A 142,406-nucleotide genomic window follows, 5' to 3' on the forward strand; every position below is an offset into this window, starting at 1 on the left:
TGATGTACTTTATCAAACCTCAAATACCATAAAATTTCTCTTCTTAGATTCTCTACTTTCTGAAATAGAATATAAAAATCTACTTACTTTGAGATAAACTTTGAAATCTAGAAATCAGTTTATTTTGGAAAGGGTGGAGTAAGTTTCATGGACTTCCATTTGAAGAATTAAATATAAGCCTTTGTTGTACTACGTACTCCTATGTCTTTGACATTGCCACATTGGTGCTGATCCATCTGTTGGAAAAGCATGCCTATCGTACTTTGTAACGAACGAACGCCTATTTAATTTTTTAGGCCTAAATGGCTACACGTATATTAAAAGTGAAAACTAGCTTTAGCTCAAAAGTGAGTAGAGCGTGTTCATCTCTGAAATTTAAAAAAAAAATAAAAAATATTACAATTCTTGATAATATATTTTGAGTTATTTAATTTATATAGTAAAATTTTGATATCTTCAGATACATTGGTTGTGTTCGTTTGTGTATCTTATTCTTGGATTATTCAACGACTTTTACACGTATGCATGTTTTTTTTTGAAATGCTAAAAGATGCATTTTTGCAATAAGAAAATAGAAGTTCATCATCACAAATTTTTAAAATAGATTTTCAACTTTACAGCAGTTAATTTTTATCGTTTATACCATTAAATAGCTATCAAAAAGTCATATAATCGTTTATTTTTCATCTTGTGAAATTATCTTCTGGGAAACATCTAGTGAATAGCCAGGTGGTGAGATTCTAGAAAGTTGTTTTTCCTAGCTTCTGGCTTCAATTTTTTTCTAGATTTTATACCTATTAATTATTAGAATTTGGATGAGACTATATAACTTTTTTAAGAGTAAGCTAAGGATTCTAAGTGAAACCCAGCTCTCCCAAACACGGGGCCCTGGTCTCTTACCTTCCATCGGTCCATAAATTCAGAAGTCTTACCCATTTAATATCTCATACCTACCCATCGACGAATATTGTTATCCTTGTTAACGAGGAGCATTTTGGTATTTTTCTCTCAGTGCTAAGTTTTTCTTGGATGAAAAAAATAATTTATTTTGGGATGCAGAGAATATACAGATGTTCATTACCAATTGTGCAAAACATATGTTGGGTGATAAACACCAAAGAACCATACCTAGATTATTCTCAGTTTTTTCCTCGCCTTTTGCACGCATGTTTCTCGGACGGCTAAACGTGCATTTTTTTAAAAAAAATATATAGACATCCATCATATCACCTTTCTAGACCTTATTTTCAACTGTCTAATAGTTAATTCTATCATTTATATTATTAAATAGCTATCAATAAATCATATAATCTTTCATCACCGAAAGAACGTAACCAATATCAACATATATGAACAAGTTGGCAATTTACTGGATGCCAACTGTTTATCCACTAAACTCGGAAAGCACCACAACCCCCTCACCCAAAAAAGCTAAATTCCACGAGTATGATTGATTTCATATGTATCTATTAATTTTCTTTTTCATGGATAGGCCCACTCTTATCTATTGTATAAACAATATTAATATGTTCTCCAATTGATATGGAAACTAATATGTAAGTCTCCCAGATAAATGTGGTGTTCTATTTTCAAGCTGTTTTACTGAACACTTATAAATCTACCCAGTTGTTGTACGGTGGCTTTTGGAGCCCGTGTTGCTGATCATCTCCTGATCACATGAGAGATGTCCCGTTTTCCTATCCTTCTTCTCTCTATTTATACTTTTAGTATGTACATAAGTATTGTGGCTTTTACAATTTTACTTGTAGTAATGATTTCTTGTATGTAAAAATTAATTATTAACTATATATTTTGTTGAGTTATGATCCAAATCTTGGCAGCGTTCGAACCATGCTGTTGCAAAAGCTGATTAGCAACACGGAAAACGATAAATGTAATTAGTATATGATTAATTAAGTATTACTTATTAAAAATTTGACAAATGAATTTATTTCATCTTCTAAAATATTTTTTATATAAAAAATTTTCGTACGAAATACGTCATTTAGTAGTTTGAAAAACGTGCTAACGGAAAATGAGGAGTAATACATCTCAACCTGCCAAAACGAACGTAGCCCTTATAGAAAGATCGATTTCGATGGAGCGAAGCGAAGGCAAAGTGGCCCATTAAGCCGTGTGCTCAGAGACGCCTGGGGTGGTACGAACTCTATTAATTAATAATATACTAATCTATTGTTACACCTCCTCCTAACTCAAACGAACGCGTCCTTGGTATAATTCGACGCTACTTGATGGGCTAGAGCTAGCTAGTAGGTTTTCGGTTCAGTTGTACGGCAAACTGTGGGCACGTTCATGTACAGCAGCAACCATTGATGCTTGTGCAGTTTCACTCACGACATGCATGCATGAAGTCACTTCACGAGATGAGCAGTCCATCCATCATCGACAAGCATTTCTCACAGGCCCCCTATCCCCGCGGCCGCGCGCGCCGTAGCTAGGCAATCCCCCCGGCCGGCCCAAACAATCGCATGCCGCCATCGCCTACGACGCGCGGGCGCGTTCGTGCATATATATGTGTGGATCGCGGTGTGCGCGCGGACTCCCAAGCGGCTTAGCTAGCTAGCTAGCTCCTCTCTCATGTCTCCAGAAGGCGGAAAGCACTCGAGGTCGAGGAGTACACAGATTCTATAACACGATGGGAAATCCGGAAGTCTTTTCTACTACTAGCTATCTCCCCTTGTTGATGTCTCGAGAGAGAGGGAGACGGCGCCAATCACTCGCTGCTGATCACCATCTGTCTGCGAGCTTTTGGAAACCAGCGGCGGGGCCCCGGCCGGGTAAGCAGTAGAGCTGGTGGACCGGAGCCCGGAGCCGGAGGCCAGGGTCCTTTTCCTTTTCCAATCCATGGACGCCCATGGCGCGGGAGGGACGGGCAGCTGGTACGTATAAGGTGTTTGTTTCTCTTTTTTAAGCCACTCTCACGTCGAATATTTGATATTAATTAAAAGTATTAAATATAGATTATTAATAAAATCACCTCATACTCTGGACTATTTTACGAGACGAATCTATTGAGACTAATTAATTCATGATTAGCGAATGTGATGCTACCGTAAACATTTGCTAATCGTAGATTAATTAGGCTTAAAAAATTGTCTAATAAAATAGCCTTTATTTATGCAACTAATTTTGTTATCCGTCCATATTTAATATTCATAATTAATATCCAAACATCCAATATGACTAGGATCTTAAAAAAAAAGTCTCTAAACAGATGTGCGGCCATTTGACTTCCCATGGGCGAGCTAGGTAGCAGATCGATCAATCGCCTACTCTATTCCTTTCCAAAAAAAAAAAATCAATCTCCTACTCCTGGCATCTCCGGGTTCGAGTTTTGTTTCTTTTTCTGTCAGTAAAAAGAATGTCCCATTGACAGTACTTCTCGCGTTCTCTAGAGATGGTTTCGAATTGAATCAGATACAAAATATTGTTGATGTTGTGATTCGATTGTGAGCAGTGAAAGTATGCTTAACAGTTACACCCTCCGTTTCGTAATGTAAGGTATTTGATTTTTTTCTTGTAATATTTGATCATCTGTCTTATTTAAAAAATTATGAAAATATTATTTATTTTTCTTGTGACTTACTTTATTATCAAAGAGCTTTAAACACGACTTGTTATTTTTTATATTTATAATAAATTTTTAAATAAGACGAACGATCAAACCATGTAAAAGAAAATCAAACATATTACGAAACGGATGTAGCACTGTACTAACAATGAAAAGGGCCTCTACCGGACATTATCAGTATTGAGGTTTTACGCGGATCGTCGCCAACCTGACCATTCACCACTGAACATATGTTTCAATCAGCCTGTACTAAATTACTAATTCCTTGTGTCTTTGTTATTCACGGAGGTACAATATACAAAATTGGTGGAGATAGTTCAACAATCTTGGAAAAATTTTAAAGCCAAAATTTAAATTTTTTCAACCTTAAATTTGAAATAGAATTTAGGGTTTTTTATCTTAGTTTATTTAGCAGTCTTATCTTTTAAATCACTGAGAACCCATATATACATGTTTTATAAATTATTTTTAATTTATAAATATATCATTCTGATTTTTTTATTAAAAAGGCCCAACAATCACCTCATTTCTTTTGTGAATTGCACAAATTCTGCAACATGGATCACATGGTTAAGAAAAAAAAATGTACTTCTATATATGTCAGTTGCTTCATTTAATTGTCTTAATAAAAGATGAAATAACACATGCCATCACATCTGAGAGACCTCAAGGAAAAAAACAGATGCTCAAGCCAATGCACCTAGCTACTCCCTTCCACTCTGTCACTACCGTGTTTTTTCTCTGGGTTTCATTCGCTGCACCCACAGCGATGTTTCTTCAATAGCCTTTTGTAGCACTCTGGGAATTGATGGTAGCATGCCGCGGAACACAATGTCATGTCGATGATTCCATAGAACCCAGAGGATGGGGAAAGTTTGAAAGTAAAAGTTTCAGGATTCTTGGCCTCTTGGGTGGGGCTTTATTAGCGCCCTAACCTTGTTGCCTTATCTATACTCGGGTTAAATAAATATTGATAGTTCTCCATAAGGTAACTGCAAAGTTACAACGAAGGAACAACAAGTGCTTTGCTGTTTCCTCACAAATTTCACAGTGAGCATTGGCAACCATATTTTTCTTCACCGCGTCGTGTCTCGTTGGGAGCTTTGCTTTGGATAGCATCCAAGTGAAGAATTGAGCTTTTAGTGGTGCTCTGTTTCGCCTTATGATTTTCTCATTGAGGCACCGGGGTTGGGGTCCAGTGTTCTCAGTATATCATTTTAAACAATGTTGATGTCAAACTTTTTTAACGTATTTACTTTAGAGTCATGCATGAAAACCATATATATAGGTTAATTTCAAAAATGTTTTAGTACATTCATATATTTATTGATATTTCTATGTACGTATTTTATATATAAAATAGTGGTCAGAGTTATTTTTTTAAAAGATTATACATTTGTCTATAATGACAAGTCATATGAAACTAGAGGGAGACCACGTTCGGCTCTCATCTTCTTTATCCCATATTCTCTCTTTTTCACGCGCACGTTTTTCAAACTCCTAAACGGTGTATTTTTTACCAAAATTTTTTATAGAAAAATTATTTTATAAAATAATATTAATCTATTTTATATTTTTTTATAATTAATAATTAATTAATTATATATTAATATATTCTTACTTTTTTCGCGCTGGATAACTAAACATCATTCACCTCCTGCCGACCGTGGCCGGACTATGCCTGGCTACATCGATCACATCAAGAGCATATATAAAAGCGCAAATTGGTCCATCCGTCACTGTATCAAACGTTGTTGTCATTGCTTAGGCCCTCCATCATCGCTTCCTCATCGCCGATGTTGCTAATCAAGTGCATCATCGCTTGATTGAGTGCTCCACCACTTTATGGACGGGGAGAATGCTAAGATCGTAAGTAACCAATGGCAAGGGGTTAAGAGGAGCATCTTGGGGGTAGATCAGTAGGTGTTGGGGTAAGCATCCTTTGGATTTGGTAGAATTGTGACCTGACACTGATTGAGCAAGGAACAGAGGGGGTGTGTGTGTGTGGGGGGGGGGGGGGGGGGGGGGGGGGAGCGATCGTGGATCATTCGTATATATCGGTGACTGTCGATATCTGAGATATTTAGAAAAATTTTACGATAGAAAATATAATACCGTTTTCTTTCACATAATTTTCTCTAATTCATGTTATAAGTTACTTTGTTTTTGCCTAAATCAAACATCTTCAGGTTTCATCTAGTTTATATAAAAAAGTAATGTAACATCTAAAACACCAATGCAAATTAGTTTCGTGAAATCTACCCTCGAATATATTTTTATGATATATTAATTTTATGTTGAAAATATTGGTATTTTTTTATAAATTGCTCTAGCCTGAAGATGCTTGATTTAGGATAAAACTAAAAAAGACTTGTGATATAAAAACAGATAGAGTAGTTATATATTTCTGTGTCTCATGGTTAGTTTCGCTCCTTTGGATTAAAGGAGTTCTATAGGATATTTATAGGATTGAAATCCTGGAGAATTCTTATGATACCCGCTAGAACAAAAATAGGTTAACATAAATTCTTATGGATCGGCTTAATTCCTATATAATTTTTTGCGTTTGTAGCTAGTTTCCAACATTTTAATCCACACACTAGAGAACGTAGCCAATGTTCGTTTTTTCTTCTTTTTTTTTATTTGGAACATCCCATATGTCCTCAACCAGCCGGCTTGAGTTAGAGCATCCCATCAGCTTATCTAAATTTGATTATTTATATCTTTATTTGGATGATCATCTAAACTAGTTTCATCCTTCATATCTCTCTGTGCTCTACTAGATCATCCATATATAACATTTTCTATATCTCTTTGGATGTTGGAGAGAGGTCATCTAAATACTAAGAGCATTCCCAATAGCTTATCCATCCCATCCTCTATCCTAGAAATAGAGAATGAAGAGTAAAAGTTGAGCTCCAGCAGAACATCTATCTCATCATCTATTTTTGGATGTCATTCATATTAGGAGAGAAACTCTATATTTAGATATTCTCTTCAATCCTCCAAATAGATATAGAGAATATCATATATATAGATCTGCTGGAGTACAAAAGGATATGAAGGATGAAAGTGTTTTAGATGATCATCTAAATAAAGATATGGATGACCTTCTCTTCTAATATGGATGACATCTAAAAATAGATATGATAGCTATTATGTTGAAGCTTAATTTGTAGTCTTCATTCTATATTTTCAGGATAGCACATGGGGTAGATGAGCTGTTGGATACTCTTACGGTTACGCATCAGGCCCAGTTCTCTCGCCTCTTCCCGAACCGCTCCGGGAAACGGACGGGCCGGGGAAGTCAGGGCCCCCTGGAAAGCGGAAAACGGAGCATAGGGACGCATGGCCCATCCCATCCCGGCGCGACTTGTCCCGCGGCGGCGGCTGGCCCCCGTGGGCCACGCGCGCGTACGGGGTGCGCCCCGCGCCGGCGGCAGCGAGATCGTGGCATCTCTTGTCACGGGATTCGTACGCTTTCCCCACCCCCACCCCGAACCCAAGCGACTAGGGCGCAGCAACACCTGATGACCGGTGACCCGAGCGCGTCCTCCTCCTCCTCCTCCTCCTTCCCTTCCCGCCTGTGCACGCCTGCCTGTCTCATCTCATCTCGTCGCCCTGCTGATCGGGTCCGGGGCTGACCGGGACTGGACCGACCACCGGCCTGCCGGCACGCGCGGCAGGAGGATCCAGACGCGGATCGAGTCCAGGGGCCCCGCCTTGGAGCTGTGCGCGGCACGAGCTGGCTGACGGGGGGCCATGCGTGACGCGTCGTCGCCCCCTCACTCGCTCTGCCCTGCCCTACCGCGCGCCACCCGGCCGGTGCTTGCTGTTCGCCGTTGCTGCCAATGGTGCAAGCGCAGAAACACGTCTCGTGACAGTGTAATCTTTTGGCACAGTTGGGAGCTCCGGCCGGCGGGATGCAGGGTACAGCGACTCGTACTGTGCCCAGAAAAACGACAAAGATCTGTGGGCTTGTGGATCATTGCGAGCACCAGTGATGGTGGGGGCTACAGGAAGCGCTACAGAAATGTACCGGCAGGGTTACACAAAATGAAGTGAAGAGCTAGCACAACCTTTCTTGGCTTCTTGTTAAGCACGGAAACAGGTACAGGAACATGACAGCATTTCCCGTATTATAGCCTTTTCCTATCCCATCAATTAATGGTAACTAGCATGGTGGCTCACATATATCATGCGGCCAACATCGTTATTTATCTTCATAATAATTAATTTTTATTGTTAATTTGAATTTAAATTTTTTAAATTATATCTTTACATGTAACCTCATTTACTTGCATTCTAAAATATATAAACACTTTTGGCATAATATTTAATTTGTAATTCAAATTTTGATACTTCTAAATTGTATTTATATGTTGACTCTTTCTCTTAAATTTTACTTATTCGTAACCGAAATTTTGTATGTTTCTAAATTGTATTTAGATAGATTATTCCTTCAATATCAATTTTTGTATTTATAGATAGATTATTCCTTCAATATCAATTTTTTAATCCAAGATATGGATTTTTTCTAAACTATATTTACACAAGGACTCTTTTTATTTTATTTATTTTTATTTCTGAAATTATATTTCTAATCTGATTCTTTTTAATCGAAACTTTTGATGTTTCCAAATTTTAAAATTTTTAATCCAAAATTTGTTTTTTTCTAAACTGTATTTGCACGTGGACTCTTTTTTATTTTATTTTTTAATTTCGAAATTGTATTTCTAATCAGATTCTTTTCAACTAAAATTTTAGATTTTTTTCCAAAATTGTGTTTATAGTTCTCTCAATATCAATTATTTTAGAAAATTTAGTTCAGTGTTTGGATTTTTTCCAAACTGTATTAACACGTACTCCCTTCGATTCTGGAATACAGGTCGTCTTGGCAAAATGCTGAGTTCATTTTGAGTTTTCTAGTCCGTTTTGGACCATTCTACCCTCCCGCGTGCATGCATCATTAAACCGCGTGAGCTGCCGTCTCCTCTTCCCTGCATGCATGCAGAAGTTGAGATTTCAACCACCCTGAATTGAGCAACTAGAAGCTGTTAGAGCAAGTCTAATAATTTAGCCTGCTGCTGGCTGTAAGTCCATGCCATGTCATATACAGCCTGCTATACAGCCAACTCATACAACAAGCTAGCTATTTGCTAGGCTGCAGCACAGATTAGAATCATTTAATGTTCACATGTATACATACATCTGTTGTGATCACATTTTTGTGGCCAGATATATGTGCTCATTCAACTAAAAAACAAATATGCACGTCCATACTATTTTACTAAACAACATAATAAAAAAACAATACCAGATGGATGATAAATTTCAAGCAACAATCCAAATAAGTTCGCTGGCACACAGACCATTAACTAAAAGCAATACTAAACAAGTTTGTTGGCGCACAGGTCATCATTTAGTAAACAAGCAATACTAAACGACAATGATAGAACCATGAAGCCAAAGTTGATAAGTGATCTTCGGTAGAATGCAGCAGGCAGCTCGTTTGCACCAAAAGTGACAACACTGCAAGCATAATAGTGAGAAAGTTAAAATATGAGTCATGAAAATTAGATAGAAAAGTTTATGTCTATGGACAGGTGTGGATCAAATATTTTGAAGAGAACATGTTCAGAATTTTAGAGTGGATACCTACAAATAGCATCTGCAGCTTCTAGCACGCCATGCCCAGTTCTGAAAAGATACATGTAAGACATCATGTTAATTCTCACTGTAAAGGAAAAATAAACAAAATTTAGAGATTTGAGAGTTCTACCATGACTGTTACGCTGGCTATTTCCAAACTTACGCCAAATGTGCTCAATGAGATCATTTTTAAGCTGGGTATGATGTGGGCGATCATGGATAGCAGCTTTTCTACGCATCACATCAGCAAAGCGTAGATTACGACTAGTGTTCACTTCAAGAGGTAGAGCAAAGGATGCCCCTGGATTCTCATTTAAGTCAATATGAATCTTAGCATCCTCTCTTTCATCCTCCACTATCATATTGTGGAGAATCACACAAGCTAGCATGATCCTTCCAACACTCTTTCTCTTCCATAGACGTGCAGGCCTACGAACAATGAAAAAACGGGACTGCAATACCCCAAAAGCATGCTCTACATCTTTCCTCGCCCCTTCTTGATGCTCAGCAAATAACTTATGCTTCTCTGTTTGTGGAAGTGTTATACTCTTCATGAAGGCTGTCCATTCTGGTTATATACCATCAGCAAGGTAATAACCAGTGTTATATTCATTACCATTGACTGAGAACTGAACTTGAGGGGCTTCTCCTTTTAAGGCATCAAAAAAAACTGGGGACTGGTTGAGCACATTTAGGTCATTGTTTGACCCAGCAACTCCAAAGAAAGCATGCCAAATATGAAGGTCCTGGGAAGCAACAGCTTCTAGGACTATAGTTGGAACTCCATAATCGCCACGAGTGAATTGCCCCCTCCATGCTAAAGGACACTTCTCCCAACGCCAATGCATGCAATCTATGCTACCTAGCATTCCAGGGAAACCACGAGACTCGTTAACCTGGAGTATATGCTCGACATCCTCACATGTGGGGCGTCGCATGTACTCGCCACCAAACACCTCAATCACTCCTCGTGCAAATTTGTCCAAGCACACTAATGCAGTGGACTTCCCAATCTTATAAGTATTCATCAAGAGCATCTGCAGGACTGCCATAAGCCAGCATGCGCATGGCTGTTGTACACTTCTGCAGTGGTGAGAGCCCTGTTCTACCAGCACAATCTGCCCTATAAGTAAAATAGGGAGACCATTGACCAAGGGCATCCACAATGCGTAGAAAGAGACGCCTATTCATATGGAATCTAGTACGGAACATACTCTCAGTGTAGAGTGGTTCTGCAGGAAAGTAGTCCTCTACAAGACGCTCGTGAGCACCACCATGATCCCTCCGGATGCTCTTTCTAGGACCATATTGGCGCTGAGGTACTTCAGCCGAGAAGGCAGCCTTGAACTTAATTACGAGCTTCCTAGCAAAGGAGTTTTAGACACTCTGCTCAGCAATATACTCTTCAATGATTTTGGTAGGGGCTAGTTCATTGGAATCATCTGAGTATGAGGATGAATTCGACATGGTTTTGACTTAGCGGAAGATGAGAGTGTTCTGATGAGTTGTAGAAGTGAGATGAACTTGGGAGGATTATATAGATGAGAGTGTTCAGCACTGCATTGTAATTAGGTGCAATTTAATTGTAGCTGTGGACTATTGACTGCATTGCAATTAGGTGCAATTTAATTGTAACTGTGGACTATAGACTGCATGGTAATTAGGTACAATTTAATTGCAGTTTAGACTGTATTGTAATTAGGCGCAATTTAATTGTAATTGTGGACTATAGACTGCATGGTAATTAGGTGCAATTTAATTGCAGTTGTGGACTATAGACTGCATTGTAATTAGGTGCAATTTAATTGCAGTTTAGTCTGCATTGTAATTAGGTACAATTTAATTGTAGTTTTGACAACATTGTAATTAGGTATAATTTAATTGTATTAGTAGACTATTGACTGCATTGTAATTAGGTACTAACTTTTAGCACTGGACTAAATGCACCAAAAACAATACATGAGTTAATGGCTTCATTTCAGCAGTAAATGCATTTTAGAAGTGACTCACCAGTGGTCAGTTTTAGCAGAGCAATGGCGACTTCATCCTCCACACCTAAAGTCACCTTGTGCCCAAACTTGAAATTTTTTGTAACCTATAAAATGATAATGCTTTAGGAAACAACAGAAAATCGAGATAGCTGTTTTTATGATAACAGAAATACAATTTAATACAAAACATCAGTATGTCTGACCACAATGCAGCCAAATTACTGTGTCTAGGCAAACTAAGTTGTACTTATAATATAAAAGCAAATCAAATTGTAGTCTTAATTAATCAGTACCTTAGTCATTTTTGTTAAATAGCTTCTCCCTCAAACACTTTAGTGCCAATACATGCTCAGATCTCACATCTTCAGGCATACTTGTTGTCTCTTTCATCAATAGCGCTCGATATGTTTCTACCATGACAGACTCAGTGTGCTCTTTTGCTGCAAGGTGCGCAAGCTTCCGAGCTTCAAGATTCTCACTAGACACACGCCTTTGTGTCTCTAGCATCTCTTTGCGCCCTTCATTTGTTGTTTTTGAAGCATCCAAAAAGTTGTTAAGATCATCTTCAAGATCTATTAGACACGGCTGGCCCTTTTTCTTCTTCCTGCGCTGCTCCTTAGCTTGCTTGCCTCCTATTGGCCGCTCATCAGCATCATCATCTAAAGAGAAACATTTCCCCACATCATCCTCTTCACAGAACTTTCTTTTATCTGGCTCGAGGTCTTCTAGGCGTTCCAAATAGGCTTCCCATTTTTGTTCCTTGAAAAAAACTTCCCAACAATGCATAAACATGAATGGCCCATCTTTTTTGTGGTCTTCTTCATAACTTTGCAGTGCCTTCTTCATTACATCCTCTTCAGATTCACCACTACCCCATATAGCATTGGCCTCCTTCCAGTTACCACAAAACCAAGCAACCCTTTTCTTCATTCTTCCAAAGTGATCCTTTATTTGCTTAGCTGTCCTGACTCGGTTTTTTGGGGTGGTTCTATTAAATACATCAGCAACACCTTTTCAATGCTGATCATTCTTTTTAAAATTGGATTGGATTGGATCATTTGAATTATGCAGCCAAGCACTGACCTGAAATGTTGTCAAAATGTCAAAAAAATATAAACTGATGTGCTAGCAATGTAACTCATGGAGCCCATTAATTAATAAAAAAAACTTACCAATCTAAGATCCTCTGGTTTTGTCCATGTCAAGAGTTTTTCAGTCCTAGAGCAATTGACATCATTGTTGTCATCATCAATATGTATTGTTTGTGACGAATTCCCATTGCTCACAGCTTGTGGTGTGTTATTCAAAATATTTAGTAGGCCACCAGGAGGGTGAAAATCTAATCCCCTGGCAAAAAAATTACCCTAAATCAAAATTTACATTCAAGCACTAGATACAAATAAAGAGCACTTAGAACTATAAATATTAATCATAATCACTACGGAGATACTAGAGGAGTTGACAAATAAAGAGCAGCTTAGAACTACAAACAAAGGTTAATTTGATGTTTGATCCAAACAGAGGTTAGTCAGTTCTACTTTCTTGCCATCATACCCTCCTATTATTTCATATAACTTGAATTGTCTAATAGTAAATAAGTTCAATATTTTTCGCTAAATTATGTTAAGCAGAACATGTGAGTCATCTGGACGGAATAAAGATGTGGTCACCGGAAAAGCAATCAGACATTAATGCTAATCTCAAGATGTGGTCATCAGAGAGAATTAAAGATGATCCATATGTTCCTCTGTTACCTGATTAATTCAGCATACTAGTCTAGATGATACTTTTACTTCTTAGGTGAGCTTCTAGAGAAAAAAAAATTAAATCCTCAAAAAATATGGGTCCTAAAAATTAAATCATCAAAAAATAGCAGTACAATACTGACAAGTAATCTTCTCACAAATAATATTACTAGTGGTGATAGCACCGTCACAAAACCAAGGTGTCATTTTTTATTTATCATTGTAATGCCATAATACCCATCGTTTTTCACAAAAGTGTGAAATTTTGGCACCACTGAAAACGTAATTAGTGACTTGATTATTAGTTGTGACTAGTGACGACCACATAATCTGCCATGCGCTCATTGTCCTTGTAGTGAGATAACATACCTGCACACAAATATTAATCATACTTGCATACGAGACTTTTAATTTCATGGCTACAGTCTACAGAGATGACATATTTGCTACATGAATTTAATTGCACATAAATAAATTTTACCATTCTTGCACATCAGACTCCTCACGATTATTACGCCCAGACCAAGGATATGCTGAAGCACCAACGCCAGGAGCTGCCCACCAATGGCCTTGAGCCGACGAGCTTGATATGCTCGGTTGTTGTACGCCTGTTAGCCAGCATGGTGCCGACGAGGGATGCATAGACTGCGGTGGGCGAGGGCAGGCACCATACACCAGATCCAAACATGGAAGCGATGGGCGGCGGAGGAGCAGGATGAGTCGTTGCGGGCTGACCAGACTGAACTAGCGGCAACGGAATCCCTATGGGCGCTAGCGCAGAAGCTCTCTTGGACCTCCCACTCATCTCACCGGTTGTTGGATATGACGGCTAGGGTTTGGGAGAGGTGACGATTGGGGAAGATTTGGGGCTTAAATCCTTCGATTTAGCGCACGAGGAATCGATTTTGCGCGGGAGGAATCGATTTGGCAGGAAGGGCATGGTGGATTTGGCGCCGGGAAGGGGAAGGGGAGCACAGGATCGGGAAGAAATTGATACGGGAGATAGAACGTCGGCTTCTTGCTGGGTGCGGGCTGGAAGGAGGCGTTTTCTCCTCGTATGATGCGCTACAGCCGGACGAAGAGAATAACGCCCGCTCTATAATCTCTCTCCTTACGTGACTGTATTTAGATGACATGGATCCCCTTTCCGTCGGCTTGCAGTTGTAATACTTGTTCTTATATGTAGTAGCTGTTATATGGGAATAGTTTCGAGGTTTATTTATTATAGGCAAACATGGAAAATAAGCTCAATTTAATAACTCCTACGTCTTGTATTCTAGAACAGGAGGGAGTATTGTATTTATAGTTATTTTTAATCCAGGATTTAGATTTTTCTAAACTGTATTTACACTTTGACTCTTTTTTATTATTATTTTTTTAATTTTGAAATTGTATTTTCAATCAGATTTTTTTTATAATAGAAGATTTGTTGGATTTAGCGTTACTGAATCCACGTGATGGTAGATTGATGCTTTCTTGATGGTTTTGTGATATGTAGCAGCTGTTTTTGTTGGGATATCTAAGCCCAAGGTATGGAGAACTGCCTGAGAGCTTCGGTAGAACAGTAAGATTAGCAAAACACATAGGTAATTGCACAGCATATGTCCTATTCGGACTCTTTCTTCTTTATATTGTTTTCTATTCTGCCTATTTCTTCTTCTCCATGTTAATTTGCACAATTAAAATCTAATCCTATTAAAATCTACCGGTTGATATTTTTTCTTTTCTTCGGTTAACGTGTTAATTTCTATTCTTCAGAGCAAATGTGAAGACTTCTTTCAAACCTCTCTTTATATGATAGTGTTAAGGCCTGTTCATAACGAGTTAATTCTAGTTGGTGTTTTCTTTTTCACATCTATTTTTCGTGAGGGAACGGCGGTTTTTTTCCGCGTTCCAAATGTGGCCCAAAGCTTTCGTCATCTCTGGAGTCTGGATCGAGTTCAGGGCGGGCACAAACGACATATAGCGCAGAACAGCAACGGATAGTTCAGAGTGGCCGGCCCAGTGACTGAATTCATTCAAGGTCCAGCACTGTTCTCCGATCACCGGAATCCTAGTATAAGCTAGTAGTATTGTTTTTGTTGCCCTTTCGATTATTTTCGTCTTTGCCAATGGGGTTATGTTCCATTTTCTTTTGTTGGCCTTGTTTCAGTTTCAGACTTTCAGTGCACGCTTTCAGAAAAGAATAGAGAAAAAAAACAGTTACTGGAAGGTGAACCACTACACAAAGCTCATCCGAACAAAGACCGGACACTAATTATTACTGTATTAAGCAAAGCTGTGACTGCATCAGACATTAAATCACAAACAAGCTGGAAGCTGGATTGGTGCATCGGTGGGCACGAAAGAAATGATCTACTAGTGCCCGTATGAATTTCTGGTACTACCATTTGTCAAATGTTCAAACTTCTTGCTGCCTGTCAGTATTTCTTCAGCAGCTTTCTGCATACAGAAGACCACTTCATTCATATGCAGTTATGCTGAATGCACACACAAAAAAAGCATGACCAATACAAGAGGTCAAGAGCAAAGGAATTTATCTTTGTATACCTCCAAGCATGCCAGTGCATACTGAACATCACTGTCAGAAATTTGGTAGTGGACGACAAGCCTCATGCTGCAAATCAAGGGAGTGGAAAATGGATTATCAAGATTATAATTGATATAGGAAGTACAATCCAAATCTTCAGTCGAAATTCTACATAGGAACCACTATGCCCGTACTAGAGAATTGGATGGCACAGTGAAGAACTGAATAGAAGTAAGTCAGCGACTAAGCATATTAACTTTGTTAGACATAATGATCAACTGGAAACTGATAATGATCTGTGTCACAAGCAGAACTGGAATCTGCACCTTGTAAAGAAAAATGCAAGAGAGAATTGAACCTCACCTCTTTGAGCTTGCTGGCATGGCAAGCACATTGCGATGTTCAAGGATTTGACACAGTTTATTAGGTGATATGCGTGAGTCCACAATATCAAAGAATACCTAGAAACGCACAACACATTTTTTTTTCCATGTGAGATGTTTAAAGGTAATATAGTGGAAAACAAAAAAAAAACTCAATAGGTAATCCGGCGGACTAACCATATTGGTCTCCACTGAAGTTGAATCAACTCTAAAATGTTTAATTTTCTTCAGGCCATCTAAGGAAATGGGAAAAAGAAGACAGGACTTTAAGTTATTAAGAAATTATGGTTCTCAAGAATTCAGAAAAAGGATGATGAATTGGTTGGAAATGAAAACATATGAAACCTGCTAAAACTTTAGCCCTTCTATGGTCATCAGCAAGTTTCCCTACAGTATCACGGACAGCAACATAGGCAGCAGCACAAAGAATTCCCACTTGCCTCATCCCACCACCTAGTGTCTTCCTAAGAATTTTAGCCTGAAAACATCGTGCAGATTTCCATTGTTAAATCCCATCTGCAGTTTAAGGTAACAAGCAGAATTGAACAGACCTTATCTATGAAGGCCGTCGAACCAACAATAACTGATCCAACGGGAGCGCCTAACCCTTTAGATATGCACACCTGCGGTGCAAATTTCAGATAGAGAATTGCTGTTACGCTGTGAACCATTCAATAAGTGAGTTGAAAAATGAGCATGTTACAAAGCGAATTGAATATACCGAGACTGAATCGGCAGCTTGCACAAGTCGATGAACAGGAACTCCAAGGGCCTGGAGCAACAGAACGCAATGAATTGATAAGCTGGGACAGAACGGCGCGTGCATGTGTCAAATATTTTAGTGGAAAAATGCATGGATACCACGTCCTTAACATGTGATGTGTTCTTTTTTAGATTATAAGATCGCAGTCGTTTGATACCGGAACACTAAGCACAGAATAAAGTTCAAGGCAGATTCATTCTAGTAACAGTCGCTATCAGACTGTAAAGACACTCAAATTCAGGGATACGAAGAATCCAGACAGCCAGACCGAGGGCCTGTTTGAGGGAGCTTCTCCTGGCTGCAGCTTTTCCCAGAAGCTGCTTCTGCCAGAGGCTGTTCCAAACGGTACACAGCTTCTGAGAATCTAGAAAATGAACTACGAATCCAGAATCTAGAGAAGCTGGGTTTAGGAGCTTTTTCAGATTCTCAGAAGTTAGCTACCACGCAGCAGCTTCTCAGAATCTAAAACTTCTCCAGACATGCCCCTAGGCACTCCCAGTGAGTCAGGCCTAGTTCATCGTTAAATAGTATGACACCAGAGTCAATGATCTCATACTACTTACCACAGATGCATTAAAGATGCGAGCTCCATCTATGTGAAGCTTCAGACCATGACTCTTGGCAACTTCACCAACCTCGTCAGTATATTCTGCAGACAAACACTTCCCACCGCAGCTACGGCAACAAGAAGAAAGCAATCAAGTAAATTAGTTTGTGCTGATTTCCATATAACAGAAACAGGTGTTCCGGCAACTCACTTTGCATGGGTATTCTCCAGGCAGATCAACCTTGTGGTTGGATAGTAGAGAGCCCCATCCGGATGCCTGATGGCAGCAACAATCTTGTCGATGTCCATTGTTCCGTCGGGATTGTTCCTGACGGTCTTGGGGTGGACGCCGCCGATGGTGGAGATGCCGCCGTTCTCGTAGATATGGATGTGGGAGTTGTCGCCGAGGATGACCTCGCTGCCCCTGGTGTCGCAGTGCACGAGGACGGAGATGAGGTTGGCCATGGTGCCGGACGGCACGAACAGCGCGGCCTCCTTGCCCATGATCCTCGCCATCTCCGTCTCGAAGCGGTGGGCGGTCGGGTCAGCGCCCAAGACGTCGTCGTCCACGTCCGCGGCGGCCATGGCGGCGCGCATCGCCTCCGAGGGCTTGGTGACCGTGTCCGACCGGAGGTCCACCAGCTTGGTCACCATTTTGAGCAGCTCCTAACCTCCAACTGCACTGCGGTAGTCAGCAGAAGTACCACGAATGTAAGAATGACAGAGCATGAACTCTTGTTAGTTTAAGGTGGAAAGTTTGCGAATGAACATGAATGGAGAATGGTATATTCCCATAATAACTTTATTTTTTATTTTTCCATGTTCAACGTTTGATCATTCGTCTTATTTGAAATTTTTTTACGATTAATATTTTTATTATTACTAGATGATAAAATATAAATAGTATTTTATACGTGACTATTTTTTTAAAGTTTTTTACAATTTTTTTAAATAAGACGAATGATCAAACGTTGGACCAGAGAAAACGAAAAATGAGGTTATTATGGGACGGAGATAATAGCAGTAGAGTATACGAGTAGTAAGCAACTTTCTTTCCGTCCTAACAATGTTCCATCCCATTAAAAACTTGTCCTTTATTTCAAAGCGTTCATCTTTTCTATCAATAGATTTCAATCATTCAATTACGGTACTAGTTCATCTTTTCTATCAATAGATTCCAATCATTCAATTACAGTACTAGTGAAGCGTTCAACACGGCAACACCTGCACCCACTTTACTGTAGCAAAAATGGGCCTATCGGGGTATCGGCACACAAGAGAGATTTCGCTGCAGGCAGATTGCAACAGTAATGGGCTAGCCCATAGCCTCGGCCATTCACTCTACATGCTACAATAGAAATTCTCATGAACGGTCACTGTTCTTACACTGCTGCGATATTGCTCGCTGCAAGTAAATCAATGTAACAAAGAAGGGTCGACCACTCGTGAGCAGAGCACAACCCTCACACGTAAAGGGATGAAAAGGAGGAAGTCAACAAATAAACGACCTTTGCTACTGCGGCAGAGTGCAGACCCTGCCAAACCACACAGAGAAACAACGGACCCCCGTCCACAATCACAGACGGGCCAGGCCTACATAGCGCAGCCGGCGCATCGTGCATGGTACTACACGGGTACAGCCCTATCCCTATCCCTATCCATCCAACAACCACAAAAGTTGGCGTCACGCACGCACGCGTTTCATCGGAAAGCAATCACCGCGCCCGCTCCAAGAACAGCGGGGGGTGCAAAACTGCAGACAGATTCACAGATTTCGCAAGGCTCTAAATCCATCGTCATTTATTCGATGGGTTCAATCCGACGCAGAAACGTTACTTCAGCGCACGGGATGAACGGGAGAAGACGGGCGGCACGGCACGGCCGGGGGCGGCGCGCCGGAGTAAAACCCATCCAAGAAACAACCCAACCCGGCCCTCACGAAGCTCGCCCAGAACGGCGACGATGCCGACGGACCCGATCGATTCAACAGTAGAAAGGTGGGGGGTGGGGGAGGAGCGGGGATTCGCAGGATTACGCACCGGGATCAGATGGGACTATGGGAGGCGGACGCCAACGGGAGGCGCGGGTCGAGGATGAGAGAGGAGACCGGTTCGAAGCGGGCAGGCGCCGTTTGCTGTGCTTGTGCCCATGAGACGCCGCGCCGCTTTATAGAGGGGGGCGCGCCGCGCGGAGGCAGCCAGCCCAGCCAGCCGAGGAGAGGGGGGAGGTCGTCGCGTCGCACTGCCACGCACGGTACGCATCACCAGACGCGCGCGCGCGGGCGGGCGATCGACAGCCAACCTAGGTGCCCTCGCGCGCGGGGGCCGCCCGCCCGGCCGGGAGGCTGCCCACGTAATATATCGAACGGACGCGAGACAGTCACCCACCCACCACCACACCCGTTTCTTGACAACCCCGTTCGTCACGTGCGCCCCCCGTCGCCTCGGCCGAGCTGTTGGTTTCAGCTGCTCAATCATGCAACCGAGCTGTGCACAGTGCAGCTGTGCAGGTGATCCGGGTAGCCCTCGGTCGCAATCGGGTTGGATCTCTCATCGTAGTACACTGGTTGAGACCCCGAGGGGACTGAGAATCAAACACGGAATCTTGCGTGCGACAAGTTCAGCTCCACATCAAAGATGCCGAGTGGCCGCCGGAGTTTTCACCACGAGCCTATCTGTAACGTCCGTGTACAACTTTTTGCCTATTCAGTGGCCACCGATGCTAGCTGGAATGTATATAAGGCGCTTGATTCAGTACACACATTAAGACGGCTTAGCTGGTACCAGTAATTTTCCAACAAGCCTTTTTTTTTTTTGGCTAACGTACGTAATTTCCTCCTGATTACGATGTGTTGTGCGTTGTCGCTGGAGGAGCTGACTCGTTTCACGGCTGGCGGATAGAGCCCGACCTATGTGCGAGCCCAGCCAGCCGTCTCTTTTAATTGCATGCGCTTTTTGACTCGGCGAGAAGGATAAGCCCTCAGTGCTTTGCTGGCCGTTTGTCCCAATCATCATACGAATGTGAGGCCGTGACAGAGCCGCCGGATAAGTGCCGCGGGTAAGCTATACAGGTCCAGTGTGCAGGCGTCCAGTACCACGAAAGCTAGTTCATCACTCATTTGACGCTATCAGTCTATCACTACTATATACGTTCGTGCGTCACGACGGCTGCATACAGTGTCAAATGGTGTATCAGTCCATTACTATGGATCGATCAGCTGCTGTTCATTGCATCTCCGTTGTCGAAATTTCCAACACGGTATGCCAGCGCTCGCAGTAGATTAGATGGGTCAACTGGTTAGGTGAGCGAGGTCGATACGAGCATCCTGAAAACGTGGATTTACTACTACTGATAAACTAGCTGTGATCTGTAACTATCGATCCATACCAGTGGCTGCTGCTGGGAAGTAGCTCAGTTCCAGTTGGATACCATAAGTGGATGGCTTGGAAACATGCTACGTTGGACATGGAATTCCAGCGCATTACGGATACAGCATCCGTTCCGTGACGAAATCGCTGAGACGAGCTTTGTGTTGCTACTTATGACCAAAATTTAAATTTAGTTTTTGCTGGTACTTATGACCATTAAATTTTTAGTCTTAACTTAAAGTCGATTTTATGTTTTTTTATCATATTTTATTTTTCAGCCTTAATTTTTTAGATCGCTAAATATATATATATATATAAATTTTATTTATAAATTATTTTCTATTTATAAAAAATGTTCCGCTTATTTATATAATAAGTTAAAAGATGGGCAACCTTGATCTTTCAATAGTTAGGGACTTACCATAGGTGAGTGCATTATCCGATCGAGCTAGCGTCAATCCAGTACCCCAACCAGGTATCTTCCTTCCGCAGCATATTAATTAGCATATATAAATGCCCTATCTTTAGACTTTCACTTATGCTTATAAGCCAAAAATTTAAACTTTTAACTTTAGATTTAGAGTTGACTTTGAGATGATTTTATAAAAACTTATTTTATAACATTAGCTTTTAGATTGCTAATAATACGTATATAAAAATTTTATTTATAAATTTTCATTTGTAAACGTATCATTACTTTTTTAAAGACCCAGACGATCGTTCGAAGATCGCATGGACCTATTCATTTGTTGTTAAGGCAGACAATAAAGTATAAAATGTGTTTACAAACGATTTTGCAAATGGTCGCGTGGCCTAATGGATAAGGCGCTCGCCTCCGGAGCGGGAGATTGTGGGTTCGAGTCCCACCGTGATCGGAATCTTTTTGCACTTCTCACAAGTTTTGATGCAAAAAAATTATAATCAAACAAGCCGAATCGAATTCCTCCGATTCAAGTCCCTCCTGGCTTCTGCATTGGAGAGTCAGATTAGGTACGAACTGCTCACAAAACCCTAGTTATCCATGCAAACCCCCAAATTTTGTCGTACACCGGCGGCGTCGCACACGATTGACCTTTTGGCCTGATCGCGGCATGGCCGTCCCTGCCTCCGTCATCGTCACGTCGTGCCGCTGCGTCGGCGCGTCGGCGTGCGTGTCATCGGGCCTCGTGTTCTGCGCCACGTTCGCCGTTAAGTCTCCCTCCTCTTCGTGGCGCGCGAGCTGTCGCCGGAGCACATCGACGGCGTCTTCGGCGTCGTGGACGAGTGCCTGCGGCGAGAGGCGCGTTACGCCACGGCTGCCGTCGAGGCCGAGACGCGGCGCCTGGGGGACACGGCGCGATGCCATCCTGTGCCTGCGTTTCTTTACGCCAGGGCCGAAGGGGGCGCCCGCCGCGCGCGGCGCGCTCATCGCGGACGCGGGCGGCAGACTGAAAAGGATGTCGGAGTCGGAAGGGAAGTGGCGCGACATCACGGATGCGACGGTCGCGGCATTAGCATGGCTCCGCCTGACTGCCACCGTGATCAATCTGGCAGTGGCCGTTCTGACCACCATGACCGACACGGCATCGACCTCCTCGAGCTCCAAGCCGGACGCCACACTGTTCGTCGTGTGGATCGCGGCGACCTTCATGTACAGCACGCCCGTGTTCGTCCAATACGCCAGCGGCATGGCATCCGTTGCGGCGTGCTTTACCTGCTTCGTGGCGCTGTGCGGCTTTGCTCTAATGCAAGCCAATAAAGTTCACCTTTGGACTTCCACCGACGTTGCCGGCAGCAACACAGCCAGGCAGCGAAGACGAGCCGGCAAGGATGCCATTACTAGAGGATTACGGTAGCTGCGGCATGGACGAATGGAACCTCGTTGAGACCAGTCCGGTGATGCCGATCAACGCTAACGGTGGCGCCAATTGGAAGTTCAAGCGTTGGTCACGGAAGTGTTTGCGCAGGGTTGCTGATTCACAATTCTGCACATGGTCCAATCGTGCCCTTACGAACCATTAAGAACCAGAAACCGTCCAGTGTCGCGTCTCGCTGTCGCTGCCTCGTCGGATTCTTGTGGATACACCAAGCATTGCTCTTTACTCACGGAGGAGGGAATCTGTGTCACTCTCCCGTTCCTAAAATTCAGCACGTTGCTCCTAGGATACCTTTTTCTGCGTATTTACTCCTCTAGTGGAATACTCCTATATGCATTCCATAGAGAAACTTGTACGACCGGCAGTGAAACAATGATAACAATCAACGATTTGAGAGTTGAGACTCGATTGAGGTTCAGCAGAACTTTTTTTTTTTTTGGCGAATGGTTGGATTTCAGTTCTCTTTGTTGTTACTCCTCGGTCTGCTCCCTTGGCAGAAAAGAATTTGGAGTGCTCCCAACAGCCTCCTCAAAATAATGAAAATCTCACAAGGAGATGACAAGTTAAAGATAAAAAGCAGTCTTTGCTTGGGCCCCCGTGCACGTGCATCCCAAGGACGGGATCAGACGCACACTCTAGCCACTGCACACAGTGCGTGTCGTCGTTTCAAATTGGGCTCCATTTAATTCCAGAGCCCTTTTTAGGGGTGCAGGCGGGCGGAAGCAGCCAGATCGCGTGTCAGTCGAGTTGTTCCACACTTCCACTTCCATCCATGGCGCTCCTCCGCTCTCTGGCTTGCTCCCTCTTCCTCCTCTGCTCATCCCTCACCTTCGGCGCGGCAAATGGGATGTACGGGCGAGTCGGCGTGGAGGACGAGGCGGAGGAGGAGAGCAGGACGGCTACCGATGGCGCTCGCGGCGCCGCCAGTGGGTGGCCCGGGTACCTCTACACCAGGGCGGTCGGGAGATGCACGCCTCAGTAAGCATGCGCTTCCTTTCCCATCCCCATTCTTGCCGCCACACCCATCGGTTTCTTGGCTTCCCTTTGCATAAGCAAACATGTAAAGTTCGTCCCTTTTTGCTTGATTCTTGTGGCAACTAGTCCCTGTGTGGTTCTTTAGTTAGAAACCGAATCTTGGGTATTGCCGTGTGAAGAAACCCTTTTCATGTTAGCAGTTTCTGCTTACATTTGCCAATGCATGCGGCCATGCGGGGTAGCAACCGGCGAGCCTTGCAAATTGATACTGTTGGTACGTCCAATATTCAGGAAATGGGCAATGGATAGGTGTGTTCAGAAAATACAAAAGTAAGTGTTTAGCCTTGCAGTATGTGCAAAGCGATCTTTTTGTGGATGGGTAGATCTGAAAATGTCGTTTCAGATTTTCAGTGTAGAAACAGGTGTCCACAAGGTTGCAAGATGGTGTTTTTCGGAGCCCACTAACATTTCAAATCCTTTTTCGTGTATGCAAAGCGTAATCTTCAACTTTGGGAGGATTATCATCCTTTGCAGGTTTATCAATTGTCATTCGTTTCCTGCTGGGTTACATTTTGAGTACCTGCTTTCCATGTTCGCTTGTAATCTAGTAGTACACAATTTTAGGTATGGAGCCGGGGAAACATATATGCAGCTCAAGAAGCGTATTATTGCTGTATTTTCGGCAGTAGTATAGCGGTATCTATGTGTTTGTCTACAATAAATACAGCACACCCATCATAACAACTCTCGGTTGTGACTTGTGAGGCGTGTGCTCGCGTCCTGCAGACACAGGGCATGGCTAGCGACATGAGTTTCGTTAAATACACGCATCTAAGGCCATTTCGTCCTTCTCAAGCACTGGTTGTTGTATTTGTGGTCTTGTGGGGCATTCTGCTATGAAGAACGGTGTTATGGCCTTGTGGGGGTTGTTATCATAATAACCCAGCAAGATCCAGTCGAGCTTATGAATTCAGATCAGATCAATTACCCTCTTCTTACAGGGAATTAAATGTCAGAAAAACTATGTTCAGCATGAAGAAGCCCATCTCCAGAATTTTGGGGGGAGTAAAAGTTAATCACAGTAATGGTTAAATACAAACTACCTATGTCCAATGCTAATCTTTACCAGTTTAATGAACTGTAGTTTTAAACATTCAATAACCACTATAACAATTTCTGGAATAAAACCTCCGGAGAAAAAATTTTCATTGCATGAACATTTTGGCCACGCCACCAATATTGGTGTGGCAGCTGGCAGCATTGTCTTGCCATGCCATTGTCGGTGGCGTGGCTGCTGCCACGCCATGGCACGTTGATTAGGTTGCGTGGTAGTGTTGTCTTGCTATGTCAATGTTGGTGGCGTGATTAAAAGGTTCAGATTTAAAAATATTTTTCCCGGAGGTTCAGTAATAAAATTAGGCTCTTGCGAATGCTGTGCAGATTCTGGAGCAGTGGAGCTGAACAATGGCCCAACATCATCCCCCAGGAAGCAGCGGTGTCGAAGGTGTTCGGCTCCAGGTCCATCGACAGGTACGGTCCACGGCTCACCGTGTTGGAGGCTACCATGAGGACCGACGACAGTGGCAGCAACAGCGCCTTCGCCAAGCTCGTCAAGCAAGGCAGCGCGGCTCTGCTCAACGCCTACGCACGCAGGGGCTTCCCTCTGGACTCATGGGAGGTGAAGGCGCTGCTGCTGGAGGCGCTCGTCTCCGAGGACGCCGCCGCCGCGCAGGCCGACCGGTTCGAGCAGGCCAACGAGTCCTGCGTCTGAAAGAAAGGGCGACGACGAAACACGCTTCGAATCTAGTAGTAGTGTGTTTGTACTAGTAGTAGGTCACCACTTCTGTGACTCTCTCCAGCGACCGTGAAGAAAATGTATGCACCGGTCTTAGGTGCGTGTGGCTTGTACTATCCGTGTCACTGTGTTCGACTGTTCCATTGGTATTCTGCCGTGTAGGGAGGCATCGCGTTCGTGTTCATTGTTTTACTAGCGTCGATGTCCAGTCAGGCCATCCTGGCCCGCCGGGCCTTTTTAATCCTGTCAGTGTAAGGCAAGTCGGGATATTTGCACTGACATTTCTTACTGGTACGATTTTGTACTCTTAACAGCCTGAGCACTTGAGCAGTGACCACAGATCTTTGCTTGAGATCGACGGTGGCAGTATCCTAGTTATTGAGCACTAATTACCGTTGGACCTCAGCGACGTGCCTTTTCTGGCTGGCATTACGTTTTCGAGATATTGGCATTACTGCCTGAGCTGTACAAGGATCAAGATCAAGCCCCTTTTTTAACGGTACCAAAACGTGCATTAGTGTGCTGCTCCAGTACCCACTTTCTGTCTCTCCGTACCGCGGGGAAACAAAAAGGAGCACGAGCATGCATGGCACGGTGCAGTACTACAGTACTAGCACTGCTCCCCTTCGGCTGGCGAATCGCAGCGGGTGCGCGGGATGCACCGCGGCGATCCCGTCCGAGAGAACCAGGGTTACACTACACACGGGTTCACTTCGCGTCTTTCCCCAAGCCGGTCGGTCGATCAGCCGATGCGGGAGCTGCGGCGACGGATCACGCCGCGTTGCGCGCGGAATGGGCGAAGAAACTGGCTCCCGGACCAGCGGACGTCGCGGGCCGCGGGGGCGTTCGGAAGGGTTGGTGGTTAGGCCGGGAACCTGGGCCTGGGCCTCACGCCACCAAAAGGTAGACGGTGTGGCATTGGTGGTGTTGGGCTTACGTGCACTACAGTAGGGTGGTACTGTAACGGAGTAGCTCTGTCCGGCTGTGCCGCTGTCCCTCTCTCACACTATTACTGAATTACTAAATTTTTCTTTAAAATATTATATATAAAAGTTATATAGAAAATCATATCATATCTCTAAGGTAGATTTTAAACTTTCTACTACCGTAGTTAATTCTATTCACTATACTATGAAATAATTATCATAAAAATTAGATAATCTTTTATCTTTATTATAGAAAAATGTAACCCATGTTGCTATAATTGCGTGATGGCCCTCTAGAGGCGATAGGATGATTGAGGCTGCATAAAGTACATGCCATCTGACTTGTCAATGGCTGATATAGATTTTTTCCCCTTCCGCACATCTTGTTATTCAAGCATGTCCGTAAATGGTTAGGATTGAAAGGTACCCTTAGAAGATGGGAAAAGATTTCCAATTCCCATTATATCCAAACAAATCTTGAAGTTCTGACGGTAGCTCCAATTCTAAGTCTAATTAAGATAGTTGTGTTATTTTTTGTGTACACAAACTTTTTTTTTTTTGAGTTCTGATTGATCTGCAAGCCTACTAGTACATGGAGAAGGCTATGAGAATGTAAGTCCAATCCCTAATTAGCTAACTGAGTTGTTCTTCGAACTCCTAATTATATGTTTTGCTCTAGCTTGTCCATCTTCATCGGTTTACAATAGCGAGCCTGTGTTCTAATTTTGTGAGTGAATCCCTTTATAGATAGGTGTTTACCACTAACGTTCAGAAATGTGTCTAGGAAGGAGAAACAACATTAGACTTAAGTGAATGTCCCCGTAGGGACGGTCCTTACTTACCATTATCATACTATATAATAATAATAATTAATATATATAGTTTATATATATATATATAAATTATTATTGTAAACATTTAGGTTATTTTTAGAAATAATATTTTTATAGAAAATATTGTACATATTATCTCAAACATTGGGAGGCAGGGACCCTACGATTTGGGGCCTAGAGCGGCTGCATCGTTCGCACCCTAGGGTCGCCCCGTGTGCTCTCCTATATTATATGACATCCAAATGTTTATAATTACAAAATTAAAAAATATTAATATGAGATATATCATTGTATAAACATATAAGTTTAAATTGTGACTTCGGTGAATTATAACGAAAATAACAAATATGACTTTAAATATGTATATACTATTTAGAGTTTAATTTATAATTATTGTTATATTGTATAAGTTATATAATTTGCATGTTTGTAGAGTGATATATCTCATATTAATTTATCTTTATAATTTATTTATTTTTTCTAATAATTATTTAGATAATGTGCAATAAACTAGAAGAATCCGCGGGACAAACGCTGCGTCACAACTCAAAGCGCCAGGCTGCAATGCAATGCAATGCGTGCAGACAAAATGCAGAGAATGTACCCAAGCATATATCTCTACAACTTCGTACGCGACTACCGCGTCGCCAGTTGCCCTGTCTTCTTCTGCCTAAGCTCACATCATCTTCGACTTCAATGCATGTAGCCATCCTGGCCTCTCAAAACGCCATACCTTTCTGCCCCTGCAAGGTGTAATAGATTTCTTAGCAACAGCTAAAGATCGCGGCCACGCGAAGAAAAATCATCTTTGGAACGAAAGTGCTGTTTTCTTCTTGCTTGACATGACATTGCCTTTACGAGTTTGCTCTCCTGTTTCTGTCTGTTTTCTTCAACCGTCGGTGAGCTGTGTACTGGCACCATCAAGCAGTCAAGCCATCTGTCTTATGGTTGTGATGCTCAATAGTTCAGGGAAGTTTCAGAAGGTATGTTTTAACTTGCAAAAAGAAAGAGACATGGGCATGTTGGGTGTCATCACTGTCATGTTTATAACGATATAAACAGAAGAAAAGGCTACTGATAATGATGAGTTTGCACTGAACCAACGCCTACGCACACACAAGAGGAAAAACAAACAAAAAAAAAGACATATATTAAACATTGCGAAAATGACCAATTTCATTCTTTCCCATTGTTAATATATAATATTAGGAGACCTTAAACCCAAGTAAGCCATTCACGCTCTTTCACCCTCTTTTCGCTTTTGTTTTTAATTTTCAATATTAAATTTAAAATTAATTTAAGGTTTTTTCATCATAGTTTATTTTTTTAGTATTTTCTTTTTATCGTTACGAACATATATATATATATATATATAAGTTTTATTTATAAAATATTTTTTATTTATAAATATGTCGTTTGATTTTTTCAGTAAAAGAAAACGAACCGATTACCCCCAGGCCCCAATGAACTATGGGATCGCCGACAATTGCTGCCTAGGACTGGCTGTGTTGGACAGTTGGAGTATCAAATTGCAGCATGGTTTCGTGATAGACACACACTCTGAACATGAGGTCAATTTGTTCCTTTTTCCAGGCAGAAATATAGAGCACCTCGACGTGAAGTTCTTGGAACTGTACCTGACAAAACTCTTACCTTAATAAATAAAACAAATCATGTCAAGACTCAAGACAACAGTCGGGATATCAAGGGTCTGCTGTGATTCTACGGCATCATAAATTAGTGATGCACTGTTCAACGTCCTGCAAAGATCCAAATTTAATTCAATTGAAACATTGAGAGATCTGACAATCTCATTCGTTGGCGATATCTTGTACATAGAGCCCAGCAACTATGACCTCAAACTCCTTTGGTCCATATGTACATCACCATCAGAAGTGACAGGCTAGATTATGTTCGTCCACCAAGAAGAAACACTGACAAGTCGTTATAAGCCATCAGGACGAGAGGTTGAAATCAGTATCGTCCAGCTCAATTGCCATTTGTTCATTCCTCTGCGCGGTCAATCAGTGGCGTGTTTGTTTGACAATGGAATAGAATGAACTAATTAAAGATGTTTGCACCATACCAGTACCAAGGAAATATTTTGACAAAAATTCAGAGGAGCTCCTAAAGGTACTTATTTCTTGTTCCATTTCAGATATTGACAATGTAAAATAGGAATCCGGATTCAGTGACATATCACCGTGACATTCTCAATGACATTAAGTCAGTGACATGTGGAATCCACATATGCCTGGATCTATGTGGATCCCACACGTCACTGACTTAATATTACCGAAAATGTTACGGTGTAATGTCATTGAATCCACGTTCGTAAAATGGAGTAGCTAGCTGCTCGGCACATAGTACTGTTCCTTCAGAGCTGACGATTTGCCATTTCATTAGTTGGCAGTTGCAGGAGATAGAAAATCAGCAAAAGTAGAGTGTCAAAATCCTGATTTTACTTTTTTTTTTTTAAAAAAGGAGAAGCTGTACGAGGGATCTGGTCCATCTCTCACTCTCCAATTCAATCACATGCACCTAAATTTAAATGGCATCACATCAGGTAATGCTTGCATTTCAAACCAGTAGGAATACACTGAATAATGCATGTACTCAGGCGTCGTTTTAAGTCACTTAATTAGGATCATTCTTTTCTTTTCCTCACAAAAGCGGAAGATATATTAAGAAGAGAGAAAGTTCCGTACCCTTAGTTATGACTTCAGGATGACTCGTCTTAAGTAAACCGAAAGCACTCAATTGATCAATACCTGTGAAATGGACAAATTAACTAACATGACTATGCGTGCATGATTCTAATGCAAGAAGGGAGCAAGAATTAATAAATGAAAAGACTAAAGGATTAGTAGTCTTATTCTGAAAAGGTGATGGCTGCTTGCATTGAGGCCACATTATTAACTAGTAGGCTTAGTGGTGCAATCATTTCATTGTTTTGGCCGTAATCAATTCTTCACGAGCACAAACATGTGCTGTAATGACAAATGTATCCGTATTCTACACTGAGAAGCTGATCGACTTCAGTTTTCGGCTTATCGCCGTGAAATTTTATAGTCCCTCCTCTCAATCTTCCCTGCAACATCTCATTAACCTGGCTGAGTCGATCTTCACTCAACAGCATGACGATATTCCTCCAAGATCTTTACTTTACAAAATGCGCACTGCTGCTTTTGACTTCAGACCCGAGATAATATAAATAAACCCCATGTGAAAGGGCATGTTAGCCAAATGTTTGCAGTGAGCTGAGTAACACCTAAGATTCTGGGTTTGGGTTCAAATCTCTATAAGTGCAGGAATTTTAGATTGGATTATCTGAGAGCCTAAGTTCTCTACTTGGCCAGGTAAAAATACTCATCTCTAAAAAATAAAAAAATATAAATAAAAAAATAAAAAAACCCATTAGCCGTTACAACTCATTTTTCTGTACGCATTATATAGCCTAGTGGTTGCAGTGCCTTGATTAACACCCAAGGTCTTGAGTTCAAATTTCTATAAGAGCATGAATTTTAGATTGGGTATTTGAGTGGCTAAGCCTCCTACTTAGGCTAATTTTTCAAAGTTCCCAAAATAAAAAAATGGGCTGCATATATCCGGGTGGATATAGCGTCCGAGTAAAAGATACCCTTCTTTAAAAAAAATTGTTTGAAAAATAGTTCTTGCCCACACGTTGCACAGTATGTGTAAGCAAGCGTTGTGCTCTTTTATGTTGAGATGATTGTATGAGAAAGTGGTAAAGACTCAAGCGCATAACCATTAGAAACTAGGACGAAAATAATCTGAAAAACGTGTGTCGTAGACACAGGCATGCAGGGACAAAACTTTTGAAATAAAAATCATTGGGCCAATAGCAGTCACCTCCACTAGTACTGAAAATGGAATTTAGCCGGAACCTATGGTCACAGCTTGTTTAGGCTATGAACTATGGTAGAGTGAGTCTGATCTATGCGTAGCAAATTTTGAACCAGATGAGTTGCAATGTTGCATAGACCAATAATAAGATTCCACAATGAAAGGTTGAAGACAATGTGCATATAATTAAGAAATAATAAAAACAAGCACCAAGTGTTCTACATACTCTCTGCTAGCAGTACAATTAATCTAGACCGTTTACTTTATAATTTAATAATTGTATTCATATTATCATGTTAACTACTGTCTACTGGCAGTTGAAATCTATATAATTGGACAAGTTTTTTTTTATGGACGTAATACTGATAGTATAATAGTACAAACACGGAGTACCACAGTGAAGCTCCCTGCCCGCACCGTCTTCTATTTCTATTTCTAGATGGAGTCATGGAGCCCTGGTTGAAAATGGTATAATCCATCCCCAGCACTCTATTTGTTGATCCGAGCAACTCCCTCAACTTGACAACAACAGGAAAGCTTTCACAAAACCTTTTGGAACAATTTGGAGAACACTCTAAGTTGGATTATATTGCTAGTTAGGTGGGGAATTTGGAAGAGTGCAACGGTAGAGTTTTCCAGTGCAGTGCAACAACGTCGGTGCCTCGGTACTGATCATGGCAAATACAGCGGAGAAAGCCAGACCTGGTCACTAGCAATCCTATTTGGAGATGAATTTTCATCAACTCCGATGGATATTCATTTACTTTTTGTATGTCGCATCCATAATCATAAAAAACTTTAAAAAATGGCAAGTGGTTTAACACGAGAAATATCACTTTACAATATACAACTTCAAATTGATTCTTCAGGTTGTAACAAAAGAAACAAATTAAACTAAAATTAGTACGCACACATTCAAAATTAAAATTGTTATTTTCGTTACACTAGTATAAATCGAATTTGAACTTATATGTTTATGAAGTGATATATATCATATTAATCTATAAAATTATTTTTTTAAAAAAAGATAACTATTTAGATGATACTACCTCCGTTTTATATTGTAAATCTTTCTATACTTGTCTAAATTTATTCATTGATGAATGTATATAATTTATATATGTGTCTAGATTTATTAACATCCACATGAATCTATGCAATGCTAGAAAGACTTACATTACAAAACGAAGTAATATGTAATAAAGAAGTATATATCTAACCGAGCGATGGGAATAATTTCTCATCTTATTCGTCATATGAGTAGACTTTCCTTTCATCTACTCCGATTGTAAATAAACTCCTAGTAGCATATAAATATCCATTTAGTCCTCTGTCAACGAAAAAAAAAAAGGCTGACCTCTGCCCTCTTATCAAAAAAAAAAAAGAGGAGATGACCCTTTATGTAGAAAGTAGTAGCTTTTAAATATCAAGATAATTAAGGACAAACTGTTGTGATGCTCATGAAACTGTCGGTGATAATGAGCAGTACATATTACTCATCTGGAACAGCTCAAAAGACAATGCAGCATCTGAACTCTCCCACATAAACAATGGCATGCGCCTGTCTGTATAGTTGAATACTGTTTCCACAACTTAAACATAAACTACACAGGCTGGAACAGAAAAACGTCATCACATACATGTACACGGGCGAATGAAACAGCACACTGCATGTTCTTCGTTTACTTTTTTTTATTTCAAGATCAAATAAAGGAGATGCAGAATCATTGAGAAGACAGCCAGATCTACTACTGCCAGTAGTGCCATTGCTTAACTGTAAACAATGCGAAAGAAATCTTCTTTCAGTTTAGCGGTCCCTTTACACAGTTTTTTCAGGCTTTCTTTTCCTTAATCCAGCTGCCAGCGTTTCGTCTCCGACTGCGCCCATGCGTGCACTGGAGGAGAGGAACAGACCAGGAGACAAAATCCCGTACAAGTAGTTCAGTACATGATGTGATTTCATAACCGAACACGAGCGACTGAACAGAACAAATGGTAAATATTAGCGTGCAAGTTGAATTTAATTAATCAAATGAGAAGCGCAGAGCCCATTACACGTAGTACACCAGCTGACCAGGGTTTGCACGTTGTGAGAAAAGGATCTCCGGGTTTCGATCACTGATCTCTTCTTCTGTTTTCTATACATACAAGAAGGTAATTAAAAGGAAGAGTTCTATCAAAGCTACTGGGTGCATCTCGTCTCATCACATCGCATCGCATCGCATGATTCGCGTTCTTCCTGCTTGATGATTCGCTCATGGTGGACACTGTCTGTTAGCTATGTCCCTCCGGTGCAAGATGGCAGAGAGAGAGAGAGAAAGAACAAATCAATTAGCCAAAGAAACGGTAAAATTCTCTCTTTCTCTAGATCTGCGGCAAGTCTTCGACTTCGCCGGCCTCCATGAACACTTTGAGCCAGTAGTCCATGTCCTCGGCGGAGGACGGCGCGGCGAACGCGTCGCCGGGCTCCATGGAGACGTCGTAGCCGTCCAGCGGCATCGACAGCGTCTCCGACCAGAAGCTCTCGTCGATCTGAAACTCCTCCGAGGCCGAGGTGAAGGAGCTCTCCTCCTTGGCGGACACGGACATGGACGCGGACGCGGAGCTGATCCCGGCGTTGCCGTGCTCCTCCGCCACCGACGATGCCATCGAGGACTCCGTCACCGACGACGAGGCGGACCGCTCGGGCGACGCCGGCGCCGCCGCGGCGGCGGCCGGCTTCTTCTCGCTCCTCGGCTTCTTGTGCTTCTTGCCGCCGCCCGCCGCGTCGTGGCGGCCCTGCTCCGGCGCCTCGAGGCGCTTCTTGAGGTGGGTGTGCCACACGTTCTTGATCTCGTTGTCCGTCCTCCCGGGTAACCTGGCGGCGATCGCGGACCACCTGCGGAACACAGAATTCAGAGCTGATCAACGCACAGTTTTTGTTTCATCTTTGCCCACAAAAAAACGGCTAATTGATCTAGAGCTTTGCAATCATCGCGTGATTTGATTCCACCATCGGGATCACATGCTGTTTGTTTAATGCAAAGCGCATGTTTTTGCAGCGCTGAATTCAAGGGGAAGCGCTGCTCCTCCAACGGAAGCGCCAAACAAGATGGAATCTTTTAGCACATCTCGCGCATCATCAGTGATGTAATTAGCTACAGCAAAGTGGCCTACGACTAGTAGTAATTTATTTCTCTCTATTTGCATCTAGAGGAGGGGCCCGAGAGGATAACATATTAGTCTATGCCCCCAGCAATGGTTTTTTTTTTAAAAAGAAACAGAGGAATAAACCTCCCTCTCATAGCATCTGAAGCACACAAGCAAGCAACAATCATTGCTCCAAACTAGCAGCACAATTTGAGAAGGGGCAGTGTGTGTACCTGTTGCCAAGCAGCTCATGGAGCTGGATGATGGCGTCCTCCTCCTCCCTGGAGAAGTTGCCGCGCTTGATGTCAGGACGGAGGTAGTTGATCCACCGGAGACGGCAGCTCTTGCCGCAACGCAGCAGCCCTGCGACACCGAACCAGTGAATTACAGTTAGCTTCACCGCCGCCGGCCACGGACACGAACTGACCACCGAACACACACACACACGACACATGCAAAGCCCCGCTCCCGGTTCCACTCACCGGCTTGCTTGGGCAGCGCGCGCCAGTTGCCGTGGCCGTGGCGCTGGATGTGGGCGACGAGGACCTTGTCCTCCTCGGGCGTCCATGGCCCCTTCTTGAGCCCCATCTTCTCGCAGCACGGAGCCCTCCCCATTGCTCCTCCCCTGCTTCCAACTCTGGACGCTCTCTGTGATCTCGTGGTGCGCGGCTGCGCGCGCGTGTGTTCGCCGTGCAAGTGCAGGGCAGGAATGGCGTTTTGGGGAGGGGCGACTGCTGCCGCTGCTGCTGCTGCAGAGTAAGGTTGGAACGGCAAGGCGTCCAGGGGGTATTTATCCTGTAGCGGAGCGCCTTGGCAAAAAACGTGCACCAATGGGTCAATTTTGGCAACTTCGCGGAAAGGTGGCAGCGCTGCAAGCGGGGGCAAACAACTTTTTCTCTTTGTTTTTTTCCTCGCGTTTTTTTTTCACCACTGTGAGCTTCTTCCTTTGATTGGTGACTATGATCTATGATTAGGACTAATATAGTTTTAATTGCAAGAAAGACTCAACTCTCCCCTCGCACATGTACATTGCGCACCATCTGTGCACACACCAGTGCACCTCTACGATGTACAAATGGTTTGTTTAATTTATTGACATTTTCTTTTCTTATTACATAAAGGACTCAGCACGCACACACCACTACATACGTACGCCATACTAACACACCCACAAATATGTATCCGAGCACTAAACGAGTTAGAGCCGTGCATCAACTCCTTGATCTACGAAAGAGAAGAGATGGTGCGCCGTTTTATTGACCTTAGTGATGAAAGAAGATTAATTTAGGCTCTGTTTGAGAAGCTTAATATTATGAGAGGTAGCGGGTGAGAAGTCAGCTTCTTAGAATATGAAAAAATTAAGTTTCCTAGCTTCTGACTTCTTAAGATTCTGTAAGAAGCTCCGGCCATCAAAAGCTCCCTAAACATGTCCTTAGTATTGTTGCTTCTGGAATGTACTTTATCCATTCTATATAAGACTTTCTAAGTTTGTCTATATTTATCTATATATCAATGTATATATTTTGTATATATATATAGAGTTATTAGTATATATTTAAATCTAGATAAAACGAAAAAAATCTTATAATATGAAATGAATGTGAACATACAACAAAGCTTAAAATGAGATCATATGATATTACACCTGTAGCAGAGCTCACTTTCGTGTGAATCAAAAGTCGTACAGTTCTATTTTCTTTAAACTCATATCTTTTATATGAAATAGAGGAGTTTATATGCGTAAGTAGATGGGAGACTTTAAACGCCGTGAGGATTTGATGCGACGCATAAGTTTTCTAAGGGCACTAACAATGCTAGAAACTACCATGGTTTCTATACCTTAGGACATCATGTTAAGAAACCATCACACCATGTAACTTTTGTATCTTGTTGTTATATGGCTCACTAGTCTCTCTCATAGACAGTCTTTTTACGTGAAGACACTGGGTCTTAATCTAGAACTAGTTTTTTTTATTTTTGTCTCTCGATTCAATAAATAGTCTGCCATATCAGTAAATTGCTTGCGTTACATAGCAATACATACAAATAGAAACTATTATTGGTCTGTACTATGAGTGCCCTAAAGTCTCGTGAAAATCTGATTGAAGCATGTGGTAAGAACTAGGATGTAAATCAGTGAACACCAAAACATGCAATCAAATCATAGAGGGCTCGCAAAAATTCTATTGAAATGTGTGAATGCGGGAACTAGCTAGAATTTGCAACTTTCTGGATGAAAATACATGCCTCGCAACTTTACCACCGTCACGGATAGGATACCTTTCTAAACAGGCCGCTAGATCTAATCTTTTCATGAAATTGAACTAAAATTCCCTCACATTATTTCTTCCCTTTAAAAGATACATTTATTAATTCAATAGTTAAGATGTACTCTCTCCATTTCATAATATAAGATGTTGACTTTTTTGCTTGTAATGTTTGACCACCATTTGTCTTATTCAATAAATTATAAAAATATTATTTATTTTGTTTGTGACTTACTTTATTATCAAAAGAACTTTAAGTACGATTTATTATTTTTTATATTTGTTCTAAATTTTTAATAAGACGAATGGTCAAACGTTGTAACCAAAAAAGTCAAACATCTTACGTTATGAAACATAGGTAGTATCATAATAAGGACTCTTTTGAAACACATGATTATTCAAGGAGTTTTATGGGAATTTAACTATTCCATAAAAAAAATCATGTGTTTCAAAATAGCTTTAAAATTGAATTTTGATGTGTGTGGGACCTGTGGGCTGTGCGCATCCAATAATTAGTTGTGCCAGCGCTAATATTGTTTGTTTTCCATTCCTTTCATTTTCCTCATTAATGAACGGTTATAGGTTACGAGGAATCATGCATGTTCATTAACAGCCTGACCAAATAGAAGGAATCACTAAATTTTTCTTCGAGCATCTCACAAAAATATTAATATTTAACTCTCCAAAACATGGTATTGAGTCTTAAAAAATAGTGCCTGAAAATTACCCTGCCTTCAAAAGAAACCCAAAACCGAATTACATTGTATTGAGAACGTATATATCTAACTCAAATCTCAAGTTCCCAGCATCAACACGTCCTTATGCTGATCTCATAGACAATTACCATTCTACTGTCAAAGTACAATAATGTAGCCAACAATAAAGCCACGTAAACAAAATAAAGTAAGTTTCACACATCAAAGTCCCATGAATTGAACATGCCACAGCCGTAAGCACACCGCTGATTGATCCCGAATTTCAAGTGACCCCAAGCTTGTCACACCGCGATCAACGAGTCAGAAAACCAGGCGAATAATTCTTCAGTGAAGAAAAAAAAGTTAAAGCAAGAAAAAAATATACCCCATCTGTCCCAAAACAAATTTATTTTTAGTTTTGGATACAATTTTTTGAATTTTCTTACGATTAGTATTTTAATGATGTTAAATGATAAAAACATGAATAATATTTTACTCGTAGCTTTTTTTGTGTGTGTTTTCTCATAAATCTTTCAAATAAAACAGATAGTTAAATATTGGACATAGAAAAAAATATAATTTTTCTACGACAGAGGTAGTATACATATAACGCCGAGATAGAGCAGGTTCACCGCACCAGGCTGGATCTCGGCATGGGAAGAGGAGGAAGAAGCGTCACGGTCTGATTGGGTCTACGTCTCTATGCATGTCACGTAAACGACTTGTTCCTGGTGGTGGCGCGGTGGAAAAGGGAAATCTGGACGCATTCCGGTGGCAAATTTGTCAAGCGCCTCCGCATCGTCTCTGGCGATGGCTGCGACGGTCTCCCCTCGTTTCGTCGCCGACGCGAGCACGTCTCCACCGTCTTGCGCGGCGCGTCGGTAGCTGCCCGCCGCCATGGGAACGCCGTCTATCTCGCTGTCTCAACTCGTACTATACCTTTTATGGCTGGTTCGTACGCTGTGATCCATCTGGTACACGGACGTGCACACTATTTTAATTCGAACGAGCTCATGATGGTCGCCAACTTTTTCTCTTTTAATTTTTTTGGGAGGGTTAAAAGGGGCTTTAGCAAGATTTTGGAGCTATTTCCGTGGCGCATCAAAGTAGCTGGATGGATTGGGTGCACATTTTTCTTCTAGGGGATCTATCCGTGATGTCACCTCCATTAGTGTGCGATACCCATGCAGTTGGACCGATTATATGTGTCTCGATCGTCAGCAGTTCAGAATTGCTCAAAACAATATTATATAGTCGCCCCACTGAGCGCCATCATTGCATGTAAATTCTTAGGCTCAACATGGACATGTCCAGTGTGTGTAGATGGAGATATTATTGGCTAGTTGGAACAGCTCAACAACAATCAGTTCAGTTTTTTTTTTAAAAAAAAGAGGAGACATTTCAGCTATTGTGATTCGTGACCAATATCTCACCCAACACACGTGCACGATGGCCTGTAAAAACGACCGGGAATGCTGCAGATGTATCGGTAGGTTGTGTCGTGTTCCCATGGACCTGGACGTGTAGCGCGCACGAGACAGAACGACAGTAAAAATAAGAGCGTATTTTACATGCGTCACAGCATCAGACTTCAGTCGCCAGTTGCAACGGCATGTAGTGCTAGAGGTTGGTGCCGACAGTTTGCAGGAAGCCATTTTTTTTCAGTAAACCGTGCTAAAGAAAACAATAAAGATATACAATCTGATCTTATTTTTCTCCATATCTATATAAATCAAAATATAAATTTTTAACCCTAAATTCAAAATTGGTTTTAAGATTTTTTTCATCATTTTTATTTTTAGCTTTGGTTTTTAAATCAGTAAGCACACATAGATAAAAAAATTATTCACAAATTATTGTTTACGGTTATATCATTTTGTTTTTTTCTCAAAAAGATGACTAAGGTAGGAGTACTAGGCTGTCTAGACACGTGGTGAAATTACAAATGTTCTCGCCGCATGTGCGCCTATGGATTGACCCCAGAGAGCGGAAGGTCGTTGGCTGCTTCGTGTACGGTCAAACGGTCAACGGTTATTCACAACTGGGCCCGGCGGGCTCGTGGGGCCAGCCGCTATTATGGGCCAATCGGAACGCTAGCGCTAGCTTTTAGCCACGGGATCGTTTGGCTATTGGTCGTACCGTTCTCTGCAACTGGGCATGTGGGGCCAGGGCCCGTCAACTTAGCTTATCGAGCGTACAGTTGTACGTGCGAGTGGCGCGTCGTATTCCGTTTGTTCATACGTAAGAACTCCTCCTCTGCAGTACCTGTCTTGCACTTCAATTTCATGCCACTTGCGAACCCATATGTATGCGTGCGAATGGACGGCTGACCTTAATTTGGATGTGATTAGTAATTTAGACGTAGATCGCAAATAGCATCCATGCATTCACGCGACTTCCATCGATCTACGGGTTACAGCTAAGCTAGCGGCATGTCGACACTTCACATTATTAAGGAGTAATGAATATTACTAATTAAGCAAGACCCACTAAGCTCCGGCCGGCCCCTGAAAGTGATGCAAATACATATGATAAGCACGGGTGCAGCTAGCTAATTAAGTAAAGAGGAAGCGTTAATTAAGCTCGCGTCGACGGGATATTTATTCACATATGAAGCACGGGAGCACGCACAACCAACAAGTCCACGTAGGTAAGGAAAATAAGGGATGTGATATAACCACACCGTGTTGCTTTCAGATATCACGATCCATCGATGGATCGATCACCGCCGCCGTCGCCTGATGCATTCATGTAGCACATCACGCACACGATTAATCCTCTCTGCTTCTCTGGGCAAATGAGCCATGCACCAGCTTAAATTAATTACTCGCGCGTCGTGGATATATCAATCGATCGATCCGCATGCACTAAATCATCCGGATCGTTTCTCTATATCATCGATCAGCAAATCCACCGCTTAATTATATTTTTTGCGCACGGCATGTTGACGAGACGCACGCACGAACTGAGATTAATTTAACCTGCGGCGCCGTCGTTGTGCCGAGCAACTAGCGTCGATCGCGCGCGCGCGCGCGCGCGTCGCCGTCGAACACGTACAGTAGCGCGAGGAGTTTGTTTTCAACGCAGATTACGTGCCCCGGCCCGGCATCTCGTGGCTGGACCTCGTCCTGCCTCTTTCGTTCGGTCCTTGGTTGGACTCACGTCGGGCGGAGCTACAGGGTCAGCTATGCACGGGCATAGCCGCATAGCCAGTATATCTAGGAAAAGGTAAAATATATGGTAGGTTTTTAAACTTAGAGATATCATCTAAGTCCGTAAACTTAAAAATTGTAATCTGGATTCTTAGACTTAAAAGCGAAAATTAAGACGGAACTAAGAGTTTGTGGAACTAAGACGGTGTTTGGTTGCTTATATTAGGCTTAGCCCACACCCACCGATGCAAGGGGCAGCTTGTTTGTTTGGCTGCATGGAACTCCCACCCAGGCCGAGTGTGTGCAAATAGTGCCCCACAGCCTAAGTTTAAGGACCTAGATGTTTAATTTTTAAGTTTACGGACATCCGCTCTCAAGTTTAAGGACCGGTCATATATTTTACTCTTTAGGAAATTAGCAGGTATTTTTGGGTTTGTCTAAATTCATTAGTACACATATGAATATAAACAAGACCAAAAAGTCTTATAATATGGAACGGAGAGAATATACATATGTATTTTTTTTAAAAAAATCATCTGAATACATAAGTACGGGCCACACTAGACAGCGAGACAGAATCATGTGAATATATTAACTCATGTTGTCAATTTATGATTATTACTAAATTACTAAAATAGATTTCTATTTTATTTAATTGTATACTATATTTTTTGGACCGGCATACTCTTAGCTAAAATATCATATTAGCCGCTAACTCTCGCACGTACGTGCCACACTCAATTAAACCCACTATGGCAAACATGTTTGCGTTGGATCATTAAACAAAGATGGCCGTGAGAGAACGGCAAAAGCTAGCATGTGTTCAGACTTCCTATCTAGGGCACGTGCAGTACGTAGTATATGCGTTTTGTGCACAACATATTCATTTTCTTTAATTTCCTGAGAGATGTGTTCGATTGGCTGAGAGTAAAGTGTGTGTGTGTGTGACAGAGAGAGATGCCATGTTTTGTTAACCTAAACCCCCGTGGTCATACGGTCAACAGGTAGCTAGCTAGCCTATGGATGACTAACTCATTATCTATATATCATTGTTCTATCTTTCGCATTCTTAAAAGTATATATAAGGCCGCATGCTTTTACTTATGTGCCACCGTCTCTGAGAATTTCTCGACCAAAAAAGAGAACAAACAACAACTGCAGAAAGATATATAGCACGGATATATCAAAATGGTGGGAGTGGCATCTTTTTTGCAGGAATTCCTTACACACTACTGTATAAATCTTTATGCGGCAAATATGATACTACTAGTTGGAATGGAACACGTACGTACGGAGCCATACGTGTGCTTGCTGCGCATACGTGACGGAACATGGTCGCGTACCGGCCTAGCTAGGACGTGCGTGCGTCCGTGCGTTCGTGTAACGTGTGGTTTCCCGGCTCCAGTCATGAACAGCTAGGCCAAACGGCGCGGACGGCCGACTTCAACGCGATCCCTCTAGTTTTTAGCAGCCGGGCCGGCGGTTCGTTCGTTCGTTCGGGCGCGCGCGCGACTCGTCGTCGATCGGATCAGGACGCGTTGCGATCGTCACACCAACGAAGTCGATCCACCGCGCGGCCCACTTCTTCCCAGCCTTTCGGCTTTCGCCTAGCTCTTCGAGTCCTCGGTCCGTTCCACCAAATGCGTGAAAGGCGAAGGCGAGAGCGAGAGCTAGTAGTGCTGAATCTACGTAAGCTTATCAAGCTTTCCGGCATTTTGGATTCACGGCGCACTCTCGTCGGTATCCATAGGAAATGGATTCTTGTTAGTCCCACGAGAGATGTCCTCTCATTTTTTTTTCATATTATCTTAAATAGTCATAAACAAAAATTACTATCTCCGTTTTATATTGTAAGATTTTTTAGTCTCGCCTAAATTTATCAATTGATGAATATAATATATATATATATATATATGTTTAGATTCATTAGCATCTATATAAATTTAGACAAGACTAAAAAGTCTTATTTCGTGAAACAGAGGGAGTAACAAAATACATTAATATATGATTTATCACTTTATAAGCATGCATGTCCAAACACGGCTTTGATACATACTTAGTAAAAAGCAAATTAAACTCTAACTGCTATAAGCATATTTAGAGTCATATTTGGTTTTTGCGACGGATAGAAGTCAAACCTGACCTTGTATTTGTGCATAGTTATATCACACTTATTTTGTAACTTTTCTTAAAAAATTTGTTGTCATTCAAGTGATATGCCATTAACTACAGAATATCCACTCGAGCGTTTAGAAAAGTTCTCCGGAATCGATGCATATACCTGCGAGGAAAGTTGCTACCACCTCCGTTTCATAATATTTTATTTTTTGTTTTTCCATGTCCAACGTTTGATCATTAGTCTTATCTGAAAAATTTATTAAAAAAATAGTCACACATAAAGTACTATTTATATTTATCATCTAGTAAGAATAAAAATATTAATTGTAAAAAAATTTAAATAAGACGAAGAGTTAAAACATTCTATCAAAAAACTGAAAAAATGATGTTGTTTTGAAACGTAGGTAGTACTAAAAAGTTTAATCGGAGCGTATTCTACCAGTGCGCGTGCGCGCTTGCAAGTTGGATCGATGCCGGCAGCTAAAGCTTAACTGCATATTCGGTGGATGAATTATAGAAATGGATACTGCAATCTGCACCTGGCGTCAGATCGATCGGATCGTGTGTCCCAACTTCAGGCACGTTTGGCGGCTGCAAGCAAAAGTAAACCAATTACTGCTAGTAATTAAGAAAGATAAGCCTGCATTATCTACGCAAATATGCCCGATTTTGTCCTCTTCTCCCATTAATCAGATATCGTTTTGCCCATTCTATCCCGGCACGAGTCCTCCTCCCCTTCAGCTGGTCAGAATAATTAACCTTGGCGTCCGTATCTCTGTGGAGTGTTGACTGCACGAGCGAGCAAAGTACCTTTGCCCGGTCTCTACATACTGGAGTACTGTATGTATGATGATGTTTCGCGATACTCTCTCTGTACTCTAAATATTTTGACACCGTTAACTTTAAACGTATATTTGATCTTTCATTTTATTTATTTTTTAAATATGTAAAACTATATATATATATATGCATAAAAGTATATTTAACCATAAATACAATGATATAAAAATAATTAATAATTATATAAATTTTTAAATAAGACGAATAGTTAAACGTGTATAAAAAAATCAATAAAGTTAAATATTTAGGGACGGTTGGGGTACTATTTAATTTGCTTTTCCGTCCACTTGCGAGACAAAAATTTCTGCTAGTACGACCATTCCGTGCCACGACCGCTGGTTGGGTCAGTTGCGTTGTTGGTAAGTACTCTCTTTAGCTGAATTTGTTTGCTACTAATCGACGTCGTTTGGTCTGTAGATGACTAGCTCGCCGAGATGGGCTTTCGTTTTTGGCCTCTTATTCAGGCGACGACTGGCCACACAGTCACAGTCGAACTAAAAGCATAAGGCGTGCCGAAGCCAAGGGCATCACGTCATCTGGTCGAAATGTGATGTGCACGGAAAAGGCCAGTTAATTAACAAGCGCCGGGTAAAATCGGGTGCAAGTGGTGGCCGTGCGAGCCACGGTGATTTCGCTGTGTAGCTTTCGTGTGTACCTTTTCTACTGTTCTGCGAAGGAATTGATCGCATCGGTGATCGGTCTTTGCTCTGAAGAATCTAAGGTTTGTTTCGGGTGAGTTCTGAGACGAACAACGGCGGAAGCGCGCTTGTCACACTGGAATTAAAAGTGCTGACGACGTGATTCAAGCCCATTTCCAGTTTCCCGAAACTGACCGCGATTGTGCCACTCGAATGGTTGTGCAGCGATGGCTTCATGGTTGTGCATTTGCACGGGATCATCTTGACTAATGCCGCATCAGTCCATCTAAGTCACAATCCATGATCGTGTTAAGAGTCAGACACTAAATGGACCGGTAGCCTGGTGTGTTTTGCAATAGATTAAACAGCATAAATGGTCAAAAAGATGTATCCTATTTGAACAAGCTAGCCCACTTTTCGATTTAAGTTCTGCCCTTCAGAAATTTCAATGATACATTTACCATGTCTATACTCGAGGGCTCAAGGCAGCATGGGCCTATTCATTAAAGTAAATGTTTTACAAACAATGAAATTTGGTGAAAATAAATTATCTGCTCATCTCGGCAACTCCGAAAATTGTTGTCATAAAGCACTACCGCTATTGGGATTTAGCATACGCGATTCGACTCCGATTTCCGTCTAAAAATTGATCTGTGTACCAGCCTCTACTCCTAACGTCTGCCACAAACATGGGGAATACACTCTCCATCCTCTGATAGGCTTCATTCAGAACGGTATCACCTGAACCCACACCTGATTTTTCCATTTCTGAAGCGAAGGCAGCGACCAGCCATCCCCTCAGTGCATCTTCTCCAGTTGCACTCTGCTCAAGAACCATGTATGCACTGTTGCCTTTTCGACTGAGCAAAAATTTCTCCTTTGAGAAGGTTGCTTTCAGTTGTTCAACACATTGTGGGCTGAAAACTCTGCGCACTGGCTGTCCAATTTTCACACTTCCTGCTTCTTCTATTAACCGGTTAGGAAAAAGAAGATCTTCTCGATATCTTAGCTCCGCGGGGCTGGAAACCTTTCCACTCTGCAGTGCAAGCACAAAAAATATTAGGATCGTAATTCAAAAGAATGAATAACTTACAGGTTAATTAGAATTGACCTTGGTAAAATCAGCAACAATCATTGCTGTTCTTTGTGGATTAAGTGTGTTAACAGGAGTCGCCCTCATCTCTTGCACAACTCCATATATATGTACAACAGAAAGCAATGGGCCTGCAATTAACTGACAGAAGATATATGCATTGAGAAGCATGAAAATAAACTGAATTTTTTTATGCTACAGCAAATGTAAGATATTAAATTGGGCATGTCCACTAGCTCATGAGTTACTCCTTGTTAAATTCATTATGCTGCAAACAAAAAGGTTATGCTCTGGTTTGTTTCAGTGTATGTAATCAACACAAATGCACTGGAGTATATTGCATGGTCTAACAGGATATTCTGGGTTTGCTTCAAAACAGGCTATTCTGGGAGTATATGACTATTGGGGAGAACGGCAGCCCTACAAGCTATGATGCAATCTGGAACAACAGCTAATGAACCTGGTAATGCTAGGTAAAGTACCCCTGAGATAACATATACAGTTCAAACAAGTATCTTTGACAAGTTTATTTAGCACGGGAAAGAAGAAATTTTATGCAATGTTGCTCTGAGAACCTAAATACCATTGTTTTTTTTTCTTATGTACATTTCTTACTCTGCATTTGCCTAATCAAAGAATATAACCTAAATAGCCTTGTGATTACGTACCTTCCCTTGAGTTGTTGAACACACGGTAGATGCTAATCCAATGCCAGCACCTATTCCCATTACGTTGAAAAGTGTTGAGATGGCTTCCCCTTTAGCAAATAAGTCACTAAGGTTACCTTCTTTGGCAAAAGAGGAATAGATTGGTAGCCTTGTCGCTCTTGCTGCAACAACAGCCATTCCCTGCAAGTAAACAGCAATTCTTTTAGCTGAATTTCAGGCATTCAAAATAAACTGTTCAAGTTTATCATCATTTTTCAGTTATCGTTCAATCTGTTTTTTTTTCAAATAACTTAGGTAGAAACGATAATTCTTTTTAAAAATTCCACAAAACCTCAACCAAGTTGCACTATTTTGATATTCATGCCATATGGAATGCAACATGAAAGTTAAATTTGCACCTTTGCAAAATTTCCGAAGCCTGCTACTTCAAGAAAAAGTTGTGGGCACAAAGGTGAAATGACTTCTAAGGCAGTACCAAAATCATAGAGCACATCGGCTGAAAGGCCACAACAATGAGCATTAATTGCATAGCATAGTAAAGGTAACAATTAGAAAGAGAAACAGTATAAAGACAAAACTGAAATATCAGAAAAAGGGTGATGCCATTCATGTCACATTCATCCATTACTACATACCAAGTATCCTCCAACTCTTTGGCTCTGAATCCATTCTTGCCCCCATGCCACTACATATGAGCTTTCCTGCATGCTGCATTCCATCTTTTAAAATCTGACATCAACATAGAAGGTCAGCGACGATGCTTCATACTTTCATAGTATTGCCTGTTTGAATTTTTTAGCACCTTTGCCATCATGTACTTACCCAACTTACAGCAGTTGCTTGTGCAGGGGTTGGTCGCAAACCTGCAGCAAATAACAAAGACTGAGCCACAGCCCATATGAGCAGTCAGTTGAAAGGAGCTTTTTTTGTTCAACAAAACAGGTAGAAGTAAAAGAATGCAGTTAATCCCTAAAAGCTCATGGAATCAACAGTCAACAAATTTCTTATCTAATGATGCTTTATGTTGCTCAAATAAATACACATTAGTCAGAGTTATGGACCTGGGTTGATAACACGTGCAGCATAGCACTAGAAAAATGCTGGAGCGCTCGGAATTTGGTGTAGGTTAGGTAACCCTCATTCACACTGCACGGATGGGTAGCCAAAACTTATCAAAGAATGTTGCTCAGAAGCATCGAGAATTCAATTCCAGGAAACTTATACCTGTACGGGTAACCTGATGGGAAAAATTTGTTCAAGAAAGAATCGATCATCTTATCATGTATTGGTCTCGAATCCTGGACAAGTTTTACCTAGAGCAAGATATGAGTTAAGACACAAATTGAAAGAAAAAGTATGTATTCCATAAGAGTTTTACTCCCATCGTTCCTTTTGTACCTCGAGATACCGGTATCTCGCGGTACCAATTTGTTTTTGATTATTGGATCCAACAGTGCACATCCTACTTAGCTTGATCCAATGGTAAGAAACGATTTGGTATCTTGAGGTACCGGTACATCGAGGTAAGGATGCAGCATTTCCACTAAGAACAATGTTATCCTTACATATCTCTGATTCTGTTTAATCTAACCAATCATTTAGAAGCACTTTTGCCGGCAATGAAAGATCATAATAGAAATTTTATCAAGTATAATAAGGTAAAGAAGAGAACTGATTGCACGGCAGATATCAAAAGCCCATGAACCCGTTGTAGACTTGCAGTGTTAGAACAGGTGGCATAAATAAAGTTCTAACTCCTGACACGCCACATGATTTGACCAATGAAACCAATTAGAGTAGCACCTTTTATTCGTGAATAACTTCTCTAACAATCCGGATATAGTTCATTTGAGTTAGCAACTTAGCATCAACAGATATCACTTGGGGTAAAAAAAATGCCAAAATTGCAGTAGGTCGACAACCGTTTTTAAGTCCGGCATAATCATCAACAACGAAAATGAGAAGAGAAGGATTACAGAGACGCCGCCGGCGTCGAAGCTGCAGAGCCGCGAGACGGACTCCGAAATCTCCACCCACGGCTCCGGCTCCCGCGGGGTCTCCGCCACCACCGCCCTGTCGCCGCCCCCGCGTATCCTCTCCTGCACACAAAGGAAACGATGAGGTCTCTCACCGGGGGACGCGCCGCGGCGCAGAGAGGGCGCCCCGCGTAGCGGATGGGCGAGCGAGCTTACGAGTATGTTCATTTCGGGGGAGGGGCTCGCCGGCGGCGCGTGGGGGCCTCCCGCGCTATGCGCTCCTCTTCTCCTGCTCCTTATCCGGCGACGGCGAACCCGAGATGGCAGCGGCGGGAGGCGACGATTGGGGCAGTAGCCGCCGAGATTTTTTCGGGTTTCCACCGGAATTTGCTATCCCTCTCTCTCTATTTTCCGCTCGTTTCTGGATTAGGCGGGCGACGAGCGGAGCGGGCCTCGCCTGCGAACGGTTTCCACCGGCCCGGTCCACGAGAGATTCCGCGGGGAGCCACACGATCGCGATGAGCTGACGCCGCGAGCTCGTCTCGTCCGTCCGATCCGATGGAGCGCGCGGCCACGTGTTCCCGTCTCGTCCCAATCGCCATCGATCGAACGGGCGGCCGGCCGCGCCGCCGCCAGAGGAGTCCGAGTTGGATCGACTCGTTGGAGTATTTGACCGAGCAAGCTGATCTCCACGGCGGGCGGGCGGGCGAGCTCGCCGTCCTCGTAGGCATCGAAATCCGGCCTGGTCTGGCCTGAGTTGGGCGGCTGAGCCTCGTCTTCGTCCGCTGCGCGGCGCGCGTGAGAGGCTGAGAGATCAGGGATCCCGTCCGGGCGCGTCGGGAGTTGTGCGTGGGTTCCCCCGATGGGGTCGCGGCCCAGGCTGGCCCTCGTGGCCGCCCTCGCCGCGGCGGCGCTGCTCGCCGGGGTGGCGGCGGCGGCGACGGAGGAGGCCTACGTCACGCTGCTGTACGGGGACGAGTTCGTCCTCGGCGTGCGCGTCCTGGGCAAGTCCATCCGCGACACGGGCACGCGCCGGGACTTGGTCGTGCTCGTCTCCGACGGCGTCTCTGACTACTCGCGGAAGCTCCTCCAGGTATGCGTAACGATCTCACCGGATGAATTTGGCCGGAATTTTGAATGCTTGAGTGAATTACTAAATTTACTTGTAGCTTTGCTATACTTTTTTTTTTTGGATGTGTGTAAAGTTGTATGGGACTAGATAACGGAGAGCTGATGGAGATCATGGAGTGATGGCTAACTTCAAATGTGCTCGCTTCGATCTCTGTTGTCCGAAATTTATCACGGCTAAGAAATGTTCGTGCAGAGGAATTATCAAAAACACACTAGAATATTGCATTCTCCTTGATTTACCCAACATGTAATACAATGCGTGAATTAATATTGCATTTTGCACCATTTTGTAAGTTACATGACAAACATCCGGTGGGTGATAGCTAGCTGTATTCAAAGCCTTTTTTCAAAAAAAAAAATAGCTAGCTTTATCCTCACATTTTTTTTCCTTACAAGTATAATCTGTCAGTTAATCTGGCCATACACTTCAGGCTGATGGTTGGATCGTGAAACATATAACTTTACTAGCCAATCCTAATCAAGTGAGGCCAAAGAGGTTTTGGGGTGTCTATACCAAGCTTAAGATATTCAACATGACAAGCTACAGAAAAGGTATAGTTCAATTAACACTTCCATTCTTTTAAAAGGATGTTCATCCACTGTTTTCATTTTGTTTGTGTTCATTGTTTTAAAAGGTTGTTGTTTTCCCAGTTGTTTATCTTGATGCCGATACTGTGGTTGTAAAAAGTATTGAGGATCTTTTCAAGTGTGGGAAGTTCTGTGGCAATCTGAAGCATTCTGAAAGAATGAATTCTGGAGTGATGGTTGTAGAGCCATCTGAAACTGTTTTCAAGGATATGATGCGCCAAATAGACAGTTTACCTTCTTACACTGGAGGTCAGTGCACTTCTTTCTTATTATTCATGCTCTTTTTTACGTAATACTTTATGAGAAGGGCATGCTGGTTCTTTGTTTCTTTTTTATTCAGTCAACTGTTCTGAATGTACAAACTGATTGCAGAACACTACCACGTCTATCTTAATAAAATGGTAATTGCTTATGTATTCCCTTCACTTGCTTCTAAAGGCATGCCGATTCACACAAAGAAAAATTATTTGTAATACAGACTAAGATTCGGTTTACTCCTATTTGTATAAAAGATTAATTAGGTATATTTGCCTCAGGTAGTAATTCTCTATACTGCTTAACTGCTTGTATAATAAGCCATTGTAAAACTAGCTAAAGTCCGTGCTGCTGTCGGTGCTAGACACATGCACACCACTATTTGCAAATACATCTGAATTCATTTATATACATTAACAGTCCATTGTCACACACCATCACATTTATATACATTAACAGCTTCCTCATCCATATGCTAATGTAAGTTGTACATGTCGTATGCGACCTTGTCTTATCTTTAGTACTTGGCCAGAAAGATGCCACAGAACCTGTTGGTAGACTACTTTGAACATTCCGGGACCCACAGATCTCATTCATGCCTAACTATCAAAGAATTTCGGGGACCATGTTTTGTATGCAGTACAAACTGTTGTTTTTATTTTTACTTCTGTGAGTGTATTCTGCAACATTTAAACTTCACAACAATAGTACTGTCTGATTTTTTTAAAAGAGAGTTCTGTTTGGCATTTTAGACTTGTTGTACCCTTTAGAGAACTTACCTTGCTTTTGCGAGGATCTGTTCTTAGGAGGACAGGCTGAATTTCACTGCCTTTAGCCTTGTTAGCGATTTTAAATTACTGTTTCTGAATCTTATTTTGGATATTCATGCAGGTGACCAAGGCTTTCTGAATTCATATTATGCTGATTTCGCCAACTCACATGTTTATGAGCCAGACAATCCTTCTACACCTGAACCTGAGACTCAACGGCTTTCTACCTTGTATAATGCTGATGTTGGTCTTTACATGCTAGCCAATAAGGTAATACTTATGTTGGCAATGTCACCACTCTAATTTCAATATGATCTGTTTACTTCTGTAATTCATTAGTTGAATCACTGCATTCAGCACATACTTGATTTACTTGTCAAAACTAAGATGGTTATTTGACGAACCTCTTCACTTCAACAGCATCATGCAGACTGATTATTACAAAAGTATTATCTTTGTTAATTAAAACTTTTTCAGAAAACTTGGTGCAAGAAAAAGGCCAAGGAAATGGGGCTTGTGACAGTTTAGTTTGATGTTTTCTGCTGATGAAAGCTGGCTAGAGTATGCTTCAGGAACAGAGTCCATTCAAGTAGCACTGCATTGACGCACTTTGTTGTATTCACTAGGAGACTAGTGCCTCGGTGGCACTAAGCATTGTGCTTCATGTTAGTTTTAGATCCTATCCTCATAAAACTAAACAGTCCAGCTGTGTTTTACAAATATGCAACCAACTTACAGTGTACATATGTTTTAATTTGTTGTCTCAGACAATACTAGCACAATTTGGTATTTGAATTTATGGAAGTAGGGCTTTTACACTACAGTCCAATGTGTGTTCTAGTTGTGCTTCGCACTAGTTTGTTTCTTCTTGCTTATGAGAGTAGAAAGCTGAACCTATCAGATATCCTTCAAAATGACTTTTTATGTGACATCTGTAGCATGGTTTTTGGATCTGGACCTTATATTTTCATAACTTCTGCTGCAGTGGATGGTTGATGAAAAAGAACTTAGAGTCATTCATTACACACTGGGTCCCCTTAAACCATGGGACTGGTGGACAGCCTGGCTTGTTAAACCTGTAGGAGTGTGGCAGGTAATGTACCATTTCATATATCTGTTATTCACTTTTTATGCTATTTTTCACTAAAGATAAATCAATGTGATTAGTAATAAAGCTATGCTCAGGATGTTAGGCAAACACTTGAAGAGTCTCTCCCAGGAACTGGTGGGGGTAGAAACCCTCATGACCAGCTGGTGGTTAAAGTTCTGTTCATCCTTCCTGTTCTACTGCTGTTATTTGGTTATTACCAATCATGTTTTCAGGTAAAACAACATTCCTCGTAGCTATGAGCTGGCAGTTTTCAATTTTGTGGTCACAATACATAGTGTTATTGCCTTCTCATATACTTCGATTCCATGGTGTTAAATACAGACTAACAAGGACCTGTTAAGTATAAGATCTCTGTGTGCATTTGCCAGAAGAGCTCGCTACAAATACAAGTCTGATGAGGCACTTCCATCCTATTCTGCTGCTGGTGTTTCCTCATCTGCATTTGCCAATTCAGATCAAAGAGTTAGTTCTCTGCTCCTCTTCAACTGCTAAATATTAGAATTTTAAGCATCCAATATAACTTTCTCTTGTATTTATTAAGGCTATACGCTTGAACCTTACATTTACATGTTATTGAATGTTATTTATACGACAAGTTTTATCACCTTTAAGAATAAATATGACAACAAATATACCATCTATTATCATCTTGAATATGTGCTTAAAGCCATTATATACTGTGATGTTGTTCATCCTGCAAATTTTAGTAATGTGTCATTTTACTGGACAAAACTGCATCAGGAGGATGATATCATGTTCTATGTGAAAGTTTAGTCATGGCTTTTGACTTGTTATATCTTACTGTATTACCTTCTACAAAATGTATTGACGATCGTACATTGTTGGCCTAAAGTTTTCTGAAAAATTCTACAGTTATCACATGGGACGCACTCAAGGTTACCTTCTTATTTTGGGGCAATTGCTGTGCTAGCCAGTTTTGTGTCTGCTGGTGTCTCTCTTGCATTTGCTTTCACTATCATCCCACAGCAGATTATGCCATGGACAGGTTTGCTACTGATGTTCGAGTGGACCTTTGTGTCATTCTTCTTATTATTTGGAAGTTATCTCCGCTTTGTATATCGATGGGGAATTCTTTGTGCAAATCATGTGGGATATAGCCGCTTGGATTCGTCAGAAAATCACATGATCACAGGTGTGTTAAGCTTATAACTTTTTTGCAGAACATTTTTCTTCATGGTAACTAACAATTTGGTCTGTTGCAGGCCGGCACCACAATACGTCTGAATGTGACATAGACGCAACATTTTACTGGATAGTGATGGCAATTATAGCTATTGTCACTGTATTGTCACCAACTCTCTTGGGTGTGACTGCGCTATTTGCTAAGTAAGAAACCTAACTAATCTGTTATTTATCCCCCTTCAGTATGATTGTATGAAGAAATTAGGTTGAGAAGGTAATGGTTACTAGTTACGGCTCTTGTATATATAAGTAAAAGAAGTCCTCGTTTGGCATTCCTATAATGGCTACCGGAAAAGGAACGTGTGCGTACATAACCTGAATTATATTTCTAGCTTATGAAGTCTGTAACTTAAGTGGAACTAACATATGAACGTTGATTCACGTTAAGAAAGAACTTGAGTTGCTTCCCAAGAAATGTAGCTATATACATTTGACAGTTGATGTAGAGGATGCTATGTAGGAAATCTTTAATTTGTTCCACCACAGTATCTAATAAGTTTATGTATGTTCTATGTCAGGCTAGGCTTGATGGTTGCTGGTGGTGTTGTGCTAGCATCTTTTATGACATACTCTTCAGAGCATCTTGCTATCTCAGCTTTCTACAAAGGTCAGAGAGAGAGAAATGTTTCGAGAACTAGAAGCATTTGTTTCTTGTTTTAGTCGTTAACTCTGTTACCACGCGATTGATTTAGTTCATGTATCATATGTCCATCATCCATGTTGTATTCTATTGTTTTACACAAGAAACGAATGATGGTGTACACACAGCGATTCCATTTTCTTTCATGTCAATCGAGTGTAAATAGGTTCCGATGATGTTCGTCGTCCACAACTGACATCAAACTGGCATACCTGCACTGTAAATCTTGTTGTATATAAAGCACTCACTACTATTTGTTTGCTCCATTGTTCACAACGCCTATGTTACTGGGATGGCAGGTCTCTACTGGACTTAAAACATGGCGATGATCATTACATGCATATAGTGATCAGGCCTTTGTAGAGTCCTTAACGTGATCAATGCTTTACTAGTGTGCAGAGGAAATATATCCACCAATACTTTGATCTGGAATATTGAACTGAAAAATGACCGAACCTTTCTTTCTTGGCCAAAACGGATATTACAGGGCATGTACGGTACAATAGCCTTTGCACGGGAACTTTATCACCTAACACAGCAGAAAAGCATCACAGCACTAGTGAACACTGGGCCAAAAGCATCGTACCGTGATTACAAAAATGATCTCCATATCTACCTATATTCCAACTCCAGATAGTTGTAGATACCAGATTTAATCTAAGACCAACACTGAGCCACTTGCCGCTGTGCGCTTCACTTCAAAAAATATAAGAAATATTTTATTTTGCTAGGATAAGGTTTTGATCAAAATTAATATATTAATATATCACTTATCATGTGATACATGAATATAATAAAATCAGTTTTTTATTCACAAAAATATATTCCAATAGATTAATTGTTGTTTAAACTCCTATTTTAATAAAAGAAAATACGCTCTCAAACGGAGCAAGCAGTATTTGTCAGAAATAAATTAGACCAATTAAATAAACCAGATTCTCTGCAAGTGGTCGAGCAAATATTCGGTAGTGACAGTCCGATGGATGCCTTGGAGGCCCAGGGCGAGGCAGCTTATTTATATATAACCACGTTATCTTATCGGAACAGGCAGGTGGTCCCCTCCGTTCACGGCGAGGAGGACAAGCCGGCCATCTCATCTCGCGGCCTCCCCGCCGGCCGCCGCGGGGGTGGTTCGCGTCGCACCTCTCCAGGTGGCCTCGCCGTCGACGGACCAGATCGACACGCGGGGGGCAGCTGGGGTAAACGGGGAGGGACGAGGGCCCAGGGTGCATGTATGATGGTGCGTGCTTAACGGGATAGGTGTCGCCTTGATTCAGTGGCCTCGTTCCACGTGGTAGTTGTGTTGTACTGCGCTGTGGCGCCGTAGGACACGGCCAGCTAGCGTTGATGAGGACAAATGATGGGCGCAGTGCAGCGCGGGAGTACATATGAAATTTGTACGTCGAGCACAAATATTCGCCGAATCATCTGTGATTGCTTTATCAACGTTGTTTGAAATCGGATTGTGATGTGTTTGGACGGAGGATTTTGGATGAACAAGATATGTTAGCTTATTTTTTTAGGTGTTTGGTTGGTGGACGGAAGTGGAATAGGGCGGTCCATGTCGGATGATATTCTCCTCAGATGCTGGATGGATGCATCTGGTCGATTTGCCCGGATTTGCTCGCCCGAGCGAGTCGGGCGACGAGCGCGGGCGAGCGAGGAGGAAGCCGACGGCGCTGGCGAGCGAGCGAGGAGGGAGCAGCGGGCGCTGGCGGCGAGTGGGAGCGGCTGGCACTGGCGAGCGAGCGAGGAAGGAGCAGCGGCGAAGAGTACTGGAGGCGAGCGACGACGACGACGACGACGACGACGACGTGTTGCGGCCGGGAGGAGGGAGCAGCGGTGAGGTCCCCGCGGGCGGGAGGAGCGGCGGCAGCGGCCGGGGGCAGGCGGCGGCGGCAAGCCCCCCGGCAGCAAATCCAACCGAGCTTTTTTCCTTTTTATTTTTTTTCTTTTTCCATGTGTATTTATAATGGAGATAGTAGTGTAAATTGTTGAAAATTTTATGATTTATATTGTGTACTAATTTATATTGTGTATTAATTTGATAGGGGCTATACAAATTCATTCTACTTCCTCGAACCAAACAAATAATTGGATCACCAAATCATCTTTATCCCGACACCCTGTCCTTTCGGGTAATGAATCCTTTTGCCAATCCACGGGAGAATTAGTACAATATAGCACGGCATCTGTCCTACAAGATTTCGGTTTCCTCGTTTCGTTCTCATGAAAGAAAAAAACAAAATACCTTATTAAGTAAAAAAGAATAATTTATAGGTATAACTTTATACATATGTCCATAATGATTTAAAAATAAACGATAAAAACATAAAATAAACTTTAAAATATAGTTTTTAAATTTAAAGTTTAAAAATAAACGATAAAAACATAAAATAAACTTTAAAATATAGTTTTTAAATTTAAAGTTTAGCATATAAGCAAAAGTACATGTACAGCTACAAAAGCTTTCATTTTCGACTGCACCTGTTTGTCCTAGGAAAACTTTATATTTTGTTCAAAAAAAAGCTTAGGTCCAGTAAAATAAGACATAAATATATTAAGATTTAAAAATAACGACATAAATAATTTGAATTTTATTTGAAAGCAAAAGGTATTATTGTGTTTGATATCTTTATATAGCTATATGAAAGGTAGAAAAAAATATGAAAGGTAGAAAATAAAGTTTTTTTTCTTTGCACGGAGTGAGCAGTAAGAATCCTATTACTAGACCAAATCCGGTCGCTGTGGAATCCGAATATTCGGCAGGGGCCAAAAAGGCCGGCTCTCCTTAAATCGTCGACCACCCTCCTGTGGATCAAACTAAACTCTCCGAAAAGATCGCCAGATAACCGAAACAGATCAGGCCTGGCTATGAGTGAGGAGCTGAAACGCGACTTCGAGATCGGCCACGAGATCGGCCGCGGCCGCTTCGGCGTCGTCCACCGCTGCGCCTCCCGCGCCACCGGCGAGGCCTACGCCGTCAAGTCGGTCGACCGCTCGCGCCTCTCCGACGACCTGGACCGCTCGCTCGCCGCGCTGGAGCCCAAGCTGGCCCAGCTCGCCGCCGCGGGCAACCCGGGGGTCGTGCAGGTGCACGCCGTGTACGAGGACGGCGAGTGGACGCACGTGGTCATGGACCTCTGCACCGGCCCGGACCTGCTCGACTGGGTCCGCCTCCGCTGCGGCCAGCCCGTGCCGGAGCCCGACGCCGCCGCCGTCGTCGCGCAGATCGCCGAGGCGCTCGCGCTCTGCCACCGCCGCGGCGTCGCGCACCGCGACGTCAAGCCGGACAATGTCCTCCTCGACGCCTCCGCCGACGGGCCCCCGCGCGTGCGCCTCGCCGACTTCGGGTCCGCCGCGTGGGTCGGCGATGGGCGCAGCGCCGAGGGCCTCGTGGGCACGCCGCACTACGTCGCCCCCGAGGTGGTCGCCGGGGGCGAGTACGGCGAGAAGGCCGACGTGTGGAGCGCCGGGGTGGTCATGTATGTGCTCCTCACCGGCGGCGCGCTCCCGTTCGGTGGCGAGACGGCCTCCGACGTGTTCGCCGCCGTGCTGCGGGGCAACCTGAGGTTCCCGCCGAGGCTGTTCTCCGGGGTGTCGCCGGCGGCAAAGGACCTGATGCGCCGGATGATGTGCCGCGACGTCTACAGGAGGTTCTCCGCCGAGCAAGTCCTGAGTAAGCTCTTCTTTGCATTGTACATTAACACCTGAAAAATTCTTTCCTCGAAACGCATGGTTCTTCCTCTTGATCAATTATCTGCCTGCAATTTTGCAACTTTTCTTATTTTGGATTTGGATAATGCAGTGCACCCGTGGATCGTGAGTGGAGGAGGATCCCGCGATGCTGTGCAGCCAACCTGAAGAGTTCGTATCCAACTACCGTAGTACGGTTTCTTGTCTGTACGCCTTTGTAAATACGAGTACGATGCAGCGGTAGAGGAGGAGGTCGCTGGCCTCTGTTTTTTATTTTCTCTCTCTCTCTCTCTTTCTTAAGCTTTTTGTTTGCCGCTTTTGCTTGAGAGAACGCCCTGCAATGGGAGTGCTATTGTGCATACCGAACCCTGCTTGTGTAATTAAGATCATAAAAAAGTGAGCTTTTTCTGGAATCTTTCGATGGTTTTTAGATAAACTCTCAAGCTCCTCAGATGAGGACTGCATTCTGGAGTCTGTCTTCTCCCAGACACACCATTTACACCTTATCCTCTCTTAAACCGTCAACTACCATGAACCTCTGATAACGATAATCTGATTTGCTTCGCCGGCCGGAATACACACGTATGTACGCACCACCAAAGCGTGGCTGTCACCTACAGCGACCGATCAGACCGTCTTCGTAAAGTACAGCCCTTTTTCCCTGCTGCTGCTGTCGATCGATTCCACCACCAGTTCTCCTCCTCCTATAAGCAAACGGTGAAAACGAAATGATAAGGAGGCGGCGATAGCGATTCGTTCTGGCATTTTCGTTCGAACCCTCTCACTCCTCCGCTACCGTGCCTTATCAACTCGTCGAGTCGTCCTCCCGTTCTGTATCGCTCGCTCTCCCTTCAAGAATCATGTGCTTCATCACCCTGCGATTCTATGTGAATATGGAACTCGATTTTTGCCACGCCACACAGGCATATCCTCGGTTTATCCTCTCCGGCTGGGGTAATCTGGCCCGCACCGCATTGTACCGACACTCTCCCCGCCTTTTCTTCTCTCTTCTCGCTTGGTTTGCAAGCAAGAATCTGCTCTGCCGGCGTCCGGTTCGAGAGATTCCTGATAGGTCACTGCTCTTTTCTGTTCTGCCCGCCAGCATAAAATTGCTTTGGTAAGCATGTGAGAGACGGATGGAGGTGCCACCAGCGCACCAACAGCAGCGTGTGTGTGTGGGCGCACGAGTGCCGGAGGGTAGTGGCGCAGAAGATCCTACCACCTCTAGCTGAAAGGGCCCAGGTAACAACAAAAGCGAGAGCCAAGCGAGCGACAGGCATGTCACGTGGTGACTACTTGTGTGGGTAGCGCGCTCGTGAGGTGAGGTGGCGTCGTTTGCTTGTGGACTCCCCCCGAGCCACTCGGTCCAGGACAGAGACCGGTGTACTGTACCGTGTCCGGCGCGCTCTCGACCTCGATGACGTTGCTGCTGCCCAACGATTCCATCTTCTTGTATCTTGCTCGATCGATCTTCTCCCTCGACTCAGTGACTCACCCTCGCTATCTCGTCCTCGCGTTATCGAGACCGTCACGTAGTGTGGCGGCGAACAAATGGCCCGGGACCGGGACCATAGTCTCCGTGGGCTTACAAGTGCACGCACGTATCTATGGGCACGAAGCGACGTACAGAGACGTTCCGGCACAGAGCAGCCTACAGGACCACGTGACCCTCCCGGGCCACTAATTAGCGCCCCATTGGGTGCACCACCATTTTGGTGTCTGAATGAGAGGACGTACGAACGAATGGTGGCCTGGTGATGCGTGTCTCGTCTGCCCCGACCGCCGGCCGCCGGCTCAACTAGTCTCACAAGTTGCTTCTAGCCCCAAGATAATACGAGTACTGTAGTATCCATCACTTTATCTCGAGGCCTACTAATTGCATGGGCGATTGTTTTGTTTTTTTTAAAAAAAAATCAAACGATATATTTATAAAAAAAATAAATTGTAAATAATTTTTTATATATTTTTTCTTAACGATCTAAAAATAAGATAAAAAATAAATTTTGATAAAAAAATCATAGAATTAACTATAAATTTAAGGTTAAAATTTTAATTTTTTTACTTATAAGTATAAGTAAAGCAAAAAGATGAGGCGACAAGATTATTTAAGTCAAATCAGACACCAAAATAGAATTAAGTATTCATGTTTAATAATAGACTATTATAACGACTCACTTGGTCAATAGCGGCCGCTAAGTTCCAACTTTTAATCCATAACTTCATGATAGTAATAGAGACCGTTGTCACTAACACTATTTATTACCTTGCATCATACAAAGAGGAGTCATGTCTTAGCCATCGAAAACTATATCCCAACATCATGGAAAAAAAACCCCGACAGCGTGACCTCATTTGGCGTCAAATACATAAGGATGGACATTCGGTCATTTCGTTAATTCGGTCCTGATCTTCAACTGCATTTATGTCGCTAGAAATTCGGCACCGATCAATCTTGAGAAAAAAAAATGAGGACCTAACGATTCAATCTTGGTCTTTTTCGATTTATTTTCTCATTCCTACAAATACAGAAAAAAAGTAGTCATGTACTAGCACAGAGCAGTCGTATATCTGATCATTGTCTCGTTGACAGCATGAGACGAGGAAATCAACGACTGATTGAAAAATTAACTAAAAGGTCTTCCCACAAAAAGGAATTCCTACCATTCATTCATTAGATCAGAAAACAGGTCATTCTTATCATCAACAAGTTCGGTCTCCTTCCCACCACAACTAAAAAAACCTACTTATCAGGTACAGATTAGGTGAATGAATCCCCTGATCGATGTGGACCATACACTGTTTTTAGGTCGTATCTGAGGTTTCTTTAACAATCCAGGGGGGAAAGTAGGCTAGGAAACTCAGCGTTTAGTTGGTGAAAATTTTTCGGTTTGATTGTCACATTCGATATACAGATACATATTTGAAGTATTAAACGTAGTCTAATAACAAAATAAATTATAGATTTCGCTAGAAAACTGCAAGATCAAATCATGGCGCAATTAGTCTTACAAGATTCGTCTCGTAATTTACACGTAATCTGTGTAATTGGTTTTTTCACCTATATTTAATACTCCATGTCCAACTGATGTGATAACATGATTTCTTTTTTGGAAATAAACATGGCCTCAATTCTTTTATATGCAGATAGATATGATCGCTGTCTTTGGCTGATCTTGTGCCCGACAGGTGAAAAACCGGTCAATGTCACGTCAGTTGTTGATGATCATTCATGCTTATAGTGGCCACCACATGCTGTGGTTTGCCGGTTAAGTATGGAGTACTCGGCCCGCATCCGCGTCACAATCAAAATCCTAGTGTGCTGCACTACCCTTTCCTCACTCGCCTGCAATGTTTTTGTTATCTGCTCGAGCATCATGGGGTTTTCTTGTACTAGAGCGCATCACCTATAATGCTCCCGATTCTGAGGTGTGATTGATTAGGACGGGGTTGTTTTTGGTGGGCGTCTTTTGGACGAGGTGCACGAATGGGAAGCCACACATGCCCGGTGATCGATCGGACATCCTTCGACGACGACGCGCCAACCGATGGTCGATCGGCAGCTCCAGCCAGCCACGTCTGATACGTTTGGCCGCGTACCGATCGATCGACCTGACCCCCGTGACAAACCGGGCAATCGACAGCCACCGAAACGACCGAGCAACGGTCGTTCGATACGACGACGAGACCTCCTCGATGGCTGCGCGACGACCCCACCTCGCACCCCGTTCCACTTCTACCACGCTCGTGTTCGCTCGACCGGTCCCCCTCGCCGTACACTGATAAGGCGTCACGGGGGCTCACGGCCGGTGCTTATACCATACCGCGATACACTTTTGTGTGTGTGTGTGTGTGTGTGTGGCGACGCCGGCTGCGGCGACCTGCGTCGTGCGGATCGGCATTTTAGGCAGCTCGGCACCCGGATGCAGGCGGCCGATTCGCCCGGCCCAAGCCGAACAAAAGAGTAGAGGGATTTAACAAGGCTTGCAGGTTTAGAAAGCTGGGCCTTCATGCCTTCTTGCAATTTTGGTTGGGCCGCACAAATCACAACATAGGAGGCCCCAATGTGTCGAAATTGTCTAGTTTGCCGTAGTCAAACGTATACAGCCATCGTGCAAATTACAGTACACATGATACCAGTTGCCAGGTTCAGGAACAAAGAGAACAGAATGTCCTGCTACATTTTGTATACTGCTCAGAGACCTAGCATGCCACTGAATTATTTTATAACCTTAATTAAGTTCCATTTTCACATGTTTTATACTTTTTATTTACCTTGCATAATACGAACTTCCTGGGTTCATGGGGAGGTTCTCACGCTCCTCTGTAGCGTACCCTGTGCTTGTTACTATCTCAAAACCATTGGTAGTTGTAGAAGGTCCTCCAAGAAGGCTCTCTATTTCTATCTCTGCATCGTCCTGTACCCAAGGATGCGGCGAAAGCTTCCTTAGTCGGCCGAGTTCGTCGGCGATCTCTTTCATCGATGGCCTGTTGCTGCCGCACATATCAAGGCATTGCTTGGCTAGCTCAGCAAGTCCCCTTATTAGTTCCATGCTCTCTTGGCCTTTCACGTGGCTCGCCAACACTGAATCAAGATTGTTCTCCTTCATGGCGGACAGAAAAACTGACGACAAGCTTCTTTGCATCTCAGGTCCTACGAGCTTCAGTGGCACTTCGCCGGTGAGGATCTCCAGGATAATAACACCGAAGCTATACACATCACTCTTGTCGGTCAGTTGGCATGTTTGCATGTATTCTGGGTAAAGATAGCCACATGTACCTTGAACCATTGTGACAAACTGCTCTTTGTCAGATGGAGCTAGTATGGATGCTCCAAAGTCTGACACTTTAGCCATATGGTTCTTATCAAGGAGTATGTTGGCAGTTTTCACGTCACCATGGAGAATTGGTGGAGATGCATATGAATGTAGGAAGTGAAGCCCTTCGGCTGCTTCGTGAGCAATCCTTAACAGGGTGCCAAAAGAGATTTGCAACCCTTGGTTCTTCCTATGGATAAGTTCAAATAATGTTCCATTTGGGATGAACTCATAGACTAGCATTGGAACTTCAACCTCAAGGCAACAACCTAGGAGTTTTACAATGTTCTTGTGATTGATTTGGGATAGGATGAGCATTTCTTGACCGAATTCCTTCTTTTGCCTTTCGTCAATAAGTGCACATCTCTTAATGGCGACTTGCATGTCGTCCTTCACCATCCCTTTATATACCGTCCCATGGCCTCCTTGCCCAATTATTCTGCTCTTGTCGAAATTATTTGTGGCATGTATGAGTTCAGCTTCCGAAAATACGGTGAAGGCAAGACCTTTCTCTGATTTCATTCGCTCAAACAAAAGCGTACCCCCATGTTGGCGAAAATATTCCTGCTTGATTTTGTTCAGTTTTCTCCTTTGAATAATCATGTGTCTGCAGAAGGCAATGCTCATGAGTGCAAGGAAGCCGGCAATAACTCCTGCACAACAGCATGACTATGTAAGTGCAATGTTGCCTTTTGTTTTTGTCCTCCTTTTTTGAGAGAGATGGAGTGCAACAACTAATTTTTGTACTTATAATAGGGGAACAACTTTATAGCACATAAGTGGTCATCGATCCATCTGTTTCTTGCACGTCGCATAAATAATCATCAAATAATTCAAAAAAAGATAAGATATATTAATATGAGATAATATTAATATTCAAATATGCAAGTTCAAATTCAATTTCTATAAGTTATATATAAAAAAGAAACACATATCCATAATTATATGTTATAATTTATAGAAGTTGAATCTGAACTAGCTTATAGAGTGATATATCTCATATTAATTTATCTTGTTAAATTTTTTATAATTTTAATGATAATTTAGGTGATACTTAAGAAACAGCTGATATCATCTCTAACGCAAAAACCATTATAAGTAAAACTAGCATAGTGGCCCACGCAAATTGCGCGGCTAGCATTGATATATATTTTTATATAATTACGTATATACTTTTACGTACTATAACTTAAAAAAAATTAAAAACAACGATGATTTTAAACTCCTGCATAACTTGACCATTATGATTTTATATGTTTGATATAATATTATCATAATAAGTACTTTGTCTATAAAATTTCAAATATTCTTGAAAATATTTTCAGATCGACATAGTCTTCCCCTAATAATAATATTTTTTAAAAAATTAATCTGAATTTTGTTTTTTTCCCTAAATTGTATCTCTACATGGACTTTGATCTCAATATAAATTATTTTTGTTATTATGTTTTTATTCTAAAGTTATTATAATTTATGGTTGTGCAAGACTTTGATTATGATTGGTTTTCTCACTGCTGCCTTGCATGGTTTCCATAATTAATGTCTCACGGTTTGATAAAATACTTGTTCATTTTACCGTATCCATGTCCGTTTCAACAAAAACATGATCTTTTCTTTTCTTTTCTTTTTTTTAACTAATCTCACAATTTCTAGCCCCTGAAAGAACCGGAGGCTTTATTCCCGTGCATATTGCGTGGCTAGCGCCGTTATAAATTATATCTAGGGTATGCTATTTTGATGATAATTACTTTTAATTGTTAATTTGATTTTATATTTTCTAAATTATATTTTTTATTTTTAAGAAAAATAAACTTGATTACATATGGAGTATGTTTTATTGTTTTCTTTATTTTTAATTGATCTTTCCTTTCCATGTCCAATTCCGAAAAAAAATTCTTTTCTTTTTTTCTATTTTCCTTGTCCGATTCAAAATTTTCGTTCTTTTCGTTCTTTTCTCCTTTTTCTTTATGGCACATGTATTGTGGCCCGCACAGACTGCACGGCTAACTTCGTTATGAAATTTCTTATATAATACCAAATATAATTTTATATTATATGTAAAATATTAATATTAAAATGGCAATATAGTTTTAAACTCAGACCTAACTTAGATCAAACTTTTATATTTGATGCTTCACGCAAAGTAAAACATTGACTCCTTTTATATTATCTTAGTAACATAATAGATCTAAGAATAATACTACATTAGATCAAAGTTGTACAAAATTTATGGCATAATATCTCTTCTTTCCTCCATCTTCTTCAATCACATATTTTGTATATATTACTTATTTGTGATTGGTCACAACATGTTTCAAATAACATTATGTTTACTTATAAAATAAATTAAATATTTTTTATGCATATGAGATTAATTTTTTTTAGTTTAGTCTTGCACGGTATCCTCGTAGATCGGATGGCAGCATCGCCGATTCAAAAAAAAAACCCCCGATTTTTCCTTTTCTTGTCCAATTCCAAAACATATTATCTTTTACTTTTTTTATCTCTTATTTTCTTTCGACGGCTCGATCAAAAAAACCTAATCTTTTTTCTTTCTTGGATGGCAGCAGCGCGATTAAAAAAAAACTGATTTTTCACTTTCCTTCTCCGATTCCAAAAAAATATTATCTTTTTCTATCTTATATTTCCTTCCATTAATGTGAGCTTTTCTAGCCATTCCAAAAAAAAAAATCACGTTCTTTTCTTTCTTTTTTTTTTCTCTTGTAGAAACCTTGAGATGTACGTTTCAAATTCCAAAAAATCAAAAAAAAAAAACCATGACTTCGTATATTACCTACTAATCTAGATCAGATCACATCTCCTAAAAACTGATTGTCCGAACCAATCCTCTCCTAAAAACTGCTTGTCCGATCCAATCCAAAAAATAATTTTCTTTTCTTTTTTTCTCTTATTTTCCTTCGATTAATGTGGGATGTGGGATTTTCTAGCCCATGAGAATAAACGTGGTGGCTCCTTTTCCTGTTACTTTATATATATATATATATATATATATATATATATATATATATATATATATATATATATATATATATATATATATATATATATATATATATATTGGCGTTTCTTTCTTCTCATGGGGCATATATACACCAGCACAGAGCAGTGACTAGAAGTTTAACGGTAGCTACTGAACTCAACGCGTTACCTATAATTAGGCCGATATCAGGGTTGCATGCATTTGTTTCGCCGGAAAACTTTCTTCCTGCTCGACAAGAACAGTAGTATCCCCCTATCGTGTTGTGGCAAACGCCACCTGAAGGGCATGGGTGGCGATTACATTCATTGGTATCTGCAGCAAAAATAGGCATAAGTGCACAACCAAGAGCTTGAAGTAGTAGCCTACATCTCGCTGGCTCTGAAAATTTATATATATATATATATCTACTTACCACGGCATCCATCTGGAAGGTAAGGGTTACCTTCATACCCTTGAGAGCAGTTGCAAAAATACCCTGGTCCATTGGTAGAATTCACGCACTTGCTGTTGCTGCTAAGGCAAGCATAATCGCCCGTCTCATTCCGTTCGGCAGTCACGCATGATCCCTCCCCTCTGAAAGCCCAGTCAACCACCATAGGGACGCGCCCGGCGTTTGTGTCATTGAACCTGGTGGAGTTTATGTACGCGGTGCTGAAGTTGAATTCAGATGCCTCCATCAGCACGGCGTAGCTGCAACGGCCAGTGGACCTCCAGGTTTGGCTTGTGTTGAATCCCATGTCGAAGCCGGCTCGGTAGTAGTACATTCCGTTTGGTATCGCGGTCTGGCAGCAGCCCATGCCGGAACAGACGCCGTCCACCAGGTCGGATAGATTGCGGCACGTCGAGACGCATCCACTCTGATAGCGTCTGTTACCGTCGTCGACGATGTAACCAAGGGTGTTGCATCCGACGACGGTGAACTTGTTGCGGACATCTGAAAGCCGGTAGGGAGTATTGGTACCGTTGAAACCGCGAGGACCACTGACCTCCATGGACCCAGATGAGTTGTAGCAGTACGCTGTGATGAAGTTGAGCACCCGGACCGTGCTCTGAGTTAGGGAGATATTGAGCAGCTCGAAGTCACCGATGAATGGCTTGAACACGCCATTTTGGTTCGTGCAGTTGATGTCGAAACCTCCATTGAAGGAGCAGTCAGTGCCGATGCCAAATGGGTACTCCATGTCAATGTGGCCACACTGCTTTTGGCAATCAGATCTAGGAACTTTAGTTGTAGAACCACATTGTGCCGTGGAAAGTACAAGGATAAGAACAAGCTCCAGAATCACTCTCATAATGCACCGTAGCTGTAGAATTGGAAACCATGTTGTAACACAAAATCAGTACCATCAAATTTTCGTAAGTGTGAAAGAACATATAGCCTAGTAATTGTAGCGATCTAAGTAGCACCCAAGGTCTTAGGAAACATTGTGAAAAACACCATGATATGTAATAGGCTTCTAAAGAAGTTTAAAAACATCATGCAAAACGCCATGATATGAAATAGGCCTCTAAAGAAGTTTAAAGAAACAATCAAACTGTGCCAACATCATGCAAAACACCGTGATATGGAATAGGCCTCTAAAGAAGTTTAAATCGCCATGATAAGGAATAGGTCTCTAAAGAAATTTAAAGAAACAATCAAACTGCCATGATATGGAATAGGCCTATAAAGTAGAAGTTCAGTAAAATTCAACTCCATGCTATGGAATAGTATCATGGAATAGGCCTATAAAGTAGAAGTTTAGTAAAATTCAAAATTCAACTATATGATATGGAATAGGCCTCTAAAGTTCAGTAAAATTCAATAAAGAAGTTTAAACAATCAAACTATATAAATTCAGTAAAATTCAACTGAAATAACAGGGGGGAGGGGATTAGCTCTCGTCGAATAGAAGTACCTCCAGGAGTTAAATATCACCCCAAGCCCGGTTTTTCCCAATACGATTAGAGTAGACAACCTTTAGATACTGTCATCTACATATACTGCACAGGTCAAAGTGTTCCTCATAGGCACGAGTAGGCTCAAGACGCAGGACATAACAGTATGAGGTCAAGTTTTCCTCAAAAAAATAAATTTAATAATCATTTGTTTTAAAATATATGATGTTGACTTTTGATGTTGGCATCTTATTTGAACATATCTAAGTAGTACTTAAAGTATATTAACTAATAGTAGCCAATTCCTTGCATGCCATGTAATTTCACCTGCTTTCTTTTACATATATGAGATTAACTTTTCGCCAGTTTTACGAATGTTCACGACAGATTTGTTATTGGATCCATATGTACTTATGAGGACCCGCATGTCATAGACAGCGAGTGACAAATTTGTTTTGACCACTCGTAAGAGTGGCGGAAAGTTAAATTTCCCTATGAGATTTGATTGATCTTTTTGATCTTTTATATACCACTAATTTTTATTGAATCCCTTACATGTCCATCCCGTTAGTTGACCACTAGTTTGACCATTGGTTATGATAGATTTGACTTTACTGTCCTTGATATATTACTAAAAGCTAGAGATGTTTGATGTATAACTTATTTGGATTGTAAAAAAACAATAAAGGATAAGTTACTAAATATTTGTTACATTTTTTAAAAATGAAACAAAGTTTATTCCAAATTCAAAAAATATTTATTGTAAAAAAATTAAGCTCTACATCAAATTTGAAAATTAGTTTTCAACAAATATGTAGCGAAAAAAGATCCATCGTAAAAAACAAAGGGTACAAAAATATTTTATCACAAATTAGGAAACATATTTAAATTTTTTTAATAAATTTCAAATCAAGTATGATGAATTTTATACATCATCACAAAAATTTAAACCTAAATACCATATAATTTTAGTTCTCAATTTTTGGTGAAAGTAATATATGGATTTAATCATAATTAGAAAAATAAAAAAATTAATTTTTTCAAGTTTGGTTTTAAAATATTATATCTCTTTTATTTTAGGATATATAAGTTGAAATTTTTATATAAAAATTTATGGAGTAGGTAACAAATAAGTATGAGAGATGGGATAATATAGTAATTTTTGAAATATTTAACGGTCGACTGATGGACATCTAACGGAAATGGGTATAGAAGGGATCAAGATGAAAACTCAAGGGAATGAGATAGGGTAAAATTCAAGGACATAAAGAGATTGGACAATTTTTTGGAGTTACGTAGGTAATTTTCTCTAAATAATAAAACAAGTCATAAATGATAAATGATAGATAGCTCATTTGAGTAAGACCGATAGACAAACATCACGTCCAAATATTTAATACATAGATATTTAAGTCCATAGACAAGTCTTGCAGGGGGAAAAGAAATTTATGGCATCGTTTGAAGAAAAGTATAAACGACTGTCACATAAATCTTAAGAAATTTCTCATAGGACAAATCAATAAACAATCATATAATATATTGGCTCCAACTGTTTCACTTCTGTTTTCTACTTATAAGCGAATATTTAAATTTTAAAACCTAATTTTAGAGTTGCTTCGTGGGTTTTATCATAGATTTACTTTACAACATTTACTTTTGAATGGCAATGGATACCTTTATAGCAGTTTTACTCAAGAAATACTTTCTGGTTGCTAATAAAACATTTGAAGCAAACGATGAAAGCCATCCTGTCTCTCTGACAAAATTCCCTAAATGTTTATACTTTCGTCTAAGAGAAGGGATGTTCTGATTCGTGAAGCAAATATTAAGGTATTCTAAAGTTTGTACTTTTGTTTTCACCCTTTAGAGTTTCACAAACTGCATAGGAAACAAAAACAATTTTACAACACTGGACATTCGTGAAGATTCTCAATCAACTCTTAAAAAAAAAATCCGATGTAACTCTAGAGTCTCAATCGTATATTTTAGTTTTAAAATTCAAGACTATTAAATACCAAGTGTTGCTCAGTTTGGAATATCAATTATATATTTTCATGTTTCAATAATTGTAAATTCTGAATTATTAGTAAATACAAAGCTGATATTGATTGTTTAAATTAAATATATACCATGTGTGGATGCATAGGTTATGGTTAATGGTTAGTACCTTTTAAACTATTAATAAAGAAAATTTATGGTAATTGGGAAAATACTAGATTTTCACTATAAAATTTTGGTACAGATGTATCGAAGTTTTACAATAGAAAATACATGATTACTATTATTCTATTAATGATGATAAAATTGCTTATTAAGAATATAGTTATATAAAAGGGTTTTTATAAACAAAATAATATATTGTTATTGTTTTCACTATATATATTAATACTTGCATATGTATGTGTCAGTGATATATGGGGGTTTAATTTACACGCGTTACGAAACTTTTTGAGAATGGACGAAGCTCTAGAAACGCGTCTGCAGATGCAACTAGATTAGAATTTTTTTATTTTTTAAACTTTTTTAATAAATAATTTTATTATTAGGCCTCCGAGAAAAACATTTCTACCGTATGAACCTTTTGGCCATGTCACCAATATTGACGTGGTGAAACGGCTTGCCACGGCTAATCAGGCTGCGTGGCATGTGTTGTCTTGCTACGCTACTAACACTGACGTGACCAAAAGATTTAGTTAAAAAAATATTGTCTGATGGTTTAGTAATAAAATTACTGTAAGGTTTATTTAGTAAAAAGATTTCAGTAGATAACTGGCAATCCACACCTACCTACTCCTATCACTTTCGTGGACGCGTGAGCTGAACGTTCATCTACTTTGCTTTGGTTGCCGTGGAAAATTCACTCCAACCACAGTTAGTTGGATGCAAGCGAAATGCTGGACCACATATAATTGCAAAAGCGCCCAGGTTGGTGTTTTGATTCAGTCATCACGGCAATGGCGCAACGTAATATAGTAATTTAATGATATGAAATTTGGGAAGCACTAGAGGTATAGTTGGTTTGTTAATTAAGTTATAAGAGCAGCTCATCAAACTATGGACCTCCATGTTCTTATTTAGATGACCATCTAAAACATATTCATCATATATTAATATTTTCACTCTAATAAATCATCTATATCATAACCTTACTATACGTCACTCTCTTATTATTTATTAGTGTTTTTTAACCGTCAATGTATTTTTCCTTATATCAACATGTTAGCAGCAAAATTGGATTTTAGCTGTTTGTAGCAGGGTTGTAGATTTAAGACCGAATCGGATTAATGGTTGAATCGGACCGGTAGTTGATTCAGAGTAGTGGTAGAATCGGACAGCGAGAAAATAGTCTGATTGGAACGTGAGATCATAGAGATTTATTTGGGTAAGTTGTGGAGTTTGTTTGGAAACAGATATATGTAATTGTTAACACCAAAATTTGATAAATTTCTATATTGGATTTGGATAAGGAAAGACGTAATCGCCGATAGATATTTTATTCAGAAGAGTTCAAATTCGATAGAGAATCGTGAAGACCAAGACTTGGGGCGTAAATTTATCTATTAGAGTTAGTTAGAATTTATCTCTAAGAGATTAGAGTCCAATCGGGACTTGTTTGTTTTCTTTTATCTATTAGAATCCATGTCGTATTCAATAGAGATTAGAGATAGAGTTTGTTATTTCCTTTTATCTGTTAGGAGTCGAGTCCGACACGGATTAGTATCCATCCGAGGGTATAAATATGTATGCCCCGGGTTATTGTAAATCATCTACAAATCAATTAGATCACTTCTTTCAGCGTATTGCCACCCTCTTGTCCGAGGTTTTCAACTCCGGCGGAACTTGGCACCTGACGCAGGGCTGCATCGCTTCGATCTCCAGCGGAGGGGTAAGTCCATCGTTCCGCAGGGCCACGGTAATCGTTCGACTAGATTAGAACTGTCTCGGTTCAGTCTGATCTTCTAATCTAGCTAGTTGCGCGATTGTTAGTTATCGTATTAGTTTCAACTTGACCACTTTCGTGTTTTGAGTTGATCTGGTCGACCACTTTGGGTGATCTACGTGGGTTTGATATTTGCTGTTTGACAAATTCAATCTAGTACTGTCTCGGTTAAGAACGATCTAGTAGATTGCGTTTGTCAGATGGTTTATATCAGATCGATGTACTTTGTTCATTGTTTGATCGGAGTATCAGCCGATAAATTAGCAGTCATCGGCTCATTGGCTTGATTGCAATCTAGATCTATTTAGTATCTATCCTAAATTTGCTAGGTTTAATCTTGAACTGTCTCGGTTAGGTCCGATCTTCTATGATTATTCTTAGCAATCTGGGCTAGGTATTTTATAGATCTTGGTTGTTTGTCCGTTGTTTATAGCCGATGATTTTGCCGATCTACATGCTTATCATATTTACATCAATAGAGTAGCCGATTGCTTTACTGCATTATTTCTATACCAATCGGCTTGATTTAGTTAGATCGACAGTTATTTATGTTGCGTCGGCTTATAAGAATTACATGCAAATTGGTTTTAGCCGATCGTAACTTATGATTCATTGTTTATTCCAAGTAATTCATTGGTTTATTTATTAGCCTTATCGATCTTCATGTTTCCTATAATCATATCATGCTCGACTGCATACTATCTTGGTTAAGTCCAATCTCTGTATGTCTAGTTCGACTTGGTTATAGGGGCTTGTTCGATCGACTAAGATTAGTAATTTACTTGGCGGATTACATTGGTCTAATATTTAATTTAACTCTATTTCTATCAAGTTTCTAGCCGATCCAAGCTTTTTACCGCCGATCGTTGATCCTATCATCTAATCATTGCAACATCAACATCCGATCGACTGAATTCTTGGTCACCTATCGGCTCGATAGCCGATCGGCTTGTTTTACTGTTTATCTTGTCAGTTGCGGGATCAAACTGACTGGCACGCCCACGCATCATCTAAGAATTTAGGTCCTGCACTAGAGCTGTCTAAGATTGACTCCCAGGTCTTTGTGTGTGACACGTCAGATCACATTTTTGACGTCAACAGTAATATAGTAACTTAGTTTCGACATTAGTTTGTTAAGTAAAGATAGAATTTATATTTGTTAATATTAGTTAAAAGATACATGTATATATCCATAAATACAAAGCCCGATAGTTTGTAAGAGGGGACACATCAATACATCTGTTTTCGACGCATCGCCACCAATCCCAACAGAGCGAGTTGTCTACGCAAGGTTAATCAACATCAACATCCGATCGACTGGATTCTTGGTCACCTATCGGCTCGATAGCCGATCGGCTTGTTTTACTGTTTATCTTGTCAGTTGCAGGATCAAACTGACTGGCACGCCCACGCATCATCTAAGAATTTAGGTCCTGCACTAGAGCTGTCTAAGATTGACTCCCAGGTCTTTGTGTGTGACACGTCAGATCATATTTTTGACGTCAACAGTAATATAGTAACTTAGTTTCGACATTAGTTTGTTAAGTAAAGATAGAGTTTATATTTGTTAATATTAGTTAAAAGATACATGTATATATCCATAAATACAAAGCCCGATAGTTTGTAAGAGGGGACACATCAATACATCTGTTTTCGACGCATCGCCACCAATCCCAACAGAGCGAGTTGTCTGCGCAAGGTTAATCAACTTTGTAATATATGGGATACCTGTACTATGGGTATCCGTAATTTGCACATGTACATATAGGTTCGGGGTACCTAGTAGAAGGTAATCATATCTGTACCGAACTAGTTAAGAAGTTTGGTAATATCCAGATTACATGTCGAGAACACTGGACCTTAACAGTATCTGACATGATAGATCTTAGTCTTGTTAGATTAAGAATTTAGCTGTAAGCCCTATCCCCCGCTGTATAAGGGGTACGGGGCACCCCTAGGGGACACACACATTGGCATCTACAATACAATCTCAAACATGACTAGGTTATCATCTCGCTAGCTAGGAGCCTAAACCTGGATAAACCTTCGTCTTCGTACTAATCATCGTTCTCTACACCTTTTTAGCCACCCTGTATATTATTGTAGACCTAGATTGTCACGAGTTGGTGCGCCAGGTAGGGGGCAGTGCTATTTTCAAGGTTTCTCGATGAGATCGATGGACCCCAACTCCGAGATCAGGAAGAATAAGTTTGCTCTAAGGTGAACATTCAAGTTTGGTGGGATCAGACTCCTCGCCGACCAGTACGGTGCACTCTCCTTTACAGATTCAGATTCATCAAGTCTGAGGAGGTGGTGTGACGCTTTGTACCTGACGAAACGACGCTAGCCCAAAATGATATCCAATATGGATCTCACAACACAGAGATGTAAACTCTTGAGTCGGTACCATTGCCACTCGGGATCGAAGACAACCTCGAGTTGATTATTGAGCTTGCTGTATTGTAGACCTACGGCAGCATGGGAAATTTTGTGCCCTTAAAGAGGTCTTTACCGCCAACCAAACGATAATTGAAGAAGCTAAGAAGAAACACCAGGAAGAACAAGTAGCTAAACTAGTCGAGGAGAGAAGACTTGAAGATGAGCACTAACACCGCGAACAACTAGCAAGGCGCCAACGTGGGAGTCAATCTCACGACGAACTGAGGAACCAATCGTTCAAGATGCAACATGATCTACTCCAAACTCAAGTTGAGGGGCATGACGTCTTCAAGACCCCCCAAAATAAATGTTTGGCGACATCCTCCAACAACTCTCCAATCTATCAGTTAAGAGACCATCCATGAGGTCAAAGCGATGGTCACCACGATGGTTATCCAATAATCGCAACAACGCAACTCAGGAGCACCACCACCACGTTTTGAAGCCTAGTTGTCTAGGTCTCCTCGATCTAGGCAATCGTCTTCAAAACGGCTTTCAACTTCCAAACGGCCTTCCACCAACCGGACAGGCCAAGTGTCTCCTAACTCGAAGCTTAGGAAGGAACTCATTGAAAAGCAACGCACCTCAACGGCAAGCAACGCCGATTGGAGGAACAACGTCAGCAACTCGAGGCCGAAAAAGAGCGGCTTCCCCAAAGCAAAAGTTTTGACCTCTGCAACAAACTGGATCATCAATGCAAGGAGCATGAAGAATGACGTCGTCAAGATAACCAACAAAGCAGTCTGTATCATAAGAGTCGAGGCCTTTCGTCAAGGCATCGGTCACCCGAGAGCTCTGACACTGACCTAGATGATGGTGTTCCAGCGTTCACCAAGGACTTGAGCAAGGTCACTTGGTCAATTGGTTTCGAGCCAACCAGGATCAAAAAAATACGACGGCTCATTCGACCCCTAGTCCTGGTTGACGGTCTACACCATGGCCGTCCGAGCAGCTGGCGGCGACTCCAAGGCTATGGCCAACTATCTACCGGTCAAATGTGGCCACACCGCTTTTGGCCGTCAAATCTAGGAACTTTAATTGTAGAATACCATGGAAAGTACAAGGATAAGGGCAAGCTCCAGGATCACTCATAATGCACGGTAGCTGTAGAATTGGAAACCATGCTGTAACACAAAAAATCAGTACAACAAAATTTTCCTAAGTGACAAAACATATCTTATTTCTTGAAAGGGACAAAACATATCTTGCTGCATGCAAAACGCCATGATATAGAATAGGCCTCTTAAGAAGTAAAGATGTGGTGTATAAAACTACATTCATACCGGACACAGATCAAGAACTACACTCATACATATGTCCATACGCAATATTATGCACAATTAAATACATATGAACAAATCACAGAATTGATTTAAAGAAACAATCAAACTGTAGAAGTTCAGTAAAATTCAACTGAAATAGCAGGGGGGAGGGGATTAGTTCCCGTCGAATAGAAGTACCTCGAGGAGTTAAATTTCACCCCAAGCCCGCTTTTCCCAATACGATTAGAGTAGACAACCTTTAGATACTGTCATATATATAACAGTGTGAGGTCAAGTCTTCCTCATAGGCACGAGTAAGTTCAAGACGCAGGATATAACAGTATGAGGTCAAGTTTTCCTCGAAAAGATAAATAATCGTTTGTTTTAAAATATATGATAATCACTTTTTAATATGACATTTGACCATTTATTTTATCAAAAAATTAGTACATATATGCAAAAAAAATTAAGTTGTACTTAAAGTATAATAAGTAATAAGTAGGACCAATTTCAGATGTGCCAACGTAATTTCACCGATCACTTCTACGTCTTTGAGATTTGATTGATCAGTTATATACCTATAGGTTCTTATTCGGATCACTGGCATATCCATTCTTGACCATTAGTGTAAACGTTATTTACAATAGAATGACTTTATTGCCCTTGGTACATTGCTAAATGCTAGAAATGTTTGATGTATAAATTATTTATGTTGTAAAAAATAATAAGGATTAAATTACTAAACATTTGTTATGAAATTTAAAAATAAAACATAATTTATTAAATAAAAAAATTATTCTAAAAAATCAAGCTCTACATCAAATTTAAAAATTACTTTTTAACGAATATGTAGTGAAAAAAAGATTCATTATAAAAAAACAAAGGGGATGAAATTATTTTATCAAAAATTAGAAAACATGGTTAATTTTTAAATGAATTTCAAACCAAATCTGATGAATATGGTACCTATTCCCAAAAATTTAAACCTAATTAACATATAGTTTAGTTCTCAATTTTCTGGTGAAATTAATATATAGATTTAATCATAATTTTTAAAAAAATCAAAAAAAATAATTTTTTTCAAGGTTGGTATTAAATGATTATATAAATTTTATTTTAGTATAAGTTATTTTTTCATCTAAAAATTTATGAAGTAATAGTCAGTTTAGAAATACTTAACAATCAACTGATTAACAGCTAATTGAAATAGGTATGGAGGAGATCGAGATAAAAACTTTGGGGCACGTAAAGGATGACGTAAAATTCGGGGGTATGAAAGTGACTAAGGAAATTTTAGAGGTACTTAGGGAGTTTCTCTAAGTAATAAAACATGTCATAGCAAGATAAATGATATTTACATAGCTCATTTGAATATGACTGATAGACAAACATCATGTCCAAATATTTCATAGATATTTAAATGCATAGACAAGTCTTGCAGGGGAAAATAAATCTATGGCATCGTTTGAAGAAGAGTATAAACGGCGGCCACCTAAGAAATTTCTCATAGGATAAATCAACACACAATCATATATTATATTGGCTCCAATTGTTTCGTTTCTATTTCTACTTCTGCTTATAAGCCAAGATTAAATTTTAAAACAGTTTCAAAGTTACTTCATGGATTTTTATGATATTTTTATGATAGTTTATTTTACAATATTTATTTTTGAATCGCAATGGATACATGTATACAAATTTTAGTTATGAATTATTTTGTTAGTTGCTAATAAACCGTTTCAAGCGAAACGATGAGAGCCATTTTGTTTCGGTGACAAAATTTCCTAAATATTTATACTTTTGTCTAAGATCAGGGGTGGGGGTGGGCTGATTCGTGAAGCAAAGCACAAACTATATAGCAAAGAATAAAAAACAATTTTTACAATCCTGGACATTCGTGAAGATTCTCAAATCAACTCTAAAAATAATCTGATGAACCTCTAGAGTCTCAATAGTATTTTTTATGATTTAATAGTTTTCAAATCCAAAGCTACTAAATAGAAGTACCAAGTTGTGCCCAATTTGGAATATCAATTGTAATATTTTCATGTTTCAATAATTGCAAATTCTTAATTATTAGTAAATATAGAGCTTATAGTGATCTTTTAAAATATATAGCATGTGTGGATGCATAGTTTGAGGTTAATGGTTGGTATTTTTTAAAACTATTAATAAGAAACTTTACGGTAATTGAGAAAGTACTAGACTTTTAATATAAAATTTTGGTATAGAGGTATCAAAGTTTTACACTAGAGAATACGATATTCCTAGTATCTTCTTAATGATCCGATAAAATTGATCATTAAGAATATGACTATATAAAAAGGTTTTTATAAACAAAATAATATATTTATATTGTTTTCACTATACATTAATACTTTCGTATGTATGTGTAAGTGATATCTGGAGGTTTAATTTACACGCGTTACGAAACTGTTTGAGAATGGACGAAGCTCTGGAAAGCAGGAAACGCGTGTGCAAATGCAAGTATGGCAATCCACGCCTAGCTATCACTTTCGTATACGCTTGACCTGAACGATCACTTACTTTGCTTTGGTCGCCGAGGAAAATTCACTCCAACCACAATTAGTTGGATGCAAGCGAAACGCTGGAACACATATAAATCCACATCTTATAAGCCAAATTTTAACTTAAATTTAGATTAGATTTTAGGATTTTTTTATTATAGTTTATTTTTATCTTTGCATTTAGATAATTAAGAACACATATATGAAAATTTTATTAAAAAATATTATTTATTTATAAATATACAGTAAACAATCAACTCCATAATTGCAGAAACGCCAAGGTTGGTATTTTGATTCCGTCACCAAGGGCAATGGCGCAACGTAATAGTGTAATTTAATGATATGAAATTATGGACAACACCGAAGCTACAGTGGTTTGTTAATTAAGTTGTAAGAGCGTCCCACCGGCTCATCCAAATATAGATCTCCATGTCCTTATTTGAATTACCATCCAAAAATAGGTTTATCATATATATCACACTCTCTTATTATTTATTACTCCCGTTAAGTTTTAACGGACGGTGTAGATGTTCATCACGTGTAGATGTATATATGAGGTGGATGTTTAGAACATATGTTCATATACATATACAATCTTAGCCTTTCATATATTCTCAAGATGTGTGCATGATATTAGATGAAGAATATATTATATTACATATTTTCGTGTATGTCTGTACGTACGTACATACGTATGTCAACATGGACATATACATGTATACACATGTATATACATATATGTATGTATGAATATATTTAAGTATATGTATGTATATATACGTATATATATGATGGATGGATGGTAGCTAGAGATTGCTGGTGTAAGTGAGCATATGTTCTTCGTCTATAAATATACCCCATTTTCTCTTTAAAACCAAAAAAATCACTTCCTAAGTCATAACTGCGGTGCATCCCCTTTTAAGATGAGTTAGCTGTTCTACACGGCTATACCTAATTCTATATTCCGAAAAAAAATACTTGTAGAAAGTAATATGGTTCAAGATCATTTCTCCCGTAGGTTTTCCACCACGTGTACATGTCCAAGCTATCTAGTCAGTAAGAGCAGGTACAATGGCATAGGCTATAATTATATTTTAAAAAGATAAGAGGGTAATAGAAGAAATGTTAGTTACTAATTTGTATCCAGCTACATATGGGCTATAAAACAAAACATGTGTATGATATGTGGGACTATATATTGACGTTTTGTAGGTAATTATTGTATAAGTTAGCTATTAGATTGACTATAGATAAATTAGAGCTAGTAGCTGACTATACTATTGAACTTGCTCTAAAGTCTCAATCTCTCACGCGATAATGAATTTGTCAAACCAATGAGTAAAATGGCTGCACATGCACGGGTTAATCCACATTCGAACTCTTCAACCGTCAACTTCGATGCGGTAAACAGAGAATAAAATTGTGTGGATCTGGGACCGTGTCGTCGAACAATTCTTTGGCACCGTGGGCACGTGTACAGTACACAAACCGGTTACGGAACGCAAGAAGCAGCCGCCTCGCGTGCGCGGCCAGCCGAAGAACATTGTCGGAGGCAGCTCATTTAAACGACATAATCATACTTATAAAAGAGCTAGCTTCAGGTGCCTCCTCTTACCCCTCTAGGAACCAATGATAAATATTCCAGACGATTCAATTTTTTATTTGTTTTGTCTAATGATAAATATATTAGCAGAAAAAGGAAAACATTAATGACTATAAACACTCTTTCCAAAGATAACCACATGCAAGAAATCCAGATCCAATAAAATTTCAAACTTTCAAACGATTCAAATGGACATGCATGTTATTATTTCAAATATGTTAAGTGGTTATTTAAAATTTTCTTGGTAATCAAAGTTCCACAGGAAATCATGGTAAGAGTATGAAATTAGTATTCATAAAAACAACTTTACATTTTACAAATCAAATGGACTGTAGTTTTAAAATCCAAAATTAGGATGACTACAATGAAATTAAATATTATTTAGATTTCAAAGTATTTGAAAATTTCATAAGCATGTAAGTGATTTATAGTCTAAAATATAAACACCAAATTTGAATTATGCTAATTTGGCAGTAGAATTTAAAATTCTCATCAAGGATTTAAACACATACAAAGTTAAAAAAATTATAATGTAAGTACCTTTCTATGTTGTAATTCGAGTTTTGAATTATGGCAAATGAGAGTATTTCATTAATTTACTTATTGTATAGGCATCAATTTTTGTAGCAGGTCAAATGATTTTATCTCTCCTTTCTTTATGATCTCTTACCTCTAATCAATCCTAACCATCGGATCAACACGAAATGAATGGTCTAAACAATCTTGGAGAACTCTAAAAAAATTCTACTTAAAATAAACAATACTGCTTTTATCCCATAATACAAGAGCATCCACGATATACTATAAAAATAGTTATTGTACAATGAACATCATCATATGAGTTGGCTTTATATATTGTGAAGGTGGTCTTTATAACATTACTGACTATAGTAGTCTATTGCCATACTAGCTACCCATAAAAATAAATGCTATCACATTATTTTCTTATTTAGGATTCACTTTGTTTTCTACTATATTCATAATCATTATGGAGTATGTCACAGCTAATGTCATATGTGGTGGCTCTTATCCATATAGACTATATAGTCTTTATACATTGCATATGTCCTAAGACGTACCTATCATTAACACATAGACCAACAAAGCGTTATAACCACCTCTACATAGGTGTATATATGCATGCATGTAAGATAGTTGGGTGTTTCGATGGTGAAGAATTTAATATAAATCAAATTTAGAGAAAAGATATATGCTAGTTAATACATGGTTACATGCACGCCTTATATTATAAGAAAAATAGTTATATAATATATTATAGTACAGAAGAACTATTTTGTTAAGGTGTTATAGATTTTTATTGGGGTCAGCTGATCCCAACGAAAGGCCCTGCCTCCCCATGTGTGCAGCTTGCTGTAACGTGATTTTTTTTAATTTTTAATTTTATTTAATAAATGATTTATAAAATTATATTTTCATTTTGAAAATTTACAAATTTAGCCTCCTGCCGTCCCCATAGAGGATGGAAAGATGACAGGGTAGTTGGCAGGGAGGGAGCCGGAGACGGACGATGATGGCATGGTGGTAATTTTACAGTCTGGCCTTTCCCGCACTTTGTAAGGGTGACAGGGGCAAACTATAAAATTGTCATGCGCGTTCAGGAACTTTTCAATTAATCGTTGTTATATATATATATATATATTAGATCCTACTATCAGGTGTAGCTACTCCCTTCACGTCCATAATGAGAAACATTTCATAACTATTTCTGCTCCCACCCAACAGAAAGTACAGACACAGTTAAATCTCATATGAATGATACAATTATATGTATAGAGTTTGTATTTTTTGTTAGAAGAGAGTAGAAATATGTATAGAGGTGTTTCTGTACCTCAGACGTGAAGGGAGTAGCTACACCTGGTAGTAGGATAGAGACACAACGTATGTAATTTTATAGAAGGAGGGTGGCAAGATGTTAGATTCGTAAATTTTAGAAATGAAAATATATTTTTGTAAATTATTTATTAAATATAAACATTAAAAAATTCCTGTAACGATGCACTGAAACCTGAATGGGCTCCACGCCACCTGGACAAAGGCCCATGAGGCCATCGGCCTCGCATGTAACTGGCTGGAATCTCTTTGACGCCTCCCCTTTCGCGGAGCCCGGCATCGCCTGACGGAAGCAGGCTTCAGATAACACGACCGTTCCGCCTCCGCCTCCGCCACGCCGGCGCAGCCGTCCAAGCAGGCACTGACGACCGGCCGGTGGCCGTGGTCGGCTCCACTGCTCCAGAGAGCGAGGAGGAGCAGCGCCGGTTCGTTCCAGAGCTTTCCTTTCAACGTAACGAATGGCATCGTCACCCCGTCCACTGAGGCCGCGACCCATGCCTCGCCTCTCCTCCTCCTCGCACACCCTTATCCTCCCCCTCCTTGATGAGAAGGCAACGAGTGCAAGGATCTTCCAACTCCTTTGACAACTTCGAGGTGGAAGTTGGTTATCCTCTCCATTATTGGATAAGAAAGAGACGCAGAATTTAAAGAGGCCGGCCGGCGGCCGCCGAGAATCTTCTCCTGTACTTGCATGAATCCTTTGCCCGTACTCCTTTCCCAGCCGATAAAGCAGCACCGCAGCCCGTACTCCTTTCCCGTCCTGTACGTACGCACCGGCTGACCGGCACGGCCTTGCACTGCCCTGCCAGGCTGCCACTGTATGTGATCATCATGCTTGCAACTTGATCGTCTCGCCATCGTTGTCCAAGCTATCTAGGGTAAGGATATATCCGACTCACACCGAATCAGTGCAAGAAGAGGCTCTTGTTAATCACTAATCTGCATCTATCTTCGTGTCATGCATAGCTAGTTCGTTCATCTTCAGAAGAATGGATGTCTGCATGACCATGCGTGCTTTCACTTTCCAGCTCACCCTAACCTACACATACATAGGCTAAGTTAAGCCGAAAATGAACACTGGTCAATTCACAAGAGTACAACGAGATCAACATGTACAGGGAGCCTGCTGTATATAGCCATCAGCAACCACATTGCCACAACATACACACAGAGAGGGTCTCATGGCTGCGAGCAGCATGAAGGGAGGAGGAGGATCAAAGAGGAGATTCCTCAGGGCCTTCCTCCACTCATGGAAGAAGCTCGGCGCCGCCGCGCCGCCCGCGGCCGGCGACTGGGCTCCCCTCGACGGCGGGGAGGGCGCGATCCCGAGCGACGTGCCCAGGGGCCACACGGTGGTGTACGTCGGCGAGGAGCTGCGCCGCTACGTCGTCAGGGTGTCGTCCCTCGACCACCCGCTGTTCCGCGAGCTGCTCGACCGCGCCCGGGACGAGTACCAGTTCGCCGCCGCCGACGCGAGGCTGTGCATACCCTGCGACGAGGACATCTTCCTCGGCGTCCTCTGCCATGTCGACTCCAAGCAGGAGCACTGGAGGCTCGTCTCGCTTTGCAGATAGCTGCTGCATGGCTTATACCGTTGAATTGGTTCATGCCCTAGGAATAGGATTTGGACTTGTTGCTCGAGGAAACGAAAGATTCGCGTGAATTCTCACGTGTACAGGGAGTGTTAGGCCGTGTTAGAATATTGGCAGTGTATTAGATTCTTCAAGGATGGAGAGACCATGTATTATACACATGGTACTCACGACAATTTGTCACCATGCATGTAAAGATTTGATTAAATGCAGAAGGTGCAGTCTTTTGGCTGTTCGAAGTTAAAGTTGCTTGTGGCTGCAATTCTCTGCACCAAACGCAAACAGGGTTTATTGGCTCATCGCCTCCAAATTCTGACGATGATCACGTTTGAGAGCGGCAGAATAGCAAATTTCTCCACAATATGATCCTTCTGAAGTCTTGGCAACTATGATGCCACAATATGAAGGAGGTAACTTATTATTCATTCAGACACATCAGCCTGATCCGTAAATGCAGACAGATGCCGTGATGGAACTGCAGCAGAGATTGTGCACGATCCTTTTTCATATCGGTAGGAATACTAGTTCACTTTCCTGCCACCCCGAAGCGATAAGGCATCATGCTCATCTATCCAAACATGCCCTAGGGTACACTATAAATGTGCCGAGGAAATGTCGAAAAGCTCTCCACCTATAGCTATTTCTGTCTCAATGTGCTGAAATGACTAGTTAAAATCAGGCTTCTCAGGGTAAGTGCAGCCTGAGCGTTGGATGATAACGTTTGCAGCATAACAAGCCGCTCTGACACACTCATCGATGCTCTTCTCCTGAACCAATTGAGAGAGAAAACCTCCAACAAATGCATCTCCTACAAAACAATGACTAAATTTAGCAAAAATATTCATTACAGTTAATGCATCAGTTTATATATACAAATTTGAGCCCAAATATAGATGTTTCACCATCATCATTTTTAAACTGAGTACCTGCACCATTGGTATCAACAAGCTTCTCCTTGGGCAGAAGGATGACAGGGAATGTTTTTACCTGCAGCGGAAAAAAGGTTATCGGATAAACAATTGTAAGAAGCTGTCGTCTCTGCAGATTGGACATCTCCAACAAATGTCATTTCATTAATAATAACAAACACAATTTAGTTGTTGATAAGACCATAATAACACCAAAAGTGAAACAAACTTTTCCGGTACCAGACCCACTACTTCAGAGAAGACCAACAATTAGGGATTCAACTTCAAGAAAAACCACTGCCTATAGTGCTTATGTCAACCAACTAGGCATATAGAATAAAATATAAGAGGCTTGAACTTATATAACGTTCTCCAAAGCATATCTTGTAATCTCTTATAATGCTTAGCACTTTTTAGTACTTTTAAAAAAAATCAACCTTAGTGAATTGCTTCAGGTTGATTGGTAAACTGTATCTACAAGTACAAATATAATGTCTTATAAATTAAGCTGGTTTCCTAAAGTTGGAGGGTCATGGATGATGGAGAGAAGCATGTGAATGCTCACTTGACATAAATTGGTAATCTGCCAAAAAAAAAAATCCTAAAGAGCTCCTTCAGAACACAGGAATTTTACAGGGTTTAGGATTTTCACAGGAAACAGTTCAGTTCCTCCAAACCAAATAGGCCCTAAATGTTAAACAGGTGGAAAATTTGTAATGTTGAAAATCCTATCATTGAGATCAACATGAGTAACAAGGATATTTTCCCTCTAAAAGACAAAGGAAGATATTCACCTTTCCATCATCAGCCACAACTACTGGATCACAGCCTTGAGTAATGACAGTAATCCTCTTGTGTGTCCCTGAAGCCTTAGGCAATTGCGAGATCTTTAAAGCAATCTCCTCAGTATTCTCAGTCTACAATTTTTATGGACAATTTGTCAATATTTTAATCACATGTAGAATAGCAGGTGATAAATAAAATTACCTCCCAACCACAAACTTTAGCAAAGGTCCTTGCTTCAGTTTCATTTCCAAAGATATAGTCAACATAGCTAATTTGGTATCAAAGGAACTTTGATCATGTTTTACATACTGCATATAAAAAAAATGTAACATTGATAAACAAGTACTTACGGAAGAGCTTTCTCTTGTGCATCACGGAAAAATTCACAGATAAAGGGAGCGGAAAGGTTCATCATAAACACCTGCAAACAGTGTAATCATTTATACTCTTAACAACGCTACCAAATATTCTCTTTTTAGTGGTTAGCATTTTACCTTGTTAGTTGCAGCAGCATGCTCAGCAACAAGTTGAATAGAATCCGGGGATACCATGAGGAAAAAACCAGCAATGTAAATATATTTTGCCTTCTCAACTACAATCAATGACCTTATTATTGTGAGAAAACCAATAAAAAAAGATATAGAGTGCATTGTAAGCAGTGGAGAGTGCTGATAAAATGGTGGATTGACAATATTAGTACAAGAGCTATTCTTATAACTTTATTACCAAGACCCCAGTTCTCTGGCCTCTTCAGATGTTCAGACTTGTAGCAGTTTGCTGCAGACAAGTTTGCAACGAGTGACCTGGTTACAGACAGAAATAAGTCATTTATATATCTAAGCTACATCATCAAATGCTCCTATTTGGCAGGATCATAGTTGCAACTTTAGGGGAGCTTAAATGCCATGATATCAGCAGTGTATGTACTAATAGATAAAACAAAATAACTTATCAGGTGTTTCTATTAGATATCACTGTGCTCAGCATACCTTTCACCACCAACAATGCAGACAGCACAAGTGCCGGTGGGAGCATTATCGTCCTCATAGTAGTGGGCCTGTTCGAATAGATGGTAAGGTCAAGGCAACATATGCAGTGGTGCAATGGAGTGAAGCATGATTGCATACAAATGGAGGAAGAAGAAAAACGTAAAGAGGAACGTATGACTTACATTAACACCAGCGGCTTGTGCATCTTTCTTCATCTCCTCACCGAACTTGTCCTTCCCAATGCAACCCATGTAACTTGTTGCCCCGGGAATTTGAAGCATCCACTGCAAAAAATAACCAAGATCGCTGTGATACATGGCACACAGCAAACAAGGTTGTTAATAGGCTAACTACTATAGACTACTATGACTCTCAGTATCATCTTTCCTCAAAAGGGGAAAAAAACTCCCAGTATCTTCTGAAATTACCTGGGCAACCCTGATAGAGTTTTGAGTGGATCCTATTAAAAACCAAACACAATAAATTCAAATGAAAAGAATAAACCACGAAACAATAATTCATCACATTGAATTCATAGATTAATGTATGCAGTGTGGTAATATTACCTCCAGCAATGTATTCAACATTGGCTTTGCTAGCCAAATCATCGTACCTATCAGAATAGCAGAAAAATCCATAATATTCAGTGTGTATTAAGGAATAAACTTTAAATGATACATCTGACACTTCTCATGTCTAATGTTATAGTGTTTAGGATTTTAGAAAAAAAAATTCTCAAAAGCTGGCGATGCTATTCAGTATTGAACGGTTCACCTGGAGAAAGGAACTTACATAGGCAAATGCTTCTCCTCTGCCAGAATTGCATTGCCTGGCTTGATATCATACCTATTGGGTTTCAAATGCACAGAGAGAAACATTCAGTTAGATCGTGCCAACTACATTTTTGATCACTCAGTGCAAACAAAAAGAAAAACGAGAAAGCATTTTTCAGCCCATTAGAGAAGATATACTGAAGCATCACCCCCTTCCCTCCAAACCAGCAAGGCCCCAAGTGGTAAATAACAGAGCATACACATCACGGATAAATTTGCCAATGAATACAAGGGTAAAGATGAGTCCAAATGCACTGGATGAATTAAAATACTGAAGTTCCGATCTCCAATGTTTAATTTGGCACGAGCGTACAGTGCTACAGATGTCACGCTCACACGTAGTGTTCTTCGCAGTGAGAAAGGCATCATTTCTCAAACTCGCATGACTAGCACAGCAGGTACAGCAAAAGTTGGCAAAAGAATACAGCAGGAGAGACTGTTACAGCAGGTGAAGGGCGCTGGGGTGAATCGTACTTGGAGAGGAAGGCCTCGTCGACGGCGGCGGAGATGTCGAGGAGGGGGTTCCCCATGCCGAGGAGGATGCCGTCGTAGCTGCTGCTCTCCATCCTTCTCCTGGAGCCCCGGGGAGCGGCGCGTCGGCCGGCGGCGGTGGGGAGACACCGGCGCTGCTTCGGCGTGGAACAGCTGAGGAAGGAGGGGGAGGCCGGGCAGAGAGAAGAAAGACGGGATCGACTTCGCAGGCGGCGGCGGCAGCGGCAGAGATCATCACACGGAAGCACCGGCCCACCTATAGCACAGGCCCAGATGAGAATGGCCCATCACCTCAGCCCACCACGTTCCGGGCCTCGCGCTCGAGCAGGCCCCTGCGTTTCCGGGTCCAATTGATCTGCCACAGGCGATCCAACTTTAAAATGAGATTGTTTGAATTTATCATAAAACTAAGATTCAAACTTTTCACAAAATTTTATCTAAATTTCACCGGTTATAACCGGAGATTAAGGCTGCTTCTTTACCCACTCTTCTCAACCTATATATTCTCTCGTTTTTCGTACACACTTCCCGAACTGTTAAACGATGTGTTTTTTTTAAATCTATAGAAAAGTTGTTTAAAAAATTTATGTCAAACTATTTTTCAATGTTTTTATAACTATTAATTAATTAATCATATACTAATTCGTCATACTAATTCGTCACCACGATTTCCACGCCGGTTACTTTAAAAAAAAGCACGGCCTAAGTCGGTTATCAACGAAAGAGCCGTAACAAGTGACCAACTGTATTTGTAAACCTTAAATGGGAGTCCAGTACATGTTGGTGTCAATCACTCGCTCTACCAGTCTACCTCGTCGTTGGTGGTATTAGTTCTGTTGAGCAATCAATTGTTCATGCTAGAGAAAAGGCATTTCGGTTGAACAACAGCACAATACTCTGCACACTAGTGGAGTGGTAGTTGGAACCAACGTTCACAGGTAAGCGATGTATATCCATCTAACCGCTGATCAGCCTGAGGTCAAACGGATGCTTTCCTCACCAAACCCCTCTCTCCAGGACGGACATATCACTATCTAATTCCTGACTGACCATATCATAGATTGTCAAGGGGGGCAAAATTTATAGCTTTGTTTGGTACATGACAGCAACGTGCTTTGCTAAGCTATATCAGTTTTTGTTTAGGCTGCTCAGGAAGCGGAAGCACTTTCTGATCTGATTCACCTCAGCATCTCCATCTCCTTTTCATCGGTCTGTTCTGATTCCTGAACCGTGATCTATTTGCTTCAGTGCGCATCTTAATCACGTCATTTGCCGCTCAAGTTAAGTTTACATGATACAGATTGCACAACAGATCTCTGATCATTGCATGGGATGAGATTCAGACAGAGGAAATCGAGCTACCCTTGACCTTTTTCCGGCTATATAAAGCATCCATCAGTGCCCTCTCGACATAAATGTGCCGCCCGGGATCAAAGATCGATCATGGCTGGCCGCTTGCGGCGACATCACGGAACGCGCCGCATCTGGATGGACAGGCTGACCGCTAGTGCTGACAGCTAACGGCGCCCACATCCACATGCACGGCGTAGCAGCAGCAGCAGACATGCACCAATCTGTAGTGCTAGTTACCAACAGGACGCATCCTGCTTTGCAGCAACCACTAGTCCCCATCACCTTCTATCCATCTCTCGCTCGCTGCGTTCGCAAACGCCAATAATGACTACTAATATTTTCTTCCGAACAGTGTTTTTTTAAAAAATATATATATAAAAGTTGTATAAAAATCAGTTTTTATTTTTTAAAAGTGTAATAGCTAAAACTTAAACAATCATACCCTAATAACTTTACTTATTTTACGTACGACTAATTAATCAAGCTGTCATTGTCGTCTGGAACGCGCTACAGGTGCTCACGCGAGATCGTGCGTCGGTCCCCTCTTTCTCGCTAGCTCTCCCATTGTTTGACGGGGCGCGAAGAATCTCTCTCCCCCTTCCATTGTTTGACGGAGTGAGAAGAATCTCCCACGCTGTAACCTGCGAGCCCGAGCGCCGCCACGCATGTTGATGCCTCAACTCAACGGATCGGGAATATTCAGTGCGCTCATGTACTCATGTGCATGGTGATGGATTCATGGTCCTGAGCAAATATATTGTCCCGAGCGGCGGGTATCTGTCTACTCATAGGATCATGGTGCTAGCAAATGTGTTGCCGTACCCGTACATGCATGTTCTGGCAGCTTAATTTTTTTCCCCTCCAATTTGGCTCGTACCATGACGAATAATTGTCCGACCATTACTTCCAGCCAAAGGAACACACGATTCTTTGGTCCTAATAGTATTATAAATGCAAGCACATGGTCCTTGGCCAAAGAATAGGTGGGTGGCTTTTCCAAGAAAAAAAACAAATGGTATATTTACAAATAAAAATAATTTATGAATAATTTTTTTATATACATGTTATTAGTGATCTAAAAATAATGCTGAAAATGAATGCGATGAAAAAATAATCCTAAAACCTACTCCAAATTTAAAGTTAAAAATTAAAATTTTAGCCTATAAACATAAGCAGAAAGATAAGAGTGTAGATGTATCCAATATTTGACTTTCACCAATATATGAGGATTATCCAATGTGCTATAAAGCATTGGTTTCATCGATACATATACGAGGATTATCCAATGTGCTACAAGGCATTGACGTGATGAAATAATAACAGTTCACCATCAGAGAGACAGAGACCGAACATGGAAACACACAATAAAATATTAAAAAGTGACGACAATACCAATGCTCGATATTTGTTAACAATGTTTCGTTGTAGCTTAATACCCTGGCTCCTCCTTGATCTAGCATATTAGAGTGTATCGGGATATTGGGCGATTGCAACTATTCAAATAGTTCATGTCGCCATCCAAAGTATTTGAATCCATTGATCAATTTCATTGAACGCCTCCATGCTCCACCTGCGACATGTCCCTTTTTGGACATTCTATGCAGTTGTCACAATATGAAATACCTCTATCGCTGATCTATCCATAGCTTTTCCTCCATCACTAAGCTCTAACACCAATTGTTACAAGTGTGTAGCTTGACCTACCAACCTAGGGTCACTTTGGTCGCACTAGGCCTACTATCATATAGGCCCAACCGGAGTGTCAACTTTAGATCAATCTTGGGTACCCAACCCAAAATACTAGTCTGATGAGTGTAGATTGCTATAAACTTTTAAGTTATGCATACTCATTATTAATCATCAATGTGAGACTAAACCCAACAATCTTTTCCATCACATATCGGGTATAACAATCTTTTATGTTTTATCAACCCATATGATTTCAAAGACTTGTTATAAGGCTCCCCTATTGTGCGATCCATGAAAGAGTTCAACTCTATTACTATTCTATCACCTATTACAACTTCAAGTTCTAACTGTAACTGACTATGTATGCTTATTCGACACAAACTCTAACGAGCTCCAATGATATGTGGTTGTATATTGCCTAGTATATTTTTGCACTGACACGTAACCCTATTATTCTATAGGTTCTGATTTGAGTGACAACAACTACATAAAATACAATTGATTCTTAATTCTTTTTTTATGTTATTGGTACTATGAACTCAGACATTGTGTGTTCTCTCTTTCATGTAAACGTGGCTATCTGTTGATTACATATTTTGTTTTAATTTCAACCTACTTCTGATCAAAGATGAGGGTGCCTTTTCTCATAGATCATGTCCTGTTTCATACTCATATTTACTACTTCCTCTAGTTTGATAGTTTTTGTCATTTTGGACAATGACATGGTCTTCTATATCTATCTTTGACTATAATTTTCTATTAAATTGTATGCAATAAATAAATAAATATTTACTTTTAAAAAATACTCTTTATGATTTATCTATATATGTTGTCCTAATGTTTTCAAACTAAATATTTTAAAAGTTATTAACATGCAAAGTTTTAAAAGTTTGATCACGTCCTTGTCTAAAATAATAAGAATTGTAGAACAGGGGAGAGTAGGAGTAGTGTAAAATTTGATACCTTCGATTACTCTGGTACCTACATATAATTTTTAATAACACACATATATGCAATGTTCTTTTCTATAATACCCATATACTAATGCTTTCATCCACCTCTATGTAAGTACATTTCTAGCACTGCATAGGCAAATTATTTGGAACAAAAAATGACTTAAATGTTCCTCTTTAACAAGGAGATTGTGTGAGAGGAAGATATATATAAAATTGATAGAGATTTGAATATTAGATGATTGATGTGATAACTAGTACTCCATAAATGCTTTTTTTTACAAATTTAAATTTTAGAAGTACATTTTTATGGGTCACATGTTGTAGTATTTATGTCTAACACATGTATAAGAGAAGATTTTACTATATATAGTAGATTTGTACCATTATAGTCAACTATTATAGGATAATTTTATTATCCTTAAAAATGCAATATATTTAGTAGAAAACTTTGTGACTCTATATGTAAACTAGAATTCTGAACTGTCAATTTTTTTTCCATCTTAGACTCTCTAAGCGAAATAATTCATTTCGCCCCTGCCCCACTCCCCCTCCAACACCAACACACATGACAAATCATTCATTTTATTCATTTTCTAGGTCCATTCTATCCCACCTTGTTTATGAACCAAATACATCTAAAATAGAATGACTCTGACCCAATTCATCTGAACCTGACAACCAGACACAGGCTAAGTTTCTCCTATGGACCTCTTCATCTGAATCTATAGGTAGCACGAGTGGACCTCTTCATCTGCGCTGGCTGATCAACACTGACCGTCTGCAGTCTACTTCGCATCCTATGTTTCTTGAGCAATTTTACAATACTTAAGAAGGTACCAAGAGATACCAAAATTTCAGTGTAAAATTTTGGTACCTCTTGGTACATAGGTACTAGGAGGTACCAAAATTTACACTAAAATTTTAGTACCTCTTGGTACCTACTCAAGAACTGTAAAATTGCTCATGTTTCTTATATATCATCATGCGTTGCGCAGTTGCGCCTACCAAATACCGAGGGGTCCCCCAAGCATTAGCACACGAGAAATTTCTGTCACTCTCACCGTGAGGGAGGACAACCGTCTCTTGCAGTTCCCGCCATCAATCGAGATCAATGCTCAATTTGAAACATGAAAGGAGTGGGCAAAACAAGTTCAGAGTTCAGATAATCAACATAGTACTATGGTAGAAGCAGTATATTTATCTTGCAAAATACAACAACAGAATTTGGAAAGCTGCCAGCCAGGCCATGAACGCTGCAGGCCACAGCATTGCAGCAATCTCACACGATTACACGGATAAATACAACAAGCTCAAAAAAACAAACACGAACAGAGAAATAACGTAATCTGCTGATGAGCGTACAAGCGAAGAAGCCTTCAGGATCCTGAATTCCTCCCTTTTATTTTGATGCACGTATCGTCTCCTCCTCTTCTCTCAAGGCGGTCTCATGCATCCTCTTCCTGGATCGTGTCGTGTCCGCGGTCTGTCGGCTCAGCAGATGGGCAGGGGCTCGCCGTTCCACTCCTTGAGGCACTCGAGCATCGGGTCGATGAGCTTGCGCTGGCTGATGGCCAGGAACACCTTGTTGCACTCCTCGCCGGGGGACTTGAGCTTCTCGCCGGTGAGGTACACGCAGCCGAGCTCCTCGCGGACGAAGCGGTACAGCGGGAACGATCTGCTTTCCTTGATCCTGTTGGTGATCGGCGCGGTGCCGGTCTCGAAGGCCACGCGCGCCGCCTCCATCTCCCTGGGCAGCGCCTCCCGCAGCTCCTCCTCGAACGCGGTGATCTTGGAGAACACGGAGGTGCCGTCGTCCTTCTCGGCGGGGCCGTTGGCGAGGGAGTGTTCGACGAGCACGGCGCGGATCTTGGTCATCAGTGGGTAGTTGGCGCTGCAGGGGTCGTCGGCGTAGCTGTACACGGCCTCGCGGTCGATGGCGGTGAGGAGGGCCTTCTCGCTGAAACGCGCGCTGTGGAGGCCGCCGGTGGAGCTCGTGGTGAGCACCTTCTTGGCGACCGTGGTCACGCAGTTCTTGACGGCACTCTTGAGGTTCTCCTCGAGGTGGCGCAGGTCGACGGCCTGGCAGAGCGCGACCAGGTAGGTGGAAGACATGAGCTTGAGGATGTCCACCGCCTCGGCTGTCTTCCTGGCGGAGACGAGGCCGAGGGAGTTGACGTCCTGGTTGTGCTGCTCCGCGCTCTGGACGTGGTTGGTGATCGGGTTGGCGAGGAACTGGAGCTCCGAGCAGTAGGAGGCCATGGCGATCTCGGTGCCCTTGAAGCCGTAGTCCAGGCTCGGGTTGCGGCTGCCGGCCAAGTTGGACGTCAGCCCGTTGTTGTAGAACTCGTTGACCAGCTCAGAGAACTGGGCGAACATGAGCTTGCCGATGTTGGCGATGGCGAGGCGGGTGTTGTCCATGGACACGCCGATGGGCGTGCCCTGGAAGTTGCCGCCGTGCAGGGCCTTGCCGCGGTGGACGTCGATGACCGGGTTGTCGTTGACCGAGTTGACCTCGCGCTCGATCGACTTGGTGGCGGCGCGGATGACCTCGATCTGGGGTCCCAGCCACTGCGGCGACGTGCGGAGCGCGTACCTATCCTGCTTTGGCTTCAGGAGCGGGTCAACCTCGTTGACCTTCTGGGCGTGCGGCATGAACGCGCTGCCGGCGAGGATGTGCTCCATGATGGCCGCGGCCTCGATCGACCCCGGGTGGTGCTTCAGCTTGTGCGTCAGGTGGTCGGTGTACTCGGGCTTGCCGTTCATGACCTCGCAGAACACGGCGGACAGCACCTCGGACAGGACGGCGAGGACGTTCGCGTCGTAGAGCACCATGGCCGCGAGGGCCGAGCCCACGGAGGTGCCGTTCACGATGGCGAGCCCTTCCTTGGGCTGCAGCTTGAAGAAACCACCCTGGATGCCGGCGATCTTGAACGCCTCGGCGGCGTCCACCTTCTTGCCGTCGACGGTCACCGCCAGCGCGTTCGGGCGCCCGGTGATCAGGCCGGCAATGTAGGACAGTGGCACGAGGTCGCCGGACGCCGTGATGGTGCCACGGAGCGGCAGGCACGGGCTGACGCCGGTGTTGATCAGCTTGGTGATCGCCTCGAGGATCTCGAAGCGGATGCCCGAGTAGCCCTGGAGGAGGGTGTTGATGCGCACGAGCATCGCCGCACGCGACACCTCGGACGGCAGCGTGTTGCCGTCGGAGCCGTTGCCGAAGATTCCGGCATTGAGATGCCTGCAGGAATATGAAACAATGTAGATATTAAGTCTATCAGCACTGTCAGCTCAGCAACCTCTCACGTAATTATCATTGTGTGTGTTAAAATTTAACTAGCCTAATTACGCATGACTGACAATTAACCTGCAGTTTGTTTGCCCGTGGTGAAAGTTAATTAACAACTGAAATCTTTTGTTCATTTAATCCATGTCCTCTGTCCTACACAACACAAAAATAAGTGGCACGCAGTTCTAAAATTTGCACCTTGCACGGGGCTGGCAGATGAAGACAGTACTAGGATTCTAAGAAAGCAAAAATGACGCGTGCGTACTCCGTGAGTCCGTGCACTCCCGTAGTAATTTAATGGGAGAAATGGTAAATGGCTCTTTGACCACTGATTTCTACTGTACCTGAGCAGCTCAACTTGGAGGGCGGGGCCGTCCTTGGTGCGGCGGTGGGAGGTGCCGCCGAAGCCGGTGGTGACGCCGTAGATGTCGCCACCGTGCGCGATGCAGTTGAGGATCCACTCGCTGCTGGCCTTGACGCGGGGGCGGGCCTCCTCGTCCAGCTCGACCACCACGCCGGAGGCGTCCTTGGCCGCGGAGACGGCCGCGACCTGGCCGACGCGGAGGCTGGACCCCTCGATCTTCACCACGGGCTCGCGGGACTGCGCCACCATGCGCTTCACCTCGTCCAGGTGGCTCCCCGTCATCTCCAGCGCCGCCTTGCCCCACGACAGGGGGTCGTTCGCGGCGAACCCCGCGGCGTCGGCGGTCTGGCTCGCCATCTCTGCGCGGTGGTGGAGAAGAACGAGGAGCGAGCCTGATTGGGGTGGTGGTAGAAGAAGAGCTGGGGAGGCTGTGTGCTACTCTTCTTGGAGGGAAACTGAGCGCGGACGAGGCGCTTAAATAGCGGCCGCGGGTGAGGGGTTTTGGTGAGGCCGGGTGTTGGTGGATTAGTTGGTGACTGGTAAGGTGTATGGTGGATTGGTGGATCGAAAACTAATGCTTTTCTATGTGTTCTTAATCATTTCAATTGAACCTCAAGTAGTCAAGTGACTCAAGTGTACTCGTATGCTTTTGGTTGGGAACTTTGGAATTGAGTCGAGTCTGCTGGAACAGGACAGGCCATGGAGGCAGTTCAACCACGGGGAGACCGAGAGTACCAGGGACTGACCGTGCAAGCTCTACAGTCCACAACTGTGAGAATTCTGCAAGGAAAATGCTCTCTGCTAGCAGTTGCCACTTGCCACTCTACCCATCTACATGTTGGTCATCTCGTGACGTTAGTACGTGCTCAACAACTATAAGGCCACGGTAGGCTTCTCATTTTGAGTGTGTGCTGGTGTTGTTGGTGTAGGGCGCTGAACGCTAATGGTTTCGCCTGCTGTCACGTTGCACCGCACAGCGAGGCCCAACTTAACACAGCTTCGCTGTGGCGGTGCGGATGCAAATCTCACCAACCCTGAAAGGGGGAAACGAGGGTTGTTGTGTTGCACTTTTTTTATTTTTTATTTTCTGGGGGCACCCAACTGTTGCGAACCAGGGTTGTTGGCATTTGGGATGGTCCAATTATTGCGCATCTCGACTCCTAATTGGGTCGCTCTATTTTCTCGCTGAGGACCTTTTTCTTAATTACGTGCATATAACGTCACAAAGCGTGGACAACCATCTCCTGTCTAAAAATTAATGGCTCCAATTAAACACTTATAACTATTATCATGCATGATCAATCATCGCGAACTGAAGGTCCCCAATTTGAAAACAAACAGTTGTAAGTAGTGTATAAAAAAGTTGCAATTTATCAGTTAGGAGTAGCTCTATTAGCTGACGATGACATATTTTCAGCATTATGGGCAGTACATTAGAAAAATGATGTATACGGTAGTATTGTTGGGGTTATCTACTTGGTTGTAGGTATGCTTCATTTGAGATTTTTTTAAAAAAAATCTTACTCAATTTACCTGTAGGAAAACGCACCATATTTCTAGTATCTCCGTACAAAATGGAAGAGAAAATCTATGCCCATATTTTTTTTGGGCTGGGTACACAACTTACGACAAAATCCCACTTCCCGCGTGAATTATAGAACACAGGTATGATATAAAAAAAACTCGAAACTAATGAGCTGCTCGAGCTCGAATCATCTTAGACTTTATTTAAGCTCGGCTCAATCGACCTTCTAGCGACCAAGCCAAAACCTAATCCGAGGCTCGCCAGATTTCTCGAGTCGAGCTCGAGCTCGAGCTTCTCACTAGTTTACCAACATATGCTATTTTTATTTTTTATTTGATGAGATAGTATATTAAGATAAATTATTATATATTTAAATAACAAATTAATATGTATTGGCATTATATATTAATTTTACATCTTATGTATAATTTATTTAAAATTATTGATTTTGTCAAATCATATCATTAAAATATACTATATCATCTGCTTAAATCAAGCTCACGCTAAGCCTACCTAAAAGCTTGAATATTTTGTAGGCTCGATTCAAGCTTTATACAGACTGGCTCACTCGAGTTTGGCTTACGACAGCCCTAACCACAGGAGTGCAATCACTCCCAACCCTAACTCTTGCTCCTTCCTCATTTCCACATGGTGCCAATCCCCTGTCCCCTCCACCCATTTCATCACCTCCTTCAGGCCATCGCCCACAATGTTACTGTACGCTGGTGATCCCTCCTCCCTGCCTCTCCTCCTCCCGCGGGACGATGGCGAGGTGCTCCATCTTTGGTGCCAGTGGGGGACCCACGGGAGAGACCATCAATGTCACCGTTTTCTAACTGGTCAGGATCCCACAGCCCCACCGCCAAACTCAGCCCACCTTCCAACTGTCTCACTACCCTTCTTAGGCTGTGTTTGGCGTAAGTTGCCTTGCCCGACGCCGAAAACACGGTAATAGAGTAATACATGGTTAATTAAAAATAGAATAATAGAATAATATGATTTTTTAGAGAATTTTTTCTATAGAATTTTTTGCAAAAAAAATATTGTTTAGTTATTCGGGATGCATTCGTATGAAAAACGAAAGAATCTATGTTTAGAAGTAAAGGGACCGAACGGGGCCTTAAACCTACGTGGAAACTCCCCTCTTACCTTCCGCTTTCTATCTTCCCCACAACCGATATTGGGGGCACCATCACGTCACCAAAGATCAACGAGTTTGCCGGAGCATGAGAAATGGGTCACGGTGTGCAAATCTTGAAGCAAACTGAAAGTTCTAAAAACTGCAAGATGGAGGCTTCGAATTGAATGGTGGTTAGTTATTCCATATTTTTCATTTTCCATATAAATATAAAATTCATAGCACTACACACAAAAAAAAACTCTTATAGAATTCACTAGACTTGTATATATCAGTTGTGAGTTAGAGTGACAAGTGTAATGGGCCATAAGACCCAACAATGGCGACAACAGGTGAACATTTTAATGGGCCCAATTAACACTGAAATATCTAGCTACAATTGAATGCAAGAGTTGTTGAGTCACAGTGAAACCTACCACATAAAAATCCAACCAACGATATCATATCGTTCCAAAACCTAGCAACAATAGTCCAGCAGGGAGAAGATGAAAAGTAACAGGCGAGATGAAACGTAAGGTGTGTTTGACAGATCAAACCATGCACGCGGCTCCAAAATTTGCAGGCCAACAAAATGTACCGGTAAGGTCCTAAATACAAACACCTTTCCCAACCTATCTCACCGGCTGAGCTTACCCACCATAAAACCCATTTGCTAGTATTTTCTGACGTGCATATATCTACTGGACATCACAGAAGTCATCTCAGGTGTTGGTCGGTTCGTGCTGCAGACAGTAACATGTAACATGGGGAACACGTGTAACCAGTTTTGCTACACATAAGTACATAACATGGCAGCAATTTATTTGAGAAACACTAGGGAGAATTATTTATAGATGTATAGTATACTGTGATATTGCCCTCCTGTTCTCCATGCTCCACTCTCCAGACGATCGACCAGCCTCTGCTACGGTTTGGCACAAGTGGGAAGGCAGGACAGTGGCTCGCCGTTCCACTCCTCGAGGCACTCGAGCAGCGGGTCAATGAGCTTCCCCTGGTTGATGCCCAGGAGCACCTTGTCCCCCTCCTCGCCGGACGACCGGAGCCTCTCGCCGGTAAGGTACACGGCGCCCAGGTCTTCCCGGACGAAGCGGTACAGCTGGTACGAGCGGCTCTCCTTGACACGGTTCGCGATCGGCGCGGCGCGCGCCGTTCTCCACGGCGACGCGCGCGGCCTCCGTGTCCCTGGCCAGCGTCGCGCGCAGCTCCTGCAGGAATATGGTTACAAGCACGGACGCATCCGTGGCCTTGTCGTTCTCGCTGCCCCCGCTGGTGAGGAGGTGATCGTGGAGCACAGAGCGTAGCCTTTGCATCAGAGGACTGTTGTCACCGCAGGGATCATCCGCGTAGCTGAACACCTACCTGCTCGCGGCCGACCACGTTGAGCAGCACGGCGTCGTCGACGACGAAGCGCTGGTTCTGGGGGTTCCCGGCTGGACCAAGGCCCTTGACGAGCGCCGTCATTAGATCTAATGGATCTAATTTTCTTATAGAAATTTTATAGAGTAAAACTAGAACTAAAATATATAACATTGTAATAAATTTATGTATAATATTTTATATTAAAATAGATAAAATGTTAAGTATGTCTTATCAAAGTTTTAAATAAAATATTTAATATACTTATAAAAATATACGGTTAGATTTAAATTTTCTTATAATATAAGGTACCGTAACATGTCCACAGTCTAATAGCTCCCCAAAAACAAATTCTGAACTCCCGTTGTTTGCTGGTGTCTTGACAATATATATTAGATCAAGGGACGAGTTATGACTCATCGAGTTCAAAATTTATTGCTGTCGGGATGATCTGTTGAGTTCTAGCCTTTTAGGTTTCAGACAACTGCTTCCGAGCTTTATTTTATCGGAATAAGTTTTTTAGCATATAGGTGTATGTATACCCGTTGCTTACATGCCATCTAAATGGTCATTAAGAAATATGAAAAAAATTGACAAGATAGTATATGAGTTATATCACTCCACCAACATACAAGTTTAAATTTAACTTCTACAAATTATAGCAAAAATAACAAAAAACAATTATGAATATGCGTAAACTTAGTTTTAGTTTTATTTGTGTTTTTTTACTACAACTTGTAAAAATTGAATTTAAACTTGTATATTTGTAAAGCATATTTGTGAAGTGATATAACTTATATTAATCTATCTTGTCAAATTTTTTCATATTTTTTAATAACTATATAGATGACATGTAAGCACACGGGTGTACATACACCGTGTGCTAAAAACTGTTTCCCTTATTTTATCCACAAGATGAGTATGTGCGCCGTTGTCCCGTCGAAACTACATTGATCATGGTGGAGAGACACGTCTCACTGCGAGAAATTGAGTGTAAGTGGCACGATGGAGGCGAGATGCAGAATTGCAGATATGTACAGAGTTTCTGATAAAACAGTAGATTATGCATACGTGTGTCATACTACGTTGTCAGCCTAAGGCAAACAGCACTTCTGTTCAGCTGCTCAGGAGGTGAGCACCTGAACTTTACCTGCTTCCTGCTCACAGCTCAGTGATTTAGTTTTCACTGCTTCCTGCTCACTGCTCACTGCTCACGCCTGAACAGAGACAAAGTAGTTTTCACTTTCAGACGTGTACATTTGATCTGCATGTACCATTGATTTATGCCGGTGCTATTTTTCTTCGTCTTCATTCATTTGTCATGTTCACGTTCCCTTGGGATAGGCAGGAGAGAACAAGAACACATCTGTTGTCCTTATACAGAACATATTGAAATTAACAAACAGTACACTGATACGTGAAAAATGGATGGAACACAGAATTCAGATAACGTAAGTACCATTGTGATGCTTGATAGAATCAGGTAGAGACCATTGATGACGTTTCTAAACTGTTTTCTGTAATGACTATAATCACGTTTGTAAACCAAATGGTATGACAACAGCAAGCAACTGATTATTTGAAGTTCTTTCAAGAAACAGCCCTTATTACGCCCTATAACTCACATCAACAGCAGTTTTAGGAGCTGCCTGACTCTATGCAAATTGCTAAGTTTGGCTACGACGTCGCAACTTCCAAAGAACGTTGCAAACAGAAACTTCCAAAAAAAAAAAGAAAGAAAGAAGGCATTCGTATTGCGGTATCAGCTAAGCACATTTGTCAACTTCTGAATTTCTGAAAAACACTACTATCTTGCTATATTCCCCCGGTCTCCTTGGTCCTCTGTTCAGCAATCAGCATATGGGCAGGGGCTCGCCGTTCCACTCCTTGAGGCACTCGAGCAGGGCGTCGATGTGCTTCCCCTGGTTCATGGCGACGAACACCTTGTTCACCTCCTCGCCAGGCGACCGCGTCTTCTCCCCGGTCAAGTACTCTGTCCCGAGCTCCTCGCGGACGAAACGGTAGAGCGGGTACGACCTGCACTCGGTGATCCTCTTCGCCTTCGCGGCGGTGCCGTTCTCCACGGCCGCCCGGGCAGCCTCCACCTCCCTGGGCAGCGCCGCGCGGAGCTCCTCCTCGAACGTCGCGAGCTTGGCGAACACCGAGGTGTCGACGTTGCGCTCCGCCTCGCCGTTGGCCAGCGCGTGCTCGACGAGGACGGCGCGCATCTTCTGCATCAGCGGGTAGTTGGCGCTGCAGGGGTCGTCCGCGTACGCGAACACCGCCTCGCGGTCGATCGCCTGGAGCAGGTCCTTCTCGCAGAAGCGCGCCTTGTGGAGATCACCGGTGGCGGTGGTGCTCAGGGTCTTCCTTGCCACCGTTGTCACGCAGCTCTTGACGGCGCTCTTGACGTTCTCTTCGAGGTGGCGCAGGTCGATGGCCTGGCACAACGCTATCAAGAACGTCGACGACATGAGCTTCAGCACGTCGATGGCCTCGGCCGTCTTCCTGGACGAGATGAGGCCGAGAGAGTTGACGTCTTGGTTGTGCTGTTCCGCGCTCTGGACGTGGTTGGTCACAGGGTTCGCCAAGAACTGGAGCTCAGAGCAGTACGATGCCATGGCGATCTCGGCGCCCTTAAAGCCGTAGTCCAAGCTTGGGTTGCGCCCACCGGACAGGTTGGACGGCAGGCCGTTGTTGTAGAAGTCGTTCACGAGCTCAGAGAACTGCGCAAACATGAGCTTGCCGATCGCAGCAATGGCGAGCCTGGTGTTGTCCATGGACACACCGATGGGGGTGCCCTGGAAGTTGCCGCCGTGGAGAGCCTTGCCACGGGAGACATCGATGAGCGGGTTGTCGTTGACGGAGTTGATCTCGCGTTCGATCGACTTGGTGGCGGCACGGATGACCTCGATCTGAGGGCCGAGCCATTGCGGCGATGTGCGGAGCGCGTACCTGTCCTGCTTGGGCTTCATCAGTGGGTCGAGCTCGCCGAGCTTCTTCGCGAGCATCATGTAGGAGCTTCCCTCGAGGATGTGCTCCATAATGGCGGCTGCCTCAATCTGTCCCGGGTGATGCTTCAGCTTGTGGGTCAGGTGGTCGGTGTACTCCGGCTTGCCGTTCATGACCTCGCAGAACACGGCGGAGAGAACCTCCGCGAGCACGCCAAGGATGTTGGCCTCAAAGAGCACCATCGACGCGAGCCCTGAACCGACGGCTGTGCCATTCACCATGGCAAGCCCTTCCTTGGGCTGCAGCTCGAAGAAGCCGTGCTGGATACCGGCGATCTTGAACGCCTCCGCGGCACCCACCTTCTTGCCATCGGCCGTTACCGCAACAGAGTTCGGTCGTCCGGTGACAAGCCCCGCGATGTAAGAGAGTGGGACAAGGTCGCCGGACGCGGTGATCGTGCCCCGGAGCGGCAGGCACGGCGTCACGTTGGCGTTCAGCAGCGTGGCGATCGTCTCGAGGATCTCGAACCGGATGCCAGAGTACCCCTGAAGCAGAGTGTTGATTCGGACGAGCATCGCTGCCCGCGTCGCCGAGGCCGGCAGCACGTGGCCGTCGTCGCCGTTGCCGAACGCCCCCGCATTAAGAAACCTGTCACGGCAACCATTACAGGAACACTCACGTAAGGGCCTGAGAATCATACGTAGTACGTAGTAGTACCCACTGACCCACACAATATGTCACGACACGAACAGCAACTTCTTGCGGGTTCTTACCGAATAAGCTCTCTCTGGAGCGCGCCGCCCTCCTTGGTCCTCCGGTGGGAGGTGGCGCCGAAGCCGGTGGTGACACCGTAGCTATCGGTGCCGTTCATCATGCTGTTCATGACCCAGTCGCTGCTGGCCTTGACACAGCCACGGGCGGACTCGTCGAGCTCCACCCTGGCGGCGCCGACCGCGGCCACCGCCGCGACCTGCGCGATGGTCAGGCTGGCGCCCTCGATCGTCACGACCGGCCTCCGGTACTCCTCCACCATGCGCTTCACCGCGTCCAGGTGGCTCCCGGACAGCTCCTCCGCCGCCTTCCCCCAGTTGAGCGGGTCGGCACACGGCTCAGCCACGCACAGGCCACTACCGTTGGCAGCGGCGGCGACGGCGACGTGCCCGTTCTCACACTCCATTAGGAACGGGAAAAGGCAGGAGAGATGTGTTCTGTGCTAAAGCGGTGGTTGCTCGAGCGGTTTGTGCTCGACGGAGGAGTTGTGGAGAAGAGCCGGCGATATATGCGAGTCTCAGTGGCACTTCTTGGAGGGGAATGGAGGGAGTTGTGGTGGCTTTAAATAGGTGGGCGAATGGGTGGGTGGGCGTGTGGGTTGGTGTGGCCGGTTGGGTTGACCGCGGAGTTGGTGCCGGTGCGAGCGAGCTGGGGAATGTAACCACGGTCCGGGTGGTGGATGCGTAGAGGTTTCGCGGTGGCGTGGCGCGCGCGCTGTGGCGGGTGGGCTCGGGGGGAGGGAGTGACGGGTGCGCGCCGCGCGGAACCGAGGGGTTGGTTGGTGGCGGGGAAGGGGAGCGCTAGCGCCGAGCGCAAAGGGCCACCCGCACGCGGGCAACCGAGGATGCTGGCCATACTTGGATACGTGATGAGGCGAACACCTGGCGCCGTCACGCCACGACGCCAGCCACGGGTTGGGTGCCTCTGTTGCGCGTTTGCGGCTGCCGTATGGGCGCTTGGACTCTCTCTCTCGTCTTCGATTTCGTCGGGGCGTCCGTTTCTCTGGAAAGCCTGTGAATTCACATCCAGTAGTATCATTTTCCGTCCTTTTGCACTATACGTGCAGCACGTTTTGGTTTGTGTTCTATTGTGGGCCGCTGCTACAGAACAACAGACCCCTTTGGGTGCTCGAGGAACAATTGGTGTTGTTGGAGTTGGATTTTACTATTTGAGTGCATGGAACTTGTTTAATTCTCGCCCCTCAAATATCAATTAAATAGTCGCATTCTTTTCTAGAAAAAAAAAGCATTTACACAACAAGCATCTATCATCTTATAAAAATTTCAAGTCTAAATTAGATCTGCATAAAGGAAAAAATATATAAATAGTATCAGCACTATTTATAGCAAAAAAAAGGATGCCACATATTCTCGTAAAATTTGATATTTATAAATACTAGGTAACATACCAAAATTTACACTAAAAATTTAATATCTCGATATACTTTTTCAACACCGTAAAATTTTGTTTTACCATAAGGCATGTATATCTAGTTTAAAAGATAATTTTACCATTCTTAATAGGGTATCTTGAGTTATCATATTTTTCTAGCGTAAAACTATGGTACCTCGAGTTACTCAGTACCTAAGTTACCATTTTATGCTAAAATTTGGGTACGCCGGGATTTTTTTAAGGACAATCAAAATTTCTGTTAATTTAATTTTGTATTACATATTTTTAGTAGTATACAACATTGTAACTTATGTTATTGCTTTTTTTATTTTTATAACCATTTACATAATAAGAATGAGATGAGTGCACATGCACTTAAATTTTAAATTGAATTTCGGCCGTTGCTAATCTAATATTCTGGTAGTCGATAATGTAACATAATGTTTTCTTTTTTAATCAATCGAATTGCTTATAAATTTTCCGAAAGAAGTAAACAACTAGCAGTATTTTTTTATTTTGTAAAAAAACATATTTTCATCCAATATATCAAGTAGAAAATCTGAAGTACAGTACAAGCGAGGCCCCAATCCAATGGTGGTCACCAGTCTCCTGACAAAAACTGGTGTTGGCACCACCCTTTCATCCGTCTTAACAAGTCCTAATGGTTCATACCAAGCGCTAGTCTGGTCTGGTCTTCCTTGGAGCTGTTGTTCTTCGCAATACACACTTGACTGAAGGAAATTATGGACAATTTTTCGCAGAATCTTACGTTGTGTTCTCTCTAATTGAACAGTATGTTACTTTGCTTGAAACTACAAAGAATTTTAAGTGTACGCTGAGACCGAGATGAGTCTGAAACTGCAGCATAACTTCCTGTGGTTTTCTGCTCGTCATTTTGTTTTCCAACTTGGACTTGCAGTCGCACACTTACGCACATTTGCAATCCATCTTTTCCATCTTCCATCTAAAATTCTAAACAAATATGCGAGTATATGCATTCTGCTTCTTGTCGGAATGTCAGTGAATGCTTGAGTGTTGAATCGCATTCGCATAATTTTTCCGCTGCACGCCACGACATGGAAAATGCGAGAGAAACTACAACTCCATTTCTCCCTGATTCTAAAAGCAGTTGGAGCGAAGTGGACTTTTCCATTGTGTTAAGTTGACTAGGCTAGACTGCTAGAGAGGTCAGGTCGTCAGACATGTCTGAATCTTCTAAGTGGAGCGCGTTTTCGTTCAGGTCAGTCATGTGCTTACATACTTTCTGCTGTATTGCGGTCTCTCGAAAAAGATTTCAGGTTGACCTTTGGACTGTGGTGGCACCAATGGCACTAGGATATAAATGGACCAACCTATAAACTTACTTATAGGTTAATCAAGTAGGTAACCCATGACAGTATAACTATATGAAAAGAGGGGGAAGGATTTCGTGGAAATGCTTCCCCATTTGGTGTTCTAGAACTAGAATTTCTAGCGGTAGCTAGCACTGATCAGCAAAGTTGAACTACTACTTCTGAAGATATACATACATGCAGTTTTTATCAATCGTAATGTTTTGATCGATCAGGAACAACATATTTGCATATAAAAATAATTTATAAATAAAACTTATATACATATATTCTTCGCTACTTAAAATACAAAGCTGAAAAATAATCTATGATGAAAAAACCTTAAAATCTATAGATTGAAAATTTAAATGTTAGCTTTTAGTTATAAAAAGAAGTGAAAACACAGAACGAGCAGTGATTTGCATCCGTTCATATCCAGCCGTGCGTGTCTCAGCCTTTCACTTACGAGCAATTTTACATAGTCCTTTCGTAGGTAACGAGAGATACCAAAATTTTAGTGTAAAATTGAGTACCTCTACCTAGGTACCAACAGATACCAAAATTTTACATTAAAAATTTGGTATCTACTGGTACCTTCGCAAGGGCTGTAAAATTCAGCTAATTATAATTTGTAATGACTTAGCAATTATTAAAAATAAGGAGTAAAATTTTTACATATGTTTCTTAGTGATTTATGCATATGCTGAAAAACAATCTTAAAAAGATATATCAAAACCAACCCCAAAATTAACTTTTAATTCAAATTTTCGCAACAGTATAAAGCTTAAAAGCCATCGATGAGTGTCAATAAAACTTTCAAGTAGTGGCCAACATAATATTTAATCTAAATTAATCTATAATATCACCGATTTTAAATACAGATTCATTGTACATAGGTTGTGTTTGAAATAGCTGGAAGATAAAAAAATTTATGATTTTTTATAGCTATAATGATATAAATAATAAAATAAACTACTACTATAAAGTTAAATATCTATTTTAGAAATGTTAGATGATGACTATATATATATATACTTTTTTCTGAATATCACGTCATTTAGCAGTTTAGAAAACGTGCACACGAAACATGAGAAAAAAAAAAGAGAAAAACAGCGAAGAAGAGCGCAAGCATAGTAACGAGAAAAAGATACTCCTTAAGGGTTTTAAAAGTGGGAATCAGCTGTCGTCGACCATTTCCTCGCAATTTACTAAAGCATGCATGCAAACTCACGAAACAGCTGGTGCTCGTTCGGAATGGATGTGTTTTACTGAAATTCATAGAAAGTAACCCTATCTATGTTACATCATCTATTTCTATGTTATAAGACTTTCTAAATTTATCTATATAATATACAGTGTGTATATGAGTCTAGAGTTATTAGCATGCGTATGAATCTATATAAGACCAGAAAATCGTATAATATGAAACGAGGTAATACATGATTACTGTGTTCGAATGAGCCCATCATATCGATCGCTTCATATAGCTATAGCCATGTATTGCAAACCTATGGCCGGGAACCGTTGCCGCCCCCAGCGGTACCAACGGTTACTGCAGTTGAACAATGCAAATTCATATTATTAAACAAACCAAAATTTTAAATCATTTCTTAAAAAAATTAGAAAGGTTACCGTGGTTTTACCACCACTGCTTGTCACCAGCAGTGCGGTTACCGTGCGGGCCCGTAGACTCTTCGGGCTTGTTTAATTCCAAAAAATTTCTCCAAAAACATCATATCGAATCTTTGGACATCTAAATAAAGTATTAAATATAGATGAATAAAAAACCAATTGCACAGTTATGTAATAAATCGTGAGACGAATTTTTAAGACTAATTAGTGCATGATTAACCATAAGTGCTACAATAATCAACATGGGCTAATGACGGATTAATTAGACTCAAACGATTCGTCTCGTGGTTTCCAGACATAATCTAAAATTTATTTTATAATTAGACTACGTTTAAAATGTGTGTTCAAAAACTTAATGTGATGTTTTTGTAAAAAAAATTTGTAAACTAAATAACCCCTGAATCGCTGGAAGAACAGAACAATCGTCCATTCCGTGCCACAACACGCCGGCCTGCAGCAGTGTGAGCTATGGCACTCCATGCATCGATATGCAAATGTGATGGACTTTCTGATGTTTCTCCCCTTTTCTGCTTTGATATCAAATTACTCTTTAGCAGGCTTTCCCTCTGGCTACCACAGGATGTGCGGTCAATTTGTTGATCGTTGACTGCAAATACATTGGTCAAATCATGGCCTTAAATCAAATTTGTACAGACAGATTAACTCCTCAATTTGCCAAACCATAAACATTTCCTGGGTGGGGTCGTCGAGATTCATCAGCAATTCAGTATTAACGGGCGACTTCAACAATCGCTGGCGGCCTAAGCAGGGGAGACCGGTACCAACACTAGTATTTGGTCGTAAAAGTTTTTGAAGTGTTGACTCGTCCTTCTCATCTGTTTGGTGAGTTTTTTAGATGTTGTAATTTCTTGCGATTATTCAATCTCTAGCATCTCAAACAATATAGACTTTTAAGTAGCGTCTAAGATGCAGTTATGGAATCTGAAAAATAAACTAATAGTCAAAAACAAAAACAGAGTTTCCCAGTTTTTTAAGATCACTATCTGATACTCAAAGGTTGTTCTCAAAATCTCTACGGCCTTTGTTCTCAAAATCCAATTGTCGATCGCCGATGAGTGCAGCATTTTACTGCATGCTACTATTCACTCGTAATTAGTTAGTCGTAAATCACAAGGACCATCTGCCTTCATGTCGCGCCTGACAAACAGTTTTAAGAAATCAATCAAATTTGATTAGCTTGTGTTTTGTTCTCCTCTGCTTGGTTTCTCTCGGTAAAAGAAAACAGATAGCGACAGCCAAAAGGTTCGCACCAACCGTAGGACTTTCAGATAAAATTTTGAGACGTTAATGCACGTTCAAACATGGAAGGATGTTCATACAAGTTCCGGTAGCTACAGCCTACATTCCTTGAAAATTGCTGGAAAACTAGAAAAAGTTAGTCCTCATTGCTCGACTGCTCGGGTGGTAGACTGGTAGGTGATAAAATGTGTTCGCCAATTAGACGTGGTCTGGACTCGTGTTAACAAACGAACCACACCCTGCATCTGCACATCCCTGCTCTTCAGAAATTTGGCATGGAGATTTATATAGCACTAGTATATCACTTCAAGGAGGAAATAGTTCCTGCTTTGACTGCCAAAATATATCTCATATTGCTTATGAAATCCTCCTGGTATGCAAGGTGGCTCGAAGACTTATTCTGTGCATCTAATTATACGTAAACTGTCAGCTTCGTCTTTTTTTGTTCAATTATACTTATCAGCCAAAATTTAAATTTTTAACCTTAAATTTAGAGTTAATTTTAGATTTTTTCATCGTAATTTATTTTTCAATCTTTGTTTTAAGATCGTTAAGAAAACACACATATATATATAATTCATAAATTATTTTTATTTATAAATATATCATTTCGTTTATTCCTTGAAAAAGCTATATGATGACCACCTGTGTACTCTGTTTCTAATGAGTTTTTTTTAATAAAACTTGTGAGTTTTCCATAAAAAAGGCCCTTTGGTGGTCACAAGGCTTCCACATACATTCAAACAACAACAGTGACTCCAGAACCATTATTTGCCTTACTTCTGTTTGTTTGGACCTCAATGCTTTATAGTTGTGCACATACCAAAGCGACAGCCGAGTTCAACGTGGAGAGTGGCATCCGGTATCTCCACGACGGCGCCTTCCCCCTGCTGTGCACATCGAATTTACTAGTACGCACCGTGCACTCCCGCTGTGCCGGGCGGCAGATGCAAGGGGCGACGCGGCCACGTCTGCGTCGATCGCTGCCTCTACCACCGCACTTCACCGCATCGCCTGCCCGATAGCGAGGTAGGTAGGTAGTAGCGAGCGGCGGCCACGGGCGGGCGGGGTTTGCGCTGGCTTGGCACGCCGGGGATCCACGCGTTCCACCAAACTCGTCGCAGTGGCGGTGCGAGCGAGCGACCGGCTGCGACGCATGGACGGTGATGTCTCACACACGACGCACCCAGCCCAACACCAGCGTGCGGCGTTTGGATGATTAGCAGTGACGACCCACTTGCGAATGTGAAGCACATGCCGAGATGGGCAACAATCGGCTTTCCAAGGCCCAAATAATATTCTTGATTTTAGGCCAGTAAAGTACATATGGGTCGTACGTAGGGTCTGGAGTATCGTGATTATCGCCGTGATAATTTATCATATCGTCAAGATTAAGCCTGCTAATGGATTGTAATCCAATCCAAATCCATTCCAATCCATCTTTTTGCTAATTAGTCTACCAAAACAAACCGCACCAATTATTTATTATTATGATCCAATCTAAATCAATTCAACTTTAATTTTAGCCCAACGCACACCAATCCATTTATTTAAAATGGATTCAATCCACTCTTACAGAATGGATGCATCCGTTTGGTATGTATAAACTCGGACCTAAAATTGCAAAACTCGCGTTTACATTATAAAAATTAATCTTGACTAAAATTTGGTGGGACGATTTATTATATATAAAAGTAACTTTGTGCAAATTTTGATCAATTTCTACATGTGGGTCCCACATATGTCTATTCTCTTATCCATTATCTACCCAATTAAAGGATCCATTTGCCCTCCACGGGTTCAATCCATTTAGAACCTAAAATTAGCTAACCAAATCCAGTCCATACCAATCCATTTGTTTCTGTAACCCAATCCAATCCAAACCATTTTGGGTAACAATCCATTTACACCCAACCAAAGACAATCCAAATTAAAATCAACCCATTTAATCCATTTTCATCCAACCCATTAGCAGACCTAGTCAAGACATGATAAATGTAAACCGCAATTTGATTGTAAATATCAAGAGAATTCAAAAATTTTGAAAAAAAATTGAAAGAAAAATTCCAAACAAACATGGTGATATAAGTGACATATATCATGATAATTGTGATATATCGCATGTTTTTCATACAAAACCACGATTATCGTTTCCGCAAAAATTACAACCATAACCACTTCCTACCGTGTGGTTTGACTGTTAAAATCACAAGGATTTTATTTAAAAATTTAAATTCAAATTCATATGGTTTTCACACGATTATCATATTATCACTAGTGCACGGTTTTCAGCTTATGAAACGGAAACGATAAGTGAATTTCTCGTTGTAGGCAAGCAAGGCCAGCCCATGTAAGAACCGATGGCACGGTTACATTTCATTCGCACAGTACGCGACATGCCGCCCTACCATTCATCCACGGATTCTGTACTGTGGAGAGTTTTTCTTCCCTGGAACGTATATATACGCGTGGGTATAGAATTAAACGAGATAGCTAAATGACCGTGTATATGAATTGAAGCAATTAGGTGGGAATTTCGTTTCGATTTTTATGAGCATCCTAGCAGCTCATCTAAATTTAGTCACTCATATCTTTATTTGGATGATTATCTAAAACAGTTTCATCCTTCATATCTGTTTATACTTTAGCAGATCATCCATATATAACATTTTATGTATCTTTTTGGAGAATGAAGAGAGAACATCTAAATATGAAGTTTCTCTTCTTATATGGATGACGTCTAAAAATAGGAGTTGAAATAAATATTATACTAGAGCTTAAATTTTACTGTTCATCCTATTTTTATGATAGAAAATGGGATGCGTGTGCTGCTGGAGATGCAATCCAGCTATGCCTGAAAGAAAGTAGAAGCGCGAAGCTGTCACTTGTATGTAAGAAAAAGGATAATTGAACGGAAAGTTTATGAAAAAGCAGCGAGTAGTTCGACACAATTCACCACCGACACTCAAATCATGCAAGAACAATGAACAGTACTTCTCCTTCTACTACTACAAAAGGTACAAGCAATGGTACAAACAAGGAGAAATCGGAAATTTCGACAGCGTGCACATAGTTGACGCCCTGCAGCTATTTGGGCGGCGCGGGAGGCGCAAACTGCGGCGGCGCGGCGGCCTCGGCGCGGCCACGGTTCCGGCCGAACAGGTAGCAGCCCAGCGCGATGATGACAACCAGGATGATCGCCGGGATGGATATGACGAGCTCAAACATGGCTGAGCTGCGCACCTCTCCAGCTCTCCTCTTCAGCTTCAACCCGGCGCTTCGCTGGCTGCGCTGGCACACGCGCGCGCTGCCGGTGCTGGAGACGAAACGGGACGCGCCGAATCTGGAGGAGACGGTTGAGATCAACGATGTCGCGGCAGGTGGCACTCCAGCGGCTAAGGTCGACACTCCGGAACGAACTGACGTAGAAGCATGGACTCTGGATGGCTAGACTTCACTTGCTCCGGCCATCAACGCCGGGACAAACAGTCTAGCTGACGAAACCGTTCGTTCCGATGTCATGGAGGGCTGGCTTTTCTGGCTTGCAGTGCAGCGACTCGTTCGTAAAGCCGTAGCATGCTTGGAAGGTAATGGAAATGGAGACGGACGAGACGGTAGCCCGCTGATTGAAAATCCAACACGCTGGAAGCCTCTAGGAGGGGTTAGATCCAGCAGCAACGAAAAGGACGCTTCAGCAACCACGACTTCGACATCTTTAAACTTTTATTAGAAATTTTATGGTCCTTGGGATCTAATTAGAAGTACCAAAAGTTTACAGCATGTACCAATTTTTTACACACAAAATGTATTACATCCAAATACCTTTTTAAGAATGATAAAAACGATATTAAAACTATATGTACAAAATTTACCGTCCTTTTGAGAGATACCAAAAGAACAATATTAAATTTTTACAGCCCCTATTTCAAAAATATAACATTTCCAGGATCAAAATTTGAACCACAGTACAAGCATTGGGCACTTGTTCCAATGCTTGGAAATCCATACATTTCTTGGCAATCAGGTACTTGTGAGATGAATCTAAGCAAATTAAAAATTTAACAACCGAGGTGACTTCCCAGGTGATTGTCAAACGATATACTTGCAAATGAAAAAAAATATAAATAAAATTTTTATATACGTATTCTTAGTGATCAAAAGCAAATCCTGAAAAATAAAACTTTGATGAAGAAACCCTAAAATCAACTTAAAATTTAAGGTTGAAAATTCAAAATTTTGGCTTATAAGCATAAACAAAAGCGAAAAGACAAGGAAAATGTTTTTCCTAAAGTCTTAGGGCTCCTTTGAATTATAGGAATGGAAAAACAGAGGAATAGAAAAAATATAAGATTCTGACAGGAATACAAGTGTAAAACAGAGAATTGCAAAACATAGGAAAAATGTAGGAATGACCGTTTGATTGGACCATAAGAAAAACACAAAAATTTGAGGAGAGATAAAGACTCATGGGATTTTTTTTATGAGGTTCTACCTCTTGTTATATTTCCTCCAAAACTTACATAGGAAGAGGTATTCCATAGGAATTTCATAGAATTTGATTTAAAGGGCTTTGTAGGGAAAATTCCTATAAGAATAAATCCTCTAGAATTCCTATGAATTTCCTTTGAATTAAAGGGGTCTTAGTATCTGTGTTTTGGAAGGAAGGAAGTAAAAAATTATAACACCTCCAGGTACATCTTCAAAAACTATAAATATCAATCGAGAAAATTTGTACATCTCAGGTAGCCAGTCGCCACATGTACAAGCTACAGTAGAATATGAGCAATGGTCTGCAGCTTTGCTTTATATTGTCAATATGACTACCAGTATATCAGTTCAGTGTATCAAATAATGAGTACCTTTATGTCAGTGTATTAAATGAACGAATTCAATCTCAAGTTCAGGGCAAAAAATTGTAAATACTTGACACGCTGTTTTGATTTTTACAGGAAAACAAAATGATAGCGATCACGGCAAATACTATAGGTCCAAATTGAAACAAGCATCTACTTTTCACATATAGAAGTACACGACCACAAAGATTTGCAGCATCCAGGGAAGGAACAGAAAAAAGGCCTCGCAGTTGCTCTCTAGTTGCTCAGTTTTCAACTAAATAAAAAGATGACTTACATGTTTAAAATATCTCGCTTGGTTAGCGCAAATTCCTGCCTTGCACAAGATAGTTTCCACCTTGCAAAATAGTCTTCAGGTTACTGCAAAGCATAGATAAACAACCAAATTGACTTACATTCAGATGAACAGAGAAGAGAAATCTCATACAGTTTCCATAGAAACTCTGTAGAAGTGGTAGCTTCAAATTTGAATACAACAAGCGATGGCAGGATTTCCAGGATGGATATATCATACCAGACTAGCATGACTTATAAAACTGCACTTTGGATCGGCTGCTGTACTATACTACTATTATGATTATATAATACCACTATTTATGAAATTTAATTTTTATTCTGGATTCGTATTGAATACAGACTAAAAGCATAATACTACTGAAGTGGTTTTACAGTAATGTGCAGGAAAAAAAAGTCTGAAAAACTTTAAGCACATGCTTACCAGCCGAAAAGAGAGGTAAATAAATCATGGTCGAGAAGATTGTACCACTGAAAGAACCCAAGGACATACCGGAAGATATACCAAAGAAGGCAAAGCATCAATATATCTGTTATAGTTAAGCGACTGCATACTAGTAACTCAAAATTCTTTTAAGCAATTTGCTGAGATTAGAGATAATAACCCATGTGGTTTACAAAAATGTAAAATTACAGGCATTTTAAACATTCTTTCCAAGCAATACAGAAAAAAAAAAGACATACCAGAGTTTTGCAGGAAAAACAGAGTAAAGAAGCAGACATTCTTGGACAACCAGACAACATGTACAAAAGGTTGCTAGAAAACAAAATATTATGAAAGTTGGTTTATCTGGAGTTCTGGACTCAACAGCATGAATACATTGTTTTGTAGTGTCAAGGGGATCTAGTCTCTAGCTGCTTAGTTCTATGCGCTTTCAACGATCTGTTGGCTTTTTTGAACGTTCATTCAGCATTCCAAGTGCTGTTTATTTTCATGCATGTCTCCTGCACATATCAGAATTTGCAAATTTTAACTTGTTTGGAAAGGATTGCAAGAAATTTGCAGTATATATTGGTCCTTCGACAAGAAAAATCATGAGAAACGAGAATAACTTATAAAAAAGTTGACAGTTGACGAAAAATCCATCAACTACTTGGAAACCAAACATTACGAACACTAAGACTGGATACAGAAACACCTTTTTACCTACTATAAGAGATTCTAAATTCCGAAGTTTATAGACACAGATGGACCCATATGTCATACACTCCGAGTGTCAAATTTATAAATGTCAGATGTTTGGAATCCCATTTTTACAAATCTCTCCAAACTAATTCCTCAACAGGTAATACCATGTTTTATTTTCTCACAGATATGACGAGATGCAAACGGACAGATCTCACGATTCAGGAATTTTTACCCGCGAGGACTTGTCAGATTCAGAATCAAAATCAGCAAGAGAAAACTGAGCTGAACAAGCTGCAGATTTGATCATTTAAAGGTACAAGGAAACCAGCAAGGGAGACAAGAGGAAGCTAAGCAGTGAAAAGGATACTGAAGAGGTAGCGCTCCCACCAATCGAGCATGTAGAGACCGATGGTGACATTGTAGAGATGGATCTTGCGCCCAATCCAGTTCATCCTCCCAACTGCAGATTACCTGGTTCAGATCCGAAGGGAGGGAGCGGCGGGGCTTCAGATTTTCGGAAAAGGAACAGAGTCAGAGCCTCATGAGGGGACGGATGCAGATGAGAAGGAAGAACAGAGCTTACGTGTAAATTCGAATCCATCTAGAATGGAGATGGGGCTTATTTCAAAACTGTTGGACTGCTATGCTACCAATGGAATCGGTCCATAAGATCCAGTCCACAGAAACGTCTTTATGTGGGCCGCGCAATAGCAGATTAGCAGGTTGATCCTTATATAAGCTTGGAAAAAGTATATTTCGAGTCCACAGAAACGCCATTATGTGGGCCGATCCATGGGACACGTTCACCCGTGATTTTTTTTATTTTTATTTTATTGATTAAATAATTTACAAAATTAATTTTTTATTTCAAAAATTTACAAAACCAACCTCCTAGAGGACGGAAAGGCAACGTGACAAACGGCAGCCCGGCCACCAAGGATGGCCACAGACAGTGGCTCGGCAATTTTTGCATTTAGTCTCTAGCCATCGTCAGCAAGGAGGAAATAGTAAAAATGTCAGCCATGGCCAAGAAGGGAGGCAGGCAGGGGGCTGACTATTTTGCAGGTGGCCCCTTTGCCGCCCTTACAGAGTTTGATTCATCTCCCTTCATAATATGTTGTCTCCTTTAACTATCAAAACCGACACACTTAAGTGGTTTAGCATTGGTATTACATTGGACGATTTTATTTGACATGAAAAGTTAACCCATTCCAAAAATCACAGTGCCTTTTCGGCCCTCTTCTCGTCCTAGCTGCTCTCCTAAGTCTGTCATAATGGAGACTAATGGCAAGGCCAAAAAATCTAGTCGGTGACAATGGCGACTCGGGGAAGATGATAAGACATGTGGATGCACTAGCTCAAGCTTTACAAGATACTCCGAGTTCCTCATTGATATTGAGCTTGGATAGATGCCAAGGCAAGATTGCTAGGGAGCTCAAACTCAAGCACCCCAACATATGTCTCATCTGCCATATCGTGCTAGCACCGGTAGCAAGACAAGTCAACGATGGCAGATGGCGAGCCCGCTAGTCCTCCATTTCGGTGGCGCCATTGCCAATACCCTTACATAATTTTTTAAAATTGTCGCATAAGAGCATGGACTAAGTCAACATGTTACTGATATGCCACGTAGACAGAACTTACGAAGAAGGAAGGTCAAGATACCATGTATGCATCACAATAGATGAAACTATCATACAAACCATTATAAGAGGAAAACCGAATTGAAGGAGGAGGCATATATACCTCATTTTATGGTTGGGGAAGGTATATCAAACTCAGTATATTTGAAGAATCAAAATGAACTTTTTCTTAAAATTAATAGATTCTCGACTATTTAATGGATTGGGCTACGAGTGAACGGGATTCTAGTAAAGATACCGTTAGCATGTATCACAGCATATAAACCTATCTCTTACGAGAGGGTTTTGTTTGCAAGTGAGGATTATTTTGCTCAAGAAGGCAACAATGAACTGCTTATTTGGGAACCAAACTTGCTGAATCTACATTAGAAAATCCACTGTAGAATAACCTTTTTTTGGTTATAAGATGGTAGACTCACACGCACGCGCACACACCACTACACACATAACACCACACTCGAAGAGACGGAAACCAACAACATATCTCTGGTCTTATTAAAATTTCATTGAAAACCCACTTGTATGTGCATAATACTCAAGGTCACCGGGATTTAAACCCTACTAGATGGAGCCATGCATCCACAACCCCACTAGACTACGTGGGCTTTCACAAAATAATTCCTTTTTGATGGGACAATCGTGCATGTTCATATGTTTTAAAAATGTACTTAACTGTTTTGTGCCTTTATTTTCAGATCTGATTTTTTTTCATTTCAATTCGTCTCTCTCTCTTCTCTCTCTGATTGGACAAGAAATAATAAAATAATTATTGCAGTCCTCTAGTAAATTACTGTATTTACTATTTTTGGGATGTATCCTCCAACCACGACATTTCTATGAAGTCCACTAATAAATTACATACAATTTTACATGATACGAAGGAATTTTAATCCATAGAAATAGAAAAAGTGAAAGAATATGATTGCATACATATATCAATTCATATGTAGGAACTTTTTTCAAGAGGTTTGAGTGGATAAAAAGTTCTCTATGGTTTCCTCATCCTACTTGTAGAAAATAAAAAAAAATCACATTTGGTTTTCCTATACTTAAATTCCTACAAATCAAATGTACTCATAGGAACTATTTCTCTACGTTCCAAAGTATAAGTATTTATATGATTTAAACCTTGTATCAAAATATAAATATTTTTAACATACTTATGGTATTACATATATCATCAGTCAATTCCTACAAATCAAATGTACTCATAGAAACTACTCTCTTCATTCCAAAGTGCAAGTATTTACACAATTTAAATTTTGTATCAAAATATAAACATTTCTGGCATTACGTACGGTATTACATATCTCACCAATCAATAATCATTCAAAATTCTTTTCATTTTACCCCCATCTACCCTCCTATCCTCATTAATTTCTCATTTATTAAGGGTGCACCATAGATTTTCCTTCTTAGCCTCAATCCTTGCTAAATAAACTCAAATTAGAAAGGCTTATATTTTAAGACAAGTACAGTAATCGTTAGAGATCCAAATTCTTTTTTCTCCTAGCAGAATAAACCCACTTAAGTGTTGTAGTAAAATGTTCCCACATTTGTCATCACCGAATTCTGGGAAGCCCATTTCGATGAAGAGTACCAGCACGCGCGAAATACTAGGTGAATGAATGATACGATGGGCGTGGAGCATGCATCCTTGGTCAGCACTCCTGAACAACTCCGAAGAGCATGGGAGAGTGGAGTATAGCGATAATGTATGTCATGACTCATGAGAATTTTCACAGGCCATGCAATCACGCCGTGTTTCCTACCCCCTGTGGCAAGAAGGCGACAGCCATCAGGTACGTGAGGAATATTTAAATGGGGCATGACAGCGTGATGTCAGCAGACCAGTGGGATCCATCTCCTATAGATGCGTTCAGTTTCTTAAAAACTTCTGAGAGAGTGGTCATATCGACTCAGATGACTATATATTTGAAGTATTATATATAATTTAAGTATAAAACGAATTTCACATTCTACCTGAAAAAACGAATCTTTTAAGTCTAATTAATTCGTCATTAGCACATGTTGGTTATTACTTATGGATTTCTCTATAACTATATAATTAGTTTTAATGTTAATGTATATTTAACATTTCATTTAGGTGTCCAAAATTTCAATGCGATCTTTTTAGAAAAAGTTTTTGGAAACTAAACAAGGCCCTTAATCTTTCCCCCATCTCGAATTAAAAACAATTAATCCGTTGTGTGGACTTGTTTGTATTACACTCAAACATTGCCAACCATCATGATATTGGACAATGTTTGACAAAAGAGCAAGTCTGTAACAAGCGTAGCTACGGCTAAAAAATTAAGGCATGACACACTGCGACTGGGAAAAAAAATGAACATCTACATAAATGTGCCGAACAACACCTAATTCAGTACCCTTTTTTTTTTCTTTTAAGGCTCCATTCGTTTGCAGGTTACTACTTACTAGTTTAATTACGAGTTAACTATGTTTGTTGATATCGTTGATTAACTTCCAACTAATAGTGGAAAACAAAATATGTTAGTTTAGCTCAGCTCGTTCTAACTCGTTATCATGATAAGTTAGGCTTAGACGGTTAACCATCAAGACCTAAAAACCTACCTCGCCCTAGCTCGCAAGTTAGCATGTTTGGCTTGTTAATGAGATCTCTCATTTATATCCCCTTTAGTTGTAATATTCATCGATACATTATGTGATGTGTCGGTAAGTTAGTGCCTATTATGTTGACATATAACATATCATAATAGGCACTAACTAGTCAAACAACACTTAGTAAATATAAATGTTTTGCACAATTAAAAGGACTAAGTATAGTTGAGAAGCACTAATTATAAAACGTTACGATATAGTAACCTTATATGCTAGGCTAAAAGAGTTAATTTCTTGACTCATTAAGTTAATGAGCTAAAACTATAACTCGGTTCAGTATGACTATGGCCGTATTCGGCCGGAGAGTTAGATATCTAACTCTTCTCTTTTTCCACGCGCACGTTTCCCAAACTGCTAAACGGTGTATTTTTTGCGAAATTTTTTTATAGGAAAGTTGTTTTAAAAACCATACTAATCTATTTTATTTTTTTAATAATTAATAATTAATTAATCATGTATTAATCTATTACTACGTTTTTCGTGCCGGATAACTAACCCATCTTCCACCCCAAACAAACGCAACCTATGAGCTCAAGTCAATAGGAGTTTTTTTTCCCAACCCCTATTTTCAAGAGCTTATTTACCATTGTTGATATGGTATCTTGACGTACTTCATATTATAGTAAAAGTTTGGTACTTCGAGTTACTAACAATTTGATACTTCTATATACCTTACGATAAACCTAAAAATTCTCTACTTCCAATACTTGTCAAATAATCTGCTCCGGTTATCACACATATCCTACAAAAATAGTTATCTGAATAGGAAGAATTAACTTAATAATCGAAAGGCTTTGTTGAGGGGCAGAGTATTGTTGAGACTAAAGGTTTGTTTGGGTCATTGTCATTTCAAACTTTACTAATATTTGGAGAAGAAAACATTTATTATGCTTTAAAATACATATAGTGTAAAATTTCTATATTTTGATGTACATGGTATCTGGAGATAACAAGATTTTACACCAGAAAAATGGTACCTTAAGATACCATCTCAAGGATAGAAAAAAATACTCTTTTGATAATGGTAAGATTGATATTACCAATTTTTTTTAAAAGGATGTAATTATTTCCTTTGGTGCCAATTTGTTTTTGAGAGCTTGAGCTCTTGTTTGATTTTTTCGGTTTTTTGTTTTTTTTTGCAAAACTTTTTTTTAAAAGAAACCACCTGGGGGAGAGGATCCCACCTGAATCGATTGAAAAAAAAACAAGTTTAACATACAAGGAGCTTGGATACAAAAGAAACAAAGAGGCAAACCAGTAACAAGGAAGATACAATTTTTTTTTTTTGCGAAACTTGACAATACCAATTTTCGTATAGCAAATCAAATGTCATCCAACTTTCTTGACATTGTCAACCTTTGGGGGGCATCAAATCGAACATGCGCTAAGTTGGCTCTTCGTCCCCAACAATTATGTGTTATCATGATATGTAGCATTTATTAGATGATTGTGTTAACTAAAATTTATTATTGGTCCTCCCATCAAAAGCCTTCCGCTGTAATTCTGCTTCCCCCCACTGGCTCTGTTTTCGGTCTGGCATGGATCAGCTTGCCACTAGAATTTTGCAGTTTTGTCCGTAGTGTAACGATTAATGAAGCTGCCTGCCGGGTCAGCCGCACCGGGGACGATGAATGAGTAACTTATTAATGACGAGGCACCATTGCTACCACGGGGACGAGGCACATGCATGCTTAATTTGGAGCCAGTGGCAGAGTGGATCGCAACGCACATACGTTGTACTCCTAGCTCTCGTACAAAAGTCCTATGAGTAACTTATTAATGACCGACCAGTACAGCACGCACAGTAGTACTGCAAGTGTACAGCTTAACATGCAAACGGCGAGAAGAGAGATGCACGTACCATGCCTGCCTGCCCTGCCCAGCCACGTGAAAGCCACAGCCAAACGCTCGATCGATCATTCATGGTCTTGCCAACAAAAGCGTTCTCTGGTAGCAGTAGTACTAGTACTCGTACACTCTTGTGCCCGACACTAGCTAGCTCTAGCTAGGCGCAGCCAGCCGGCCGCCGTCGTAGTGATTCGCCGATCGATCGCTCGTGCTTGATCGACCGCGTACGTGCGCTGCAGCTACTTGCACGGCGGTCCCTACATCGACCAACCTTGAGGATTCTCAGGCATAGCTGTTATACAGATGTGCTAACTGATATATATATATATAGACTTACGTGTAAATGACTCAGCTGTACGTGCAGTTAAGTTAGGGGATTAGTTCCCGGAGACGATGATGCATATGGTGTACGCGTGTACTTACTTACGTACGTAGGGCCGAGGACTGATTAGTTCCGGCGGCCGGCAACTGCTTCCATCTCGGATTTGTCGATCGATCGATCAGTAGAAGAGAGGTTGCGAGTAATAAGTAACGTCACTTTACCGATTCTGTCGATTTGTCTGGGCCTTTTCCCGTCGGCCATCGAGATGTACGCCTAATACAGAATACCGTACTATATAGCTACGTACATACCTGGACGCCGCATGGATGCTTGGACGCGAGATGCAAAATGGAAGAGCGTTTGTGTTACGGTGGCTTGTCCTGTTTTCTTGGCCACAAATAGTTTAGGCCGTTGGTTTGTGGAGAGTTCTTTTTTAAGTACAGTATTTAGGAGAAATAAAATCCCGAATGTATTGCCTGGAACAATAGATCTTACATAATAGAATTTTTTTATGGTACTCAATGATTGTTTTGAGCCATCCAATTTATATATATTGATCCAATAGTTACAATTAATTCCTATTACCTCATTGGAGGTAATAGATCACAAATAAGGAAAGAAGATATGGATATCGTGCTATTAATAAACATTGGAGCCTATTAGGAAAGTAATTAATGAAATTATCTCATTTATGGTAGCTTCAAATTCGAATTTGTACTTTTATATTTTTTCAACTTTATTATCCTGCATGAGAGTTTAAATTCTACGACGAAACCTAGAAGAATTCAAACTAGAAGCTGCTGCAGAATATTAGAACATGCTTGTGAAAATTTCAAATATTTGAAACCTGAGCAATATTTAATTCATTTCAACTATCCAAATTTCAGATGTTCAAGCTGTCATCAATTTGATTTGTAACGCATACAGTTGTTCCTATGCGTTTCAATTTCACATTGATCTTACCATGATTTTCGTGGAAATTAAGTCGATGAAACTGAATAGTCTTTGAAAATATGAACGTCCTGACCATTTTTTTTAGCACACCAAAGGCTTGCGTGTCAATATATTAGAAGAAATAGAGTTTTGGTACATAACGTAACTAGATCGGATCGCCCTTGTGCAGAGACCCCTAGCGGGACGACGCTATTACAAACACACTAGACACGATGCCAGAGAGGGAGGATGGGCAAAGGACACCACTAGCTAATCTCCCAAAAGGTTGCCAAAGGATGCTAGTCCGGTGGAGGACCACAGACGGCCCTCCGAGCGGATGGTCTCGAATACCACAGGAGCCGATGATAGAGCATGGTCGAAGATCCGACGGTTATGCACTTTTCAGAGCTGCCAGGAGGTGAGGAGCACAAGGGAGTCGAAGCTAGCCTTCAGATGCTTCGGAAGGACGGCTCGTGACGAGGGCCACCAATCTTGCAGGTGGGCAACCCTAGGAGGGGCAAGGGCCGCCCAACCCGCGAGAGCCAACAAAAGTTGCCAGACTTGCCTAGCAAACACGCAACCAAGGAGAAGGTGGCTCGCTGTTTCAAAATCTTGGCCGCAAAGGGGACAAGCAGTGTGGGAATCGAGGTTGTGCTTATGAAGAAAGTCCGCCGTCCAGCACCGACGTTGGAAAGCGAACCAGAGGAAGAGTTTGCACTTAGCAGGTTCCTTTCGCATGCTAGAGCAATTCCGCACAAGGGAAGACCTGTTGGCCGAGGAAAGAAGCCTGATAGGTCGATCGCGCGGAGTAGCGATGGTCCTTTGTCAAGCGCTAGCAGAGGCAGTCCTAGATCCCTGGCGAAAGTTGGACATGCTGAACCACATCCCAGACTAGGAGAAATTGGCAGATGACCAAAACAGTAAGAGCTCCTCTTATGTCAGAGATCCAAGCGTTGTTTGCGAGACCTGTAGCAACTGAACGCTGATTCCGGATACGATGAGGAACCGAGAGGAGCAGCAAGGGGGCTAAGGAGGCTACTGATCGCCCTTCGATCCACTGGTCAGTCCAGAAGAGAGTCGTCTCCCCGTAGCTAGGCAAGAAGAAGGTGAAAGCGGTGAACATATCTGAAACACATTGCCCTGGGAGAGCCTTAAGGCCAGCCCAGTAGTGGTTCCTCGAGTGCTGAAGCCAAAGCCAGCGTAGGCGCAGAGCGAAGCCGACTGTCCGCTGACCATTTAAAGGATTTAACGTTGGAATTTGTTTGGTCCACTGATTGCTTGCGTGTGGTTAACTTTTTAAAGGGTAATTATGCTAATTACCACTTTCCTTTTTCTATCATCATCAATTAATTAGATGCTGGAAATGTATTTTTCATTAGAGAAAACAAAAGAAATTAACAGTTACGATTTGTCGCCGGAGAATGAAGGGAAACTGCCAGGGGTAAAGACGGTTTTTTTAAAGTAAATTTTGCATATCCCGATGTTTTGAGACACGTTTAACACAAAATCTTAGTTATTGTGATTTGTTCATGGAACACCATGTTCGGGGCAAAATGCTTTAAGAAACCTCACGTATAAACTTATATTGTCTATTTGACTAGTATATTTATGCATAATAATAGTACAAAATGTTATATGGTATTTTTAAGTATATATACACATTAGTCATATTTTCAACATGTCTCCATTATCTACATTATAATCTTTTTGGTATATATAAATAGTTAATGAATCATTAACAGTGAGCATTATATTTATTTTTTGCAATCATGCAGTCTGAGATTGAAGAAAAAGATAAATTAGGTAGGAGATGTGTGCATTTTAGGTCTTCTTATATAAGAGCATACATTAAAAATATCATTTTACATAATATGGAGTTTAGAATATTTTGCCTTAAAACATGAAGTTCCGTAAAACAAATCACAATAACTGGGATTTCGTATTACGTGTACCCCGAAACCGATGTTTTTTCTTCGCTGCTGATGCATGTTTTCAGGAGAGCTCTGAGAGAGATTTCTGCTAGCTCTCGGTTGAGAGCTAATTGTGGTTTCAATCCACCTTTCCCCTGCTAACCATGCACAACGACATTTTGTTTCGTTTCTACTTAAATAATTCATATCCTTCTTTATAAAATAAGATTTGCTCCGGTCCAACAAAAAATACCTCGAGATGTCAAATCATTTCTCACTATTGGATCTAGCTGAGTAGTATGTGAACAGTTAGATCCAATAAACGATTTGGTACCACAAGATACGATACCTCGAGATACTTTTTGTTATTTTTTTGGGACTAAAGCAAATCTCTTATAAAATACATTGACAAGCCATAACCAGCTCATTTTGAATAGAACATCGACACAAAGGCCGACTATGTATGTGGGAGGATTTTTCGCACGGAACTTTTCTATGGTACACTGTACTACATATTGCAGTGTACTAGTGGGCCTTACTATATATTGATTCAACTGTTCAGCTTCCCTTTAATACTACTAAAATCCCCCTCTTAGCATAGGTAGCATGAGTAATTAGGACAAACTATTACGTAGAATGAGTTTTCTCAGATATTGTGAAAAAAAATAATTAACCCTAGTCTTACATCTTTGTAAAAAATTTCTGAAACTATATCGCCCTTTCAAAAATAGCCACATGAATAAACAATTAGATTTCATCCATACCAATGCAACAATGCCCCTTCATCACTAGCTATGTTGTATCGTAAAAGAATCCTTCTACACAATTGTAACATATGAGCTATTGACACCAAAGGACACTTGAGCTTGTTATGTGCAACCCCCAGCTGCCTCGGAGATGTGTGTTGTTGCCAGATGGGAGATTGTGCTTAAGATCACCCAGGATCGAGAGAGACCCTGTTAGGGTGAACTAGCATCAGTTTGTCCTACACTCACAGGCCAGCTAAGATCTCCACAATGGTTGTAGAGACAAGAGATAGCGAATAATTAGGGGTTTGAAATGTAGATAAACGTGTGATACCAGGGATTTGAATAATGAGTTTTTTACCATCCTTGAAAAGTATATTGAGATACCAAAAATCTAAGTACAAAATTTTGATACCTTAAGATACATTGTATCTCAAGTTATCATATTTTTATACTACCTTAAGATACTTTTTTAAATATGTTAAAAAAGCTCTTGAATAATACATTGATTTTGTCGATATATTGGTGATTTTGATTCAATTGGCCTTGGTCTCCTATATTTGTAAGAGGGATGGTCTGTCTGCGGGGCATTTTCCACGTCCAAATAGGCTCAGAAAAGTGCTAGGAATCAAAAAGCCGCGGCCTATACTAGCAAAGAAATACAAAATTAGCCAAATTGGATTTGGCTCTACAGTCTGCCCGTTGGACTTGTCATATCCTGGTCCAGCCGAATATATAACGTAGGTTTGACCAGCTTCCACGGGAAAGAATCGTTGTATTCCAAATTTGACATACATATAGTATAAAATTCAAATTAGTACCAAATTTAGATGTCAAATAGAACATAATTTAGAGATATACAGCCGAGAGTCCGAGATTATACGTCTGATCACGAGCCGACTTCTATGCATGAGAATTCTGACCAATCCACGCACATATATCATTGCTTAATTACTAGTTCAGAATATAAGACTTTCTAGTCTTGCCTATATTCATACGGATGCTAATAAATTTAGACATATATATAAATTATATATATTTATCAATTAATGAATTTAGACAAGGCTAAAAAATCTTACATATATTTGTATAGTAGTTCCCAGCTTTGGCAGGGGTCGATTTGCCGGGGGGCCGCCGGCCGGCCTGAGTGTTCCTCTTCCTTCCTTCTCTAGCTGCAAGAGCCTGCAACCACGTTGCAAAGGCTGGCTGTGTTCTTCATCAGAGTCTGGACCGTGAAGCCATTATCCACTCTGAACAGTAAGCCCTTCAATACTACCCCCCATATTTATTTACCACAACTGATCGGACGATGGTCCAAAAAAAAACACATTCAACCCCTAGCTAGCTGCCACAGGCTCCCTGCAATGACTTTTCAATGTTGTTGGAAAGGCCTCTGCAGCAACTTAATTTGTAACAGTAGTTGTAATTTTACAGCTAGCTCATTGCGACAGTGCTTAAACTTCAAGCATAAATGTCCAAAAGAATTTCAAGCGAGATGATGGATCGTTGGACCCCCTATATATTGCACTGGACCTGTAGATACATAATGAGCATATAGGGAAGTAGTAAAGTGGCCGCCCCTATATGTGTTCTCGCACTGCCTTAATGCATCAGACCACATTTCAGTCAGGATGCCCTGAACGGGGTGCATGTGCATGTTTCTGCTTCTTCCTTTGCTCGGAAGTCTGTCTATGTCATCTTGATGAACCCTAGTATAACAAGCAAGCAAGGTCGTGTAGCCGACATGCATAAAGCTTTTGGACATGCGGGAAACTGGCCGCGGTATGAAGAACCGGCATGGTCTCATATAAAATCTGAAGCAACTTTTTGAGATAAGAAATCTGAAGTAGCTGGTACGACGGTCTTCGCTGCTAATTAAACAAACTATGGAAGAGATCGAACAACAGAGACTGCATTGTTAATTTAAGTGACTCTTAAGTGTTCTCCGGATCAATTATATTTAGCCCTTCTTGATGTCCTGTAATTAAACATCGCATTCAGCTTTCAGCTTTCTACAGACAACCAGTTAGGTCGAATCACACAACACGCAGCTACCAGGATATATATTACCAACACAAAATAATCAGATGATCAGATGGGGCCTACAAGATACATATATATAACAGCAAAGCGGTGGTGCACTCAAGTGTGAGCAAAGAGCCATGCTGTAGTGGGATCTCTCTCCAACCATTCCTGCAGTGTCGCCACTGCTAGCTGCGAGCTAGCTAGAAATCAAACCCAACGTAAAAACTAAGAAGTAGCTAGAGAGGAAGAAGATGATGGATACAGAAGATCGCACTGAGATAATTAAGGAGGGGAAGGCAGTAGTACTGGAAGGCATGGCTCTACTCCCGTCTCGGTTCAGGAGGATATGCGTCTTCTGCGGGAGCAGCCAGGGCAAGAAGAAGAGCTACCAGGATGCAGCCGTTGAGCTTGGCAAGGAGCTGGTACGTTTTGCTACTTCATTCTCATATGTAATCTTGGCACCAGCTTCTTTGCTTTTGAACTTTGATCTTGACGTCCTTTCTGATCTTCTTGCTGATTCAATTTTCTCTCGATCGTTAATGAAAAAACACCAAGAAATTAATCTTTTGCGCTGAAGCATTTTACTCTTCAGAGTTACACGCCTGGTGATATAGCTAGCTGGTCAAAGTAAATTTCGGTTTATCTACATCGTAATTATCATAAGGCCGCAGTAAATCTCTCTCTCTCTCTGTTTGCCCGAGTGACAGTGTACGCCTGCTGTGCAGCTTGTTCTTAGTAGAAGATGAGAGCACTGAGCATATGCATGAGATGCGTACGTGCGTATAGGTCTGAACTGAATTTCTGCAGGCATGCAGTGAAACAAATTAAAACTTGTGTTTCTGAAAAAGAGAATGTGATCTTCGCTAGCTATATTATATATGTGTGTGTGTGTGTTTATGGGCTTGCACATGAGCTTATTTCTTCACAGGAAAAACACAGTATATATAGGATCCGCCTAATGATCAAATGTTTGAAAATTTTAATTCCAACACAAGTCAAAAAATACCATACACGTCCTCCCTTAGCCCTCCATGTATTGTACGTGTATTTGATAGAAGAATAAAAAATCAAATGTCTAATCAATAGCAAAAGTGGTATATAACTAGAGCATTTTCTCATCGAGTATGTACCATAAGATACTACTGTTTTCTATATAAAGTTTGATATCTTCTAGTATCTAATGTACCAAGAGATAACAAATTTTACATAGAAAATAATAGTATCTCATGGTATCTCCTCGAGGATTGAAAAAAATGCTCATATAAATATATATAGGTCTGTAGGTGCACTTGGAATTTTATATTTTTGCAGCTTGTGTAGTTCCATAGAAAATGACTTACTTGCTAGGTAGTTAATTACTACGTGCATTTGCATGGTGGCTTTTGGTCAGATCTTGGTGCTCACCGCAATTTTCTCCATCCATTTCAAGGCACTATATAAGTGCAAAAATGAAAGAGACTATCATGTGCATCAGGCTTAAAGGAAACTATATATAGGATGTACTGCACTACGTAGTAGCTAGACGGCTAGATATTCTAGATCAGTTGATGATATATTTATTATAGAAGACTAGATTCTAGAATGTAGAAATGCATGCCCACTCCCCATTATTATGGTTTCACTACAGGTAGCAAGGAACATTGATCTAGTGTATGGTGGAGGAAGTGTGGGGCTCATGGGCCTGGTCTCTCAAGCTGTCTACAATGGAGGGAGGCATGTTATTGGGTATGTAAAAAAATGCAATAATTATTGATCATTCTTCAGCACTGATACATGGAAAGAATAACTCTCCATATAGTACACTTTGTAAGGTGCATGTCATCTTCTCATGAGAAAAAGACTTGGATTATGGTCTCTTTCCTTAGGTGCTCAATGCTAGTGCTAATATATAATTTGCCATCTTGTTGTCCCTATATGTGCAGGGTGATTCCCAAGACTCTTATGCCTAGAGAGGTAAGCACGCTCGTCTTCCTTCCAACAAGTCCTGTCATAGTTTATTCACATGCAACGATTCCCATGAGCTTGACATCATTGCTGATCACCAGTTAAAATCTCATCATTTTTCATTGGAAATGTCACTTGGAAAATTTCTACTTAATACTTATAAATCAAGTATGTTATTTTTGTAAGCATGATAGTCTCATTAGATGAGATTTATTTTTTAAAAAAATCAATAGAACCGATCTAAAATTATATCACTTGTACGCATTGGAAAAACATGTATTATGGATATTTACGTTATACTACTGAAAATCATGCTTGTTCATTATCTCTCCAGAATCTTGATATATAGTTTTTTCCTCGAACGCTCAAAAAATTTGCGTGTTAATATATTAGAAGAAAATCTTGTCTGCTTACAAAAGATCTCATGGAATGTTCAAAGAAAATCTTGTTTTCCTTTCCCTCGTAGATGAAATCTTGCTGATCTTGACTGCTGCTTCTAGTGGCTGCCCCCTTTGTTCTTAAGGACTTGATCCTTTAAGCAGATGCTGACTTTATTAATCACAAAGAAATGGCTCTCACATTTTTCTTTTTGTCCCCCAACAACAGCAACATGATTGCTTCTCCTGAGCCTTTGCTGCGTTGCTCTGATTAAACTATGTGTGCTACCACTCCTGTTAAACAGTGCTAAACCCCTTTGCTCGATGGCTAGTTGCTGCTGCCTCAACAGAGAGTTTGCTTGCTCTCTTACTTACTTTTTTTTGTGAAGCAGAAAGCTGCAAGGTGTGCCCCTGTGCCGGCTTTGTCACATACGCATGCATGCTTGCTTTTGTGTGCAGATTACGGGTGAGACAGTAGGGGAGGTGAAAGCAGTGGCAGATATGCATCAGAGGAAGGCTGAGATGGCCAGGCAATCTGATGCGTTCATAGCACTACCTGGTTAGTCTCTCCCTCACCACCTGCACTGCATATATAGCTTCATCAACTTGTTGATTGAATCCACATGTAATTTGCTTTAGGTGGTGTTTAGATTGAGAAAATTTTTGGGAGAAGTGTCACATCAAATGTTTGACTGGATGTCGGAAGGGGTTTTCGGACACGAATGAAAAAACGAATTTCACGGCTAGCCTAGAAACCGCGAGACAAATCTTTTGAGCCTAATTAATCCGTCATTAGCACATGTTGGTTACTGTAGCACTTATGACTAATCATGGACTAATTAGGCTCAAAAGATTCGTTTCAAGATTTCTTTCGTAACTATGCAATTAGTTTTTTTGTTCATCTATATTTAATGCTTTATTTAGGTGTCCAAAGATTCGATGTGATGTTTTTGAAAAAAAATTTAGGAACTAAATAAGGCCTTACTTTTGTTGTCGATCGATCTCCTTGTCATGTTTTCCTTTATCATGTTAGATACGTGGCTAGTGGAAGTGGGAGTGGGAAAGTTGTGTAAAGCAGGGTGCATGGGTTTGACTTTGACCTGCCAAATTGGCTTGCATGCATGCTGCCGTCCAGTTGGTGCATGCAGATCCTTCTTTATACGCATGAGCTGGTCGATCAGGTTTTCAGATAAGAGGCCATGCTATGGCCCTATTTGAGCCACTTCATGCTGATATTTTCAGTTGCGCTCTTAGCTTATCTCTTTCAATGTTCTGATTTATTTGCACTAAATCATTTGTGAACCGAAATTGTGATCCGTCTTATTTACCAAGGACCAAATTTTCTGGCCCATATATCACTGAGGATGGACTGGTAAATTGAACTGAATTCAGGACCATCATAATGAACCTGAGATAACTTCATGCTACTATGATACTGAAACTCGGTATAGAAATATGCTGTAGACAATGCAAACATCCAACAATTATATCCAAGAAGATACTATATATATCGGCAATTCCCTCAATAGATACTCGTATTTCTGGGGAGAGAGAGGGAACACTGTTCATCATTACTTCATTTTGTTTATTGCAGGGGGGTATGGAACACTTGAAGAGCTCCTGGAAGTAATTGCATGGGCTCAGCTCGGCATTCACGACAAGCCGGTACATACTGAAACAATTCCTGAGCTTTTGCACATGCGACATGCGTGTACACGCACCGATGAACTACTACATACGTACGGAGAGCCACAAGCTTTTTTTTACCCTGGCTTAATATTGTGCACGATCGATACTGCTACAGGTTGGGCTGCTGAATGTGGACGGCTACTACAACTCTCTTCTATCGTTCATCGATAAAGCTGTGGAGGAAGAGTTCATCAGCCCCTCTGCTCGCCACATCATCGTGTTAGCTCCAACACCAAAAGAACTCGTCGAGAAGTTAGAGGTAAGTATTTCATCTGTCGTGTTAATTGCAGCTCTTTTTCTGATGCGCAGCACAACACAAATTAAGGAGAGACGAGCGCCTGTTTCATCGATCAGTGAATGAGGAAGCTGAACTTTCCTCTTGCTCGATCGCATGCAGGCGTACTCCCCTCGGCACGACGAGGTCGTGCCCAAGATGCAGTGGGAGATGGAGAAACTGAGCTACTGCAAGAGCTGCGAGATCCCTGGCCTGAAAGAAGGCAGCAAGGCGACCATCCAGGCACAACGAGGAAGCATGCTCTGAACTCTACTGTAGTGGTACTAGCTAGCTAGCCAAGTAGCCATGCGTGTCGTAGGAGGGGCAGCAAGAAGATTCATATGAATTGAACCTTTTATTCATGTAACTCGGTTTATTAAGGCGATTCACCACTGATCATGCATTACAAATGTACTAGTGTACGTAGTCCTAAGAATTAAATCATCAGTAACAGTAAAATTTATAAATCACAGAGCTCCAGAGCAGCAGACAGACACAGAACGTTCTGGGCTAGACCTCCTCCGTGGGCTGGGCCGGATTTAATACAGGTTAAGATTCAGCAAAACATACCACATTTCATGTGAACAAAGGAAGAATATGAACCAAATACTGCTATGTACTCCCCTACGTACCACGAACCAGATGAATGTGAACGCCAGCTACGACTGAATCCAATTCCTCCGCACCGTGCTGTCCATGCATCAATTCTGCGTACCTACTCCAAAATTTGTGATCCAACGGGAGTACTACTACGGCCTGCATGCACACCCCGATAAAATTGATTGTGATCTGAAACTCTGAATACACTAGCCGTACATCGTTATCGTACATTTCCCTGTCAAGCTTGCCACGCATTGAGTTGCATGCAGACTGGTGATCATCTGATCGTGCGGATGCATCGAAGTATGTGCCACTGTGTGTACTGTGCGCATCCATTTTTAGCAGAAGTTGGCATCGTTTGCTCTGGGTGTTATTACAAAGTCGGGTTATCTGGCCCATTTAAATTGGGCCTAAACAAACTCAAAAGCACTGCGGCCCGGGCTTGTCCATCACTGCAACTGGCAACACAACTCACTTCCGACTGGGCTACTATTCAGTCTTAAAAAAATACTAATGCCAGATTATTTTTTCTATTTTTGTTTATCCAAAAATAACTTTATATTTGTGTAAGTCATTGTACTAGAGTTTGTGGCAGCAGTGGATAAATACACTAGGGTTAGATAAAGGATAGGATAATTCTATTGAGATTGATAAAGTTGAGGGTATTCTAGTTTTTTTTATTAGTACTACTTTATTCGTTTCAAAATAAATTCAATCTTCATCCATCCTTCACATATCACTACAACAGTAAAAATGCTAGTCTACCTCCACTTTATTAAACTCTAATGTAATTGTTCTCCACTTTATCTAGTTTCAATAATTTATTCCTAATTTTCACAAACTCTAATCTAACAATTGTTTAGAAATAAATTTATTTTGGCACCAATAAGAGGGGGAAAGATAATCTTACGTTGGAACGAGAGTACAGTGAATCTGGACTTACCTTTTGTCTAAATTACTCATATTAAATTATGTCAAATTTACATATTTGTATACGGAGATACGAATAGTAAGTTCTACCGTGTCTCCCATAATTAATGTGTGCTCATCCTGCCTGGAATAAAATTCCAGTCCTACATATGCTGTCCCGTGCCAAATCGACTTGCTGGGTTCGTTTCAAAAAATAAAAATAAAACTAATCGATCTGAGGCGCACCGGATTGAGCACAGGCAGTGTACAGAATAACCGCGCGCACTGTGCACGACTGCACCGACGACGGTCGGTCGGTCGAGAGAGAGAGAGAGAAGCGAAAACCGTGCGATATATGGAGTACTATATCATGCATGCGGCGGCGACGTCACTACAGAGAGAGAGAGAGCAGAGCAGAGCTAAAGCCACCGCGCGCCAGTACCGCGAGCCGCGTGCACCTGTCGATCGGTACGTACGTTGGGGGGGGGGGGGGGCGTGGGCTGACCATCTCCATGGCGGGGATTAATCGCGCGCTCTCGCGTCGTCCGCCCAGCCGCACACGTGACATGAAACGCGTTCCGTTGTTTCCTCCTAACCAGAGAGATCGAGCGAGGCTTTCTCACCCGTACCGATCGATCGACCGCCCCCGACCCACCGATGCATGCGTACGCAACGCACGCGGCATCCCCGGCCGTCCCGTTGACATAATCAAACGTACAGCGCCTCTCGGACGGTTCCGGTCCCGCATGTGAGATTCATGAGACCGGAGCGCGCGGCCGGCGAGCCGCCGCCGGGGGCTCCTCGTGCCTGTCACGTGGGACACCGCCGCGTGCCTGCCTGCATGCATGCATGCTCGCTTCGTTTTTCTTCCGTTCATTCGCCGTCCCACGGAATCAATGTTCCTTTTGGCCGATCCAGATACACATACATCGGTCGATCCTAAAACCGTTGTTTGCCGGTACAAGTCAAAGTGGGGACGTGTGTTTTTGGGAAGGAGATGCATGCATGGTGGTTGCTGCCTGTACCTTGATGCTCGCAAGTCAGACTCGATGTTCGGAGCGAATAGGTCAATTGTTGTGCGTTTTTAATTGCAACTAGATCGATCGTCTGTTCTTATCCTTCTGTTACATGCGTGTCTGTGGTATCCCGAGATGTGGTCGATGCATGCATCTCCGTGGTTTCGGGGTGAACGGATGACTACGTGTATGTAGTGCATGAGATGCATGCGACTAATGTTCAGGATCGATCGATCGATCTGTGATGATACGCGATACGCTCCGGCCGTCGTTTTGCGATCGCTGATGTTTCGGGCATAGCTCGTCTGCTCCACCCATCATTCCTCCATTGTTTTCCAAGCCGAAAAGTAGTACTACCGGTAGTCCACACTGTGGTACAGTATTAACACAATTATTCCTTCTAGTAGTTCGGCATTAAAACCTCATAACCAAGTCAAAAAGAAAAGCTAACAGCTATATATTCTCTCTGTAATACTACTGCAATATTTTACTCACATAATTTACAAGTACCGTTTGATGCGCATGGAGTTCAGCACTGTTGCTTTAGATGCATACAGTATGCAGGACAATCCCGTCCTAGCTAGATGGAGAGGGTCACTGTAGGTACAAAATGAAGGTATGTAGACCCAAAATGTCGGGAACATGACTGTAGATGTGGTGGCCCAGGGTGCCGCCGAGAAACAAACAAAAACCTGCTGGCAGATCGAGCAGCACATTTCCAAGTGACAGTCTGATGAGTGCTGTGCGCAGCCTGGACGTCGCACTGTTGCAAAGCCATTGTCTACCGTATATTCGTTTCTAGTGGCTACACACGCTGACGAACAGGGGCGAGATGACAACTGCTATAAATAAATAAAGAGCGGTCGGCCACCTTGCACTTGCACGATCGTCTATTATGCACGAGGTGACATTAAGGTTTCGTGATGATATATACAGAGGTTAATTAATCATTTCGATCAAGTCTTATATGAGTAAATCGTTTATGAGGTTATTCCTTTAGCAAAACGGATTGTAAGCTTTGTTTTATCTAACTTAACACAGCTAAGCTATTGTTGTTCCGTCTGTAGTCACCAAACCAAATGTTGTCGACTTAAAAGCTCTAAAGCAACATCACCATATTAGCTAATACAAGATTATTATTGCGTTCAACATCAAGTCGATTGAGGTTGCGGACTTTAAATTAGCTTATTTTATAATTTTACAAACTTTTATGCTGCACATATATATTTTAGGAACCGCTAACTGGCACGGGTAAAAGTGTGCTCCATGGAGAGGCGCAGTCAAATTCGTGACGACAATGACAACGATCCTGACACAGGCCGCTAGCGGCGTAGGGGCCCGGCGGCTGCAGCAGTACAGCGGGCTTCCGCGATCGAATTAGCAGCAGCGGCGCGCGGCAAGTTTCGCCTCTGCCCACGCACCGCTCGCGACAACTGCTAGCGCGCACGCGAACACGACACCGCCCACGCTTCCCACCCCGGTCCACGCGTCGGCGTGCGGCTCGGCTCGCGCGTAAGTCGTAACATCACGTCCACGCCAGCGACGTCGACCTGTCCATGCGGAGTGGCGCGGTCGTGTCCCATAGCTGTCCCCATAGGACGGGCCCCCACGCTTGGAACAGCACTGTTTTACGAGGTGTTATAGTTGGGAAAATGAAAATTCTGGAGTTTTACAGTAGATGTTCTATCAGATGTTGAAAGAAAGAGTTTTCGAGCATGAAGTAAAAAACGAATTTAACATCTCGTCTAGAAACTACGAGATGAATCTTTTGAGCATAATTAATTCGTTATTAGCGCACATGAGTTACTGTAGCATTATAGCTAATCATGGGCTAATTAGGCTCAAAAGATTGGTCTCACAATTTCTCACATAATTTTACAATTAGTTTTTTGTTTTATCTATGTTTAATACTCTATTTAGGTGTCCAAAAATTCGATGTAATGTTTTTTGGGAAAATTTTTGGGAACTATACAGGCCTTATTTGGCAAAATTTTTTGACAAATGGGTGATATCGAACGTTTAACCAGATGTCGGATTGAGTTTTCAGACACGTGTGAAAAAATGAATTTCACAGCCGGAAACCGCGAGACGAATCTTTTGAGCCTAATTAAGCTGTCATTAGCACATGTTGGTTACTGTAGCACTTATGACTAATTATGGACTAATTAGGCTCAAAAGATTCATATCAAGATTTCTCTCATAACTATGTAATTAGTTTTTTGTTTTATCTATGTCTTATGCTCCATTTAAATGTCCAAAAATTTGATATTATGTTTTCAGAAAAACTTTTTGGGAACTAAACAGGGCCTAAGACCTGCTTAGTTCGTGAAAAAAAATTAGGGTCACGTTAAATGTTTGATCAGATATCAGAAGAGTTTTTTGGACATGGATTAAAAAGCGAATTTCATAGCTCGCCTAGAAACCACAAGATGAATCTTTTGAGCCTAATTAATCCGTCATTAGCATATATGGGTACTGTAGCACCTATGATTAATCATGGGCTAATTAGGCTCAAAAGATCCATCTCACAATTTTTTCCTTAACTATACAATTAGTTTTTTTATCTGTTATTAATGCTATATTTAAATGTTCAAAGATTTAATGTGATGCTTCTTGAAAGGATATTTAAGAACTAACCAGCCCTAAGTTTTCTATGGTTCGGTTCTCTTTGGATAGACTTGGCAGCCGCGGCTAGCGGCTCCGGGCTTGCATTGGAAGCGCTCCTGCCTCCGACTCGACGTTTTCTATCGGCCCACGCGGTCTGGCCCTGAATCCCCTGAACTAACAACAATCAAAGTTTGTTTAGTAGTTTTAGAGTCAGGTACCTTGATAATATAGCCAACAAGCCGACTATAAGACTCTTGAGACAGTTATCTTTTAGCTCATTTATATAGTAGTTAGCTGTTCATCAGTAATGCATGACTCACTCGTCTCTCTCACAGAGTTTCTCAGTTCTTATGTCTGAGCCCGCTTCTCCTCTCTCTCCTTCCTAGTAGCATTTAGCTGGGTTACACTTTGCTATTATACTTGCTCTAAACACCCTGTCACAATGTCTAAATAGTTTGAGAATTTTACGGTGTTTGCGAGAGCTACGGAGAGACGAATCATTATGGACTGTTATTATAGGAGAACTGATAACACTGAAGTGATCAATTGTTGATCAAATACATCATGGTAGAGTTTGTCTACCATGATGTATCTTAAAAAAATATCATGTACATATTTATGTAGTTTATGTCTTTTTTTAACAGAATTCAACCCCTCGTATTAATATGGTAGAGTTGTATAATTGACATGTTATACTTACATAGAGCAGGTTTTAATTATGCACGAAACCGCGAAAACCGCGACGGTCACCGTTACCGTGCTCTTCGCCACGGCACGACTTCGGTATACCGCGGTAATCATCCGCAAATTTGATACAAATTTTAAAAAATTAAGGAAATTTGTGGAAAAAATATTGATGTAGATATCGATTTCTAATGATATTTGGTGAGAAAAATTGATAAAAAACTAAATTTACGAATGAATAAAAATCCAATACCGAAAATGGTTGAGTAAAATAAAAAACGGTATTGTTCACACTTCATAGCACCTAGTTAAGTATGTATTTGATACATGAGGCACATATTTGAATGTTTGTAGCACTTAGTGGACTATTTAGTTGATACTTGATGCATGAGGCATATTTTTTAGGCAAAATTTGCTATAGGGCATCGAAAAAATACGTAATTAGCCGGTGGACACCGTAAGATCACGCATTTGCTGCAGGGCACCACAAAAATGTGGTAATTAGCTACCGGGCACTCTGGCCTTTTTTTATTATTATTTTCGGAGTAAAAAAATTTAAAAATGACGAGATTGCCCTCGGTGGCCAGCCCATTATGCGCCCTCGTAGCTGCTAGGTCGCCACCGTCGTCGCCTGCTCACCCGCCCTGTGGGCTAGGGTTCAGGTGTGGTGTGGCGCCGAGACCAACTAGGTCTGGTTCGCTGGATCCAGTCAACATAACGGGTTGGCCACCGAGGGCAATCTCGTCATTTTTAGAATTTTTAACTCCAAAAATAATAAAAAATGGATGGAATGATTGGTAGCTAATTACCATATTTTTGTGGTGCCCTGCAGCAAATTCGTGATCTTAAGGTGTCCACCGGCTAATTACGTGTTTTTCGATGTACTGTAGCAAATTTTTCCTATTTTTTATTGCATTGGTTATTTGTGACGTAGATAGCTAGTAATATTTTGTTGTAGCCTTTTTGTTAATTTTAAGTACCCAAACTAAAGTAAATTATATATGTACTGATGTAGTCATATGTATGTAAACATGTATTAGTTTTATACGTAATATTTGATTGTAAGTATACTTGTGATGCTAAAATTTGTCAAGAATTTAGAAAAAATCATGTTAAATTTTTCTTTTTTCCATATAATATGTCCTAAATATCACAAATATAGCTACGTACTAGTTTTCTATTTTTCTTGTATTTTTACAGTTTTTTCAAAATTAATTTGCACCTAATTGTCGGATTACGCTAGTCGCGGTTTTCGGCCGAAACCACGCGGTTTTGACCCGGAACCGCACGGTAACCGCAGATTTTAAATTCAAAATTTTTAGATTCAAATTTATCACGGTTTTCGTGGTTTTTGCGGTATCCGCGGGTGCGCGGTACCGTGGTTTTCGCGAGTTTCACGGTAAGTGAAACCATGTGAAGTGCACAATTCTTTTGTATGTACTGATTGTGGCATGCATGTGTGTGATCATGGTTACTAAGAGCATTCCCAATAGCTTATCTAAATTTGGTCATTCATATTTTCATTTGGATGATAATCTAAACTAGTTTCATCCTTCATATCTCTTTGTACCCCACTAGATCATCCATATATGACATTCTCTGTATCTCTTTGGAGGATAGAGAGGGATCATCCAAATATAAAGGTTCTCTCTCCTAATATGGATGACATCTAAAAATACATGATATGATAGTTGTTCTGTTGAAGCTCAATTTATAGTCTCCATCTTTTATTTTCAGGATAGAGGATGTGATAGATGAGCTGTTGGAGATGCTCTAAAATCAATGCAATTCATGCCATATTGTAATAATATGTAAATGATAAAATCAACAAAAATATCATGTTATATTTTTACTGCTCTTGTTCTGAATAAAATATAATCTCAAAGAAAAAACTTGCAAACTTATATTGTACCTAGGCTTTATGTTCTTTGGGGATAAAATGTAAATCATATAATAACCATGCAAATATTTGGTGATATTTTAATCGATGCAGTACAGAGGAAGATGAAGTGGTGACATGGTACCTCTGTGCCTATAAGGGCATGTTTAAAGGTAGAGGCGATTATCGACTCTTATCTTATCCACGTCAGTAACAAGAACCTATTTTATAATAATAGGTACGAAGATAAAGTTAGGTATGGTTTCTTCATTAATACAATAAAATATTTTGTATTACGCTAGTTTTCTTTTTATCCACCCTCATACAAAAGTTTCCTTTAATAAATGTTAAGAGTCGACTCTAAATCACTACCATGCATTATAACGGTTTTTCTCTCTCCTTCCCTCTCTTTCCTCCACGTCACCAGATTTACTTACGTGACAATTGAGAGAAGTTAGCTAATAAGCACCATTGTATGTACCCTGACTGATATTAAACGACAACTATGCTCTTTCCCTCTGCTGGCAAAACTATTTTTTATCTCTTCTGCCTAAATATCTCTGTCAATACTTAAATATCCTTTACGGGACAGAGTGTTGGTTTTTTTTGTTTTGTAAATACAAACATCATAAAAGTTCTAAGATAGTTTTGGTGTCATAGTGCAAAAAACATGATCCTTCATGTTCCTTTTTATTGAAAATTTTATAAATGCTATTCACAAGTACATAATTTCACGTTTTAACGTCGATGATGAACTCTATTTCTAGCGCACGTTGTACAAGCCCATTCGATTAAGAAGTGTCATCAACGTTATTGCTCTTTCATTGGTACTCGCTCCATCCTAGAAAGATTTAATTTTAGCCCATTATATACTACCTCTGTTCCAAAATAAGATCAGTTTTTAGTTTATAGATACAATGTTTTGACTTTTCGTCTTATTTGAAATCTTTGTGTGATTAATATTTTTATTATTACTAGATGATAAAACACAAATAGTACTTTATGCGTGACTATTTTTTTAAGATTTTGTACAATTTTTTTAAATAAGACGAATGGTCAAACGTTGGACACAGAAATCGAAAAATAAAGTTATTATGGGACGAAGGCAGTACATATCAATATAAAGCATAAAAAAATAGAATGTATCCTACTTTTCAAACTCTAATGTACTTATCTCCCATTTTTTCAAACACCAACACATTAATTGTTTTAAAAACAAAGTCTTTGTGGGGATAAATAAAGTAGATGAAAAACAAAATCTTTGTGGGCGGAGTAAGTGCCTATTAGTCCAAGTGAAAATACTATTTGCCCTCGTGAAGGTTTTACACAAGTTAGACAGGATGTGTGCATGTAAAAAAACTCCAACACATTTAGATGTAAAAGAAAATAAAAAAAATGTAAGGTGGGCAGCAGGTCATAGTCTGCACACTGGCCATGCTATCCACCTATTGTTGCCGGTATTCCTTGTTGTCGCCTGTTTGTCTCGCCTCCCCGACATCTACCATTGTCTAAGCAATTTGATAAGCCGACTCTAGAGAGTAACGATGAGTGATTCTTTAACACATTGATATAATGTTGGACAAATAGAGATATCATTGCCATCGTGATGACGAAGGGACTTGACTCTTTGCATGGCACAAGAGGTTCCATATGAAAAGTTACTGTTGGACGAGCATTGTCGCCTATGCTACCTCTGCCTAGCTTCTGCCAAAGAATCTACTCTTAATTGGTTTCAATCCCTGAGAAGAATTCGATAAGGAGGGACATTTGACCATTTTGACTAATTCAATAGAGCTAACATATAATAAAGTGACTACAATAATATTTCTAGAACGTGGTGTTAAATGATGTCAAAATGTGAAATTAGCTATTTGTCAATGTTATTTTATATACTTTTTCTTATTATTACTATAACCAGAAAGCCGAAATTTCAACTCAAACCACTAGTCCAAGGCTGGGGTCTTTATAACATAGTTCCTATCCACCACTGTTAACTGACGTGGAAAGAAAAATTCATTTTCACTCATACTCATGCTCGCTCTTCCCTCAATTACACCTTCGCCTCACCACTAGCCCATGTTCCTTCTAATTCAACACTGTCGGATGCCTTGTTGCCTCTATCATGACGTTCTCGCCTGCACTTCACCGCCCATCCTTTTTACACGTTCAATAAACGAACCTCGAGATCCTCCCACGGCACCGATCATACCGCGTCATCCCCGACCTACATTGGGTTCATCCCTTGGCTCAATTGATATCACACCACCTTCTCCTAACCTCTGCTATTTGTGTTCACCAATCTCATTTGCCTCCACCCCACTAAGTGTGGTAGCCTCCTATGTGTGCCATCACCATTGCTCTATCCTCCTATGCTACTGTAAGTTAGCAATCCTAGTGAATTTATATGGACTATTGCCTTCAAAAAATTATACAAGCTATTTATATTATATTTTTTTAAACAAAAATATATGTATACTATCTTTATAATTCAAAATTTAATAAAATAAACTAATTATTTTGAAGTAAAAAAATTACTTCTAAAATTGGGAAATGCATTTGCCAGACTGACGACACATGGTGACATGGATGTCATGTAATTTTTTATTAAACTGCATGAAGGTCTTATTCATTTGTTAGTACAAAACGTTTTTTAAACCCATTCGCAGTTAATTATTACTCCCTCCGCCAAAAATAAACTTATTTTTCACGTTTTTGAATATAATATTTGACTTTTCATTTTATTTGAATTTTTTACGAGTGATATTTCTTATTGTTATTAGATAATAAAACATAAATTGTACTTTACACATGACTAATTTTTTTATATATAAAATTTTCAAATAAGACAGACGGTTAAACGCGGAACACGAAAACTAAAAAAATTAAGTCATTTGAGATCACCCATGTCACCGTCACCGTCACAGTGAAATATTTGTTTTGGTAAAAGTAAATCAGAGCAGATCACCCATGTCACCGTCAACATGTCCATGTTCGGATGAAATTAACAACATGTTTGCATATGTTATTAAACTCTTGTAAACTAATTTGATCATTGTTTCATTTTTTTTGGCAAAAGCGAAACAATGTATTTACAAACGAAAAACAAAATTAAAATAAAACTTATATATATTTTCTTTTGGAAAAAAGTATGTGAATTAATGTGTGCATGTATTTCTATTCCTCTAAATTTTCTATTCCCGTATATTCAAATTTCTCCAAACAAAATAGACATTAATTAGAGATGTGGAAATACAATAGCACAGTATATTAAGATGGATTTAGGGTGCGTTAGGTGGGAGAGCTTATCTAATTTTTATAATCATGTTTTCAAACTAATAAACGATACATTTTTGTTAAAATAATCTATACAAAAGTTGTTTTAAAATCATATGAATCATTTTTAAAATTTTAAAAAATAATATAAAAAACCAAATGAAATATTTGAAAATAAAAAATAAATTGTGAATAAAACTTATATATATATTCTTAGCGTTCTAAAAGCCAAAGTTTGAAATAACTTTGGTGAAAAAAATCCAAAAATCAATTTCATATTTAATTTTAAAAATTCAAATTTTGGCTATAAATATAAGTAAAAGCGAAAAGATGGGTTACTCATTTGGTTTTGCGTATATTTTTCTTCTTTCACCCGTAAGTTTTCTGCTTTGCAGGCTTAAATAGATAAAACTAGTTGGTTGGCTCGCGCATTTGCACGACTATGTTTTAAGTTATTTTAGGTTTTACTCATATTTATTTTTACTTCTGTTGTGACTTTGCGTCACGAACCCAAAACGTATATGTAACTATAGCAAATACCAGCTACTGCACATACAAAAAAAAATCAAGAGTAGAGAACACTCAAAATGGCTCAGAACTATTCATATCATTAACTTTGAGTTTTAGAGGATCGGGGTACGGGCTTTGATAGCCCTGGAAACCCCCTTTGTAATTACCTAACTACACTTGGTTAGTTACTAATATAGCCTAAGGGTATTGGTGTAAAATCTCTAGCTTCTAGGGAACCACAATGCTAGCTGTCTTCAGTACTCGAGTGCACTTGAGTGCTGGTCCCTAACCATCTTGGTGAGAATATTCTTTGTAATCGTGACGGACAAGCTTCCTTCATACTTCTCCTTGTACCAATCTACCGAGGGGTGCTGGTGGTACCTAAGTGTCTTGGTTGAATAGACATCTTGGTCGAAGATACCACGAAGGCATGATCATCGAATATCAAGACATATTGGTCAAACATGCTACTGAGACACGCTTCGGCCGAATAGGACGGGAACGAGGGGCCGTACCAACAACTTCTCTTAATTATTGTCTATTTCAAGTACATTTCTATTAAATTTTTATCTATCCACATTGTTTTTAAGCATATATTAATTTTGTCATGGTTTGCTGTAGTTTAGAGCCATAGTTACATACAAGAGCTTGTCAATTACCACCCCCTTGAACTCACTCAACACCATTGTTGGCTGATGCCCCCGTGCTTGTCCGCTTCGGTGGTTGGGCTATCTCATTACTGTCTCCTTGAGTTTGCTTGCCGCTCTAGCCATTAATTTCATTAAGATCTCTTGCTATTATCATCCTCTCAAGCTTGTTCCGTGGTCATTGCGTCCTTTGAGCTTATGATTACCACCTAGTTTGATTTCACCCAATGCATAATTGTTATTGCTCTCAAGCTTGTAGCCGTCGTGCTCTCAAGCTTGCTACTCAAGCTCGTTGTCAATGACTAGGCCTCTAACCTCGTTGTCACATCCTCAATCTCACCCGATACAGTCACTAGCTATTGCTACACCCCCAAGTTTGTCCATGACCACCATTCTATCGACATTGCTTGATATTCTCGTTACATTTATTGTATATTTTGTCTTGTTATGTGCTCTCGAGAAGATTGTGAGGAAGAAGGATAGCAAAAGAGGTAAGCTTCGAAAAGACGATGCTACTATGTTGGTAAATATGAGAAGGAGATAAGTTTTTAGAGTAGGATGACAAAAGTTAACTAAAGAGAAAATCTAACAAATGCATTTGAAAACACTTAATTCTAAAAAATATCATCGATGATTATAAGTTTTACAAAATATTATCGTACAAACGAATTTGTCTAACAAATGTAATCGACGTTATGTTCCATCAACATTTTTCCTTAAGTGCTATATAATATGAATAATGTATTAACGGAAAAAAATGAATGGAAACCTAACGGCGATGATATTTCTTAGACAAAGTCGTTTGTACGATGGTATTTCGTAGAATTTTCACTCGTCATTGAAATTTCTTAAACTTGAGTTTGTTAGTGATATTTTTTAGATTTTTTAGATGGAAAATAAAATTTAATATAAATGACCGGTTTGGCTGGAGGACCTG

General features: G+C 41.1%; 12 protein-coding genes, 1 long non-coding RNA gene, 1 other non-coding gene and 1 pseudogene across 14 annotated transcripts; 7 read left to right on the forward strand and 8 right to left on the reverse strand.

Annotated features, from left to right (window-relative positions):
* Positions 1-8,392: 8,392 nt before the first annotated feature.
* LOC102707484 lies at positions 8,393-14,096 on the reverse strand. Its single transcript, XR_005811603.1, has 6 exons — positions 13,462-14,096; positions 12,408-12,582; positions 11,529-12,318; positions 11,255-11,339; positions 9,251-9,292; positions 8,393-9,124 (listed from the first exon to the last, which is right to left on the reverse strand). It is a non-coding gene; the product is annotated as an uncharacterized LOC102707484 (long non-coding RNA).
* A 1,092-nt stretch (positions 14,097-15,188) lies between these two features.
* Positions 15,189-19,510, reverse strand: LOC102707764 (probable low-specificity L-threonine aldolase 1). Its single transcript, XM_006652456.3, has 10 exons — positions 19,243-19,510; positions 17,415-17,885; positions 17,220-17,331; positions 16,615-16,665; positions 16,445-16,516; positions 16,239-16,371; positions 16,071-16,129; positions 15,874-15,971; positions 15,531-15,597; positions 15,189-15,422 (listed from the first exon to the last, which is right to left on the reverse strand). Exons 2-10 carry the CDS (start codon positions 17,855-17,857, stop codon positions 15,339-15,341), a joined length of 1,119 nt encoding a protein of 372 aa, XP_006652519.1. The 5' UTR covers positions 17,858-17,885; positions 19,243-19,510; the 3' UTR covers positions 15,189-15,338.
* Positions 19,511-21,373: 1,863 nt separating this feature from the next.
* On the forward strand, positions 21,374-21,446 carry TRNAR-CCG. Its single transcript has one exon. It is a non-coding gene; the product is annotated as a tRNA-Arg (tRNA).
* A 216-nt stretch (positions 21,447-21,662) lies between these two features.
* On the forward strand, positions 21,663-22,406 carry LOC102709362 (annotated as a pseudogene).
* Positions 22,407-23,143: 737 nt separating this feature from the next.
* On the forward strand, positions 23,144-25,381 carry LOC102709642. The gene is made up of 2 exons (XM_015836769.2): positions 23,144-23,405; positions 24,843-25,381. Exons 1-2 carry the CDS (start codon positions 23,200-23,202, stop codon positions 25,171-25,173), a joined length of 537 nt encoding a protein of 178 aa, XP_015692255.1. The 5' UTR covers positions 23,144-23,199; the 3' UTR covers positions 25,174-25,381.
* Positions 25,382-32,825: 7,444 nt separating this feature from the next.
* LOC102708050 (transcription factor MYB4) lies at positions 32,826-34,696 on the reverse strand. Its single transcript, XM_015836768.2, has 3 exons — positions 34,435-34,696; positions 34,186-34,315; positions 32,826-33,701 (listed from the first exon to the last, which is right to left on the reverse strand). The coding sequence occupies exons 1-3, from the start codon at positions 34,565-34,567 to the stop codon at positions 33,188-33,190; spliced, it is 777 nt and encodes a 258-aa protein (XP_015692254.2). The 5' UTR covers positions 34,568-34,696; the 3' UTR covers positions 32,826-33,187.
* A 9,354-nt stretch (positions 34,697-44,050) lies between these two features.
* LOC102708328 (protein root UVB sensitive 2, chloroplastic) lies at positions 44,051-47,801 on the reverse strand. The gene is made up of 10 exons (XM_015836850.2): positions 47,616-47,801; positions 47,400-47,522; positions 46,648-46,736; positions 46,485-46,569; positions 46,246-46,305; positions 46,059-46,152; positions 45,822-45,919; positions 45,424-45,603; positions 44,774-44,896; positions 44,051-44,698 (listed from the first exon to the last, which is right to left on the reverse strand). Exons 1-10 carry the CDS (start codon positions 47,625-47,627, stop codon positions 44,261-44,263), a joined length of 1,302 nt encoding a protein of 433 aa, XP_015692336.1. The 5' UTR covers positions 47,628-47,801; the 3' UTR covers positions 44,051-44,260.
* Positions 47,802-48,058: 257 nt separating this feature from the next.
* LOC102709922 (inositol phosphorylceramide glucuronosyltransferase 1-like) lies at positions 48,059-53,361 on the forward strand. The gene is made up of 10 exons (XM_006653538.3): positions 48,059-48,492; positions 48,962-49,082; positions 49,182-49,367; positions 50,265-50,413; positions 51,129-51,236; positions 51,329-51,466; positions 51,576-51,716; positions 52,128-52,407; positions 52,478-52,601; positions 52,976-53,361. Exons 1-10 carry the CDS (start codon positions 48,262-48,264, stop codon positions 53,115-53,117), a joined length of 1,620 nt encoding a protein of 539 aa, XP_006653601.1. The 5' UTR covers positions 48,059-48,261; the 3' UTR covers positions 53,118-53,361.
* A 2,493-nt stretch (positions 53,362-55,854) lies between these two features.
* On the forward strand, positions 55,855-57,246 carry LOC102710202 (phosphoenolpyruvate carboxylase kinase 2-like). The gene is made up of 2 exons (XM_040523436.1): positions 55,855-56,776; positions 56,906-57,246. Exons 1-2 carry the CDS (start codon positions 55,972-55,974, stop codon positions 56,959-56,961), a joined length of 861 nt encoding a protein of 286 aa, XP_040379370.1. The 5' UTR covers positions 55,855-55,971; the 3' UTR covers positions 56,962-57,246.
* A 3,567-nt stretch (positions 57,247-60,813) lies between these two features.
* LOC102710491 (putative wall-associated receptor kinase-like 16) lies at positions 60,814-66,540 on the reverse strand. The gene is made up of 4 exons (XM_040523342.1): positions 66,507-66,540; positions 65,021-65,912; positions 64,777-64,920; positions 60,814-62,260 (listed from the first exon to the last, which is right to left on the reverse strand). Exons 2-4 carry the CDS (start codon positions 65,898-65,900, stop codon positions 61,062-61,064), a joined length of 2,223 nt encoding a protein of 740 aa, XP_040379276.1. The 5' UTR covers positions 65,901-65,912; positions 66,507-66,540; the 3' UTR covers positions 60,814-61,061.
* A 14,760-nt stretch (positions 66,541-81,300) lies between these two features.
* Positions 81,301-81,683, forward strand: LOC102708610 (auxin-induced protein X10A-like). The gene has a single exon (XM_040522890.1). The coding sequence runs from the start codon at positions 81,306-81,308 to the stop codon at positions 81,681-81,683; it is 378 nt and encodes a 125-aa protein (XP_040378824.1). The 5' UTR covers positions 81,301-81,305.
* A 33-nt stretch (positions 81,684-81,716) lies between these two features.
* On the reverse strand, positions 81,717-85,872 carry LOC102708888 (adenosine kinase 2-like). The gene is made up of 13 exons (XM_006652458.3): positions 85,692-85,872; positions 85,177-85,230; positions 84,951-84,997; positions 84,813-84,844; positions 84,567-84,668; positions 84,385-84,452; positions 84,122-84,198; positions 83,890-83,987; positions 83,746-83,816; positions 83,597-83,663; positions 83,404-83,526; positions 82,628-82,688; positions 81,717-82,509 (listed from the first exon to the last, which is right to left on the reverse strand). The coding sequence occupies exons 1-13, from the start codon at positions 85,781-85,783 to the stop codon at positions 82,367-82,369; spliced, it is 1,035 nt and encodes a 344-aa protein (XP_006652521.1). The 5' UTR covers positions 85,784-85,872; the 3' UTR covers positions 81,717-82,366.
* A 4,985-nt stretch (positions 85,873-90,857) lies between these two features.
* Positions 90,858-93,805, reverse strand: LOC102709168 (phenylalanine ammonia-lyase-like). The gene is made up of 2 exons (XM_006652459.3): positions 93,338-93,805; positions 90,858-92,945 (listed from the first exon to the last, which is right to left on the reverse strand). Exons 1-2 carry the CDS (start codon positions 93,712-93,714, stop codon positions 91,199-91,201), a joined length of 2,124 nt encoding a protein of 707 aa, XP_006652522.2. The 5' UTR covers positions 93,715-93,805; the 3' UTR covers positions 90,858-91,198.
* A 5,075-nt stretch (positions 93,806-98,880) lies between these two features.
* LOC102709455 (phenylalanine ammonia-lyase) lies at positions 98,881-101,614 on the reverse strand. Its single transcript, XM_015836150.2, has 2 exons — positions 101,102-101,614; positions 98,881-100,976 (listed from the first exon to the last, which is right to left on the reverse strand). Exons 1-2 carry the CDS (start codon positions 101,503-101,505, stop codon positions 99,230-99,232), a joined length of 2,151 nt encoding a protein of 716 aa, XP_015691636.2. The 5' UTR covers positions 101,506-101,614; the 3' UTR covers positions 98,881-99,229.
* Positions 101,615-125,184: 23,570 nt separating this feature from the next.
* Positions 125,185-129,856, forward strand: LOC102710782 (probable cytokinin riboside 5'-monophosphate phosphoribohydrolase LOGL6). The gene is made up of 7 exons (XM_006653541.2): positions 125,185-125,482; positions 126,688-126,785; positions 126,983-127,013; positions 127,841-127,940; positions 128,976-129,046; positions 129,186-129,329; positions 129,468-129,856. The coding sequence occupies exons 1-7, from the start codon at positions 125,312-125,314 to the stop codon at positions 129,609-129,611; spliced, it is 759 nt and encodes a 252-aa protein (XP_006653604.1). The 5' UTR covers positions 125,185-125,311; the 3' UTR covers positions 129,612-129,856.
* The last annotated feature ends 12,550 nt before the right edge of the window (positions 129,857-142,406 follow it).

This window comes from Oryza brachyantha, chromosome 4 (assembly GCF_000231095.2).
Source record: "Oryza brachyantha chromosome 4, ObraRS2, whole genome shotgun sequence".
In the NCBI taxonomy this organism is placed as follows: Eukaryota; Viridiplantae; Streptophyta; class Magnoliopsida; order Poales; family Poaceae; genus Oryza; species Oryza brachyantha.

Excerpts from the sequence above, each read along its gene's own strand:
- LOC102709922 (XM_006653538.3), top strand. The coding sequence starts at position 48,262 with ATGGGGTCGCGGCCCAGGCTGGCCCTCGTGGCCGCCCTCGCCGCGGCG. Across the intron at positions 48,493-48,961 it reads ACTCGCGGAAGCTCCTCCAG|GCTGATGGTTGGATCGTGAA; the intron begins GTATGCGTAACG and ends CATACACTTCAG. Across the intron at positions 51,717-52,127 it reads TTGCCAATTCAGATCAAAGA|TTATCACATGGGACGCACTC; the intron begins GTTAGTTCTCTG and ends AAAATTCTACAG.
- LOC102708050 (XM_015836768.2), bottom strand. The coding sequence starts at position 34,567 with ATGGGGAGGGCTCCGTGCTGCGAGAAGATGGGGCTCAAGAAGGGGCCA. Across the intron at positions 34,316-34,434 it reads CGCGCTGCCCAAGCAAGCCG|GGCTGCTGCGTTGCGGCAAG; the intron begins GTGAGTGGAACC and ends TCGGTGTCGCAG. Across the intron at positions 33,702-34,185 it reads CATGAGCTGCTTGGCAACAG|GTGGTCCGCGATCGCCGCCA; the intron begins GTACACACACTG and ends TGTGTTCCGCAG.
- LOC102709455 (XM_015836150.2), bottom strand. The coding sequence starts at position 101,505 with ATGGAGTGTGAGAACGGGCACGTCGCCGTCGCCGCCGCTGCCAACGGT. Across the intron at positions 100,977-101,101 it reads CTCCAGAGAGAGCTTATTCG|GTTTCTTAATGCGGGGGCGT; the intron begins GTAAGAACCCGC and ends TTGCCGTGACAG.
- LOC102710491 (XM_040523342.1), bottom strand. The coding sequence starts at position 65,900 with ATGAGAGTGATTCTGGAGCTTGTTCTTATCCTTGTACTTTCCACGGCA. Across the intron at positions 64,921-65,020 it reads CCTTCCAGATGGATGCCGTG|ATACCAATGAATGTAATCGC; the intron begins GTAAGTAGATAT and ends TTTTTGCTGCAG. Across the intron at positions 62,261-64,776 it reads TGATATCGGCCTAATTATAG|GAGTTATTGCCGGCTTCCTT; the intron begins GTAACGCGTTGA and ends GCTGTTGTGCAG.
- LOC102708888 (XM_006652458.3), bottom strand. The coding sequence starts at position 85,783 with ATGGAGAGCAGCAGCTACGACGGCATCCTCCTCGGCATGGGGAACCCC. Across the intron at positions 84,998-85,176 it reads GAGGAGAAGCATTTGCCTAT|GTACGATGATTTGGCTAGCA; the intron begins GTAAGTTCCTTT and ends CTATTCTGATAG. Across the intron at positions 83,527-83,596 it reads CTAAAGTTTGTGGTTGGGAG|ACTGAGAATACTGAGGAGAT; the intron begins GTAATTTTATTT and ends TAAAAATTGTAG.
- LOC102710782 (XM_006653541.2), top strand. The coding sequence starts at position 125,312 with ATGATGGATACAGAAGATCGCACTGAGATAATTAAGGAGGGGAAGGCA. Across the intron at positions 129,047-129,185 it reads TCGGCATTCACGACAAGCCG|GTTGGGCTGCTGAATGTGGA; the intron begins GTACATACTGAA and ends ATACTGCTACAG. Across the intron at positions 129,330-129,467 it reads AACTCGTCGAGAAGTTAGAG|GCGTACTCCCCTCGGCACGA; the intron begins GTAAGTATTTCA and ends GATCGCATGCAG.
- LOC102710202 (XM_040523436.1), top strand. The coding sequence starts at position 55,972 with ATGAGTGAGGAGCTGAAACGCGACTTCGAGATCGGCCACGAGATCGGC. Across the intron at positions 56,777-56,905 it reads CTCCGCCGAGCAAGTCCTGA|TGCACCCGTGGATCGTGAGT; the intron begins GTAAGCTCTTCT and ends TGGATAATGCAG.
- LOC102709168 (XM_006652459.3), bottom strand. The coding sequence starts at position 93,714 with ATGGCGAGCCAGACCGCCGACGCCGCGGGGTTCGCCGCGAACGACCCC. Across the intron at positions 92,946-93,337 it reads CTCCAAGTTGAGCTGCTCAG|GCATCTCAATGCCGGAATCT; the intron begins GTACAGTAGAAA and ends ATATTCCTGCAG.
- LOC102708328 (XM_015836850.2), bottom strand. Across the intron at positions 46,737-47,399 it reads TCGACGCCGGCGGCGTCTCT|GTAAAACTTGTCCAGGATTC; the intron begins GTAATCCTTCTC and ends ATCTTGCTCTAG. Across the intron at positions 46,570-46,647 it reads CCATCAGGTTACCCGTACAG|TGTGAATGAGGGTTACCTAA; the intron begins GTATAAGTTTCC and ends CCATCCGTGCAG.
- LOC102707764 (XM_006652456.3), bottom strand. The coding sequence starts at position 17,857 with ATGGTGACCAAGCTGGTGGACCTCCGGTCGGACACGGTCACCAAGCCC. Across the intron at positions 17,332-17,414 it reads CTGGAGAATACCCATGCAAA|CTGCGGTGGGAAGTGTTTGT; the intron begins GTGAGTTGCCGG and ends TTGTTGCCGTAG. Across the intron at positions 16,517-16,614 it reads AAGCTGCCGATTCAGTCTCG|GTGTGCATATCTAAAGGGTT; the intron begins GTATATTCAATT and ends TTTGCACCGCAG.
- LOC102709642 (XM_015836769.2), top strand. The coding sequence starts at position 23,200 with ATGGCGCTCCTCCGCTCTCTGGCTTGCTCCCTCTTCCTCCTCTGCTCA. Across the intron at positions 23,406-24,842 it reads GTCGGGAGATGCACGCCTCA|ATTCTGGAGCAGTGGAGCTG; the intron begins GTAAGCATGCGC and ends AATGCTGTGCAG.
- LOC102708610 (XM_040522890.1), top strand. The coding sequence starts at position 81,306 with ATGAAGGGAGGAGGAGGATCAAAGAGGAGATTCCTCAGGGCCTTCCTC.